The 121,896-nt window shown below is 39.6% G+C and overlaps 1 protein-coding gene and 1 long non-coding RNA gene across 2 annotated transcripts; one reads left to right on the top strand and one right to left on the bottom strand.

The window, feature by feature from the left end:
- Positions 1-18,566: 18,566 nt before the first annotated feature.
- Positions 18,567-121,696, top strand: arid5b (AT-rich interaction domain 5B). The gene is made up of 10 exons (XM_032552693.1): positions 18,567-18,663; positions 18,978-19,232; positions 33,112-33,346; positions 63,464-63,694; positions 93,831-93,994; positions 97,092-97,368; positions 105,097-105,149; positions 106,194-106,291; positions 118,724-118,934; positions 119,619-121,696. Exons 1-10 carry the CDS (start codon positions 18,643-18,645, stop codon positions 121,611-121,613), a joined length of 3,540 nt encoding a protein of 1,179 aa, XP_032408584.1. The 5' UTR covers positions 18,567-18,642; the 3' UTR covers positions 121,614-121,696.
- LOC116712854 (uncharacterized) lies at positions 93,940-95,731 on the bottom strand. Its single transcript, XR_004337699.1, has 2 exons — positions 95,319-95,731; positions 93,940-93,983 (listed from the first exon to the last, which is right to left on the bottom strand). It is a non-coding gene; the product is annotated as an uncharacterized LOC116712854 (long non-coding RNA).
- Positions 121,697-121,896: the final 200 nt, after the last annotated feature.

Below are 121,896 nucleotides of genomic sequence, written 5' to 3' on the forward strand. Positions count from 1 at the left end.
TGTGGGAGGTCACAGGGCAACAAGTCTATAGCCGTTGCTGACTGATGAGTGAGTTTTAGGATGAAATCCACTTCACTTTAGAAGGACAAGGCAATATAAAGACCAGTAATGCTGCCAGGTAGGTTTTTTTCATATTATAAAAGTTAATCTCCTCATAAATATTACTAGAGAGAAATTGTATTATCTTTGACTTATGCCAAAGTATACATGAAACCTATTGATCAAGTGAGTATGGGGGCACACCAAGATGGTTTATACAGGAGGGACCAGAATGTTGGCCAAAAGACTTGGAAATTATGTGCAGAGTTGGAAATAATTGTGGTGACTAAAACAGTTTTTGATATGCAAAAAGTTTTTTTTATGTCAGAAATGTAGCTGAAAAGTCTAGATATTAATGCTTCTATCACCCACAATGTATATATGAACAAAGAAGCTGTGAGGTAAAGCAAAAAGATGACTTGTTAATTTTTGCTTCATCCGAATTTTCCCAGAAAAGGCGGGCGGTGGACGAAAGTGTCACAGCTCGTTGTAGGAACTGAAGCGAACCACAACGAACCAGGAACCAGAGCCGGTTACTCCCTACGCTGCATTTCATTTACCTCTAAAGTCGGAACTTGTGTCTGAGAATGACACCAAGCTGACCTCATGTTATGAACTCAAAAAATGTTTAGTATTTTAGTGTCCATGCTAACTGCAATTAGCAATGCAAGCTAGCAACAGCATGTTTTTCACAGTTTTGTATTTGAAAGTTTTGTTCTTTCAAATACTGTAGCAACTTGTTCACTTTCCAATAGCAAAGTGTGGGTGAAAGGTTTAACAAGATACACAATGTTAAATAACAGTTTGTTTTTTTACCTCTCTAAATTTTATATGAGAAGAAACCAAATGTGGTCAAGATTTGTGACAAGCCCCAACTTTCCCTCTTCTAAATACGACTTTAGGAGCTTTCAAGAAAAAGTCAAACTTCCTGCTGTGCTGCTGTTTCCATTGTCTCCCAGTTTTCTTGAAAACATGATGTTTACGTAGATGAGGGCTTTTTGTAAAAATGTTGAGAAAGCGTGTAGTGATTTGTTACAGGCAGCCACTGAAACAGTGGGCAGTATTACCAGGTTGATAGAGTTTGATAGCAGCTGCATCGTTGGGTTGTATGAGGCCAAACGGTCTCATGTTGCCCTGATGTTGGAACTGTAGGGCGTATGGGCTCCTACATATTGTGATTATGTATCATATTAGCCTCCCGTGCTAAGCTACTACCATGAATACCTTTCTGCTGAAGCCCCACACAGCCTCATTAACTGCTGCAAATGCTGTCAGCCTAGGAGGGATTGTCTGGGGCTCAGTGCTTTACTGTTCCAGCTGTGCCAGCTCTGTAAACAGAAAGATTTACTTATTACTGGACTACATCTGAACCAAAAGTCATTCCTTCTGGCTCTATGAACTTCAAGCTAAATCTTTGCTTGTCAGCAACTTTAGGTCAGTCTTAGTACCTTTAATCTCTATGTGTACTTCAGATTCCTGTGATCCACTGCATCTTTATGTTCAGAACAAAAACAAAAGTCGGACCATAATCCTGCAGCCTCGGAGCCGATGTCAGTTGACTTTGACTGCGAACCAACGCGCACTTTGACTCATTGACGGACTTTTGTTGGACAAACACTGAATGAAAAACAACCGTTCAGTCAAAGTCACTTCCGTCTGAATATATGGTGGGAATACAGAAAAAAAGACTGACTGTAGACAAATTATGTGTTGTTTTTATTTGGAAAAGGAGGGAAAGGTGCAGGCAAAATGACGTCCACATGCTTCTCTGTTTATGTATTTATGCATTTCAATACTCTTCTAATTTTTTAGGTAATTTAAAATTCTGCCACTGAAACAAGCAGTAATTTTAGCTGAACGGGGCGCGCCGTGGTAGCGTAGGGGTCAGCGCGACCCACGTTTGGAGGTCTTGAGTCCTTGACTCGGCCGTCGCGGGTTCGACTCCCAGACCCGGCGACATTTGCCGCATGTCTTCCCCTCTTTCCTGTCAGCCTACTTTCAAAAAATAAGGGACACTAGAGCCCATAATAAAAAAAAACTTTAGCTGAATTTCAGCGATAAAGATAATGCTAAAAATTTTATACTTTCTGAAGCTACTTTGGGGTAAATTTTTCTTTTCAGTATTATAACGGAGCGTTCTATAAAATCAGGCAAAAATAAGACTGCAGCCTAAACCGAATGATGCTGACTTTATCTTTAAGTTCTTCTGGGGTTTTTTTTGTTTGTTTGTTTGTTTGTTTGTTTGTTTTTTGCTGTGTCAGCTTTTTCTGTCTCCCACCACAATGACTTTATGTTTTGATCAGAGTTTGTGTTTCCTCTGCCGTTCAGGAAGGTTTCTTTGTGAGGATTTGAGTTTTCTTTGTGTTTATTTTAGGTTTCTGTGTCTATTAAATCTCCAGTGTTGTCCTGTCTTCTCCTTGATTGTTCCCAGCTGTGTCTCGTGTCCCTGATTATCCTCTGTGTATTTAATCCCACCTGTGTTCCTTGTTCCTCGTCTTGTCTGCAGTCAAGTCTGTCATTGGTTTTGTCATACCAGTTGCTACCAGCTCTGAGCACTTTGGTGTCTGGTTGTTAGGTGAAATGTACATATATATTATCAAATATTTGTTGTTTCATTTATAACAATAGTGCTAGCTGAGAAGGGGGGGTGCTATCTTTGGAGAAAGGTGCTACACATTTCTGCTGAATAACACAGCAGCCGATGGGAGCCTGACGAAGGCCATTTCGGGTCTCCGTACCCTTAATGGCAAGATGAAAGAACTCTCTGGTGTGAATACTTCCATGTGGGATGCATGGATGGATGTTTTTGGAAAGTACCGAAGCTTTGTGTCCTCTGTCTTAGTATCGGTTGCAGTCTTTGCTGCAATTCTAACCTTGTGTGGATGTTGTTGTATTCCTTGCTTGCGTTCCTTGTTTAACCGTCTCATTACCACAGCGATTTCTCCCATGGAGGACCGGATGGCACATCTATATCCTTTGTTAGCAAAACATCCTGAGCCTGACAAAGAATACTCTGATGACGACTCTCTTAACCTGTATCCAGACCCTAACCTGTGACCTGAATATGATCCCTGAGTGTAAGCATATTTGCGTTCCTAAAAATGAACTCCCAGCTGAAAATCGTTTGAAGTGGCTGCCTTTGGAGGGATATGAGAATTGGAACAAATATGTGATAAACAGGGGGGAATGTCAGGTGAAATGTATATATTTATTATCAAATATTTGTTCTTTCATTTATAACAATAGTGTTACTTATATGATGTTCTGTCTTATATGCCTTTATTGTTTTCTTTCCCTTCAGCATAAAGAATGTTTCTGTGCTGTTTGATTTACTTTGTTTCCTTTTTACAAGAGGGCCTCCCTGAAGAAAAGCAGTGACAACCGTGCTCACAGGGTTTATTGCTCAGCAGGACTTCTTCTTCGTTTGAACTGTTAGATAGCAGTAAAACCGACCGTCGCCTTGAAGAAGTCCGACTTGTTCTGTTTTACTCTGTGTCTGGAGCCGAATAATCTAATGCAAGATAACATGTGTTTAGTTAGTGATTGTCATTAGCACTGCAACTAAGTGATGAAATGTTTTGCCCCCACCCCTTAGAGTTGCAGTGTTCTCTGTGATAGGGACTCTGAAAGTAATAAAAAGAGAGGAGCGGACAAATGTGTTTCAGAGCTGTTGGAGATTTGTACTGTAAACACGTCTCTGTCCGTTCTCCTCGCGAGATCAAAAGAATCTAACTCTCTTGTCTTTTCTGTGTTTGTTCAATTTGTCTTTAATAGGTGTCAAACCTGACACTGCTCTTCTGTGCTGCCTGGATTTTGGATTTCTTACTTCATTAAATCATCATTTAACTAATGTGGGTCCACAGCGTCTCCCTCACCACACTTAATGACAGAAGGAGCCGACCCCAAGTAACTACGGTGAGGCATGCTAAAGAAATAGAACATCATGGACCCTGCACGTTGAGACAAATTAAAATTAACAATAAAGGACTATGTAGAGATCGTGGTGGAACCATATTTCGCTTACAGAAGCCTCGGGGTGACCATTAGGCTTCTCTTGGAGCTGGAGTACTGGTCCGCCCATCTCCCGTCCCTGGTGTTGGTGGAGCTGCAGCAGGAGGCAGAGTGGGAACGCCAGACAGCTCTAGCTGTCATGGCTGGTGACCCTCTGCCTCCTAAGCCGGACATCCCATTCTTCCCAGAACAGGGATTAGAACTTGGAATCCAGAAAAACTACCTTAGCAACTACTTTTTAGACTCCTATTCTCCTGACCCAGAAGAGGAATTAGACCAGAGGATACTTACTTATCTAGCAACCCTGAATAGGAGTATCAGGTTTATTTACTTTGACTCAACATTATTAACTTTTTCTCCTTTTGCTCTTTCTTTTGGTTTGTTATTTTGTTTGTATTTCCTTTTAATTCCTTTGTATTGCCTTGTTGCTGAAAATGTGTTATATAAATAAAATTACCTTTACCTTTCCGCTCCAGCATCTCCTTCGCCTCTGGAACCAGTACCACCTCCAGCCGGAGCGCCTGTCACGTCTCCAGCCCCGGCCACAGCTCCCCTCGGCGCTGCTGCGGACCCTTCGCCACCACTGCAGCAGCAGCATACCCTCCACCCCTCGCCAGTTGTGGGTTTCTGCAGGATGTCGGTAAAGAATACACATGAGGCAGTTAAATGAAATGAAGCAAAGAATGTTACTTAGTGCGTTGCGCTTCAAAAGAAATTTTACGACTCATGCTAACTAACTCAACAAACTTTAATGTGTTTCACTGGGATTTTATTGTATAGAAACAAATTAAACGTAGGGAGAGAAGCTCGGTCATCGGGGAGGGACTCAGAGTGGCTGCTCCTTCATGTCGAGAGGATCCACTTGAGCTGGATCAGGTATCTGGTTAGGATGCATCCCTGGTGAGGGGTAGGTTAGGGCATGGAGGAGGCCCAGAGGAAGACCCAGGACACACTGGGACAATATTTCTCGGCTGGCCTGGGAACGCCTTGTGGGGCTTGATTTTCACATCACACTTCAATTTTCTTTATTTGTTGGGAGCTATTTACAATTTTCTTTACATGTGTATATACATGTGTAAGAAAACAAAATCCCAAGAAAATGCTTTTTTTTTTTTGTAGTGTGAAAAACAAATAGCCCATCTTTACTGATATAAAATGCACCACATAGCCTGCTAAGCATATTTTTATTTATTCATGCAGAAGGCAGCAAGACAAGCTTGACTGGGCTTCTAAAATTAAAACACACACACCCTTCCGCTTTCCCAAAAACACACACACCTATCATTTTGCTCTAGTTGGCCACATACTGACTTATTTCTTTTTTGTCTTCTGGAAATCAATCTGGCCATCCGGCGCAGCAGAGAGGAAAAACAGCAGGAAAATGCATGACCTTGGAAAGGAGGCAGACTTTTTCCTGTCTTTGTTCCAAACTGCCCGTCATTGCATAGAAGTGAAACTGAAGAAAGCATTTCAGATGGAAGACTCTAGGAAAGAAAAAAATACAGCCTGCCTTAAAGTCTTTTGCAAGAAACTACAACTTCCTGGAAACAAAATTTAAAAAAAAAAATTTTACCACTACTAAAAGAAGGGGGAATAAAACATCAAACAAATTTTACTGAAGAGAGTTCCTTGTTGAGCTCAGCAGCTCATTCTGTCACAGACTGAGAGGAGTGCCTGTGAACAGAGACAAACTCTTCTCTGTTTGGTTGAGGCAGAAAAGATTGTCCTGCGTCATACCCCGGGCCTGAGTGAGGTTGCTGTTCAACATTCAGCTCTTGGCTGAGAGAAGAAGAAAATGACAGAAATGGCCAAAGGGCCCTTAGCCCTGATCACACAGCAGAGGTTCCCTCCATGTGGTTCTCTCACTCAGCAAGGCTTCTGCTTAACGACCTTTTTTTCTCAGGATTTACAAGGATGGCATCATCGATAATGAGGCAAGAAATCAAATACTAAGAGCTTATTCTGTGGCGTATTGATATTAATTCACTGTGTCCAAGTGCAATAACATTGAAAATAGACACAGGAGGACACGATTGCTTTCCATTTTATTACTTTCGTCCACCAACAAAAACATCTGCAGAGCATTCCTTTCACTCTGCATACGTTTGACGAAGTTGAAATCAAAACACGGAATATATTTTGTGCCTGTGAAGACTCAGGGAAATCATAGCAACATCGTTTTTTTCAATTAAAAGTTTGTATTTTTTATTATGATGCCAAAACATATGCCAATAGCTCAATTTTGTTGTTTTTTGCAATGGCCCTGTTTTGTCTTTCCCACTTTAGGCCAGCAGGTGGCGCTCCACACCACGTCTTCCAGAGAAGTGAAGTGAAACAGGTTGTGAATGTTGGACACATGCAAAACCAATCTGTCAGAAACAGTCTACTTAACGACACCGGCCACTTTGCTTGTTTTATGCATGATTTTCCCCCACTGCATCTATGCTGTATATTTTATTAGGATTTAAATGGGAGCTCCTAACGGGGCCATAAAGAATGAAATAGTTTATCAGCTTACTTGGATTGCAGCTGAACAAGAAACACAAGTAAATTGTTTCCTTGAAGTCAGCTTTCTTCACATGTATACTAGACAGGTGGCTAAATACCCGAATGGATCCGGTCCCGGTTCTGTCTCTATGGCTAAAACAGAAAAATCCTGTTTGAACCAAGAATCCTGGAAAGTCACACATGTCAGGCATTCTGCATGGGAGAAATTGGACTTAAATGGGTAACACATGACTCCCTCTGTCTCGGCCCTGACAGCTGCAACAGTCCAGGCCGTTATTGGACAAATATGACTCGCCTCTGAAAACAGAGCAGCTCTTCAAAAAGCTTTCCCAGCGCGGAATCTCTGACGCAAGCCGAAAAATAAAGAGATATTGAGGGGGATTTAGAGCAAAACATATTGAGTTACTCTTAAACCAGATTCATTTTCCTCTCTCTTTCTGGGCCTTTTTATTTTTTCTTCTTTTTTAAAAAAAAAACTTTAACCTGACAACTGTTATAAATTCTGCATTAGCAATCAGAACAAAAGGCTATTATAGAGCAGAGCGCTGGCCCCTGGCTGTTGCTGGGCTCATATTCCCTGTACAGTAAACAGCCCACAGATGTTTTACATTGATATTAACAACTTTAATTTGTCCTGAGCAGAATAAAAACAGCAGAGCGCAGAGTGGGGATTAAGTTCTCAGCCATGTATCACACACACACACACACACCACAGAGAGCAATCTCATTTAACCTGAGTGGAGTTTGCAGTGAGTGGGTTTTGCATTGGTCATTAGTTGTCTCAAAATACCACTCTGTCACCATAGCAACATCAAGTAACTGCTAAATGGCCTCATAACATAAGATGAATTTTTAATGTTAAGTGGGTCTTTTTTTTTAAATTTGTGTTCTCAGGCTTTCTGTGCAAGCCTGCCTTGAAAATAATCAGCAGTCGCTGTGAGACATATTTCTAAATCTTAGCTTAAAGTTTTAAAGGTCCCCTAATTTATGTCTGTGTTCTGAAGTGGCAGGCTGCTAAAAAAAATAGACTTGATCAGCACGCACAAACGAACTGCTAAAACTGGACCTTTAATTTGGGATTATGATGTGATTTTAACCCTTTCATGCGTAGCAGTCACTGTATCTAAAAGCAATTTTTTGTTGTGTGTTTCTAGTGGATTTTTATGTTATAAATACACACAGACCACTGAAGTGGACATCCACTGGAAGTGCAAGAAAAGTTTTGTTAAATCCAATCAGGCAGACGGACACAGAGCCTGTCGATCAACTCAGGAATATCCAATCCCTCCTTCTACTGTAGGACTGTAAAAAAAAAAAATTAATCAAGTAACCTAAGTAGTAACTAATACTACTGGTGTGTTTTCCAAAAAAAACCAACTTTGTATTTGGAGAAAATTACAACTGACTTAGGAAAAAAATCCTAGGAATTTTTTCCCCCACCTTTTTCTTATGCATTAAGAAAATCACTTTTGAAAAAAATCTTGACATAAAGGACCATAATTCATGCATGAAATGGGTAACCCAACCGTGGGCCATAAACGAAGGCGAGCAGAGTACCCAAAAATTTACCCAAGTACATATTTTTACTCAAGTAAAAGTGAAAAGTAACTGTCCAAGAAATGTAAAAAAGTATTTGGTAAAAATGCTTACTCAAGTAACTGATCAAAACATCAATCCTCTTAATATTTAAAAATAAAAATTACATTATCACATGGACCAAAATATATAGTTATGTATAACTCTTGGTATTTTAAAATCAAAGGGGAAATGATGTGTGTAAAATAACAGAATTAGAAAATAACAGTCAGGCAAATGAAATATTTTTCCACATCAATTTCTTTCATCATAAAACTTAAGTCAGCTTTAACAAAAACTGCAGGTGTGTGTCTGGTGAAGTTTAGCTGAGGTATCCAGAAATCTGACTCAAGTAAGTCGGAATACGTCATGATAAAGTTACTCAAGTATAAAGTACAATGTAGTAAAAAGTAAATTTTCCCAAAAAGTTACTCAAGTAAATGTAAGTGAGTAAATGTTGCTAGTTACTACCCAACTCTGGTCCATAAAGCAGACCCAGTGTGAGTCTTGTTCCAGTCTCTTTTCCAACCCAACAAACCGGGTCACGGTTTGTTGGGTTGGACCCAGAATTTGTGTAAAACTGCTCAACTTCCATCCCAACACCCTAAACCTAGCGTTTAGCTTCAACGAATTACCCAGCAGGTTTTTATGTGTATGGAGGCTGACCCCGTGACCTCTTCGCTTAAAAAAATAAAATAAAATGGGACTTGGTTTTGTTTTCATTTTCAGCCTTAGTGATGTTCAACTCACTCCTTGAACTGAATAGATCCATAAGTCACAGGCAGCCACAACTCAATCTAACAAAAATGCCTTTTCAATCACTCTCATTCTTTATAGTTATGCCCAACAGGCATTTGCATAAATACATTATTCATGGCGCTAATCCCGGCCTCAGATGGGGATATATAAAAATGAGTCTGTGCGTCCTGATGTGTGTGCAGCTGGCGGGGGGGAACTGGAGCCGCCTATTTTGTTTGTATTTTGCACATTTGTGATTCAGCGGCGTGCTCGCTCAGTCAATGAAGTGAATTTACATTTGCCGAGGCAGTAATGACATAAAACCCATACTAATGCCAACATGCGCGTGCACTCAAATTCACGTCGTCCCGCCGCATGATTACATTTATGCGCCTCTTAATAAAACGACCCACTTGACATTATCAGACAATTCAGCCGTAACGGTTGCCGGTGAATGTGAAATTGTGTTTTTCAGGCAATTAGTTCATTGTCATGGCAGTCGTACAGCCCGAGCCAACCAAAGTTTGCCTTGTGAATCACAATAACCCGTGTAAGCGTGTAAATATACGGCATTAGGTGTGATCAGCGGAGCAGTGATGAAGCGATGCACTAACTGGTTGGTTGGGAACAAGAGGAGAGAAAAGAGACTGAGGAAAATGTGAACCGTGCGTGAATCATATCAGCTGTGTTGCTTTAAATAAAAAAAAATTGATCATAGATGAGAGAAAAATGAGAGCCAGGGTATCTTATCTTCAAGAGCTTATTCATTCAGTTGTGAATATAAATATCAGTTCTCTGCTGGCAGATTCTTCTTTGATAGTCTGGATGTTTGTTTGCATCACAGATATAGTTGAAAACACAGAATAGCGAAATGTATTTGTTTTTTTCTTTTTACTGTTAGACATTAAATCCAACCAATTTGTTTCCTTAAATAGAGATTTAGTTTACATGCATTTTTTTTGTGTATATGTTTTAAACTGCATGGCCTGCATCAAACATATTGGGTTTCATTCCACAGGCTTCTGTCTGTAGTTTGCTGTATGTTTGGCTTTTCCTGACAGAACTGGTGTAATTTGATCAGGTTAGACCGTCTCCTCTGACGCATCTTTTCAACTCTTCCTGCAAATTTTCTTTAAGACAAAAATCAAGGTTTGGTAATGGCCACTCCAAGGTGTTGACTCCATTGTAAAGCTGTTTTGTAAGTATCTCGGTGGTATGCTTAGGCTCACTGTACATTTGGACGACCCATTTGTGTCCAAACTTTAGATTCCAGAAGCTATCTGAAGTTCAATCTTCATCTACTCTGTGAAGTGCACCAGTCACTCTGGTAGCAAAAACACTGACACAACATGACGCTGCCTCCCCTGTGCTTCACAGTTACTATGGTTTTCTTAGAAGTGTCTCTACTTTCCCTCAAACGTATTACTGTTTATTAAGGCCAAGCCCTTTTTAGAACATGCTTCCAAAAGTGTACAATTTCTTACTTGTAAATCCAGCTTTCTATGTTGCATTGATGGCCTCTTCCTCTCTGCACGGCCTTTCAGCTCATGCCAGATAAAGTTGTTGTTTCACTGTGCATAAAATGACTGTCTTACCAACTTCGGCCAGAATTTTCACATTTTTATTCGCTTTGCTTTTGTTCTGTGGTTGATTTGCATACTTCGCAACAAAACACATTAGTCTCTGGGACGCCGAGCCCGCCTCCTTCCTGAACGGACTGATGATTCCGCATTCCCATCATGTCCATACTTGCATATAATTGTGTGAACCGATTAATCCGCTTCTGGAAATTGTTCCCATGGATGAAGCAGAGTTTGTCAAGGTGCACAGTTCCTTATATCCTGTTTGATTTGATTGATTGTTGAGGGCGTCAAAACGTGGAAGCAGGGGTGCGGCGGTGTACTGCCCTCGACATGGCCGTCACTTGTTTCAGTCCCGTTCACCGTTGCCACATGTCTTCCCTTCTCACAACCCACTTTCCTGTCAATCTACTGTGAAACAAAGACCACTAGAGCCCACAGTGGGAACAAAGAAACAGGTTTTCAGGTGCTGCCTTAAAATGAATTCAGACGTGTCTTTTCATTTAACTCAAATGTGGTTAAGTAACCTTTCAGGGGCTTGTAAAGCCTTAACATCATCATCTGGAATTATCCAAATTGTGTTAAAGGCATGGTATTGTATATAATTTTTAAAAATTCTGAATTATTATTATTAATGAACTAAATTTACAAGTCTGTAAATTGTCAACCAACAGCCTTATTCTTCCTGTTAATTCACACTTGCGTCAAGTTAAACAGCTGATGTGGATAAGCCAAATGAAATATGCGCCAGATTAAAAACGATCCAGGCAATAAACTAATTGAGCTCCTCGAATGTGTTCTTGGCTTGTGTCAGAGTGGAGGGAAATGTAACACCATGTCATAATGAGTCTGTGAGGTTAAAATTAGCTCTGCGACATCTCCCAGATCTCCTGTTACCTTTCCCAAAGTCGTGCTGCAGACGGGGGGGCCCATTGTTGTGCGATTACAGCGGCACAAAGACACACGTTTAAAGTTACTATTGACATGTGCTCTCCTGGACAAATTTACCTGATGGGTTTTTAATGTCCCAGGTCTTTCCACTGCAGATAGACGCACATCCTCTGGGTGATGCAATTGTGCATGTGGAGTAAGTCGGAGATAGGCTGCACTGGCCTAATTTCTGAGCAGCTTTCTTGTTTTAGTCATCTGTTTGATTTTCATAATCCCCCTGGCAGCGTAATTAGAAATGAGTCCTAATATCACGCTGAGAGGCTTTACTTTTGGAAACGGGATGTTTGTCCGCGTAGATATAAAGTAAAAAGCACACCCATGCATCTCGCTGAATAACTCTGGCTGGCTTTCAGGAAGCCTCCTACACTTTGTTAAATGACTAATTTGATGAAAGAAACAGTGTAGGTTGTATTTTACACTCTATTTATCCGTCATACTTTTATAAAGCAGATACCGTCTGTGTTATCTTGTTGTGAAGCACAAGACTGTGCAAAAATCACAGTAAACACTGAAAAATCGCAACACTATTAAATGAAATACATAAAATACTATTAATACAGTAATAAAGAAATTGTGTATTTTTTGTTTAACACCCATTTATTTGCCATAAAAATATTTCATTTAGATCCCTTCAACCAAAAAAAATGACATTAAAGTTTGGTATAAATGTTGTTTGGTCTTCAGCACAAATTAACGTGTGATTTAAACCAAAGACAATCAAGTATCCTGTTCAAGTTTCACTCACCATATGAACTGTAAAATTATAAATTATTTTTTATTACACAATTGAAGAAATCTAAACTAAACTAAGTCACTAGAAAAAGAGAACTAAACTGATTAACATTCACATGCAGTTCCAGCATTTGCATATTTTCCTTTCCTCATGTAATATATTACAAATTAAAAACGGAGCAGGTTTAAATCTGCTTCATTCTTCATCTGACGTCTGTCATAATGAGTATTTTCACGAATAAAGATTTGATCAGTGGCACCATAAAACTTTTCTTGTAAAGTTTTGCTCAGTTCCTGTATGCTTTAGTCATCATGTGGAGACAGTACACTGATGACCTCACTGGATATTGTGAAACTACGGAGAGAAAAAAATGAACTTTTCACCGCAGTACACACGTTTGTGTAACTTTTATTCACTCCCCTAATGTTGAAATAACTTTGCATACTTGCACACTTCTACAAGTCTCCTCACCATTTTAATTTAGCATTTCATGAGTTGAAGCAATACAAAGTCTTGGAAAGGCTGGTTCTATGGGGGACTTTTGCTGACATAATCCCCCCAGATGGTTCCAAGACGATTTTTGTGTCCCGTCCAACCTGCTGAATCTGGCAATGTGTTTTTATAACGCAGCGTGACACTAAGTAATGTTTTTACGGGGATATTTCCAAGACATTTGAGCAATGATTATGAAGCCACAATAGACAGTGTGAATATCGCAATACTCATGCCACAGACTGTTTGACATGTCCCAAAACAAATCCATGTTTAACTGGAGATGTGTCTGCTACAGTATAGGAAGTTGCATATTTTTACATGTTACAAGGAAGATATTCAAACATGTCAGCAAAGAGCTTATAGTGAAAAAGCCAACTTTTTTTTTTTTTTTAATTCACAATATGAGGAACTCAAAGCAAGCTGCTACAGCTTTCACAACCAAAATGGTCTCTTTCAGTGTTTTACTCTTATTAGCATTATTCAGTATGGAATCACTCACCACTTTTACATGTTGCTGTTATAAGAGGATTTTATGCATTTTACATGTGAACAGGTTACCATTTACAGATAAATATCCCAATTTGCATAAAAGCAGTGACCGCGTTTGTCAGATATACTTGGAGGAATAAAAATTAGCTTCTGGATTTATAGGCTTTAAATATCGAAATTGTAAACGCGAAATAGCTGTGTTATTAAAACAACAAGCATGATACCATTGTTTCCAAATCATTTAGACCTAACACTATTTTCAGTGACACACTGTGTCCACGTGTGGTTCAAGTGTTATGACTCGGGTGGTTAAAAGTGCAACAGCGGCTCTCCATTTCCCATCTGTGGCTCCTTGCTGGAGCTGCTGCACCAGGCTGGATGTTTAGCAGCTGTGTGCTGAGAGACAGTTTGCTTTTCACCACTTCACCAGGCATCTCTTATTTTACTTCTGCACACTCAACAAAAAGGTAAAAGGCTGGTAGCTGATGAAACATCTTCAGCCGTCTAGTCTCTCTCCGTTTCCCACACTGAGATTCCATGGGGGCCAGTATGTGGATTCACTCATGCAGCTACATCTGCTGCGGCTTATTGATCGAAGCTTCTCATTTGCGCTTGTACGTGTTTATGCAGACTGGCGTAAAAGAAAAAAACCGCGTGCTGTCGTGTCATGTTCGCTTTTTAAGTAGTTTACCCATCTAAAATGGGACCATTTCAGTTTGTTTAGTTTTACGAGGGCATTTTGGGAGTTTTACGTTTTCACCTACTCTAAATTTCTGAAAATCCCAGAACTTTGTTCTGAACATCTTCGGTTTTAGTATACCTGTTTTTTGGGGGGTTTTTTTTACTTTGCAAACCAATAATTCTTATTTCATCCTCCTTATGCCTCTATTTGTCAAATCAGGCTTCTTTTACCAGTGTTGTATAAAGTACTGAAATCTCAGAGTCAAGTAAAAGTACAAGTACCTCTCCAAAATACGACTTTGGTAAAAGTCGAAGTCACTGACTGAAATGTTACTTGAGTAAAAGTCTTAAAGTATCTGAAACTTCTTGTACTTAAGTATGGAAATTACTGTAAAAATGGATGTACTCAAGTAATGTAATGAAAAGTACAAGTAAAAAGTAAAACAAGGCAAGTTTGAATGACATTTCTTATATTTTGGTAAACTTGTCAAATAAACTTAAAATAATGTACCCAACCAAGTGCAGGCAAAATGAAACCTGCTAATAAATTGTTCCAGTTTTAAAGAGTAGCACATGTTAATTGTTTGTGGTTTTGAACTTGCATGCCTTTCCTATATTCGTTAAATTTAGTCTAAATTGCTATCGCTATGGCTTCTGTCCCCCATTGAACTAGGGTGACCAGACGTCCTCTTTTTCCCGGACATGTCCTACTTTTCAGACCTAAAAAGATGTCCGGGGGGAATTTAAAAATTGTCCGGGATTTTGGTCAACTGCCTCAAACACATTACATAGCTTACAGTGCATTATAGGGCACGGCGCTGCGTGTCACGTAATCCCTGAGCCGCGTCAGTGCGGGCAGCACTCTTCTCTGTTCGTCCCACCCGCTGGAAGGTGTTCTGATTTCCCCAACAATGGGAGAAGCGAAACAGGTGTATCCTATTCGAGGTGATGAACAAGCCCAGGCAAGCAGGCTACGGACTTTGTTCGGTAGCCTACTTGCTAATCAGTAGGTGGGGTCAAAACACTTTGTTTCTCTCTCTCGCTTTTTTGTAACGAGTAACTAAACCACACATTGAAAATGTATCGGAGTAAAAGTACGCAATTAAGTTCGGAAATATAGTGAAGTAAAAGTGAAAGTCATCAAAAATTTTCATACTCCAGGAAAGTATGAAGTACTCCAAAATATACTTAAGTAAAGTAGTGAAGTATTTTTACTTCGTTACTATACAACACTGTCTTTTACACTGTACTCTATTTATTTCAGACTTCCAGATCTTGAATCTGAGAGTTATGTAACACAAATTGACCATGTTGCAGTTTGGTGCAACAGTTTGTATTTGCTGTTTTTGAATTGTACTCAGTTGTAAGCATTTTCTAACCGCGACAAGGAATTTGATTTATCATGACAATGTCAATTTCCAGTTAAAGATGTCTGGGGGGGAAAAAAAGAAAAAGGATTGTTACATTTGCTATTTTTTCACTGGTGGTTGCATGGGAGTCCCAATAAATGTCAATGAATATAAAAATGCTGTTAACTTCTGTGAATGTGTGCAGCTAAGTGATAAACATCACACTTCTTTATGTAAAAGGTGTCCTAAAGAAGCCTGTTTAAAACGTCTAAATGTTTTCTAACAGCTGTATTTGACTGCAGTGACATGCCATCTAAAAGAAGCATTATAAATACATTTCTATTGTCATCCCAATAAATACAGCAAGATATTTTGATAACAGTGAAAGTCCATATTGTCTATTCCTATGACCATTGGCCTGAATAACTCCTCTGGCAGTCAATGTTATCATCATTTTATAGATTTAAGCATCAACATTTTCACCAGTGGAGATCATATGCACAGTGTGTGTCGCTGATTTAAGCTGTGAGAAGAGCAAACAAAGAGTTTGTGACTCACACACTCATTAAGTTTAATTGGAGAGTTTGAAACTGACTGAAAATAAAATTGCAAGAGGCTTATTACATGAGTTGCAAAGAAGATGGCTCAAAATGACTACATAAGGGTAGTTTGGTATTGCAATCTTCATTTCATTCAAATAGAAAATCATGTGAAAATGTCAAGATGGCGTGCAGTCGTATTTAATAAATTAGAATGTGTTCAGATTCAGTCCATTTCCCACCTTTTGAAAAATAATAACCATTTGGTTGTCCTAAGCCCGCATTTCTGTTTTAAAATGATTTTTTATTATTCTGATAAAATGTTCCAGTCTTAAATGTTTTGTTTTCATTAAGAAGAAAATAATTTGAATGAATAAATATAAAGGCTTTAACGCTCCAGTCTGCGTGTGATTATCAAGTGTTTCACTTTGTGAACTGAGTTTCTGAAATAAAGGAACTTTTAAATCATGCCCTGACTTACTGAATACCCCTGTATACCACGATGCCCTAAAAATACATCGACATTTAATTAGCATATTATTACCTTCCTCTCTTTCTCATCCACAGTTGTGTTTGGTTTTTTCAATTACCACATCTCTGCGTGAGACCTCGTTGTCATCAATATCTGCATCTCAATGTTGCGCCCGTGCTGCTTCTACCTGTTGACACGCCGACACTTTGCAACTGGCAGATAAGAGCTGGATTGGAGCCATTGATTAACCAGCGACTTCATTACGGTGGCTGGCAGCCATTAACAATGCAACCCCATTGATTCAGCCGCTGAAGTGACTGTGGGAGAAATCAGGGAACGATAACACTGGGAGCTGTGGTTTATATTGGATTCACTGCAGGAATCTCAACGCTGCTGCAGCCTCATGCCAGACAATGAGTCTCTGTGTGATCCACCTTTTGCCCTGTCCCAGTTCTCTCAGCTGCAGCTGAAAATATCACAGTGTCACACAGCATTACCTCAACTATTTTCTTTGTATTAATGTATAATGCCAGGGTTGAAAGGGGGGGGGGGGGGGGGGGGAAGAGATAAGCTATAATAAGAGGAAATTACTATATTTAGCTCTGACTCATCTGTCTCCATACGCCTCTAAGATGGATATCAGACAGACGTTTATCTAACAGGAGGAGGAAAATGTGTCGGTTTGCAGAACAAAAATACATGTTATGGACCGTGAAACAATACAGACTCCGCATGAGCACTTCCAGAGAGTTTCTATGAAGTTTAAGTCAGATGGAGGCCACTATTTCACGCCAAAACCAAAAGCCATAACAACATTCATGGAGTTTTGTTGTCTATGTTTCTGGCTGCACTTTAAAACAATAAGCTCTAGTTAAGTTAAAGTCAGATTGAGTCAGATTATGTCATAAATTGCTAACATATGCGCCTTTAGGAGATCGTCATGTTTTTAGTTTTGAAACGGCCCCTCTCTTAATTTTTGATCACGAAAAGTGACCCTTGTGTCATTTTTAGAGTTTAACACAGCTCTTAAGTTGACATTGCTTTGACAAGGCACTGTTTTAAAATTGTGATCACTTAGATACATATTTATTCAAGGACTTACACACACGAGAGATGTGCTATAACATCTACAGACATTTACAGCTCATTGAAATTTGTCCTCTCCTCTTTTTTAAGAATCTTACAATAAATTACAAATATAACACTCAATATATTTATAAAGGATGGCCACTGTCCACCGTTTGGTGGCGCCCCAGTTGCTCTGCCCTTTATTTCAGTGGGACAAAAAAAGGCGCATTGCGTAATAGTGTGCTTCAAATAGCTTGTGTCAGAAGTAGACCTGAGTCGCTGTTGTGTGCTCTGTGATCCGAGTGCTGGATAAACACAGGGGCAACAGCGACGCGCGGTGGACTTTGTCGGTACTGCTATAAACTTGAATAGTGCCAGTCAGCCTTTGATAAAAATGCAGCGGACACATTGAGCCAGCGGAGAACAATAGATGTAAATAAAAAAGCATGAAGTTTGAGTGACTCCACATAAAGAATATAGCCGGATTGGCTTAAATGCGCGTACGCTTCGGGGGCTCACACAGCTTTAAGTGTCGTGTGGTTAAAATAATAAATATACATTAGTATTTTATTAGCGGCTTTGATCATGCAAATGTATTTAAGCGTGTCAAATACAAACCGCGCTTTCCTCACAAGGTCAGTTTTAACGTGATTTATGTGCGCGCATCGTGATTTCTGTCCCGTGACACCTCTGCTTTCTCTTTCGGACATTTTTTTTTTTGTCTTTTCACACTCGCCACAAAATAAATAAACACAAATATTTGTCTTTTTTTGGGGGGGGATTTTAGCATTAAAAATCAACCTTCCAAGCCGAGGGAGCCTCAAATCGCGACCATGGCCAAAGCGAAGCGCCTCACAGGTTTCCTTTTGAAGAATCATTTGATAGCCCTATTAACTTTAATGTAACATTGTTTCTTGAAGGCATCCACAGCAAGCGCCTCAGTGTCATTACTGTGAGAAATGTGCTTTCATATTGAACGTCTTTTACGAAAGTCCTGGAAGAGACATAACACCATACAAGATGTAAACGCAGATTAAAAGCGCATTTTGGGCTCAAATTGGTAGAAATAACGTGCCAGAGCGTTTTCTGTGTGCTTAATTAGAAGAATATACAATTAATAATTAAAAAGTGTTCACCTATTATTAATTATGCTGAAATATTTTGCGGAAACATCTGTTCGTTTTTAAAATAAAGCCCCCAAAACCATTCATTCTGCTATATTTTTCCATCGAATTAAAGGAAAACACGAAACGCACATTTTTTGAAACTAAAACCCATTTTTTGCACCACTTCCACGCTCACAATATCGCCGTTTAAACTCCATATAGCTACGCCCCTTGCAGGTCCTCCGGCAATCCATTCAAGCCAGCAAGTTTGGAGAGCGTGTTGAGTTTAATCAATTCATAACGTCGAGATGGAGCCGAACTCACTGAAGGTAACGTTTGTTTTTCACGCGTAGATTTATTCCAGCTCCTTTCTGCCTGCTTTAGTTAATCCCCACCTTTCTGTAAGCACGCGCGCGAGCCGCTAAACTTCCACGCGCTGAAATTAAGGCATCTGTTTGAAATGTGGAACATGTAACATTGTTTAATTGTTGTAATTACGCGCAGGAAACAAGAAGGTGTGTGACATTTGCAAGTCGAGCGTAAAGAAGCGAGGGTTTCTGATTTTTTTTTTTTTTTTTAATTATTCATTCATTTCTTTACTTGACTTCAATCTGTTTTTTTTTTTGTTGTTTTTTTTCCACAGTGGGTGGGCTCGTCTTGCGGTTTACATGGACCATATATATTCTATAAAGCCTTTAAATGTACCCGGGATGGCAAAGCGAGAATCCTCGCTCTCGGAGACTTTTTCTTCGTCAGATGCAAACCCGAGGATCCTATATGCATAGCGGAGCTCCAGCTTCTCTGGGAGGAAAGGACAAGCAAGCAACTTTTATCCAGCTCCAAACTTTATTTCCTACCCGAGGATACTCCCCAGGGACGAGCCGTCGCTCACGGAGAGGTAGGAATGCCCGAATCGCTTTGTTTTATTTCGAGGAATTTTACATAATTCCGCCGCTTCTCTTTTGTTTACTGGCCGTGGATCTCTCAGAGGCATTCAGGAACCCATGCATTTATTATGACACTGGATGCATCGATCGGCAGAAGAGAACTGACCTACAGCGGAATTCGCTTTTTTATAGTTGTAGACTTCAGCCTTGTTTGTCTATTGTGGTGTCAACATGCTGAATGTGCACTTGTCCAGCTGCGCTCAATAAGACTGCAGCCACTGCGCTCCGTGGGGTTAATTGTGCCATAATAATAATAATAATAATAATAATAATAAAATAAAAAAAGAAAAGCGGGGAGTAGAGTAAGGGGGGGGGAAAGCAACAATCTTTCGCCTGCCTGCTCTGTCATTTTCATTTCTGGTTAAAAGCGTGTCAGATATGCTGACATACGGAACGGAAATTGCGAAACGCGATAGTAATGAATGCATGATGGGATCAGATACAGCTCCGTACAATAGTTATTTTATAATGCAGCTTGATGTTGAAAGAGGCAGTGCGAGTCATAAAAAGGATGCCAGAGGCGAGCCAAGCCAGTGCTGACACGTCCTAACTATATACTCTCCTCGCTTTGCATAATTTTCCCCAGTGAACATTTCTGTCCTCAAACAATGATTATTGTCAGCTCATATTTCTTGTAACCGCGTCTGCCTCGCTGTTGTTGGCACAGACATGCTTGGTTATGATTGACTATGGCCATATGTGGCGCTTGTGATCCTGTTACGCTGAACGGAATTACACTATAAAATGGAATTTTAAATTTTAGCCATTAAAGCTATTCAAAATTAAAGAGAGCACGTCAATTTGTTAGCGTTTAATCAATTTCAACAACTTAAGCTAGTCTATGTTGGTCACAAATCCTGCCTCGACACTTTTTTATTTTAATAAGCTGAAGTGTCCGGCTCTGTCATCTTCAGTGGTTATGGGAGCTGTGTTATGACAGATGATGTCTACTTGTTATGAACCGTCTTTAAACTTGTGGGTAAAAAGTTTTCACTGTTGGAGAAACATTGTGTTCGGGTTTAGCTGGTCTAGCTACACCAAACATGCAATTTTCTTAACCCCCAAGGCAGTTGTTGCCAAAGAACGGCGCTTCTTAGCTGTGTTTGCCAGGATAAATGGTCTGTAAGACAGCTTTTTAGAATAAATTGATGAATTTTGTTACTATTTTTGTAATGTTTTATTCCCTATCCAGTTTAGTGACTGCTAATGCTTATGTTAACAATGCTAGCTAGCTAAACTATCTGCAGTAAATCTAAGGCAGTCATGAACATCGCATCAGCTGTGTTTGCCAGAAAAATGTTTTACATGTCACAGTCTTAGAAAAAAAAAAAAGTAAAAGTTTGTTTATAGTCCACTAATGTTTATGCCTAACTGATTTAGGGATGGGGTTAGTGCAGAAGTCAAGCTTGCTAGGAAGCTGAGATTATTTACTGTCAGTAGTTATTAATGAAGCGGTTGCTGCAAACAGATTGACTTTCGAACTTGTTCGAATGGATTCAAAAAGTTTCTTACTATTTCAATAAAATGTTATGACTTCTATCCAGGCCAATATTAGCATTTATAATACCAATTAGCATTCAGAGCACTAAAGTGTTTAGTAAATTGATCTTACTAATGTCACTAATTTATTCACTGGTCTTTGAGCTGCCGAGCTTGCACGGTTCTACTCTGAAATCCTGATTGATGTTCACCCAAAGAAAATGTATGCATGTTGCTCCATTAGTTTTATTGGCGAAATTCTAACAGCTGGTTTTATCAGTGTCCCAAATTAAGAGGTGTGAAACAAACAATATGTGTGGTTTTTCTCTCTGATATAATGACAGCAACACTTTAATTGCTGCCTTCTTGCTTTTGATCACTTTGCGGCTGCGTGGAGATTACTCTCTGTTGCTGTTATATTGTTTATAGGGGACAAAGCCGTGTTTGTACTTGACTCTTCCGCTGATGGTTTACTTACATTCTTTCCTCTTGAGTAATAAGAGCAGCTATCACATTTCCCTTTCATGAGAAAGGTGGCTATTTATGGCCAGCAGCTTAGACAAGCTATCATCCCTGTGAATTCATCTTTTGAGCAGGGGTATCTCCTCTTGAAACCCCCCTGGTGTTAGCATTTAACAGACTGCAATTATTTAGTAATTACTCTGAGTGCATGCATTGCCCTTCCTAAAGACCAGACTTGCACAAGACATGCCAGCTCCACCCCCTTTATTCCCACAGACTTATTTGCATTGCAAAATGCTCACATTCCAGCTCATTGACTGTAGCTGGAAAATATTACTTATTTAATAACACAGGGTCTGCATTGCCAAATGCAGTCACACATATTTGCCACATGTTGTAAAGCACATGGACATACAGTTCCAAAAAGGAAGTAAAGCCATTTTTCTGCATAGATTATTGATTTTATACTGATAAAGCAAACAGTTAGATTAAGATACTGTAACTTTATTTGAGTAAATTGTAACTAATACATGTCAGGAGGATAAGATTAAGTTTTACTGCTGAAATCAGTTACTTAGTTTCAAACTGTTGTGTTTTACATTAAGTTAAAATTTAACCAGTAACATTTGTCCATGAAGTTTTATTAAGGATCTGGAATTATAATGAATTTGCACTTCATGAACAGCATAATGACATGTATTAAAAATGTCCTTATTCAGAACAAACATCTTTCTTTTTAAAACCTGATACTGATACTAAATGCACATAAATAGAATAAATATAGGGCTTTTAGATTTATGTGCAAATAAATCAGTATTATCACAAATAACAGTATGAAGTGCAGTATTGGTTGACTATTCGATAACCATTACAAGGAATGCACACCTAGCAGGCCAATAACGTTTCCAGCCTGTCAGATGGAGTCTCTCTCTAGTAGAAACCCACACCTGATCCAGATGACAGAGCCCAAGATATCAAATGTCACAGAATGTAGGAAGCCGTCCGACGACAGGTGACAAAGAGAGGAGTGAGGAAAGTGTGGATTTATTGCATCGTCATTGCAATACTTCACAATAATACTGTATTCCGATCATATAACGCTGTTATATTATGCAGCTCTTTTGCAAAGGACTATCACAACAGAGTGAAGTCCTGTGCTTCGTCCTCTGACATCTTAACTAACAATAATGCATTTCATGAAGTTATCAAGATCACTCTGTCGTGAGAAATAAATGTTAAGTTTGTGATCAAGCCATAATATGTTGCAGAAGTAATAAAGTTTTAAATGTATTTAAACAAGATAACATGGAAACATTTTTCCTGGCAATTACAGCCAAGCTGTGCCACTTGTTAGAAGTGACTGACAAAGGTTAATGGTTAGCTTGTTAGCACATTTGACAGTGGTACTAGCGCTTCTGCTAAGCTGGTTAAGAAATAAAACATTACAGACCTTTTAAATTGTAGTTTGAGAAAGTGAAATGTAAATTGTTTTTTGCATAACTAGCACAGCTGGAAGGTGTTAATTATTGGCAACAATCAGGAATTAGGACTTGGCAGAATGTTAAACATGAACATTAAAAGTGTTGCTGAACTACTGAAGGACATGGTAACAAACTTTTAAATATATTTTAATAAAGTGCCATGTCAACCACAGCTAAGATATGCCAAGATGTTCGTCGCTGTTACATTTGGGAGTTCTCCCATTCTCTGATTGAATTTCAACTGGGTCAATCAACAAATGGAAGAACGATGATGTTGCTTTTCTACCCTGTTTTAGAATCGTAGTCTGCCTGTAGTTTTAGTAATACCATCTTGTTCGGATCGGCACATCTATCTTTGCAGTGGGTTACGGTTGTTTACAACGCAGGCAATTTCCGGTAAGCTTCATAATGTCAGCGATTGGGTCAAATTAAAAACCTCAACAAAGTCCATGCCTCCATCCGGGAAACAATCATGTCTCCATAGCCACGAGTCTGGACCCACTGTACCAAGAAAAGCATAGAACAAGAGGCTGGTTTTTACCTACTAGTGGAAACATTATCCTTGGCAAATACGCTAAGATGTGCCTCTTATTAGCAATGACTGTCCCAGCATTATAGTTATCGCTAAACTAGTTATGTCTTCTAATATCCAAGCGGTTTCAATCTATCCAGAACAAGGTGGCTGGTAATATTTTTTTCCTACTATTAGAGCAGAGGTGTGTTAATTGCCTGAGGGTTGACAGTGTCTCGTTTCCACTGCATGGCTCGGCATGAGCTGTTGTGGTTTGATGTCAGTGTGTACAACTAATAAGAATAACAGGTGACACAATGCTGAACCAGCATTTTTAGTTAATTTGTCACAATTGACTTATTTGTTGGATTAAAAACATAATTTCAGTGACTGGTATTTGCCACCCTCTGAAAGTCTTTTTTGTTGTGTACATTTTGTCACAAGTTGTAAAGCAACTAAAAGAGACAAAATATCAGTTTGAATGGAAACAGCTTTCCTTCGTGGATTGTGAATTTTAGCGCACACCACTTAAACGCACAATTTTCCTTTTGAAGCTTCAGAGATCAGACTCCGGGTTTGTATAATTTGGATGATGAAATGTTATAAGTGCTATGTAGCCTGGCCTCAATTAAAGGGCTCACTTTTCTCTGAGCAAATCAAACTATTTACTGTATGTTACACAGCAGTGGAAATCGCCCTGACAACTTGGAGTCAGTTTATGACCTTCACTGAGCCCATTCAGATTTTCGCTGACTTTGCCCCACAACACACTAATCTGCACTGCATGAGTCAGCTATACCGGAGCGGCGCTTGCAGATGCAATCCATAATCCAAAGACACAAACAGGAGAAGGAAAAACAAAACAAAACAAAAAAAAAGCGATGCCCAAAAATGAACACATTTATTTATGCTGTATGTTTTAAAAAGCAGATGTTAAATTCTACACTTGGGTGGTGAAGGTAAACATTGCAGAGGGACTGATTTCATAAACCTCACATAAGCTGGTTTCTTTCAGATAAGATAGATTTGTGGCTCTGCGGCAACACTAAAAACTGTAAATATGTAATTGACTCAATATCAACAACTTAATTTGTGCTTGTGAGTCATACAGATATGAATGTGATAAGCTGCAGTTCTCAGGAAGTGTGTTGTTTTCACAAGGTTTGGGTGCTAAATGAGAACATATAGTCTCATGAGATAAAATGTCCAACCTGCTATAATTGTAGTTTGTACTGTATATTTGTAGATCATGCTAGATTTTACGTGACTATTTTCACACAGTTTAGAGCAGAGTCTGAATGTGAAATGTAAACAGCTGGTTGTACTTTGCTTTCATCTAAAGCTCGAGCCCAATATCCCTCAAATACCGAAAAACTTGTTTAAGCCTTTTATTAAACTTACTGGAAGTGGATTACTGATTCTTTTCTGCTTTGGAGCTCTAAGGTATGATGTAATTTCCTGATTATTTCTCAGGTATTTGTTTGCCTTTAGCCTCTCCTGCAGCTTGTTTGCAGTTTTTTTTTAGTTTTTTTTTTTTTTTAGCTTTTTCCCCCCTTTTTGCTGTGGTTTGCAGTGACGGGATGAACCAACCCGTGACCTACTGTGCTTGTTTTTCTTCTGTCAAAAGGGTTGGAAGGTCAATTCCTTTTAAACGCAGCCAGGCTGTCTTTCTTTCTTTTTCTTTTTTTTTTATAAGCGCTTTGGACTGGAAATAAAAATAATGATTCGGGCGAGTGCGTGCAAACTCCCGGCGCCTGTGTTTTGCTGATTAGATGATAAACACATCAGGAGCGAATTTATGAATCTATTTATACCGAGTTAATTATTAGCTCCATGTGCAGCGAAAGCTCGATTTTTAAAATGTATTTATTTTTATTTTTTTTTCACTGTATCCCAGCCTGACCTACAGGGTTTACCACCACCAGTTGAGGCCCGCTTGGTCTTTAAACGGGCTTTGTGTCGGGTTGCTCACCCATTATGACAAACCCTCTGTTGGGGCCCTTTTGCTCTATTTGCCTGCCTGCAAACTGCCACTGACTAAACAGTCACATGTGTTTTAAAGCTCACTGAGTGACACAATATTTCTTGTCACACCAAATGGCCCGCCTCCTCTCTCCCCTCCTCTGCTCGCCCGCCTGGCTGTAATACACTTTCTGTTTTTGGACAGAGCTGTTGTAGATAACAGCTCACCACACACAACACCCACTTATTGTACACTCCTCCTTCAGGCTCTCATAATTGCTTATTCTTATCTTTTCACTGCATATCCTGCTTTTACTGCATATGCAGCATAATAGGAGGGCCGCTCTCGTAATGGGAATTCTGCATCTGCGGAGAATATTCCTGGATCATGTTATATTAATGTGCTATTATCATCACCTCTGATTTCATCTGACCTCTCCTCTCCTCTGTTCTGTCCCTGTAGCTGACAAGGCTTTGGCACACACACACGCACACTGACAGGCAGGGGGACTGCAGCAGTAGGCCCGGTATTGATTGCTGTGGAAAACACTTTGGCATGCATCCAGAGCCATTTCTTCAGCACATGGCAGGAGTCCACACATGTGTTCTGGTGTTCGCAAAGCCAGCTTGTAGGGGAAATTAGATTGCATTCATTTGCTGCTTCTTTGATTTTAGTTTTCTCCTAAGGGGGGAAAAAAAAAAACAAGCAAATAATTTTGGGCATCTGGGACACTGTTGAGTTAAGTCTAAGTGGCTTTGATATGCAGCGTTTTGATGGATAAGGTCGTTGTGCAGAATGGCTGGAGTGTAAATGTGAGATGGGAGATTTTTACAGATTTTTTTTTTTTTACTATGTCCAGCCTGCGCATTAAAACAAATGTCCCCATTCAGATAACAATGGCAGGAATTTTTGTGGAGTAGAACTTTATTTTTTATATTTTTTTTTTACACTCTGTGTGTGGGTGTGTGTGTGTGCGCGCGTGCATGCCTCCTCCTGCTGCAGAACAAGTCATTAACTCTGCACACTGCCCTCCAGTGAATTCCTCGCCATTGCTGAAATAGCATGTAAATTATTACCAGCTATTTTGAATAGTGTAATTTAAAACCTTTTAAAATGTAATAGCAGAGACTTCAAAGGCAATGAAAGAGAAGTCCCACAAACATTAAGATTTTTTCTTTTTTGTTGTTTTCTTTCGCAACCTAAGTAGTAATATGTTTCCAGCGCTGCATGTTTGTCAACACACCCGAGACTTTTGGCGTTTCTTGGCTTGGTTTGTTCCACTTTGTCATTCGCTAACCAGTTGAGCAGGCAAACATTTGCCTTGATGCATGACTCCAATGCCTCTGGCTACAGTGGATCATTATTATATCTACCAATGCAACCACAGACGGGAAGCCCCTGCTCAGTAATCCAGTCGACATTTTTTAATTCTTCACTTGTGAACTCTTGGGCAATCATCGCCTCTTTTCTCCGTCTTCATCGCATCCCGCTAAAATGGAAGCATATAAGGCTGCAGTGATTCAAGCGAGGGCTGACACAGCTTTTTGCTGCGGTGTCACCTTACATGATGAATGCCTCACCCACTTTCAGGAGGGCTTTGAAAACTCCTCTTATCTCGCCGTTTCTTGCCGTTGCTAATGCTGCAGAAGAATGCTAAGTTCATATATCACCATGGCTTGTGTAACAGCAATCTCTTAATGGAATCGGTGAATAAAAGATGAGTTCGGCAGCGCCCCCGTTGATATGCAGCAACTTTTATGCATATATGAATACACTGCACAAATTAGGCAGTGCATCGCGGCGAAGAATCATTCTCACCCGCTTTAAATGGTGCACCTTGAACTCCTTGGAGTCTGAAAGCAGTCTCAACAAAATATATTCTGAGCCGATTGTCCCTGGCACACTTCCTGGAGCTTCTTTTTTAATTCCCAGATAAGTTTGTTTTGGGACACTGCAGTCAAGGTCAGCCATGGGGAGGGGAGACAGATAATGAACTCATATTGTGTTTCATAGCCTCGTTTTCTCTTCCCTCCTTCCTTTGCTCTGCTTATCCTGCTCTGTCTACATTGTCCATGTCACCATGTCCATTACTCAATTACTAATCTCCTATGGCCTTAGGAATTCCTGTGCTGACCTCTCAGAGGCAGCAGCCTGAAACCTTTGCAGCATGTCAGGAGTCCTCTCTCTCTCTCTCTCTCTCTCTCTCTCTCTCTCTCTCTCTTTGTGTGTGTGTGTACCCAGACTATAGAAAGACACCCACCCACTGAGCTTCAGCACCCCTCGACTCACTAAACTGAGTGTCTTGTCAGCTATGTTTGCTCAATATGAAATTTCAGATGTTTTTAATTGGATCAGCAGGTAGAAATGCTGATCCAATTCGCCAGGTCCGGTTGAAATGAAGTTCAGTATTGGTGAAAAATCAGTTCTATTGAGAGTGTTGGACTTATTGGACTGCATTTTAACTTACAGCCAATATCAGTGCATGACAAGGCGCTTCCTCTTTCAAAGATGTCCTGGTTTTGTTTGAACACATCAGATGAAGAAATTGTCACTTGAGATAAAGATAACATCTGTGGTGATTATCTGGCTGTATGTATATGAAAGATGGTCGAAACAAAAAAGTTAGAAGTGACAGAAAGTTTCAGTCTGCCCTTATGCATGATGGTCTTTCATATTGGTTGCATATATGGCTCTTCACCCAGGGTGACATGCTGTCAAAGGTTGGGGGTGGAAATAATTTGAGTTGCATTCCAAATTACTCTTGTATTTTTTTTTATGCACAATTTGAGCAATGGAGGGAAACATTTATCTGTGCAGAATGGCAGGCTAATGATGCTGGATTTGTTATTATCTTCCAGTACGGTGATAATTTATAGGTCAGTTTTTATAAGAGGCCTGGACTGCATTTGATATTCCGTAAATACCTTATCTGCTTAAACTTGAATTTCAATACTCTACACGAGACCTAGATTCTTCAAAAGAAAAAAAGCTGTTTTAAATCCATCAAATATTTATTCTGCCCAAAAGAATATGATAAAGATCAAAAAAGATAAGGCTCCTCGCAAACACACTAATTTGTGCACAGCTCTGCTAAAAGATGTAGATTTTTTTGTGAGTGGAATTTCAATTACGTTGCTTTAGAGCTGGAACCAGCACTCCAGTAAAAGTCAGTGAGTTTCTACTTTCAGTCCTTTATACTCCACCAACTTAACAAATCCACTCCGTGATGATTGTGCAGATCTCACATTGCTGCAGTCACGCCATGAAATATTGATAGAAGCACGCGTACAGGATGTTACATTTAGCTGCTTATGTTGCCTTGCGTTTTAACTCAACCATAAAGGCAGCAGTTAATCAGTGCATCTGTTTATTTCCGTACCTGGGGCAAAATGACTCTAACACAATAATAACGTATTCAGGATCTGGAGTGTACAAATCCCGTTGGTTTATTTGGATAGTTAGGGTTACTGAATTGGCACCCTTGTGTTTAGTGTGTTGCTGATGTGTTGTGTCACCCTTTGGCTGCGAGGTTGCAGTCCTCTGACCTATATTATCAAATGGCCCCGCTGGCTGTGTGTAACGGACGCCACTTTGCTGAACTATCAGCTGCCTAACTGGAAATGACAGCGCAGTGTGGACGGGCGGCATTTACATAGGGGCATGGCCCAGAGTTTGCAAGCCACATCTTTGAAGCTCAAAATCCAAGAAGCGAGTCGCGGACCCCCTGCAGTGCATGCTGAAATGCCGCTGGAATGATTCATCTTGGATAAATTACAGGATGTCTAGAGCTGAGACATTTAGTCATCTGATAAATTCAGGAGAATCAGAGTGATTTCCTTCAAGTTGTTGATTATTATTTTCAATATTTTTTAGTCTTTACTAGTTTATTTCTTCCTATTAACCAGATACCCAAGAGAAAAAACAAAAAAACAACAAAACACTGTTGCGATGTTTCTTTAAACTAGAGCTCGGATTATAATGTTGGGAAATTTTCACTCAAACGTTGAGTCAGAAACCGTGATGCAGTTTGTTGTGTCACAGAAGAGACTTAGAAGCAGCATAATTATTCTTCACAGAGTGCTGTTTTGAAGTAAACAGCTGAATGACTCACTGAGCATTTTAAGTACAACAGAATAATAAATATTTAGATGTGAAAATATGCTGTATTGATGTCAATGAGTTGCGATGATGATGCTATTTAACACCGGAGAACCAATTAGTTCACTTAAGCTAACATTAGCCGTCTGTCTGAGCTTGTTTGCACAGGCTGGTTCCAGCTCAGCTCTCTACATTTGAAGAGCTGCTCTGTATGGACGGGTAATGTTTCTTCTGTTTTATTCAGAGAGATAGAATTTTAATAAAGTCGATTTTTCTGTCTTTCCAAACAGTTTATAGGGCTGCTTAGCTAGGGCGTGCGGCTGCAGCTGCAAATTTATAGGCATAGCATCCCTTACCTCCCCCTCAAATGAGCAGCTGTTTCTGAGTTAGTAACCTAACTCCACTGTGCAGAGTTAAAGCAGTAACCCTAATATGTTGTGTTAAATCAGCCCAGGCATGATTGGTCCAAGTTTCACTAAGGACTCTGTTAACTAAATAACCCAAATTGTGCCACTTTTACCAAGCAGTTTCTTAGTGTGTGTTTTTTTTTAATGAACTACAAAAGCAAACCTTTTAAGCATCTGAAAATACTTCACTGAAAGTCTTTGAAAAATAAATATTTGCAGTTCTCAAATCCCAGCCTCATCGTTTCCATATTTAAACCATTTTGATAGTGACAAGTTATTTTGGTTCTCTTTCGGACTTCAAACCAATAAAAAGGTTGTGGCGATACAATAAAAATCATCTGGTCGGAGTGCCACTTCGGTGTTTTTGTATGCATGGCAGTAACCCTGGTTGGTGCAATAATGTTATTGTAATTCTTTCTCAATAACCGACTTGGCCGGCCTCGTTCTCAGAAACTGTGTGCAGAAAAGTTTCTTAATTCTCCACTATTTACATATTTCTCAACCAAATCTCATGTCCTATGCAAACCACAAATCATTCATCATCTTCCTGCTCTCTAGCTCTCAGTCTGTAACCACTTTGAGTTTGGCTTGTAGCGTAAAAAAAAAAAAAAGAAGAGAGAGAGAGTGAGTGAGAGAGAAAGTAGTCTCAGAAAATAAGGAATTGTTTTATGGTAGCTGATTTTTTATTTTTTATTTTTTCAGCGCTGCAGCTTACTTCATAGACTGATTATATTGGAGACTGTGCTGACAGCTGCTGAATTGTGCTCACCTGTTGTGTTTTTTGCTCTCAAGCCAAACAAGTCCCCAAACAGGATCTGTTGACGCTCTCGCACACCATCGCATCTTTCAGCTGATTAATATAAAAGCAATTGCCTATTTTTTTTATTTTTGTTTGTTTAGTTTAGTTTTCTCGTCAAGGTTTAATGTTGCATCTCACTCTATTATCTCTGCTTTAAATAGGCTCCGCTGAAACATTTGGTTTCTTTATGCGCAGTCAACAGATTGCATCAAAGTGCAGTGAATAAATTCTGTGGAGAAACGGAGCAATGTGGCTTATTTGGCTGCAGGCTGAATGCTATTTACCATTGTTCTGCTTTATTCACATGGCCTGCTTTTTTTACGCCAGTTTTTCAATGCACGGAAAGCCGGTTACAACCACCCGCCACCACTTGACAGCTGAAGACAGCTCATTATAAGACGACCAAAAACCCATGTTTGATGTTTTTACTTAGTGAGGGAGGCACAGCTATATCAAGCTATCCCTCGCAGGCTTTTGCTTTATAAGGAAATACTGTCTCCAACTGTTTGGGATTTGATATGCCTGTAGTAGGAGATGATGTGAGAACTGAATATGGGTAATTGTATAGACGGAGCACTCAGAGAGAATATGAAACGCTGAGAAGACATGTGTTTGTTTTTAGAATGTTGTTGGGGAGAGAGAGAGAGGGAAAAAAACAGGAACACCAAAATATTTCAATTAAAACAAAGAACAAAAGCAGAAAAATAACGCTGATCCTAACATTTTAAGACTAAAATGAAGGATTTACAGCGGGGTTGTTCTTTTTGATTACAGAAGACTGCTTGATTGCAGCTTTATTGAGTGCACACCCTCTACTTACACACATAAATATAACATAATGAATGTTATTTTAATGTCAGTCGTACACAAGCTCTTTGAGGGGAAATGCACAAAGCCAGACAGATGCCTGGTAAATTGGAGATAACCAAGGTAAACATCAGAGACCTGCTCTGTGTTTCAGCCTTTTCAGACATCTGTCCTCCAGATTTCCCCGTTTCTGTAATAGCCATCTTGCAGCAAAACCTCTCCATTCTGTTGGTAACAAGCACTTCAGCCATTAGCTCTTCAAATGGAAACACATTTAAGAGTCTTTGCTGCCTCCCCACTCCGCTGGTCTTTAAGTTGTTCGAGTTTGAGAGTTATTAAAGGAGCTGAATCAACCTCAGGAGAAAAAAAAGGAGGTTAAACCCACACAGTGAAGAGAGAGTAAATCTTATTTAGTAAGCTAACTGAACTGACTGAAGTACTGAGCTTAAAGTCATTTCTCCATGCCAGACTGACACATTTATGTCTATATTTGAAGTTCTACCTTGCATCACAGACGCCGTGTCCACACAATATCGCCGTCTATTCATTCCCTAATAAGTTTACTTTTCATCTGCTTCTCCAAACTCCGAAGGCGTACTGGAAAGCGCTTGCGTCTCCAACATCAGGAGCCCAACTTCCTAAATGCTAATCAGAAAGTCTCAAAACAGCGGCGTCCTCATTGACATTGATTTAACTCCCCGACATAAATCCAATTCAGCAATCATCCACATCATCCATATTCATGCCGCTGTAATTTACTTGCGTTAATGTGCGTCCCACAGCCGGCCGCGGTGCCACTCGGTGCTCATGCTAATTTAGTTGATTTAGTCCATTTGTCGTCTTTCATTTACCGATGAAGTTCTGATTTCATACCCGGTTTTACCAAACTTTTGACCCTAATTATTTCCGCCTTACAGTCTGCGACTGAATCACTGCAACTAAATGTTATATCAGGCTGTAATAAGTAATTTTAATCACATATTCAAACATGTGGTTAATCTTTAAAATGCATCCCTGTAAACAACAGTCTCAATAATTTCATAAACCGGGATGAGCGATAATAAATTGTATATTTTAAGTGGGAAATACTTCAGTATCATAATATTTGAACCATTATATTTTAATATTTTGTCTAAAAACGTTGCTATGTATCCATAAATTTTCTTGTGAGATTTTGTTGGAATTTCTTACCTTTTTTTTTTGTTAAGAATAGTGTTATCTACATTTATCAACGTGCACAGTTAAGTTAAATATATTGATGAAATATTAATATTTATTCCAGTAGCGCAAACGCACAGTGAAACATGTCCTGGATCCCAAAGTTCATCTGATCAAACCACATGGTAAAAGCTAATATCAAGGTTTAATGTGGAAAACGTAGCACATTAACGTTTGTGATAGTAGGACAGAAATGACTTCTCTCATTTCTCCTAAACAGCTGCTTGACATGTAGCTTCAAATGGTCATAATGGAGACTTTTGCGCCTCCTTCTTACAGGACAGTGACAGGTTTGTCATTTTCAGGTGTTTGTCACTGCTTCCAGTGTTTTTACATTTTACTTTTACACCATTTTACAACAGCATGTTCTCCTGTCTTCCCCATTTTGAAACAGAACCAAGAGGAATGATCTTTTTGATGTTGAATTAGGAAGTGATGGATTATTTTTTGGAGTGAGATGATGACACTGCAATTAGAGATGGATTTATTTTAAGTTTTTTTGCACATTTACCATTTGCTAGCTTTCATTATCGCCTCTGGGATAAACTGCATCATAATTTGAGCTGCCTGCCGGTCTAACAGCCCAACTCGTGATTCTTTTCCAGCACGAGGTCATCGCCGTGTCCGAGAAGGTGATCGTGCGACTCCAGGACCTGGTGAAGTGGACGGTACCGGACTTCTCGGGATGGGCCAACGGTCTGAAGGTGGAGCCGCTCAAACCCTCGGTGCTCCGCGAGCTGGGGACCAACGGGCGGCGCGAGGCCCTCCACCGCTACAGGGAGAGCACGCTGACCAGCGGCCTCAACTTCAAGGATGTCCAGAGGGAGCGGGCGCAGCTAGGTGAGCATTCGCATTTCCCTGGTCTCCGCTGGCCCAGACGACGTGTGCGAGGGTGTCCCCGTTACCCCTGTGTCGTCATGTCGTCATGTTTATGTATTTGCTTTCATTGCTCGCCATAAATCACATCATGTTTATTGTTCCTTGCTTGGTTTAACAAGTGTTGTCTTGACTGGAGTAATTCATCAGCTTGTAGCTGTTTCTGGTATAATGAGCTAAGAGTTGCGCTAATAGCCGCAGGCTGGAGGTAAATGTTGCCAGTTTGCCAACATATTATGATCACATGGAGCGCAACTACTTTGTTTTCTGACTGGGAAACATAGAAACTATACTTCCAAAGTAGTCACATCAAACTCCAGCTTATAGCACCTCTGATGCCATCAGTTCAGGTGTGATAATTATCTGTGCCGCGCAGCATCTTAGAGGATCATTGATGTGTGTGTGTGTGTGTGCGGGTGGGTGTGTGTGTGTGTGTGCGCGTCTGAATGGTTGTCTGGTGTATTCATCTCGTACGCCGTGCCATTAAGTGCCTGTTAACGCTTCATTCTTGACTCTTGGGCTCTCGCTGTAGTTTTTAGCCATGAATCAGTCGCACAATAAAGCAGAAGATGACTCATTCAATGCAAATAGGAAACTCTGGCATTTGAGTCTAATAATTCAGAAGGAACATTATGTTCTCTTTGAAGCTGTTTGCCACTCTCTCTCACATGGCTGTGGTGTAATGCCTTATGCTCAGTGAGATGGTGTAACATAACTTATCAAACGTGCTAAAAATACCTTCTTGATTATGCTGCCTTTTGTGAGGTCAGAGAGATTTTACCCCTAAAGATTCAAAGCAGGGTTATTTCTGCTTCCTGGCCCTGTGATAAATCATTGTTTAAGGTTTATAAATGTTTGACTCGTTCTGCACAAAATGTGGATTAATTGATGACTTGTGTAACTTTTTCTGCTCCACTCAGGGAAGCAGCTGTGTGTTTGTGTCTGATGCTGTATTGCCCTTGATTACTCAATGCTGCATGAAGCTCATACGCAAAAAGGACAAAATGATCAATAATGAATGCTTTGTTGTTATTCCAGTAATCAATGCGATGTGAATTTGCTTGGGTGTGTGTGTCTATAATTGCATGCTCACATAAATAGATTTGTCAGCTTGCTTTTTAAGCGGTATTATGTTCCATATCTTGGCGTTCTCTAAATGTGCGGCTAGATTTTATAGATTTAACCGTTGTCGGTGCAATAACCTGATGATAACACTATTGTTGCTGCGAATATGTGTGTGTGGGGGTGCGTGTGTGTGCCTATGTTGCTAATGAGCAGCGCTGCCGCTAATGACTCCATCAGGCTGTTTCTAAATGCACTTGTCACTCCGATGGGACACTCCGCCAGAAAATCTGCCCACTCAGCAGAACGGGCTTGGATTCTGGCAGGGGCACTAGAGACACACGCACGCGCACGCACGCCCTGACGCAAACACACTGTTTGATAGGAACAGATGCACACATGTGATGCGCAGACAATCAGTGATGTGCACTCGTTTGTTTGTTTGCTCGCTGCGTCTTTGGCGCGCGTCGCTTGTTGACAGTGTAACAATATGAGGGGAGTGTTGGAGAGTTTTTGGGAAGCGGATCACTTATTCATCGTGGCAAACGAGCGCTGCTCTGCGCGCTGTGTTTTGCATAGAAAATATGAAATATGCCACTGCAACGCTGCTGACTTCTGAGATGAAATATTCATGCTGCAGCAGGAGCAGATCAGATAGAAACGTAGCCTTAAAGCATCTTGTTTCTGAATGTCTAATTCTGTGTAATACGTTGGCTCATTCTCTAAACTGATTTTTATGTTAGATCTGTACTCTCCCCGTCTCCCTCTCTCTCTCTCTCTCTCTTTCTTTCTCTCTCTCTTTCTGTTTCTTCTTGTTTTAGCCTGAAGTGACTCTATTCCTTGAGTGATGCATTTGCTGATTGTTATTCTTGGGCTGATGTGTAGCTATGTAAGAAGAATTGGATTGTTCCCCATAACAGGATACTGCAGCAAAACCACAATCTGCACAGAAAACCATTGTGTGCTAAAGAGCAATAAAGTGTGCCATTGTTATTGAGGGGGAACAGTGTTTTGTTATTTCTTCTTCCAAGTCTGTCGTAAGTTTTCCTGGCTTTTTGCCATTGTTATTGAAATGCATTCTTGTGCATTTGTTTTAAACATTTTTAAATATAAAAACCAAATGTGCGTAAGAAGCGCCGGAGGACATTTCTTTTGTTCTTCAGAAAATGGAGGGATAGTAGAGAAGCAGAGTTCTGCTGTGTGTTGTCTCTGGAAATGAATGGCTGCTTAAAATATTTAATTAGAGTGACCTTCGCCTCGAGTTCTGCACCATTCACAGCTCCCCGATGCCTTTAAGGTGGAAATAGTCGGGGTCGTAACTCAAATTACAGCTCTGGATGCAAGAACAATTTCACTGATGTAGCTGAAATAATCTTCACTTCCTAAAAAGACAGACTCTGACAAATTTGTTTCCAACACCAGTAAAGGAGTTGGTGAAAGCTTTAAGATAAATTCCCCTTTATTTTTAATTTTTTTGCAGTAGCATCACTTCACACTGATTTTTATTTTTTAGAGAACAGTTGCTTTTAACGAAATATGCTTTCTCAAACTGCACAATCTATTTAAAATAAACATATTTTCTTAAGTGATATTTGATATGTCGATCAAAGTTTCTGTCAGCTGCTTAGATAGGAGAAACCGCAGACAACAGCATCTTTTCAAATTTTTACACCATCATAAACGTAAACCTATAAATTTTACCGAATTTTAATTGGAACTGTTTTGGTCTCCACCTCTGTTTGTCACATATTGGGACTCTTTAAGACTCTGCTAACTCTGTTAGTAAGTGGATTACATCCTAAACATTTTGACATATCAGGAGATTTTAAATGATGTCTCTTGTTTGGGTCTTTTAGCGGGACAATGATCCAAACAGGAACTTCTGTAATGAGCTTAAACGATAATAGAGGAGCAGTTTGACTCTGGACAGTCTACAGCAATGGATCCCAAGTTTCTTTGCTTCCAACCCACAAAATAAAATAAGAAATAAAATTTAAAAAAACAGTTGGAGCGATTCTGTGACCCTGACAATCAGTTGAGTAAACGACCATTTCGACAGAGTTGAATAACCTGAGCAGCAACAGCAACTAATATCTATTTTTTTACTGCTGTTTTTATCTCTTCTGACACTTGTAGCATAGAAATGCTTTGTCATTATTCATTAATCATTAATCATTCTGATTATTGATGAATCTATGCCAATGGTGCCAACCACCTTGTCTGCATTTTTAAACATTTGATTGTTTTGATCCTTTGAGCTGTACCTTAACTTTTACGTGTAGTCGGGCTGCCACTAGTACATTTGTTTCTCCAATTTATTTGTTGACAAGTTTCTTTAGTCGTTTTTAGCTGATTAATTATTTTTCGTCCAGAAGCAGCACCTTTATGTATTCATTCATTTTAAGATAAAATCTAATTTGTTGCATTGCCAAAAAAAAAAATCTAAATAACATTTTTACTTAGAAAAATTATTTATAAATATAGGTATAAACTGACATGGCAAAACTAAAAATGCTACAAAGTGATTTTTTTTATTTATGTATTTGAGATTGAAGTTTAAACAGATAAGAATAAATCTCCTTTTAGTCGAAATTTAACTCAAACAGAAGAAAGATGCATCCCCATTAAATCCTTTTAGTTGAAATGTAATAATCCCACTTTAGTCTGACTAGCATTCATTAACTGTACTCTAAAACATAACGGATACGTGTTAAGATAGAAAACTAGCATGTTTATCAATATTCAGGTTCTGGTAGTTGAGCAAATAAATTAAGGTACACTCGATTTTATTATATTCTAATTCTAATTGTAATTCATAAGCATCCGGCAAATTCCAGCCTGAGAACTCAAAGACGACTTTGTTCCACAAGAGCACTGAGTGTGCTGTATTGTATTTTGCACTCCTTGCGTAATCTGTAATGTGATTCACTTAATCAGGTAACGCAAACTGTCCGCTCAGTTTATCTTGTCCTGTTCTGAGCTTCAGAGCTTCTTTTTACAGCTCAACCCACCAGGGATGGTTTGCCAGGGAAGTTTACATTCTGCCCCTCTATCTCTCCCCAGAGGACTGGCCTGATTCTCTTCTTTTTTTTCATTTTTTTTTTTTTTCATTGCTGCCTGCTGAAATTGGTTTCTGGTTGTATACTGCGAGGCTGAGCGTTTGAGAGCTGGATCTTCTGATACACTTTGTTGATGTGTGCTGGGAGAAATACAGCTGATGAAATTAAATAAATAAGTAACACAAAAGATGGCTGGCCCTCTAAAAATGTCTCAGTGATTTATTCCCTCCCCCTCCGTCGAGGTGTTTCTTCAGTTCAAACCTTCCTTGTGCAAACCAGTGAACCCATTGTGAACTTGATATGATGTGGGGGATGATAAAAGGTCGTAGCTTTTGACTCCTCTGTTCAGCAACGTCGATGGTGTTGACTTCTGCCCTCACCTGAGGTGTCGTTTGTAGCTGGCTCATCGCTCAGCGCTGCAAGGATCAGGGGCTTCTGGGAAAATACTGACACAGTAAAATGCATCTGTGTAGCAAAAATAGCAAAAGAAAAAAAAAAAAGGATGTGTTTTATACTGGTGCTTGTAAAATATAAGCAATAAAACTGCAGTGATCTGACCGAGTGATATCTACTGGAAAGTAGGTGTTCAGACAACGTATCAGAGGATTTAATATTATTATTCACTTTTACAAAAATAAATAAATAAATAAACAGATGTCTCATGATTTACTTACTGAGTATTTTCAGAGACAAACATCAAGACATTTGCCGTAATCATAGCACAAGTAAGAGTTTCCAATTAATAAAATATGCATGTTTTTTGTTCTCTGGGAGAAAAATCAGAGTAACCAGAGAAAACGCCGCTATTCACGGAGAGAACTTGTAAACATTTATCATTCATCCCGCTGAACTGAATTGGTAAAATTCCCCATTTTGTCACTGGCTGAACAAGTTTATCTTTTTCTCCTTGAAGGTTAGCTACAGGCTATCAGGGCTCAGTGGGAGCCACATGTGGGATCTGCTCATATATATTTAATCCTTGAAGGGTGTTTGGCTTTTCCCGACTTTATTTTGTTATGTTTTAAATCTTTTTTCTTATGAAAACAATGCCATTACATGTTTCTGTTATAGGTTAAAGTACATTGTGTGGCTCTCTATAGAAACAACTTAAAGTTAGCAGTACTTTTTTAAAATTAAAATGACCCTTTTGACACTTCTGCTGGGTCTTTGTGGAATAGACAGTGCTTGATATAAATATGTGAAAGACATGCAATTTATTCTTATATGTATTCATCCAACATACCGTTATTATGCAGGTTTTACAGGCGTAATTAGACCTTGAAAAGTGAATTTATGTCAGTACTTTGATTCAGAAAGTTAAACTCATTCACTCATTACACACAGAAAGAAGAAAAAACTTCAAATCCAACCAGAAAATCCAAAAGAAGACCAAAAAAAGAACAAATAAACCTCTCCAAAAGTTTTGAATGAGCTTTCTCATTCTAAATCTACTTCTGGTTGTGATTATGCTCGTTTTTTTCCTTCCACACAATTTCCCATCAAAAGGCTTCAATGAGAGTGTTCTGTGAACTTCTTTAGCAAAGAATCTTTGTGGTTTTCCCTCATGGAGGTAAATGGTGAATGGCCTGCACTTTGATAGTGCTTTGTCAAGTCCAGAGAACTCCAAAGCCCTTCAGAGCACATTCACATGCTGAAATGTTGTGAAATATTTCAGTAGTTGTCTGTTTGACAGCAGTCAAGTCAGCAGTCTACCCCATGACTGTGTGTGTCATAACCTATCCTTTTCCAGTTGATTTGATCCAATATTCCAAGTTTCTGAGAAGCCATAACATTCAGAATGAACAAAAACAAACATTTAAAGCGCATCGCTGTTCAATGAGTCCATTCATTCTACATTAACTATTGAAAGTAACTTTTTGATGGTAATTTAATCTGTCGAGATGCGCCTGTTGGCACCTGTGCAGGGCTGGCAGGCGGGTTCGGTAGCCAGAGGCAGCACATATAAAAATAACACAGGACTTAATATATCCTGATGTTTCCAGTTATTGTAAGCCATCCACTATTGCTTTTGGGTACATTTTAGTGTGGTAGCGCACGTACTGGGGAAGATAACCGTGGAGCAAATCCACTTGTTAGCGTCTTTATGCTTTGCATCGAGAGTCAGTCACTTAAGCTTAAATTCAGACCCGTGTTTAGTACATTTGATCCTGCCTCAGCTCGTCGATGGCATTGAGCGAGCTTGAAGCCGCGACAGGCCACTGAGGCGAAGGGGCTGCTTCTCTCCAGATTCCTCCCAGCCTCGCTCACTTAGGAAGAAAACCACTGTATTTTCCTCTCTGATGCAACATCTGATCTGTATGCCAGACTGGCCCGCGTTGATATCCAGACAATATTTCACTCGGAACATTTCAATTTGATGTGGCAGGTAGATCCTGTCCCTCCTCTGAGGCTGTTCTGAGCGGCGTAGAGGTGTTTATGTGGGCAGAAAGTTGCGATAAGAAAAACAGAGAGCTGGCACCTCTTTTTTCTTCCTGGTTGTCTTGTCCTGGTGACGCTACAGAACGATATCCAGGACGCTTGAAGCCACCGTCACATGTGAGGCGGCTGTTTTGTTTGTTTCCTACTGCAACGTGAGGAGGAGCTGAGGGCTTTCTTGGAATAGACGTAAGATAACGCGCGCTTTGGTGCTGCGAGAGCAATGCCATGTTGTGACTCTGACAAAGAGAGAAAACCACATTTTTTGCAAATCCACTTCCCTTGTACTCCTCCATGCAGAGTATGGAGCAGATTGTATTGTTTGCTTTCCGCCCCTTCAGACATATTTGCTTCTCCTTCTGCTTTTTCTTTCCTTCCCTGCAGAACTAATTCAAGAAACTGTCCAAAATCCCCTTTGAAGTAATTTAATGGAGTGTTTGTATTGATTATATGCCTCTCCCGCCCCTCCCCTCTTCCCTGGCATGCTTTTTATTTATTTATTTATTTATATTTTTCTATCCCAGTTTTGGAGTTTATGGCTTCTTCATTATGCTCAGACCTGTAGGAGAGAGAATCACAGGCTGTTTTTCCTCACTGATGCGCTCATATCATTAATTCCCCTCTGACTGTGGCCTGGCCGGAAGCCAGCGAATTCTAAATCTGTAAGCAGTAAATTGTGTGCCGGGGTGGAAAAATCTATTAGATGTTTCAGCATGCCTCGAATTTGAATAGGAGAGAGAAAGACACAAAGTGAAAGAGAGAGAGAGAGAAAGACCACCCCATATCCTGTTACGCTGAATGCTGTAATCAAATTTGACTTTTTCGGATTGTATTCATCAATTATTTTGTGTTATCTTATTTCTGGAATGTAACATAATGGGTTTTTTTAGCGGCAGAGAGAGGTGGGATTAAGGCTGGTGGATGGTTAAACAATAAGAAATGCCTCAGAGGAAATAAAGAGCTCCGTCTCTCCATTAGGGAGGGCTGAAACAACAGTTGTGTCTCTCTTCTCTCCATTAGTCAGGTCTGAAGCAACAGAGATGCTATTGATGTGACCTCTGCCAGGCATTTTAAACAGCAGTGAGGTGCCTCGACATGACTGACTCATCTGCCTTTTTAAGCAAATTCATATATTTTGAATGGTTCTGCTTAAAAATAAGCTTAAAAAAAACCAACAAAAAAAAAACCACAGGGATTAGAATAGCAGAAGAGGAATGTGCTTTATTGTCTCAGCTGGGAAATTCATGTTAATACAGAAACATTCAGATTCACATAAAGCTAAACAAAAAAAATAAGAATAAGAGATGCACAGTATTTACAGAATGCAAACAATGAGCAGGGTAATTAAAAAATATAACAAGTATTCATAGATATTTACATAAAAACAACAACATCCTTCAAAGGAGAACTTGAGAAACTGTGCAAATAACTGGAACGATTATGAGGTTTTATCCGAGTTGATTTAGCAACATTCGCCTTCTTTCCCTTAAACAAATTGCCTGTCTGTTCCAGTTAGTCTGACTCATACTTAAATCTTAGCAAACCAGGAGGTTTTTTTTTTCCCTTTTTCGACTCATTTCTATTTCTGTCTTTTTGGGAAGCCGTTCTCAGTGCTGAGTGTTTTGTACATCTCCCTTGATATGTTTCTTCCTGCATTGCAGCTCCTCACAGATAGCTATGAATGATTCTGTCTTAGTCAGTAGGCACTCGAGACATCACAGATTGTACAGTTAATAACTCTGCATATTTTATGATATTGCCAGTCCATCTGCTTCGTGAATCCATTTTAACTGCGGCATTAAGCTGCTTTTTGTTTCTTTCCCTTTTCGAACAGGCTGTAGCGAGCCTCCGATCAGATAACTCAGGGGCTGCGGAGGGTACAAATGTAACGCAGGTGTTTACAAAGTCAATATTCGGCTAGTTTTTATTGATTTGATGCTGCTGGAGGATGTATTTTAAAAGGGTGCTGCAGTGCAACTATCTCGAGACTTAGAAGTAGATTCTGGGAACAATGTTACATCCGCCATAGCTGTGTTACTGCTGCAAGTCTGAAAGTCTGTGGATTTCCTGAGAAACTTGGCAAACTGCTGCTATTGATATAATTAGCTACTAAGAATGCAGAACATTTCATGCCTTCAAATGCTGCAGCGACGCTTTCATTCAGAGGTTTTACAGCACAGCGTTTTGCTGTTGATGTAGTGGGATACAAACAAACAGATGTTGTGGATGAAGTCCAAAGAATTTGTAATTCACTGCAGCTCTCACCACTTCTTATGCGCGGGGCGGCCATGTTGGATTTTTATACCCTGGAGCAGATTTTTCCAAGTCCAAATCTAAAGTGATGGAAATGAGATTTCTGTCACAAGATAATAAAAATAAACAATGCAGAAGAATCAATTTTGAAAAGTAAACATGTTTTTCTGTTTTACAGTAGTAGATTGATCGAAAACACACAGAGAAATCAGTTTTATTGTAGCTATGCTAACCTTGCTAAATGCTAGATTAGCATGCTAAAGGTGTTAAGTCAATTTTGTAATGATTTTCTCTTTGTTTTAAAATAATAGCAAATGTTTTTTGTCTTACACACAGGGTGTGACATCACCTCTGCTGCTGATACTTATTAATAATATTAATAATTAATGACCACACACAGCAGGAAGGTTACAAATATATATTTTAAAAGATCTTGGTTCGTTTCTACTTTGTCGCCTTGTAGAGAAATCTTTCTCCGCCTTTGGCAACAAATAGGATACAAAACATGTCAACTGATGCCTCATCTTAGCACAACTCAGGAAAAGCACATTTAAAATAAACAAAATGATAAAAAGTCTACAATAAAATAAGTGCGTGGACCACATATGTTTCTAGCTTTTATAACTTCTTTGAAATTCTGTTTACCTTGAAAGCCATTTTGTTGCTTTTATATAACTAAATTACTTACCTTGATACTGAACAATATTAGCACAGATGCGTCTATTTCTGGTTAAATTAGATGAGCATGATTTACATTATTGAGTTATGTCTTGGAGACGCCAGTGAACTTGTATCTAATTGAATCTTCATGACAGAAAGATTTTCCTACGAAGGCTTCTCTGTCGCGCTTTTCTTTGCATTATGTTTGGATATAATAATTGAAAGGCACGTTAATACGTTAAAAATTCACCTCACTGCTGAACTGATCCAGTCCTGTATTCCTACATTAGACTGCACTCAAGCTAAAAGCTAAACTGTGCATGTACACGGTAATAAACTATAAATTAAACATTTATTTTTCCTACATCGGTTCATATTTGTGCCATGATATGTAGATTATCTCTTCAACATTTACACCATTTAGCTCCTAAGAAGCAAATAATAACAGCGTACAGACACAGAGGCAGCCTGTCAGCTGTAGTAAACACTATAAATGGAGAACTTTTAGCCTGGGATTGTTTCCCAGCACAGAGGTACTGCATTTTTCCCACATTGAGAGGTAATTGTAATGGAGGCTTTGATAGATTCCAGACCTTTTGGTGTGTTCCTGTGCGAGTCTCGCCGTGTATTTATATCTGCACGCTCACACACACTTACGTGGATCCATAACTGCTCTTAATGTGTTTGATGAAGCCAAAGACGTACAAATGACGTAATTTGTATTTAGAAGACATCTTGGTGCAGTTGCTTTAATGCATTTAGGTTTTCTTTGATCTATCGACTGCCAGAGGAGTTGGACAGAGAGTCCTCGGTGCAAACAATAGATCATTGATGCTCCTCCGTACTCTCTCTCTCTCAACCTGTCAGTCTGTTTCCTTGTTATGTGGTGGCCTGAGGAGCACTTGGTAAAATGAGAAGCATTCAGTCAGTCTGATTTTTCTCTTTCTCTCACTGTCTCTCTGATTTTCCTGTAACTCAGTGAAAGCAGTTGTTTCTTTCAGTGTGTCAGACAGGATTATTTAAATTTAACAAAGGCTCAGCCACAGATTCATATCATTCAGGTATAAATAGGAATGTGTGTGTGTGTGTATATACAGTATGTATATATATATATTTTTTGCACTGAATAAATAGTCATTGTGAAAAAAGGGACTGCCATTAGCAAATAATTTCCAATATTTCTGTTAGATTTTTAAGCCGGAGCAACATGCTAACGTCTCAGTTGCCTCGCAAAAGTGTTCATATGACTTTAAAAATTTTTTTCAAATTTGATCACTTTTCTCAAACTTGAATTTATTTTATCTTGAGAAGGCAAATAGATGTACATTTTTAGAGGTATGCTTGCCACACTTTTCAGATTTAATTTAATTAAGATTTTTTTTAAAAATACCTTTTGTTTCCAAAATTGCATTTAACCGCAGTGTCATAGTATTCAATAATAATATAATGTTTTCATGTTTCTCTTATATCCTGCAGCACTAACGAGCCTCCCGATTGAAAAGTGCAATAAATTCTAACATTCAGAGTATCAGATGTGCTGCTGCCCAGTTGGTTTTGGTCTGTCAAACAAAATCCCGACCAGCGTCGTCGACGCTTGTGGTTTTAACGGGACTGAATATGAAACGGATCATGAATGTGTTTGCAAGGCGCTGGAACGCTGCTAAAAGCTGGTTCACAAACACAAGCGTTTTCCCAACCGTGACTCACTGAATCAGTTTTGTTGCTAGCAACACAATAAACTCGACCAATAAGAGGGGTTTTTGCATGAATGACTCGTGCATATAAACTTGTTATCTCAGCTGGCAGTTATTCTCCACTGAACTCCTTATCTTTCCCATGCAAAGAGAGACGAGCGGCAACAGTCCCTGCATGAGCCTGTGTGTTTGCTGTGTGTCTGTGGGTGTGTTTCTGCGTGTGTTTGTTGTGTTGCAGTGATTACAGCTCTGTTAGCACAGCGGCGGGTGGAGGTTCGCCACATCAGAGGTCATATTTTGTAATCAGGAATGAATGGGTTTTTTTTTTAAAGCCTATCTGGCTGCAGTTTGTCAGAAATTACCTGCTTGTTTAATGTGTCGCCTGAAATAGACAGCAGCGCTGTGGAAAAGTGCTTGTGCTGGACGCGACTTCAAATGAAGATCGCTACTGATGGTGGAGGGAGAATGGTTTCTTTCTCTCTTTGTGGTGCCGTTAGAATGTATAATCACAACTAATTGCAAGCGGGAAAAAAAAAATCGACAGATTGCATTTCAGGGGTTTACTTTTGTGTCTGCCACACATTAATAAGGAATCTGAACAGATGGTGGTGTTTTTAATGACATATTGCTGTCTGTAACATCCGCCTTGAAGCCTCAGACTGAAATGTCTCCCCTTGGGGAGCCGACTAGTTGTCTGCTGCTAATGTCACTCTTTTCTTTGCCACACTGCTACATCCTCCAGTCACATAAATGCTATGCTAATATGAGCATTGGGCCGGATGCAATTAATGAAGAAAGTGTAGGTTTATCACAAAGGCCAAATTATGGGTAGAAATAGAGAATGTTTTCATGTTAAAAATGCAATGTTCCGCCTTCTTGTATTTGATATTGATGTCTGGTTGCAGAATTTGGCAGAGAAATGCAGAAATGCCGGGCCTAAAAATGATCTACATCTCTGAAGTCATGTCTTTAAAAAAAGAGGAGGGAAAAAATCAGAAATACCTGACACAGGATCTGAGAGATTGCTCAGTTGATCTTCTGCATGCCAAGTTTACAGCTCATAGCTCTGTGGGAATTAGCTTTGTGGTGCTAAAATAGTGTTTTATGCGAGTCAAATGGTATCATTTCTGTTGTTTCTCATAGATTTGACAAAAGAAACCTGAAGAAGTTGCATCTTTATTGGAGATTCACTGATTGTTGTTTCTCTGGTTGATACCAATATCCAGTTTCATTTGCGCTCTGATGTCAAGATTCTGATTTTGACTCCTTTTCTGTCATAATGGCTATAAGACCAAACAGAGGACATGCTTCAGGTTCTTTTCCAGAGGAAATAAAGGAATTACAAGACAGTCTCATCATCATAACTATTCAATATCTGGGTGATTGATTGGTGTATCTGTGCTTTATGTAATAACAAGAATCAAAGTTGAGCTTAAACAAAACAAGTTACCAACTATCCTCTTAACTTTTCCAAAAACAAAGCCTGTTTTTTCTTCCTTATTATTATTTTACCGTGGGGAAACATGGCTGTCCCAAATAGCCTCCAGAAATGTTTGTTCGTATCCCCCCCTCCACCCACCACACTCTCTTTTTCCCTCTTTCCTTCATTCTTTTGAAAAAACATTAAATCATGTTTCCTATTACACCGAATACGCCCAGAGAAATACATCTGAGTTGATAATGAGGGACCCTTCTTTGAGGAAATACACACAGCAACTTTGATCTAGAATGGCATGTAATTCCTTGCCTGACCCAATTCCCAATCTCCTGATAAGATGTTTTTCCCCCCCCTCTCCTTCCTTTGCTCCAGCCTTCCTGCAAAACTCACTTCTTAAACGGGAACTTGTCCCATTAAATGGGACTAACATGCCATCCATTTCACTCTGCAGGAGAGGGGATGTGTTCGGTTTGAAAACGCTGTCTATTACAGCCTGAGCCAAAGAGACTCCTGGCGTATTCCTCCTTCTCCCTCTGTCACCGACAACATCAGAGAACCCTGATCCCAGCTGCTCAGTCGAGTCTGAGCTGGACAAATGAGAGAGGCCATCGATAGCAGATAGCGTATCCTCACCTGAGTCAAGCAGGTTTTCAGACCTGCTCAAGGAGAGACACAGAAGAGCTTATTGGTTGTTTGTTTAGTCTGAACGCAGCTGTATATCTGCAACCAAAAGACAGTTGATTAAATTTGCTCCCTGTGGTATTTGCACATTCTGTTCTGTTTTTCTTCTTCTTCTTTTTCTTCCAGCTCTCAGAATTGACTGAGCTATAAGTGGATTGACCCCCAAAACCCAGCAGAAGTCTTTCATTAGTCACGATGTAGCAGGAGACCAGACGGCAAACAGCGTTTAGGGCCAATCCATCAACGCACAAAAGCAGATTGACAAGACACAAACATGTCCTGGTCTAACACGGCTGTAGCTGCAGCTTTTACAGGGATAATGCAGGAGTTTTTATAGCGATGGTTTTGATGAAAAGTTATAGGCAGTTAATATCTTGCTTGAGCTCATGTAGAGTAATGAGGATCATTTTCAGCAACAGCATCGTAATTAAGTGTTTTCCAGAAATTGCGACTCTAAGCTACTGTAGGCATGGACCTATTTACTGGTATTTCAGCATTTTAAAAGGCTGTGGTGAAATTTACCACCACAGCATTCCTGTGGTTTAAATTACTGTTAACTTTGTTCAAAAAAAAAAAAAAAAAGTTGTTTAAATTCTTTCCAGATGAAAACTTAAAAGAAAAAAAAAACCTTTTTCATCGTAGTTAAAGGCTTACTGAGTAATTTTTTTCTTTGGTCTTTGTCATTGACAGATCAAATTGGATTTAATTTTAGGTGGGATGAGTTAGGAAAACAGCCGATGGGACATGATCGGTGTGAAACCAATGACAGTTTGAGATTACACATCAAAGACACAAAATCTTACCAAGTATTCTTGGTCTAGTTTCTACTGCAAATATGTTAGTACACTCGAAATCAGACAAAACTTATTCACAAGTATCTTTTCAGCACAAATTAGAAACTTTTTTAAGTCAACAATTCAGCAATATTGATTAAAATATTGTAGCTATAAGTGAAATAATCTGCCAGTGGAACAAAGCATTTTTCCCATGTTATAAATTAAAATGTTTTGTGTCGTTGGCAGATTATTTCACTTATAACTAGCACTTTTTCATCAATATTATAACTGTGTTGATATTGCAGCTGTACTAAATAAAGTTAGATTCAATTTGCAGGATTAGGACTATTTGTTTCTTTAAATGTGAATAATAATTTTTTAATAATTCAGATAATCTACATTTTTACTTAAATTGTTTGCGTAAATACCATGACATCTTGATATTTTCACTTATGACATAGTGAAAATCTCATTCCAGCTTATACAAAACTTGCCTAACCATTATCAAGAAGCTAGCTAACAAATAACTTTTTTTATTACATTACTTTCATATCATATAGCTAGTCTGTCCAGAAATGCTTGACATTTTTCACTCTCAGCAAATAATCATGGCTTGTATGTACAGAAAGTCTACTTTCCTCTTGGCTCCTCTTAAGCTAGCAGTTAGCGCCACGCTCCGCTTCCAGCCCGTCTGGATCTATGCTAAGTAAAGACGCCAAGAGAGTTATCAGGTATGACTTTACCTTTTAACAAACACTCACTTTACAAAAATCCTCAACTATTCCCTCAAGTTAACTTCTTCTTGACTGTGATCATTCTGGGAAGCAGCAAAGTAGTTTTGTTTCTGGCACAAAAGAGACTCTCTGGAGCTCATTTGTCACAAAGCTCCTGTTTTTTTTTCCTTTTCTTCCCCTTTTCTATACTCAAAAGGACCAATTTGGGTTTTTGACAAGGAAGCCCTCTGAATAATTCCTTCATGTATTACAGGGCCTATTAAATGCAAACTTTTCAATCTGGCAATCAATAAGGCAGGCAGCCTTTCCTGGCCCGCTGCCAGGCACATTAGAGCTGCAAGCAATGGTTGCTTGGGAGCTGAGCCTGCTCAGGGGAAAGAATGTTTAATGTAATAGAATCACATAAATCAACCAGAGGAAAGCACTTGTGTTGTTTTTGTCTCTTCTCTTCTCTTGTTTATCTGACTTTTATTGTAGGGCTGGGTGTGTTTTTGTCACCCCCCACCCCACCCCTCTTCAGCTAACATAGTCAACATTAAAAACATCTGGGTTGAAGCTGAAATGTGGGAATTTACATTTTTCTCCTGTATTTAATGAGCAGGAGTACAGCCCCGCGTTAAGGTCCTTAATCCTCGTGCTTCACAGTTGAATTAATCGAGGTGAAAATTATATAAACTGTTCCCTGTTTTTCCCCTCGCCCCACCCTGCTGAAATGAACGAGACACTTTTGCGTATGCTGTAATTAAGAACAGGAGCCAGCATGCATTGAGGAGTGTTTCTCTCCCGTTTTGCCCGCTGTTCTTTTACCGTTTCATTGCAGCGTTTTCCTCTGGGTGTTAGCGCTCCTTCTGAGGGAATGCGACTCTCGTGGAACAATTAGGCAGATGAGTGTGAAGAGCCTCTTTTTCTCTCAGTCTCACCGGTTATGTCATATCTCAAAGTGGATGAGAGATCAGTTTTGAATTCCCGGCGATGTCCCGAAGCGGACGGCGGCTCTCAGCTGACTGTGTGTAAGCGCTGAGTATTCAGCCACATTTAAAAAACAAAACATGTCACCGCGTCTCCCTCGGGTCCCACCTTCAGACAAACCCGCCTCCAGGTTGTTTGGCAGCGCGGCTCCTCGGCTCGTCGCTTAAATTTCGTTTTGTTTCTTTCCACTGGACGAAAACATGAGCGTTGTCGCCGGACACGCAGAGTCGGCGAACATTTCAAGCATGGTGGAGAAATTAGGGATGTTAGGAACATTGTGTGTTTATATAAAGAGAAGTGGAACATGCTGCCTGAGAAGTTCATGGGAAAACCTGTATAAGTGAAATGAGTCTCGGCTCGTAGTAGTGTGGAAAAAGATTTTTATATGACCGCTCCGCGTTCACTGAATAATTAGGGGCCCCGGTAACCATTACATTACGACCTCTAGAAGGTAGTGCGGTGACTAAGCTGCCACAAGCATGTTCTGTTATTAGTGCAGAGTCATTGACAGCCCAGCAGAGAGGTTTAAAAAGCTTAAATATTAATCATTAATATATTTTAGTAGGATTATCTCACACTGAAACATCGGGAAGAAACAATATTTATTCAGAGAGTTGAAATTATATTTTAAGGGATTTTTAACTTTTTTTTTTTTACAGAATCAGTGACACTCCATCCACGTCTTCACCCATTTTATCCTGGAAGGGTTGTGTGTGGACCTGGTGCTCTGCAGCAACCTCCACGATTATTAATACTCTGAGAAAAGTCGTGCAGAAAAATGAATTAATTTAACTTTCTTTTTTTTTTTCCCGTGGGAATTTTAGAAGATCCAACCTTTAATCGGAGATTTTTTAAAAATCAGGACAAAAAAAAGTCCCAAGTGCCACAAAATGTAACTGAAGTATTTTTTTTATTTATTTTAAATTTACACTTCACTTTTTAAAGCTAGAACTGAGTCATCCGTAACATTAATTAGATATTTTGTTTCTCTGGGAACCATTGATGTTACACACTATTGAAACTTGGAAAGACAAGAGAACATAGCTAGATAATGCAGATTATGACACCAAAACTACCTCTTTTCCTGAACCAGATATAGATATTGTGAAGCGTTCTTGTAAATTAGGACTGCAGAAGACAACTGATGAAGACGAAAAACCACTTGAGAGTCACATCTTTAAGGAGCACACAGGTGATGCATTCAAGTCCTGTTTACTCTTCTCCATATGCCAAGTTTCCAGAGTTCAAAGCACCTTGCGGATCACCCCGTTGGGGCTGAAGAAGTTTTTTTTAATGCAAGTCAGCTTTTCTGACCGATATCGATTTCCAGTTTTCTTTGAGGTCGGACCTGCCAATTCTGACTTTGACAGATTCAGATTTTCTGAAGAACCGAAAGAGGGAAAAATATTGGCTGCAGAATTCTTCGTAGAGATAAACCGATGCCTGATCACACTGATGGTTGATGCATTAGAAGTGAGTTCTTAGTTTGGGATGCTTTTAATGAATGTGAAAGTCATTATTTTGTATTTAAAGCCAATAAAGGGTAAATTAGCCAATTCTAAAATATGTCTGATTGACCAACATACCAGTGGTTTTTAAGAAAAATTGGTTTATTTTCTAAAATCATTTTTGTCTTGTTCAACTTACAACATTTTTTTTTACTCTGGTATCGTTTTTAAAAAAAAGTATTAAAAATTAAAAGAAAATGAATGAAAAAAACAGCTGAAATCCAAGAAAAAAAAACAAACATTAAACACCATAAGAAGCCGGAGAAACAGCTGATCAGATTACAACACAGTTTGACTCCTTGGAGTAAACATGTGATGAAGCAGCGGCTGACATCACTTTCGTACAGCAATAAAACAAAGTGATAAAGTTTTCCCACTTGTGGGACATTTTAGCTGTTTGAATTTGCGGCCGATAAATGTTTTATAGGACTACAAAAACGAAGTAAAAAGTTCTGTTTTGATGCCGATTTGAATTTGACGTGCAGCGTCTTGGATGGCCTCTGAAGGGCAGGGTGTGTGTTATTGGGAGCACAGCTTGCTGTTGATATAATGAGCAGGGGAGAGGCGATGCAGCGCGTGTGACTGATGCGATGTCGGTGACTGATGGCCCTCTGAGTCATTTGCAAACACAATATGCTATTTTATGCAGATCCATTAAACAAATCTGAAATATTATTCCAGTTTTGCTCGGTCTGAACAGAACAAACCCGCAGCTTTTGTGTTTGTGTAATCACGTCGCTTTGTTTCACTACAGAGTGCTACTGATTTATCGACGCTGCGCCCGCTCGCCGTGATTAATGCATTTTTGTTTACTGCGCTGGCTAGGTCGCAATTAGAGAAATGTTCCAGCACATTTTTATTTCATCCAAGACTGTGTAGTCATTCACAGATTGGATGAGCAGTGAATCATACAAGTATGCAAAATTGTTTCTGCTCCAGTTGTCCGCAGATCTTTTTCCTCTTTGGTGTCGCTGGCGAATGCCTTTGCCCTGCTTTTTTATTTATTTAGTTATTTATTTCTATTTGGTCGGGTTTCAATAACATGAAACCAGTTGTCAGACCGGAGCTGCTTGTATTTCCCTTCCCCTCGCCTCTGTCATTGAGAAGTGAGAAAGAGAAGAAAAGGTTGAATCGGAGATGTGTTATATATTATGAGAAGAGACTAAATGGAAACAGGGTAACCTCAGAGATCAATACGGAGCATGAAGAAGAGAGCCGGGAGGACAGAGGAAGAATACCAATCAAGATCTGCCCCCTACTTTTTCTTTTCTTTTCTTTTGCTTCAATTTCTCCCCACGAATGAAAAGCTGTCTTTAAAGCTTGTATTTTGTAGCTATTGCAAAGGACTGAGAAGTATTTGGCTCCTAACAAGTTTATTTTCTTCCACCTCTTAAATGGTTCAGATAATCAATTTTTAATACAAGACAAGATAACCTGAATAGATAATAAAGTGTGTTGTTGTTTTGTTCTTTTTTTAAATATTGATTTCATTTATCAGGGAGGAAAAAGCTTTCCAAAGAAACCTCACCCTGCGTGGAAAGGTAATGACTGCCACTAGTAATTACTCATAAACTTTTATGAGCCACATCCAGGCCTGATTACCGCTAGCTGAGTATACTCAGTAAGTCATTTTAATAGTACCTGTCTGACAACATGAAGTAGGCTAAAAAAAAAAAAGAAGAAAATCTCAAACACCAACACATTAACTCCAATAAACCCCAGTGATGTTGAATATCCACTAATAAAAAATGATGAAAACTTCCCAGTAGTGGCTGGTCTACTAAATATTACTCAGAGTGCATGATATTACTCCAGAAGGTAATAAAAGAACCCAAAACATCATCTGTAGCTCTGCATGTCACAGATAATGTCAGTGATCGTAACTCAGTGATAAGTTGGTTAACAGTTTTTAGTTTTTACTTTATCTACAACTACTGCTCAGTGGTAGTTGTTATTGTGTCTTGTCTCTATGCTGTAACTGCGAAGTAATTTCCCTGCTGGGATGAATAAAGTACTTCTATTCTATTCTATTTTATCAAAATTCCCCTACATTTGCATCTAAACATATTGATTTGATAAAGTATTCAGTGAACTGATAAGACAAAAGTTAAACTTAAAGACCAACACGAAACTAGCACATTAGCAGTCGAACACGGTGGTGGTAGTGTGATGCCCTGGTGCTTCAGGAACCATTGATTAACCTTAACCCCCAAATGACCCATCTAGTCCTCTTTTCATTGGCAGAAAGACGAAAAAGTTCAACTTTGAAATGGCCTAGTCAAAGCCTGTACTTAAATTCTATTAACATCCCACAGAGTGACCTTAAATGGGCCTTTTGTGGCTGGGAAGTAAAATAAAAAATTCAGCAGAGTGCGGGTCAAATTTCCTCCACGGTGATGTAAGAGAGTCGATGCCAGTTGCTGCTGCCAAGCAGTTATTAAGCGCAGGGTAGGGGCAATTACTATTCCACGTTGGTTTTGGTAGCTATTTTCCCTAAATAAAATCATTATACAACTGCTTATTAAAATACAGAAGGTTATTTTTGCCTGATATAAAAATTAGATTAACGGTCGGAAACATTTAAGTGTGACTAAAACAAGAAGAGAATCTGTACGGGGGTAAATACTTTTAACAGCCCCGTAAGAGTCCAATATGAAAGTGACATTATTGGCCGCGAGTTTTACATTACCCTGCTGTTTCTCTCCAGCAACACTAAAAGCAGCGGGGGGAATCCAGTAAATTCCTTGGCCAAGCAGATAATGTGGAAATGTTGACAACAGCAAAATTGAGCCGAATGAGTGATTTAAGGACTACAACGGGCGACAGAGAGCATGAGAGAAATGGTTTTTCAGCTCTTTCCCGCTCGTGCGCGCCGGGGTGATCTTGTCAGGGCTTGTGGACAGTGGGAATATTTTTAAATATGAAATGACACAGCTTACATGAATCACGTTGGATTTTTTTTCCTTTTCTTTTTTTTTTTTTTTAATTTACCACCACGGATTTGCTTTTAAATGTCAGCAGCTCTCTTTTTACCTGTAGTTTTTTTTTTGTTGTCAAATGTAGCAGAAGTTTTAAAGCAGGTGATGCGGAGGAGCAGATAAACTCTTTAGATATTCCGGCTCTGTAATGAAATGTAATGATATCAGTGATGTTTTATCTAATCATCCAATGTAGCGTTTCATTCAGCCAAACTGCTGTTTTAACCCCAACTAATGGGCTTCATGTCGCCCGTCGCATTTCTGAGGTTTTGATTATGATGATGTGATTCGCCATGCTTGTTATGAAAGAGAAATTCTTCCTTTGGTGTAATTAGCAAAAAAAAAAAATGTTATTGAATCCTCTCCGGTGTCGTATAGCGTCGGAGCATGCTCTCATTATTTCCACTCCTGTTGCACCATGACTGCAGTCACTTAATCAAAGGAGGAGCTGGCTGGCTCGAATGTTTCCCACATCAAGTTTTAGATCCATCTTGTGTGGCTAAATATTATTTTTTGCCATATTTATGATCCAGATTTGGGCACCCGTGTTGCAGCCAGCAGCTTTATACTACGCCGGAGTAGACTGAGATCCTTATTTTTAGAGTGTCTCTTGACAGCAGCCGTAGCTAATGACTTTACCAGGCTGAGGTGGACTGCTGCCCTGTCGCTTACAGACAGGGAGATATTTTCATCTGAATGTGTCTTTGCAGGAATGGGATTTATGTTAACATTTAAATGCACACTGCATTCAACATAAACAGCTAATATTTACAGATAGATAGATAGACACAACCCATTAACATCAATATTATAATCCAGCACATTTTTAACATCTATTATTTTGTTGTATTTATAACGCTCTGTGAGTAATTCAGCTGTTTAGCTTAAAGTGACTCTCTGTGAATAATGATTATGCTCCCTCGAAGTCTCTTTAATAACAAAACAAACTGCATTATAATGTGTGACCCAATGTTTGAGTGAAATTTCCCAACATCTGTCCCAAACGCATAAACCCAGCTCCAGCTAAAAGAAACGTCCCAACAGATTATTGTGTCTGTCTTTGCTATCAAGTGCATTTTCTACTATTTGAATGAATTTTAATTTTAAAAAACACAATATTTCCCTCAGCACCTTCTTTGACATCATCTATTTAAGATGTGAATGTGCCTCATAAAACCAGGTCAGCTTTAATTGGTCAACTGATTGATCATCAGTAGTTAGCTGCACAGACTTGTCATTATGTTCTTCCAATTTCAAATCAGCAGACATTATAGAAATGCCTTTGTGAGGAAGACAAAAGTCTGGATTACAGAGGAAACCTGTCAGGTTGAGAAGGAGTGTGTTGTGGGCGTCGGGGGGACGATCGGTTGTAGATTCTTGTAAGAAAATATGTCGACGTCGAGAGCAGAGGGTTCAGCTGTCGGGGAAAAAAAACAACTTTGAGGAGAAATCAAACCTTTTAAGACAAACAGAAGGGAGAGAGCGAAGTTGCAGAAAGAAAGTTGTACATTTCATCATGTTTCACATTAAAGCTTGCATTTGTTTTGCATTTAATCTCTGTGACGGATTTCCAAGCGTATTATTAGCAACTTTGAGGTCTCTCCGAGTTGATTTTTAGACTTTTGCAGAGATCAAAGACTGCAAGGGGGTCAGAAAATCTCTGCAATCAAATGAAGCAATATGTTGCTTTAACCCATTCAGACCCAGCACTAAAAGGAAAAAATGCTTGTGTCCTAACAATGAGTGATGCTCATGTTGCATTGGAGATTACAGGAATTGTCCATGTTCTCATTTTCTTTCCTCCTTTCCTTTACATTTTTTTGGTAAATGCAGCCCAATATTTTGAAAATTGTGCCTGGCTGGTGGTATTCCTCCCGGTTAATGTCGTTTGAGGAATGTTTCTCCTCCAAGCTGAAAGCTTTGTATGCTGATAATCATCTTCCTGTCATCAGAGGTTGAGCAGCTTAAATGTGAAGTTGGAGTCCAATCACTGGTGTAAAACAGTAGCTGTATCCATATCTTAGCTGTGAAAGTTTGCCCTCTCCTTTTAGTTTCAACAACAAGCATGTTTCAGTGACACTCAGCTAGTCTGAGGAGCGTTGGTAAAATCAGCCCCATCTCGTCATCTCAGGACGCAGCGGGACTCATCTGTGGCTTTCTCACATCCTGATAGCATTATTGTAATTCACTTTACTGGGGCAATCCACAAGTAAGAAATGTCTGCACCTAAACAAAGTTCTGCTTAGAGACAAACAAGATGATAAATACGCCACGCTGGAGACAGCTACTGTGTTGATCGCTCGCATCGCAAAGAGAATCTGTAGCATAAATATCACATTTTAAATTTGTACATTTTCTGGAGCTGTTTAACGTCTCTAGGGAGTTTCTGTTGCATTCTGTGACTTCCTGTTTTTCCTTGAGTGTAAATATGGCATATATTTACACTGACAATATCTGCCACGTGAAAAGAGTTGTTACTTTTCACTTAGCAACTGTATTTATCTTGCCACCACTCACAGTGAGCAGAATTTACTTATTGTTAGATATCTGCAGTAAAAAGGGGCGTTTTGAGGTCACGAACCATGAGACCCAGTTTGCATGCCAGCTGGTTGTTTGGCAGAGATCCCAGGCGTTTCGGGTTCCACCATCACAAACTTAAACATGCGAGGTTTTTCTAAATGCTGCTGGGAGTTTAGAAACTCTGTGCTTTACTCCGATGTGACAGATCTGCCTCCAACCTGAAATGGGTCATCAGTGGGTCTTTCACCAACACAGTGATGCCAAATCAACACAAATGGTTCACCGGACGCAAAATATCTGAACTCTGCAGAAAACCTGTGAAGATTGTGGGAAGATTGTGTCACCGGCGATCCTCTAAGAAACAATTATTGCTGAAAGCAGGAGTTTTTACTGTTTTTTTTTTTTTTAGGTTAGTTTCCAAGGTGAGAACTTCAATAATAGATTTTTATTCACCCCTACCGGGGGTTGGAATAAGCGTGGAGGTGCTTTAATTGGTTTAATGGGTCAGGTCAGTTTTTAGACACTAAACTGCAAAGCTCAGTGTTGTATTTAATGGTGAAAGTCTTTATTTAACACTTAGTAGAGAAGAAAAGATGACCATGGAAATTTGCGATTAGAAATCTAGATTTGCCATGAATAATAAATAATAATAATTTTTAAAAAATGTCGCCTTCTAGAGAAATATGCAAATGTGGAAAATCAGAATGGGCCATAAAGTTGTCATGCAAAGGGTCAAGCGTAGCGGTAATATTAATTAAAACAGTTTCGATTAATATTAGCAGTATTAGCAGTCAAGAAACTAAAGTTGGGTTTTATAGTGAAGCAGAGTAATGGAGGCATGGAAGTAAATTTATTGTTATAGACAGAGTGATTTATAGATTTTGTAGAATAATTAAAAAATCACACTTGTGCAATGTAGTAGTGGGAGTTTCATCAACTTGGGCAGGCAGTTCTAGTAATTAAAAAACGTTAGTAACAACCTGTAACTGAAGTACGACGAGGCCAAAAGGAGGCTCTTCAAAACAACACAGTATGTTTACTCTGAGTTTAAACAGTAATCAGTCAAATCCGTGAAATGCACGCCTCATTTTTCTGTTTCTTTATCTCCACTGCTCTTCACTTTGTAGTGTTGGCTTTCTGTTGTAACCGCCTCAAGCTGAGATAACCTTGATGACAAGCTTTCATCAGAGTTATGCTTTAGGCAGCTGCAGAATAACAAGTTATGTTGGAGTGAAAAATAAACCTGAGTGACTCTTATTACTGTAATGTGTTTGAAAATGAGTATAATTTATGGAAACCATATAGACTGTATAAAAAAAGACACATGTTTTACTCTCTCACTCTCTGACATTGAATCAGACTAAAAGTTTATTGTTTTGTGTCAGACAGGATTACCAAGAAAGGCTTTTTGCACTGGTGCCCCAGTCCAGCAAAAGAGTTGGATGCACCCAAAAGTTTTGGTATATTCAACACTGAAGGTTTACAGTTAAAAAAAAACAAAAAAACAAAACTGTCCATCTTTATATTGCAAGGCGATATAAGGGTAATATTGCCTTGCAAATCACGATAGTTAATTACGCCGATGGAATATTTGGGCCATAGTTGGAAAAAAAAAGACAAGAATAAAGTAATAATACTACAACGTCATTCTCATATTATTTTGTCTTTATTCTAGAAATGTTATTTTATTTATTTTTTAGTATTATGGTCCTTATACTGCGTCACAAATTACACCGCTTAGTTCCTTGTTCTGGAGAAATTTGTAAAAAAAAAAATATACCTCACTCATTTACTCAGGCATTTACCTCCTGGAAGTAATTTTGGCCATCCTGGAAACCGGGAATTTTTACAAATTTCATGTCAGGTAGTGAGAAGACAAAAACACCAATGTGTCTTTTTAAAATGGTTAATGTAAATATCTGCTTTCATCTGCACATTTCTATGTACTTGGCTAATGATTTTTCGCCCAGCTTGACGTGCGGTAGCGTTTATTTAGAGGTGCAGAGGCCGAGTGGGCCTCACGTCGGCTGTCCTATGGAGCATGTTATGACCCTGACATTGTTGTAGTTTATGAGGTCAGGAGCTTTACAGCATGTTCTGAAAATAGTCTGCCACACCACTGCTGTTTGATCAACATGCCACACTTACCTCTACAACATCGCAGGTAGACAGGTCTGAAAAGAAAAGGAAAGAGGTCCAGAGGGAGAAATCAGATTTCATAATGCTCTGCAGTAAAACTCCCTCACCCCAAACAATCAGAAAGCTTCTCACCGTTAACGTTGTGTTTTATTTTGAACCGTTGTGCCGCAGGAACAATAGGACTTTGTAAAGTGTACACACACACTTACACACACTCGGCGTACATTACACGCACAAATACCCACATGCTGACATGCATACTTTACCAACGCCTTTGTACAGTTATTAATGCCCTCTGGCACGCTCTCCAAATTGAATCTAATCAAGTGAAATGCTGTGAGGGTCCTCGGGAGAAAGAGCAGGTCTGTCGGTGACCGCTTACAATAAAATCCGTGACATTTGGAAACAAAGCCCGCTCTATACCTCTGAGCTGTAATTGCGTATGACAAATGCTGCAATCTCGAATAAACGTGTCGTCCGCGGTGTGAGTTGGACGTGTATCTGTGCAAGGAGGCGCGTGCTGATTCATCTGTGGCACCTCCGCGGCTCAAGGTGTCTGCACACGTGTGTGTCTCTGTGTGATGGTTGAATGGTTTTAATCGTTCTTTTTGAAGTGGTCTTCATACTGGGGCACAGTGGAACTAATTACACTTATTGTTGGGAATGCAGCTGCTGTAAATATGCTCTGAACGGCGTCCCTCCTGTCCTTTTTCCCGCTGCACATTTCAGTGATTTTTATGAGCCTCGGGGACCAAGAATGGGTGGGGGGGGGAAAAATACTGTTTTCATATCTGTTAACGTGCCGTGTCTTTAAGGGGGAAAAAAGCAAAGCAGAAACTTGCTGATTAGCCACCCCTGAAAAATTAAGTTACCATGAGAAACACTCCTGAATGTCATGTCTAGGAGCTTTGTAAAAGCAGACAGTGTTGTGAATAAATTATGTAAAATTGCACTTCAAACTGCCCGACTCTGCTTCATCAACTGTTGAACCATGCAGCCGACTTTGTACGGCAACGAAATATTACGACTTTCGGAGAGAAGAAGATTCAGAGTGTGAGTTTAGTCGAATGAAACCGCATGTTGGAGGGCTCATATGAACTCTCTGTGCTGTAGTGTCCTTTCTTGTGATGCCTTGCTTTACTGCCCTGTTATTACAACGGGACAAGTATTGAGTCATATTACTGAGTCCGGTTTTATGTGCACAAACAGACAGTCTGCTTTACATTTGTTTAGTAAGTAAGACTAAAGGAGTGTGTTTGAGTTGTTGACTCCAGTAAGTGTGAGAGCAGTGGCCCAGGAGGAAAGATGCAGTCTGGTGTTAGTTAACAGAGGCTTCACTGTCTCACCTTCTTCATTATATATCTGCATTGGTATGCGTTATAAAAGCCACTAAGACCCTAATATTTTAATTATTATTAATTTGTTTCCCAGCTATTAATCAATGTTTTTGTTTTCTTTATTTTTGATAGTCATAGTATTTATTTATTAGACTTATATTAATAGCGTATTCATTATATTCATAATAGTGACAACATACTGTATATCATAAGCTTAACATTATATTCATTTTTAAATGTCTTTGTACATAAAACACAGACGAACAAAACCTCAAGCTTTGGGTTTTGCTTGACGTTTTTAGGTTTTAGCAGCTGAAAAATAAATCTAAATATTAATGTAAACCTTCTGCCTAGCAGAGACGTCTCTGTATAGATGTGTGAATCAAGGGAATCTTTAAAAGGGAGTCAGCTGTGTGTTTGTGGCTTTCTAAAAAGGCCACAAAGACACGGCACGTTTTGTTTATTAGTTTGGACTAGAGCAAGAAATATACAACACACACCTACTAAATTTACTCATAGTTCTCGCGTAAACATACTTATTGTGCAGAATATTTCATCTGTTTGCTGGTCCGTCCTCCGTAGAGCAGCACTACGAGTATCCAAAGTTAGCATTAGCTATCTGATGAGCCAGGCTGCCTGCTCCAAGCATTCGTAGACTTCATTGATACCAGGCCCATGCCAAGCATTACACACTGCTGCCCTTTTCTGGTGTTATATAATGTACTACTGAGGTATCAGGTGGTCGAGTCAGTAAGGACCAAATCAAAAGCTTCAGATGGGAAAGGAAGAGCGGATGCTCGAGATTTATGTGGTTCACCTCAAGTTCGTTAGCGTCTGAATTAAGGAACGGCTCAGCTTAGAGGTAGATTTATTCACAGTCCTCAGCTGTTTGGACTGGAAACTTTTATCGTCCCGGTTTTTATTTCCACTCCGTTTCAACTTCACATTTTGCTTCAGTAAGAACTTTAAGCTCTCTATTAAAACAGCTAAGCCTTGCTAACAGATTCATAGCTTTTGTCAGGAAGAAATCACTTCTAGCAGCATCATCTCTACAGATGAAGAAAACTTTGCTCACTCTTTAACCGTCTCTGGCGTCTGATCAAAAGCCTTTTAAACTATAGGAAAGATCTGATGAAAAATTGTCATGGTTATAAAAACCGTAACTTTAAAAACCTTGATGTACCCTAACAGGCATCCGATGACTTATTTTATTCACTCTGATTATATATCTGCAAACTCAGAAGGTCAGGAATAACGTGCCACAACAAACATCTTAATATTTATTAACTGATGAAACTCAGAAGATTTGACCAGAATGCTCTATTTGGAGAAAAATACCGCCTCGTTTTCAATCAATAAGTAGAAATACACAAATGTATTTATGATGAAATTCTGTGTTTACTTGCTTCCAAAAAAGATGTCATTTGGCAGCACGAAACATACGCCAGAAAATAATGAAGTCATGTGCAATTTATAACATTTCTCTCATGCTAGCGATGTCTTATGCTAATAAATATATTTCAACAACTGAGTTGCTAAATACTAGAGCCTCAACACTCACATTCCCTTTGCTTTTACGCCAAGATGTTGAAGTTATAATTTTCTGAGTGAAAAGTTCATCAATGCACCATATGTAAAATAACTAAAACAGTTTTTCCTTCCTGTCTCTGCTGTTTCAAATCGCATGACTTTCCTGGAACAACATGAGACATCTCTCCATCTCGCTTTTATCTCATACGTTTCAACGCAGAATAATAAACTCCCACTTGCAAGTCTTTAACTTCATGGTATTTTTATTAGGCAGGGAATGGCAGCCCGTCAGGCGGACCACCACTTTGGCCCAGTCTGAAATATCTAAACAGCTATTTTGATGGACTGCTCGCAAATTTTATACACAATTATGCCTCCCAGGGGATGAGCTGTGAAAACTGTCATGATCCCTTCGTCTCTGCGCTCGGCTTTATGGCCAAATACCTGGAAAATTTAATAACGCTCCCCATCAGGCTCAGCTGCTCTTCGTATTTAGTCCTTTTTAGGAAATTTCAGCAACCTAACACCAGCAGACGGACTCATCTACGCTCCATTTTAGTCCTGTCATTGTGACTGTGCCTCTGTGCCCCTGGTGTAACATTAACAGTTTGTCCATCAGATTATTTTTCTTAGCATTTATGAAGGTTTATCTCATCAGACCAGGATGTTCTGCCCAGTCAAGTAAACAACAACATTTCTTTTGCCAGTAAGTGGCTACACCTGATCGGATATTAGTCACACAGACATGTCAGGGGAATATTAGCCTAATTACAAACCAGTAATGGAGTTGGAGGAAATAAAGAAGAAAAAAAAAAACAAATGGAGGTCAGGTGGTTCTAACAGAAGCACAACCGTCAGAGATAAACAGTGAGGGTTGATTATAGAGCTAGATGTGTGCAGTCAATGTTTGATTTTTTTCTTTTTTTACTGCAGTTGATCAGTAATCAACGAACACACACTCACACGCCGTGTTTGCACAGACCCACTCACACCTGCCCTGTCTAAACTGCTCCCAGGATTTCCCACCACAAATTATCTTGTTGCTAAACTGGTCGAGCAAAATAGCAACGCTCCTAGATCTGTTTTCACATTCCTCCCGCTGCAAAAAAAAAAAAAAAAAAAAAGCCCTGCATGTCGTCATGCGCTGCAAACACGCACCCAGACGACAAAATGCAGATTTTCTGTTTATTTGTGGCACACATGACGAGGCATGCTCTGGGCCTGCGAGGAAAGGATGTGAAACTTTCGAGAGAGTTATTTGAAGTCGCAATGAAACGGCGTTAAAAAAAAAAAGCGTCTCACTTCCTGAACGTGACTCGAAATAGTTGTGTGCGTAAAATAAGATAAGGTCGTCAGAAATCAAGCTAGGGCGCGTCGTCGATCTAAACAGAAAATAAAATAAACTTTCCAGGAATCACTGACAGTATTTTTGTTTTGTTTTGAACCATCAATCTGTCCGTGTCTTGAATAAAAGTCATTACTTTTTAAGGTTGTCAAACTGGCAGCATAACAGCAGTGGATATATCACCAGTAGCCAACTGGTGATCTATAAGGGCGACTGAAGCCATAAAAGCTAAAGGGAGATGGAGGAATAAATGTGTCCTGTAAAATTAAGTGCTGCTCTCTACAAAATCTGGCTGGAACACTTAAAGAAATGTGTTTCCTATTTCTCTGCTGCACATTCCCAGCACAGGCATTGAACTTTGAGGTGTTTTTATTGGTATTCTAAAAACATTGATGGTATTAGTTCACCTTAACTAACAGGTTTGCGTTTATCATCCGGCCCACCACACCCTGTTTAATAACTCTTGTTAAAAAACCACGAGGACTTTAACTCCCTTTAATTAAGAATGTATGTATTAACACTAAAGTGATTACTTTGAATTTCATCATGAATATGTTCTTGTATTTGTGCTTATTTTTTTATGGTATTAAGTAGCCAATATATTTATGATAATACAAATTCAGCAAATATTATTGCAGGTTATTGCAGGTGTTTGTAGTAATAAAGTACTTATTTATTAGTTCATTTTTTCTCATTGTATTTGTTATATACATATTATTTGTGTTCATTTGTGTAATACTTAATTTTTTGTTTTATTTTTGTTTTGTTTACCTAGTTTGATGACTTCCCGTGTGTTTTTGTTTATTTTCATCTTTTTTTAACGTCAGCAGGTCTCTTTGTGTTACATTGGTTTGAGAAGTTGTCTAAATATAAAGTTTGACAGACTGAGTGAGTTACATGTGGGATCTCTGCAAACTTTTTAATAATTTGCTCTTTTCCTGTGTGTGTGTGTGTGTTTTTAGGCCAAGAAGAGGACGGACGGAAAGTGTTAGTCCTCAGTTACTCCCAGTACTGTCGCTACCGCTCCGTTCTGGCTCGGCTCAGAGAGCACCCGTCCTCGCTGTTCATCGATCACACGGTGCTGGCGCTGGGCGGTATTCCTGCGCTGGGCGGCAGCACGAGAATCCTGTACTGCCGCGACACCTTCGAACACCCCACCCTGCTTCAGAATGAGAGCATCTGCGACGAGTTTGGTGAGTTTGGCAGAGGGACGAAAGGTCGACGCGTTACGTCACCTGCGACAACACCGCTTTGTGGAAGTCAAGCTTTCGATTGGCTGCCTGTTTTTTTGTTTTTGAAACGTCAGAATCATTTTTTTTCCCCCCTTCATCTGTAGCAACAATATTTTAGTCTCAAGAATTATTTTTGACACATTGTTGACCTCAAACTTTCAAGTATGGCTACCCACACCCATACTGAGGCTGCTTCAACTAGGAAATCGATGATTCAGGGAGACTATTGATTCAGTGTGTGGATGATTTAAGGGGGGGAAGAAAAAGTACCCGAGTGCAATAATAACAGTAAAAATCCCTGTCTTGCAAATAATAACTGTGTCTATATAAGGAAAACAAGACACCGCCCATCTTATTGCTTTCTGACAGGGTTTTTCCAAGTTTATAAAAGGAAGTGCTTTAAATTCTCCCAGTGTTTGAGTCACTTTCTGACTCTGGCTGAATGCTGCATGTTTACAAAACACATGCAGAGTGTTAAGTTGGAAAGAAGTGAACTCATTAGACCATTATGAATGTTTCTCATTCCTGGCTACAGTATCTGCCATCAGGAGTGGATTATTGCCTCAAACGCTGTGCTGCGAATTACAGCCGTTGTTTAAATTCCTAAGCAAACCTTCACTTCTAAGAATCGTCAGGAATGTTTTCAATGGAAGTGGCTGCTGATTTCCATGTATTTAAATTGGAACTAATTCCAGTGTAAATTTAAACAATTTTTGAAAAGTTTCACCAAAGTGGGCGTGGAAAAGAGTCGCTGAGGGGCGTGGCCAAGTGTGGGGTTGAGCAAAGGTGTTGAGTAGAAGCACTGGTGCCAGCTTAGTGACTTTGTCGCTATTTTCAACGACTTTTCAAACCCCTTGAGCAACTTTTTAAAAAACACGCCTATCGACAAATCTACAGATTTTTTTTTTTTTGTTATTGGAAACTTTTGCAACGACGCCTGAAAACGGCAGTCACTCTGTAGTTACTGTCCTGAGCAAGAAGCAAGGCCTTCTCGCTCCCTGCTCCGTAGTCAGGGGGGCGTGAGTCTGAGTGGGATGGTTTCATACCTGAATCCTGCACTGTGATCGACCAAGCTGTAACGTTGGCAACCAATAGGAAAATTCAACTGCAGCACTCACTGCTACACCCAAAGAGGGCAGCACAAAGACAGTTTTAGGTCACATATTGGAAAATTAAACGAGTTTACATGAAAATGTCGCAGTTTGCACAGAAGCAAAAATAGCAACCTTAAAAACCAGTTTATGCAATTTACCTACAGGAAAAAAAGTTGATATGAGATTTAGTTACTCTTTAATTAAAAAAAATTATAAATACAATAATTAGTGTTTGACAGATATTTTTAAATTAATCAGCTCCTCATCTGACTAGCTGCAAAACTAGTTGAATGTGATTCAGTGATAACTTTTGATTTACACAAATAGTTCTGTTTTTTAACTTACTAGTCAAACAACTAAATTTAAGCGTGCATTGTATTTATATTTCTTTAATCGAAGACAAAACACAATGTTTGTTTATGTTTGTTGGAAGATTTTATTGTGAGATCTGAACTGTGAGAGGTGCTTATATCTACTTGAAGCACAATTATCATTGCAATATGAGGGTTTGCAATGCTGTAACTGCAAAAGACGGCGTTGTTTCAGCATTTGGTGGACTGTTGTATTTCAAGTGACAGGCATCATGGGAAATGGGAAGAATTTGGCAATGAGTGAGCATTTCGTTCTCAAAGTTGATGGGAAAATTATGAAGTGTAAAGATTTTAATGGACTTGACAAAGTTAAATTATGATGGCACATGAATGAGTCTGAGCATGTCCAGAACGGTCGCTTTGGGGTGTTCCTGGTCCAGCCCCTCCCCCTGCCTCCGCCCCCAATCAATAAACAGGCTGGAAATTAAGAGAGCAGAAAAAACATGCATTGGTGTCCCACACAAAGCATGTAACCTAGTGTCCTTATTGTCAGCGCGTCTCCCCGGGGCGCCAACCCCCCCACCGACTGCACTGACTACATCCATAAAATAAACTTGCTCAGGCCACATAGAGAAGTTGCTTTTTGTATCTGCGGCCCCTTTCTGACGCCCCCCTGGGGACAAATGAAAAACTGCCCCTGGCAGAGGTCACTATCTATCAGGAGTGGTCAGACGAAGCAGCGGCGGTGAGCCGAGGCTCATTGATGCCCGTGGGAATTGAAGGCTGGTCCGTTTGGTCTAGCAGATGACCCACCGTAGCTCAAACTGCTTAGTTGATGACGGTTCAGAGAGAAACTAATGCTGGTCATATTGTTATGACTGATCAGAGTGTGTGGCCAGGTGGAGCTGGCTTGTCCTTGATCCAGGTGTGAAGAACAGGGAGCAAGCAGGCAGGCGGAGGGGAGGAGCCTAATGTGAAGGAAGCTGACTCACAAAGAGCAAAATATATGAACAACCGAGACACAAAACACAAGGGAATGAGCTGAAAGGGCAACATCTCAGCTCAAACAAATAAACAAGGAAATAAATCAAGATGTATAGAACAAAACTAAAACCCAAACACCCCAGAATTGTGACAGCATCTATGAAATACCGCAGCCCGGATAAAAATGTTGAGGTAAAGCAGGAGCTTTAACTGAGTAGAGTTGCACTGGGTGAACATGGATGCTGCTCATTTGCCCACTTCACTTTGTAAGAAGTCTATTTAAACCGTTGAGCTCACCTATTAGTGGGCATGAATAGTTTTATGGTTTACAGAAAGGCAAAGGGGAAATTAGATCCAGAGCTCTTAAATAGCTGTTGACACGTCAGTCCAGTATTATGTCTGCAGTTCAAATAAGGAAAAGAGAAAGGAGTGAGATATAACTATGTTTCTGCTTCATTTTAGCTGTTTAAAATTTAAAGATATTGGCCTCATGAATTATAAACACCACCAAATATAGAGCTCTTAATTTGTCACAACATGACCGTGAAACTAGTTGCTTGGTTTCCAAAAATAAAAATAAAAAATCCTCCATAGAATATTCTTGTTTAAAGCGGAGATGATGCATTCCTGTGATTTCTGTGTTGACCAACTCCGCTTCTGCTGTTTTCCAAATAAATGAAAGCAAAACATGCTTTTGATCTTTTAGCATTTCGATAATTACGACTAAGCGAAGGTTCGTCTTGGCTTCTTGGATTATTTATTTATTTATTTATTTATTTATTTTCCTTTAAAATTTTTCCAGAGGAGTTGTTCCTGTTTACGAAACCGGCGGCTGCTGCTGGAACACACTCCTCAGTCACACCTTTGAAAAGCATTTTGTGGCTCCGCCGAGGAGTTGTGAAAGCGCTGGAACGCGTTTGTCTGTCATTCATTCCCCACCGCTCCAGAATCCACGCGTTTTATTAAGCCCAAGCTAAAACAAAGGACTAATGTGACTCATCTCTCTCTCTCTAGCTGTATATTTCCTGTGCCTGGTAGCTCAGCAGGCATCAGTGTGACATTCACTGTAATGGCTCCTCTGGTCAAAAGTCATTGTTTTTCTTTTTCCTGTAAATTTGCCACGAGGTAATTGCATTTTAAGAGCGCAGCAGAGGTGAGACCAGAAGGGAAAACGGTTTTAGGCAAAGGAAAATAAGTTATGAATAGCAACGCTAACATCCTGTGGCTGCTGTTGCTCATTCGCTTGGCTCAATGATGCCATTCCTCTGTGAGTCACATTTAAGCTAAAGGTTTATTTTCATAGCCGAAGGGGATTCTGCTTTTTCTCCTTGCTGAGGCAGCCAGGATCTCTAATGTTCTTCACATGAAGGTTTACTCGGCTCTGAGCTGGCTTTTTTTATTTCTGCTGGAATTGCTGCTCGGAGACTTGATTGTGATTTGTTTTAAAACAGCAGAGCTAAGTAATTTACATCACTCTGGCAGGTGAATAAGGCCTCCGGGGCGTCTTACTTACAGGCACAAACACACATGAATGTTCAGTCATGGCTGCTGAGTAGTTACTCTGCTATTTAAGGCCTCTATTTAAAAAGAAGAAGAAGAAGAAATTGGTTAGATCCACCTTTATTAGAATAAACACCAGCACCAGTAGCAACAACAGGCAGCTGGGAAATATTTAAAGCAATATTGAGATTTCTTCTGGTTTTGCTCTTTACTGATTACTCTTTAAGTTTTTCAAAAGTCAAATTTTAACATCAAACAAAGATAATCTGAGTATATATAAAAAGCAGTTTTCAAATAATGATATTGCTGAAAAATAGTCTATGCAGTCCAACCAGGCCTTGTGATGAATCAGTTCTATTTGGTCCACTCCACTTTGCAGAATAGATTTTAGAGTTTGAAGGGCGCCTTTAACAGCATACTTCAGTTTCTCAGTCTGATTTAGATCCAGACTTTGACTAGGCCACTCCAAAGTATTCAGTACATTTTTTTTTTTCAGCCATTCAGAGGTGAAATCGCTGTGCCGTTTGAAGACGGAAGGAGTTGGTCCGGTCAGTTCTGTGGCAAATAAAATTTAAAGATATTGGCCTCATAGATCATAAATACAACCAAATATAGAAATCTTATTTTGTCACTAAACAGGGAAACGACCAAGAAACAAGTTGCTTGGTTTAAAAAAAAACAAAAAAAAAAACCAAGCAACAGTTTGGTCTTTGGGTACCTTCGTTAAATGATGTTCTTTGTTCCTTCTTCCCGACTCGTCGTTGCTCTCCTATGCTTCCTGGCTGTAGGTCACTGGCCTCTCGTTGGAAGGTTCACCCTCTTCCACGTTGGCTCCATTTCTGGATAATGGCTCTCGCTGTGGTTCTCCAGAGTCCCACAGCCCCAGCAATGGTTTTGGGGCAGTTTCCAGACTGATGGATGTCAATGACTTTGCTTTCCATCTGTTCATGAATGTCTTTGACGTGTCGCTTTATGCGACCTTCCTTCATCTTGTCAGTCAGGTTCCAGTGAGGTAATTTCTTGATTGTACGGGGTCAGCAGGCAGTAATCCAACCCGGGTGTGGCAGGTCAAACCGAACATAAATAACACATGGGTAATCAAAGTTAACTCACGGTTTAACAGGGGGCAATAAATGAAATAATTTGAGGACTGCATTTTTCCTTTGTTACTCAAGTTATCTTTGCTATTAAAATTGTATGATCTGAAACATTAAACGTGGCTTAAAATACAAAAGCAGATCAAACCTGTCGGGGGGTAGTACTTTTTTTTTTTTTTTTTACAGCAGTCTAAAATCTGATTTAATGCCGATCTTACAGTTATTCTGAGCTTTTGGATTCAGTCAGATCTGTGCTGGCAGCTGTAATGGCCATCCATCTTCGACAGACTTAGTTATAAAAGTGTGTCAGGTTACCTTAGGAGCTCCAGAAAAGGAGGATCAGACATAAAAAGCAGCATTTCTGCGTGTCAGCAGAGCCAGTGTTCTGTATTGTGGAAAACTTAGCCGACAGATTAAAAGCCTAGTTGTGAAATCCGGTTTTGATTCTTGACACAGCAGTCCAGCTCGGCTGAAATCTGTTGAGATCATCAGGGGCTCGCTTGCCGGCCTCTCTTTTCTTTATGACTTCTTGTGCTTGTTTTATTCTAAGCCTCTGGTGTCACCGGCGTCCTTTCCCTCGGACCAACTTTGAGCAAAACTGCTTTTGCATCAAGTCCTGTGATCCATATTCATGTACAGCATCGCCTGTCACCCCGCAGCAGTCGCTTGCCTCACGGGGAATGACACAGTTTTTGTTTATAATTATCACGCATTCTCTGCCAAACGTGGATTGATTATGCCCTTGCTACTTTGTGTCCTCGATTTCCTTTCTTTGCCAGCAGGAATGTAATATTACGGCGGTGCTAAACGTCTAACGAGAGATATATAAATTGTGTTTTTACAACAGCATGGTTACAAATATTTTTTTCACTTATTGCATTCTCGCTGACAAGCGGAATGAAAATCAATCTCTTATATAAACCTAAGAATAACAAAGGTGTGACATACTGCACTGTAATAATATTGGCGTTGCTGAGGCTCTCTGCAGTGATAAAAGCCAGAAATAGTTTTTGAGTGGGCCAGACCCTTGCGGTGCTGAATGACTGAATGATCACAACATTCATTTTTTTGTTAAAAGCTGCACGTTGAGAATTACTCACATTAATTTGGCAGGGAGTCGGTGCTGCAAATATGCTTGAAACATATGTAAACGCAGCCCGGCACTTTTAAACATAAAGCCGATGACTTTATATTTAGACAAGCTGTTAAGGGGGGATATTATTTTCTTTTTTTCTGATTTCCTCCACTCACCTCCACGCTGTCAGAAACCTAATACCGCTTGTTCATACAGTTTAAAATAACAGTGTTTTCAAAGTTACTGAGGTAATCATGTTGGAGGAAAAGTTACCCCTCCTCCTTCGCTCTCACGCTCTTCTGTGTTCTTAAAGGGTCAGTTCAAGACTGTCGATGTAAGGTTATTTTGAAAAATTTATAAGCTTTACCTGCTGTATACAGCTGCACTGACGTCTTCACTTGGCATAAACAATGACTAGTTGATCCTGGTGACTGAAGCTAACAGCTTGTTAGAGCAGGGCTAAGACCAGAAGTGCACTTTTAAAACTTTGTCACGACAGAAAAGAATGCTATTTTTAGAGCTAGTTCATTGATGTTCCATATCAGATTTGGCATGGAGGCAGGAGGAAGTTTTCCTTTTTGGAAGCATGAAGAAATGAATTATATTTCCTACAACATGTAGTCTTGTCACATCTTTAAAGAAAGTCACCCTGGATTAAGTCCCATTCTGAACTGTGTGTGGGTGTGTGTGTATATTGCTAAGGATGGTTGACTATTCAACTTCTGGATTGACATTAACAGTCTCACTTGTGAATGATATTTCACAAATGTGTGTAAGTTAATAATAAGCCAGATAAATCTGAAAGTGAGTATTACAGCTCCACTTTTAGCATCAAGCTTCCAGCATGCTGAGGTGAGGGACGCATCACCCCAGCAAAAATAATTTCATTTTTTAGCTTTTACTGCAGTATTTCAGTTCCACTTGTGTCGATTATGTAACAGTGGAGCATTGGTGCAGAATGCATGACATTTAGAGCTGTAATGTGGATTATGCTGAAACTATCATTGTGTTTAAAAACTCTAGCAGCCTGGATGAAGTGGTGTTCAACTTGTGTAAGCTAGTATCAAACGCTTAGCAAATATTCCTTTGATTTTGTATTTTCCTGCACAATTGAAATAAAAGGCACACATGGAGTAGTTGAACAGGGATAAAAAAGTCTAAAATACAAGGAAAATGGCTTAAAAGCTTAAAGGTTCACTGTTTTATTGATTTTTACAATTTCTCACTTTTCTATTAGGCAGTCAATAGCCTCTTTCAAAAAAAAAACAATAAACAGTTCCATCACAAACCCACAAAGAATAGTCCTTCTCTGAGCTGCTTCTGGTCATTCATGAACAACAATCAAGCTGTCGGTATTTAAACCCACATGTAAACCCAAGTCGGCATCGTGGAAAACACGGGTGAGCAGAGAGTCGCTCCTCACACTGCATGCAGTTCTGTACATAAAGAGTGTGTTATTTCACCTTCTCTAGAGGATTAATACATTAGTTGTATTCTAGAAAAAACATCAAAGATACTTTTTATTCCCTTTTAGGGAAAATTACTTTCTACATGTCATCACATGCCACAGATATCCAGAAATTTTTAAGTATTAAGCCCCACTACCACTGATAGAAGTAACCCATTGGCTGAAGCCTGGCTCCATGCACGCAAGCACAACCTGTCTAATGTGTGTTAATGGCGACTAATGATGTGCATGAAATATAGCTCCACCGCAATCCCAGTGTGTTTTAGTCTTAAATCCTCCAGCTCACTGGCAGCACAGGTAGCCTGCAGCCGCTACGTCCTCCCTAAAACTGCAAAATTGCTTTTCATCCGTTGGCCACCGTGGGCGCTGTGAATGACTCGGCTGGCAGCCCAGAGACACCTTGACTTTCTGACATTAATGTAACAAGAAACGCTCGGCATGTTGAGTTCTGAGTATGTGTGTTATGCAGGAAGATGTATAACACGTCTGCCTCCATTTCCAGAGTAAATAATTCTCAACCTCTGTTTAACCCCCTATGAAATTGCAACGGGTTGTTTAAAGGCGTTTATAAAGATTGGAGATGTTTAGGATGAAAGAAGTCTGCTTTGGTCTATGCACCTATGGGACAAGCTATTAGCTTCAGGCTCCACAGCCAACTGATCTCTGTTTGTGCTAAATGAAGACACAATGAGAGTTATACTGCGAGAAAAAATATTGAAACCTAAACAGAACCCTGAACTTTTCCCAGAAGATGTCATTTCTTTATATATCACGCTTTACGTAGTGTGCTTTGCTTTGAAATAGACATGTATTGCGCAGTCATACCTGCTAATTCTGTCAAGAAGAATGAGAAATAAAAAGGAGTTAATTGCTCTGTTACAGTAGCGCGCTCCAGATGCAAACAGAAATTTGCAGCCCATTTTAATGCCGCTCTGTTTACATGGATGCTTGTGCACATCTGTGGCTTAATTTAGACTGGCTGAATGTGTATTTGTGAGAGTGTTAAAAAAGATAAAGGTCTCTTGTATGTCATCTGACTGAAACTGATACCAAGATGTGATGCAGAAGAGGAGAAATGAGGAAAAGAAACGCGTAGAAGCAGCAGATGTGTTAAAATCTCAAGCCTGTGTTGGTGGAGATAACATCTTGCCAGCTTGATTGGGTTGGGTCACTGGATGATCATACAGCATGAGGTCATTGTTTCCACAACTTGAAGCACTCTTCCCCAGTGCTCTTTAAACAAGAAATCTGATTAGAGGAAATATGCATATGCCAGTGTCGTCTCGTGACAGGCCCGTCTGTTAATGCAATAGGCAAATTGCTTGCTAAGCTCATGTTTTCTCATCTCCTGTGCAGATTTGTGTTAACCAACAGCCCATGAATATTTCATTGTCCATATGCTGTGCAGTGCAGAGGCTACGGAGGGAGGATTTTAGAGGAGAAAAGAGCACACGCTGTGACTGTACGGTTACATTTTGTAATCAGGGCATAAATACAGGCCGATCATCTGCTGTAGGATCATTTCATGCACACATAGCATCACGGTGCCTTTAAAATAACTTTTGATGTGCTGCACTTTCAGTTCCTACACAAAAAAAAAAACCCTGACAAACTTGGCCCTGTTCATTTTCTCTGTCATTGCCCTGATGTGTGTGGAGGCAGAATCGATGCCACAGTGCTGTTTTAACCAAAGGCACTTGGCTTCAGGAACATTAGCATGGCTGCTGGGTTGAAAAAAAGCACAATCCTTCTGCTTATCCTCCCATTACATCATCACCAACTCCACAGCTCTGAATCTATTGCTTTATGATGGTTCCTTTATCTATTTTTACTGAACAGCATTGAGCCTCTCATTATAGCCAAGCATCGTTTCAGAGACCTGAACAAAGGTTTCTTGCTGATCAGTGGTAGTCGACCAAAAGACAATGAAAATATGTATAGATTTAGTCAAGATAATGTATCAGATTAGGTTGCTACTTGCATGCCAATACTAAGTTTCAGTTTTTCCACTCTAAAATTGCCTGTCGACATGATATAAATATAATCTTAGATGGAAATTGAATGTTTGAGACAGTCTCGATTACTAGGATCAAATTATGCCAGTAATTTAAAATGGAGGATAATTTCAGAGGATATATTTCATAAGCTATGTTGTTGCTGTGGATTCAAATCCACAGTTTGTTTGGCTTTTTATAACAAGATGTTGCAAAATCACGGCACGTTAGGACAAAAACAAAAATCCAACTTAAAAATAAATGTTTATTTGATTGTCATCCGTACGAATTGTCGCATGTTGCTGTGCAATGCCACTAAGCTTGGCTGTCAGAGCAGATAGCCTAACTAATTAACCAGCTTTTTATTCTAGTGTTACTGCGTTTCCTATTACAATGACTATAGTTCATTTCATTAGGTTTACTTTAATGCTATGGCTGAAGGTAGCATGTGCCTAAATCAAAACACCAACTTCAACACTGATAACATTATCATAGCCATGCTATATGTGATATAATTTTTGCAGCAGTGATAATATAAAATAACTAGATTATTATTTTATTAACAGCCAATGTCTAAAAGCAGCGATATGGAAGAGGTAAAACGGAAAAAAAATTAAAGCCTTCAGTAGATCTACCTTTATTTTCTGAGGGGTTAAATATCAACAGTACTATAAAACTGTTAACATGCTCTAATCCTTCATTCACTCTTTGTCGTTTCACTCGAGTGTATAAATCACTTTTCACCAGCGTAAAAACCAACTACATGCAGGTGATCCAACACAGTGAAACGTTCAGTCACCATTTTATTGTCATGCTGTCATCACATGTTATTGCAGCTGTGAGTAGTGACGGCTTCTCCCTGTGGCTGCTTTTATTGAAACGCCAACATTCAAAGATTTCAGAGTCGCCTGCCAAACAGGAAGTGCTTTAAATCATTTCCAGTATTTTATTGTTTTGTTTTGTTTTTTTCTCAGAATAGTTTGCGGTCGTTTGTGATATTCATACAAAGACGGTTTGAGTGTTTTTAAATGCATCGCCGAAGAATGATGTCAAACTGGCTCCTTCGTGCCACTTCACTGCCACGAGACGACAAACATTAATAACGCGGCCGATACTTGAGATGAGCTACTTTGACCCGTTTTTCAAGTTTATTATTAGACTTACAGGTAAACGCAAAAAACAGCATCAGAAAGTTGCACCTTTATCAAATCTGAAAAAAAAAAATAAAATTATAAACTGTCCGCTGCAGATGTTACTGCAGACTTTCTTCTCAAAAGGCCAGCTTGACCTCATACATAATGTTTCAATGGTGATTTCATTAATAAACCTGTCAAACATTCAAGAACAAATGTTCACGAGGGTTTTTTTAAAAATCAAACAAGCCTTACATGTCAAATAATAAAAAGTTTTTTTCTTTAAAAAAAAAATCTGATGTGAATTGTAATGCAAGTCCTGGAACGTCCATAATAAACTTTACAGAATGGCGTGTTGCAACCTGGAGCGAGCCGGTCTGAGTCATCTGTGTAACAGTAAACGCTGTTTACAAAGTGCGCCTCTGGCAGTCAGACCGGCGTAGAGACACCTCATGAATGCAGCTCAGCCTTTCTGCAGGTAGGGGCCTGCTGCATGTCGTTCCTGAAAAGAGCTTGTGTAACTTTAAGTGACGTCAAAAGTCCTTGTTGTGCTGCTCCAGCACAATGGAAGCAGCGCTGGGAGAATTACGCCGTGTGTACAGGCTGTGATTGATGCTCCCAGTTTCCTATTGTTTCTTTCCAAAGGAATGTTGTGACAGCCTTGGCGAGCTGCGTCGGCTTACAGAGCTGCTTAGTTTTGTCCTTAAATATTTTGGCTATTTCTTTGTGTGGTGGCACAAATTAAAAAAGAAGAAGAAGAAAAAAAAAAAAAAAGAAAGCAGCTTTTATTTGTGAAAATGGAAATGAACTTCTTAAATTCACCAAATTGGGTTGTAAACATGAAAACACTGAACAGAAAGATAAAAGTAACCACTGGCCTATTTTATGAGGAGAAAAGCGATTATTTATAATCACCATGGCTTAGTGCTGTGTACCTTTTCAACATGATAAAGTCTCTATGATTGGGCTCATTGGCTGACTCAATCCCATCAAGTGTAACTAGAGCGTGATCTATTAGAATACATATGTTTTATTGATGTATGGGCTCCGTGTTTATCCTGGCATTCATTTATTTATAGGTCGATGCTGTGATTTTTTTTTTCCCTCCAGTAATGAATAGGCTAAGCCTTGAAGCTTATCCACTGCTCTCTTTCATCTCACCCTCCCTTTTTCCTCCCTTACTCCCTCCCTCCCTCTCTCTCCTTCACTCTCTCTCTCTCTCTCTCTTCCTCCAAAAAGCCAAATTGAAATACTGTATTTTTTTTTAGCGCTACAGTCCCACAGAGTTGTTGCAGCAGTCTGTCAGTACAAATGATGTGGAAGCGTTTGAAGGTTATCCCGTTTTTAGCAAATCCTCCACATTATGTAACTGTGACTCTGTTTTACATGTGGCATATGCTTGTGTATGTGGGACAGTCCCACATAGCGAGTGTGTGTGTGTGTGGGGGTGTGCGTGTGTGTGTGCTCTTAGCATTTCTTTGCAAAATAGGATTTGTTTTTTAATTTCCTCTCCCGGAACAAAGGCCATTACAAGCTCCTCGCCAGCGTTTTCACCTCATTGTGTGGCTGCTTTATTTTTATCCCAGCTGTTAAATAGCATTGTAAATTATTACGGTTTAAAAACAGAAACATGGAGCCTTTCTGGACTCCTGCCAGCTCTAAAGTGTTGTTGTTGGGGGGGGTTTTTTTCTTTCTTTTTCTTCCATTCCTCGTATAATTACGAGGAATTATCCACTCTGCGAGAGAGATAAATGCCGGGTGATATTATTCAGTTTGTCAGGGTCAGAGGTGATTGCATTCCTCAGCGAAACTGGGTTAAGATTAAACATGTCTCAAATGTGATGCGTGTTAATAAGTGCTTAACAGGCGGCGGCGCTACCATCATGAGGCGATCACATGAGGTGGGCAGAACAAAGAGGAGAGAGAGGTTTTTAGAAAGAAAGCAGACGTCTGAAGGAGCGACTTTTGCCTCATTTCGGCTGTAAATTAAACTCGTAAAGCGCGCGACGTAATTTCCTATTTACTCTGCAAACTCAGACGGCCTTCGTGAGTTTGCGCCGTGTGCTAAAAGTACACACTTTTTGGCCCCTCCTCCCGAAGAAACGCACACTCCGGGTGAATCCGATGAGAACGATTTCATAATCCATCGCAATAATAAACTTCTTTGAACTGTTTAATTGGCTCTTCCTGGAACGACACGGCTCCGCTTCATTTGATCTGATGAAAGAGTAATGCTGCTGCTCCCCCGGGGGGGGCGTGTGCACAACGGCGCACAAATAACAAATGAAGAACACTGTTCTTTTTTTTCCCCCTCTTTTGTTTCCAGATGGTTGCCTTAATAAGGCAGGAAAATTCATATTGCACATATGCATCATCCCACTTTCCACAAAACCGTTTTCGTGTTTAAAAGCCGGCTGTGTGCATCCAATTTTTTTTTTTTTTTTTTCAGCGAATTGTTTTTAAGTGAAAATAATTCTGGGAAGGGTAATGGATTAAGGTCACATGGAAATTGATTGTTATCTCAAAGCGCCGTTGTCAGCGGAAACATCTCTGGAAACGTTCCAGAAACATTCCTAGTGTCCAATTCTGTGAAAAGAACCGCTGCAGCGAATTGGACTTTAAGGGAAGTGGAGATCATTGATTCAAATACATGCAAAAGTAAAGGAACATGGCAGGTTATGCAAAAAAAAAAAAAACACTGTGGAAAAAAAGGAGAAAGAAATATGTAAAGCTGGACCTGACAAAGTCATGACGGCTGGGGAGAACGTCCTCTTTACTCGGCAGAGGAATATTAACGGCGACAGGCTGAATGGAGGGTCTGTGTATGTAAGGCCACAGAAATGAGCTCATTACTGGCGAATGCATTATGTATGTGCACACACAGACACATTTATCTTTTTATATGACTTTATTCCATCATACATATCCGTCTGCTAATTATTATTCTCCGTTTTTCCCTTCTTCTTCTTTTTTTTTGTTGTTGGCAAGAGACACCTAACACACAGGAGCGGCTTATTTTGTCAGGCGCTAAATAAAAATATGAGTGAGTATTTTAACGTCCTGGTAAACACACACATTTGCTGCTATGTGGCGGTTGTCTCCATGGCAGCGGCAGCCGGAGCGTGCCAGGCCGAGCGCCTCGCTGACAGTTTCTCCTGATGATGATTGATAATTACTACCTGACTTGTTGTCCCCGTCTCTGCAAACATATGGCGGGAGCTGCCCTCAGTCATATATCTGCCAAAATGTTCCCTTTTCTGATAATAGCTTTTTAATATTGCGTTTTGTTGTGCATGAACTCCAATTGTGCACACACTCACACACACACACACACACAACATGCTAAACCCCACCCCTTTGTAATTACATTTGCCGCCGCTCACATAGTTATTACGGAAAGGAAAGAGAAATTGAGAGGAGAAACAGGAGAGAGCCAAAAAACATGCCGAGGGAGGGAGAGCAGGGAGAGAGAATTGATTTCTCTTTGAATTGAGGTGAGTAGATTTAGTGCTGCTGGGTTGAAATTTGACAAATTATCATGATTAACTCAAAGCAAGTATATTTTTCAAGCAGCGTTCAGAATCTCAAAGCAGACCTGCATAAAACACCTTGTTTAAGGTTTCATGATCCTATATCTAATATAACTTTCCATCAGTATGTAGTACACACCAGCCACTTCATTAGGCTCACCTCCACCTTTTTGCCTTCAGAAGTGCCTGAAATCGTCACAGCAGAGGTTCAGCAAGGTGCCAAAAACGTTCCTGAGGTTTTGGTCAGTGTTTCTTTGATAGTGTCACACATGGCTGCAGATTCGTCAGCTGTATCTCAACGCTGGGACTCTTTCAATCCCAAATGTGCTCCGTTGGTGAACTCATTCTCATGTTCAAGAAACTAGTTTGAGATAAGATGAGCTTTTTGACAGATGGCTTCTTCATACCATGCTGGTAACACCATCATGGTTACACCTATGATGGTGTTACCATCATAGGATGGTTACACTGTGGCCATTGGTCAGCAATAACGCACAGATAGGTTGTTTTTTTGTTAATGTAATGTAAGCACAGATCCCTTGTACCATCACCTGTTGATGTGAGGCGAGACGAAGCAATGCTTTTAAATTCTGACCCAACCAAATTCTGAAATCAAGAGTTATTATGTCACATTCAAAGTCTCTTATATCTCCTTTCTTCTCCTTTCCATTTCGCCATCTTCCCCATTTTGATGGCGGGCTTTTTTTCTCCGCACATAGATGCATTCTGTCGCTGCCGTGTGATTGGCTGATTCGCTGTTTCCGTTAACAACGGAAACAGCGTTTATTAGGTACAGTTGTACCTAATAAAGTGGCCTGTGATTTTAGACACCAGTGACTCACAACAGGCACATCGCTTCATAGACTGCATGTTACATAATACGCTGTCAGGCACCACAAACATACAAGCTTACAAATTCAGAACTACACAATGCGGCGCAATATTTACACTTTAAATAGATGTCTGAGTATGAATAATATTTAAATATTTCACACCAGCGACTGGTGTTTCTTGTTCCTCTGTTACAAAAGGTTCAAAGCTACATCCGCCATATAATTCACTCCATGATCATCTGATAATAGTGAGATTGGTGGGCTAGGCCATAAAGCGGCAACTAGAGCAATACATCCCAAATCCATGCAGGCGTCTCTCCACGCAGCCATTTTGCAAGCATAAAAGCTTACATTTAGCTGCTCTTGAAGGCATTCTTGTTATATTCACAGAGACCATAAAGGAAGACATCAATCCATAAGCATGATTTATCTACTGCGCGCCATCAGCCAAGGCATTATTATTATTATACAGACCCTCGGTGGTGGATCCTATTACATGCACACTGCAACCTCAGACTAAAGCAGTAGACCTGATCAGCATTTTAAAGCTCAGATTAACTCCAGCGAATCAATATTCCTGTTTGCTACACACTGAAGTTAGATGTGCATATAGGACATAATTAAGACGCCCAAAGTGAGAGAAAAAAAGATCTGATTCTAAAACTTCTAAAGGCTATTGCTGTTTTGTGTGGGAAGCCGTAAGAGTTGCTGTCATCCTTTTATTTACTTATTTTTCTCTTTGTCTGTCCAAGTGCTTTTTTAGCCTGCCTGACCTCTGCTTTCAGGCAGGAGAATATCCTCCCACTTGTTGTGTGCCTCGGCATCTGCGAGCTAATCAAACGAATTCATAAGAGCGTCTTAACTTTACACGTCTGTAGTTCGCGTCGTTCACCTGCAAGCAGCCGGAAGCCGAAGTCACTTCTAATGACGAGCGATCGAGGCCTGCCACAGGCTACACGGCAACAGACAGGCCCTGTGAAGGAGATAATGATGCAAACACACTCCGCTGTCAGTCAGCCGGGCTGAAGGGAATCGTCTTTGAGGGGGGAATAAAAACAGACCGGAGCCGATACAATGCGAGCATTTGTACAGGAAATGATGGGTTCGGGAAATAGAGTGGAACAGGATGTCATAGTTGTTGCAAATGAGGAGACGAGGAACTGGTGAGAGTCTAAAAGAGCCCACAAAAATCTCATGCATTATCATTTTTGCAGAGTCAGGGTATGTTTATTTTATACAGTGAACACAGCTTGGAGAGAGCATATCAAATAGAATATGCTTACTTGTTCCTGCAGAAAACAGAAAATCTATCTATCTATCTATCTATCTATCTATCTATCTATCTATCTATCTATCTATCTATCTATCTATCTATCTTTTTAGTTTTAATGGTGACAATTATTCTGGGTTGCAAAACGCCGAAAGTTGCTTTTCTATTCAATTTCAGCACTAGACAGACAAAACAACTTCCAGCATTTAATGCATCTGACGTTTTCCTGGAAGAATCACTATTGGACTTGGTGTACAGTAAGTGTGACCCAGATTGAATGCTGATATAGCCTCATCTGTGCGAACACAGGAAGCTGTTTTTATCCTTCCACGACATGTGGCACGTTCAGGCTCTTTCTGCTGCTTCTCTAAAAACAGCTACCGCAATTTCACCGTGTAATTTTGCTATTCGCACATCAACAAGGAAAACTTCAATTCAGCTGCAGTGGGTCACAGAAATATGAAAAAATGAGCTATGTACAAAAATTACTAATAATTGGTTTATCGTTTGTGGGCGTGTGTGTGTGTGTGTGTGTGTGTGTGCGTGATTTGGGCGAAGTTGCTCTTTCTAAAGGCAGAAGATGAGTCAGTCGGGGTGCTGTGCAGATAAAAAGAAAGGCCTGTTTGCAAGAAGCTATTGAGGACCTGTGGATGAGTTGGCTGCACCTCAGGGGATTGTTGTTAGACCTCTTTTAGCAACAAGCCCCACTAATCCCTGCCTTTTTACTCAGGCACGTGTTCGAACAGGCTTTTATTACAGCAAATTTTCTTCGCCTGTGATCAGAAAACACAATAAGGGAGCTGCTCAGTTGTTTTTTAAATCAAACTCTATTTTAGAGACAAGTTTTTAAATTCTAAGTCATGTTGAGGTTGCTTAACTGCCTGCTATTGGTTAATAACAGTGCATATCAATTATAAGCCGGAGGGAGCAGTCCATATGGCGATGGATATATTCGCCATCGTTAGATTGAGAGTAGCTCTAAGGCACGGCTGCATAAAAATCTGTTCCTGTGTTGCAATCGGGCGAAAATAAATATGTCAGTACCATTGATGTGAAATCCCATCTGAGGTTGTGACTCGGTCCTTGCTGCGAATTGTTTTCCAATTTAATCAGTGGTAATCTTGGTCTCTGTGTTTATGTGAAATTAATTAACACTTGTATCATCTATCAAGCTACGAAGGATTTGATGATTAATAATGAAAGAAGAAAATGTGCCCACGCTCACTGTGGGCACATTGTGTAATTTTTGGTTGATTGTGCGGATAGAGCAGCTTGAAGCATGACTGTATTGTTGTGTTTTCTGCTGTCAGTGTGTCTTAAATTACTATTTGCTGGAATTTGCGTCCCATGCATGGACAAAGAAACAGTATGCACGCCCACATTGACTTGTTGTAACGTGTGAAAGGTGACAATGGCCATCTTTATGAACAAAAATGATAAAGGAACTGACTCATTTTTGACCCAAAAGAAAGTGAAATGTATAGCGTAGGTGTTGCTTAGAGATTGGGGTGACTTACAATATCTGCTCTGTTGAAATGGTTTTATCTACATAGAAACCACTTGAGGCATGGAAAAAAAATTGATTCATTCGTCATAAAGCAAAACTTGACTAAAACTAACAGTGTTTCGTGGTATTTAAATGTGTCGTACCATGAAACAGTGTTATCACTCAGGATGAAGGATTGCTTTAAAGTTTATGAGTCAAAGCACTTAACTGGGCTCCGTAGCTTTTTACCAGTTGGGATTATAAAATGAATTTGAAGGCATTTTACAAGAACATGGACAAATTTGGGGTTTATGTAATTAAATTAGAAGCCATGCATATGATTGGATTGGCTTAGTTATATTCGTCCTGTCTACGAATCTGGTCCATTTGACTTGTAATGTTCATCATATACAACAAGTTATATGAAATAAACTTGTTTTATATGCCGTTGGTTGCTTCACCCTTTTGTGCTTTAGCAGTTTTGGACATGTCATACTCGACCTTTTTGGGATACGAATAGCTCTGTCTACTTGATACCCATCAGAACAATGTTTCATACTCGTTTTGACAGCTGATGATGTAAAGTAAATCTCTATATTTGACTTAAATTTTACAGCGATGAAATGTGGCCACATGACTCCAGTAGTAATATGCACCATCATTAAGATTTATCAGGTTTTGATCAGGGGAACAAACGTTTCATTTGACTAAAAGTTAACTGGTCCAAATGGAAACATAAAGTTTTCAGACAATACTATAAGGTAAATGTATGAATGAAATTCTACCTTTTTAATGGACATTTATCTCTATTCCTCCTGAAAATACCTAACAACAATGAACATTTAACCTATTTTCATGGTTTTAGCACGCTGGTATCAGAATGGTATTGAAATGGGTGGAACTGAAATTTGTGCAGTTGAGCCCAAAATTATTTACACCTCTGGCACGTGTAAGTGTAAAGAAATTATTTAATCAGACCAACAAATAAAATTACTATTATGTAGTGATTCTGGTGGAGAATCTGTTGAGGGAGCTAGAGATTAGGGTGATGGCAAGGAGGCCTACCAACCTCTTAGACTTGGAGCTAATCAGCAAAGATAAATTGTCAAAATACCAGCGGAAACATGCAAAAAGTTCATCAGCAATTCCAGAAAGGGTTTTATGCATTAATGGCAATAAATACTTTTCCTTAAATTATAAAGAAAGGCTTAAAAATTAAAGAATTGACCCGGTGCTGTTGTGAATCGCTGCTCTGTAAACAAAGCGACTGTAATCATTCAGGGATTGTCTTCCTGCTGCGACAGTCATATATTGTTATAACTGTTATATTAATGTTACTGTAACATTAGCTTGTTGTTATTCTGATTTTTAAACATTAGCATAGAAAACCAGAATGAATACAAGGTGAATTTAGCAACAGTTTATTGCACAGGATATTATATATTTTTTCGGTTTTACTCTTTATAGAGTAACAACAAATTTATTTTAGCTAGTCAATTAGTCAGGCTATCCGCTCTGGTAGCTAGCCTGCAGTCGTCTGCTTAAAAGTTTGTAGCTTAGCGATTATAGTTTTTAAATAATTCTGCCTCACAAGTGCAGCAGGAGCATGATGGAAATGTTTTAAACCAGACATCTAAACCTGGATTGTTAACATGGAAGGCCAGTGCCTTCATTTTGTTATGTTTTGCAGATGCGTGTAGAAAAAAAACAGCTTTTTTCATTTGCCCTCACTGCGCTTCATGAATTTAAACTTCTCAGTCTTGCAAACAGATAAATAAACATCATTATTACTTAGTTTTTGGCCCGACTCTTATCTTGGCTGCACAATCAATAAAAATGAATCAAATCTCCCTTTTAATGTTGCTTAGATTGTGTGTTAATAATTAAAGATAGCTGTGATTGACTGATGAATGAACATTTTCGTGTTATCTCCTGACTTTCATCTAATTTTTGAAAAGATGGAGCGTTGAAGGACACATTTGAAAGAGGCTGAAGCGCCGCAGATTTGAATACTAAGTGGAATTTTATTCTTTGTGTAAAATCATCTCTGATGTGTCCCGATCCATTACCAGGGTTAACGAAATGATTTTCACATTTCATTTTCATTTGATGTGAAAGTGTTTAAGATCAGAAAATTAAAAAAAAAAAATAACATCTTCTGAACTGAACGGAGAGCATTGTGTGTTTCTTCTCAAAAGAATGGCTTGCTGAAACTGCGGCCAGATCCGCGCAATCCCTGAGCTGAAACACTTGAAGTCCCTTCAACCTCTTGGCTTTTCTTTTTTCTTTTTTTTTTAATGTGAAGTGAACACACACTGCTGCCTGTCATGGCTGGCTGAGAAATAAGTCATTGCTTTCTCTCTTTCTTTTTTTAAATTCTTTAATATTTTCTCTCTGGTATTGTTGCCTTTCCGCTGTGAAGCTCTTCTTGTCACTTCATTGTGCCTCCAGTTGAGTTAAAATGTTCCACCAAAGTGTAATATCACTCCACTGATCACACATTTAATGCTCCGCTGCTCTGCAGATTAAAGCCTGTGCCTCAGGAGCTGCTTCATGCGGTGTTTGGTATCACAATTGGTGACGTATTATTTATTATTTATCAGTTCTTTTGTTTGTGCCTGGCAGGTGCGATTATTTTACGCAATCACGTTTAGTTTATCATCTTGAGTATTATTTCATCGTGACGGGGTCAGCCATTGTCTGCAGACGTGCTTTATGTTTTATGACCCGCTGTAAATTTCCAGAGTTGTAACCTTGTACGGCTTGTGAGAGCTGAACGACTTTTCCTTGTGCCACAGTCGCCGTATTCACAGATACAGTTTCATTTACAAATGTTTCCTCCAGGTAGGGGCGGGGCGGGGCGACTCGGACTAGGATTCCTGCTCGCTTGCACAGATGCGCACGCTGACGCATCTCTCCTGAGGGGACGGTGGCTGCAGGATGTTTTACAGATGACTTTACTTAAACATCCTTTATGTTCTCGCCGTTCTTCCCCCTCTGACTCATTAGGGAGTTTCCTGTTGGCAGAATTCGCTTTAATTAAAGCAGAATGTCCGTTTTTAATATCCCTGTCCTGTTTGACTCACTCGCAGGGTGACGCGACGGTGGTTTCACTGGTCGTATTTGTGTAATCAGCAGAAATGCACCTGTCAGCTTTATGGCCCATTTATGATCATTTAGCCGCTTTGACCCAATACTCATTTCCCTTTGGAAACTGAATGGAGGAGATACAGGCGGCTGTAAATCTGGGTTTTAATGTTGTTTAAAAACAAAGACAAACGGATTACATGTTTGAAATTTGAACAGGCTTTATCATATTTTAAATTTCAACACAGTATTTGGTATTATAACTGGTTGTATGTGAGCCTTTTGGCTTGAGCATCTTGCGTCAGTGATTCAAATTCAATTAAAGCCAAATTCAAAAGACTTTATTGATTCCAAAGGGAAATTAAATGCTGCAGTAAGTCATTTAAATAAAGAGTTATTGTAGATTACGATCTACATTAGCTCAACTGGCATTACTCAAACACTAAACAGGCTTCCAGCATTGAAATATATTGCCGTTAGCATTTGTTGCTAATAGTAGTTAGCGCTCTGTGTCGCCCTGTTTTTGGTTTTTACTCTGCTGACCTTGCCTGCTCGCATTTCACATAAAATACTTATAATCTGATGTTATTTCATTTACACACAGGGCATGACGTTAACTTCCAAACTGCTACATATTTGAGATTATTGTCTCCCCTCCTGAGGGACACAGTGTGCCGTTCAAACAAGGCTAAGTGTTGCAACACGACTGATACCTTTGGCTGCGAGCATCGCTTCTAATTGCTGAGTGGGATTGAGGCCTTTGGTGGATTTGCAGCCAAGTGAGACAACAAAATACGTCAAAGCATGTTTTTCACGAACCGCTGCTTTTCTAGAGTCATGCCTCGCTCATTCCTCTTTCACCTTCATGTTTGAACTTGGACCTCGTTACGCGGAGGGAAAGCTGACGTTGGAGACGCAGGATTAAAAGCTCGGGTGGGAATTTTGCCTAATGAAATCAGAGATGTGACAGTTGCTCCCGGGGCTTTCAGTCAATCAGCCTGTCAGACAGTCACACTTTGGCTGGATGTTGCCTCACATCTGACAAGTCAGATCTGTTGTTTCATTATTTAAAACAACTGAGCTGCAGAAGTGTGACATTTATTGAGCTCAGCACTTTTGGGACTTCAGGGCTGATCGGTTTCTGTCAGTATTTCTGAACGCATGATTTATTTCAGCTTCACCTCCAATGCCCCCGCACCATGTTGCATAAACATTCGTGTCATCGTCGTATTTCTGCGCATTTTACGGGACTTGAAGTCTATTTTCAGTCTTATGAATCTTTACTAATCTTTTACCGTTTTTGTAGAATAACAAAAGATTTTTTTTTTAAAACTTAAAATGGAAACTTAGTGGGCTAAGCAGTTCAGCAGGGCACCGTCACCATGACAATTTCATTTCTGCGGCTTTAAATACTGATGCACTGATAGTGCAGCGCTCTCCTGTGTTTTATCATCAAAAGTTCAGCGTCAACACATAAGACAGGTGCAGAGATGCCATCTCACTTCCTGTTTGGTAGGTGCAAATTTCTCTTCAAGCTTTAAGAAAATCCCCTGAGTCTGAAAGCTGAATGCTTTCATTTTGTTGCTAAATACATTAGAAATTTATTTTTAAAAAAGGGGGGAAAAAAGAAGCAAGGTCTTTAGTTTGTGGATACTAATAGTAAAACTAAACAAAACTTGTTTCTCTCATATGAAGAAAAAACGCTGACTGGGTTCAACGACCTGAAGGTGTGAAAGAAGAAGTTATGACAAGAGCTGGTTATTTTTTTGTAAACGCAGAAAATATGCTACATTCCAATAATAACTTGCAGCTGCACGATTTAAAGCAACATTCACCCTTTTTTTTATTCACATTAGATGGAAATGAGAACATGAATATGGATATGGGATTGTTTGTTAAAATATTTCTGTCAAAGCAATTTGTTGACAGTATTTTTCATGGATTCTGGGTCAAATATAAGAATGAAGAAGCTAAAGTGTGTAGATATTGTGTGCAGTAGTTGATTATTGGCGTAAGTGCTTTAATGTTTACTTTCTTCAGATCTTGTCTCGATCACATCTCATTTTTAGATCACAGAGATTTGTTTAGAACAAAAAAGAAACGATAAAATCTCTGAATGTGCAAAACGTACAAAGTTAGATGCTAAAGATGAACATTTTTCAGAGTTTTGACCTCCTTTTATTTTGTCTCGCTTCGCTTGCTGTTTTTTCAGGTTATGTTTTGTGTTACAGATTTGGTGAACACATTATTCTTCATATTGCATTTTGAAGAAAGTATTACTTACGAGATAACTGGTGCTGCACTTTTATAGCACCTCAGACGATTCCAACTGAATTAACGGGAATAGATTTTTTATTCACACTTTTTCTTTAGTAAAGTAAATTACTAACATAAGTAAGCAAGTTACAGAGTATGTTTCTCTGGCCACTCTTCAAAATAGGTAAGAAAGGAGAACATCCCAGTGAATGAAGTCAAATATGTGTTAATTTTAAAATGTCAGCTTTACCTTCAGATCAATAATTAGCATGTTATTACAGTTACCAAGCCTCCATAGCAACCTTTAGATGTTATCTACATCCCAATCAGTTGTCTGGGTTTAATATCAGGACTCAAGCCTTTTTTAAAAAAAAAAAAAGTAAAGGTTTTAAATTTCCTAAATCCAGTTGGTACTTTGAGAGGAATTCTTTGCTTTTGTCAGATGAGACTAACTAGAAGCATCAAATTCTCCAGATGTAGTTGGCAAGAAAAGATGAATGAAAAAAGTAGAAGAAAGCACCTTATATATATACATATATTTTTTTTCTTTATTAATGTAGGAAAACCTCTTGAGACTCGTGATATCATTTACACGAGAGGCTTGTATGTTGGAGGATCTGTGATGCTCGGGGCCGGTTTTCTCTTTCAAACGACCCGGAAACCTTGCTGTAGTTTATTTGTTAGCTTTATTTTAGAAATCCGTCAGCTTTGCCAGATTGAAAACATGAATTTGCTCCAAAGCCAATGGACAGATATTTACCCAGTGCTTAAAACTCTGGAGCGTGCTGCGTGTGATGAATCATTCATTGTGGAAAAGACGGGAAACCTTCCAACAGTGACTTAGTTTTAAGCTTTAAAGTCGGTCAAAGGTGAAATCTACAAACTGACTTCCAACTGCGCCCCCAGGTTGATGTCAAACTTACTTACTAAAAGAAATCAGAGAACAAATGTTAATAACAATAGTAATGTTCTATTATTATCGTTGTTATTTAATCGACAAAAGGTTTTTATGCTTTTTGGGTCATGGGTCAAAAAGCCATGACCCTGCGATCGTGACCCGATAATCGCAGTAAAAAGATTAAAAAATGTTCAACAATGCATTTATTGTACCTGTAGACATATTTAACGTGACATCATTTCTGAAATTCCTATCTGTTTCTCTTGTGGCTGTTATTGTTTTCTTCTTCTTCTGTTCCAAACCAGTGACGCTGTCGTCTGACCGGTTCAGTTTCCCTTTGATCCGTGTTGCTGAGAAATCAAGAACCTGCAGCAGAGACATCCTTCGTCGTGACTTATTATTTTAGTCATGAGTGTTATTATGCCAAAAGTGCCAAAATGAAGAGATGAGCCGAATGCTAATCTGCTTAAGTACATCAAAGTATTTCAGATCCCTGAGGTTTTTCCTTTTTTTCTTTTTTTTTAAATATTATTTCAGTTTCCCAGGCAAATGCAAAAGCATGCCCGCTATCGGCACGATCATGTGCTCACTTGAAGTGGGGGATTTCTGAAGCCGATTTTACTTTTCATTAAGTTAAACATGTACAGAGATATTGAGCTTTATCGTCTCAGACATCCATCAGTGGGATTCTCTTATGCGATGCTGTATTCCCAGCTGCGTCCCAGTCAGGCCCATTTTGTTGTTTCCCCGTGGCTCTACTCTGTTGTAGCAGACGGCTATCAGAACCGTCCCTGAGCTGTCTCTAATGAGTTTTTCCATTATCACTGACATCATCGGAATGGCACTACTTCTGTATTTAATTGATTCTAGGGGGGGAGAAATTATTAGAACAGAGGCTCGTTTCAAAGCCACTAGGAGCCGAGTGTGTTTGACGTCACCGAGTCGTCTTTCTGCACATCTTCCCTGCTGGCAATGTTTAATCACGCTCACTTTTCATCAATAAACAACGCCTTGCTAGGCTACTCATGCTGCTTCAACTTCTTTCTTTTTTTTTTAATCAAACTATAACCACAAACTTTTGTGTGTTTAATTGGGATTTACTGTACTAGGCCAGCACATAGTGCATAATAAAGATGGATGGAAACGGTTTCAACCACCTTTCACTTACAAGCAGAGCTGCAGGTGTTTTGAGGCTTGCCCAGTTGATCATTTTATTTTCAACATACCTAAAGCTCGGTCGGTTTGGACTTTGCTACGGATCCTAACAAAGTCTGGACTCTGACCGAAACTGTTCAAACACGTGAATGAGGCTCAGTCTAAATGATTGGTAACACTTGCTCTAAAAGTCGCATTAAAAGTCTGGTAAAGTGTCAACTTTGCGTTAAAGTGTCATTATTTACCAAAGGAAACTTCATAACAGCAGTCATAAACATTCATAAAGACTCCTTCATGTTCATAACAGATGTTATGTCAGTGTTATGCACATCCCTTCAAATTAAGTGTTACCACATTATTTGTGTTCAGTAGGATTTATTCCCAGATCGTCCATCCATCTTCTCATCAACTCTGCTGTGTCTTATCGCCGCAATTGTACGACCAATATTCATCCTGTTGACCGATTCTTCCACCGTGGGTCTTTGGGCTGCTTCTCTGATCAATGCTCTCCTTACCCAGCCTTGTAGTTTAGGCGGATGCTCATGTGTTATGAGCATTGCTCCATGAGATGCTCAAAGCTTATGTTCCTACTCTTCTTTAAACTTCCCCACAATGTTCTCCATGACTTGTGCTTTGTTTTTTGGTCTTGATGATGCTGTTTGTCCACTAATGTTCTCCAAGAGATTGAATTACACAGTTTAGCACCCCGTTGTTTTCACTGGATTTTATTTTGGTGCAGACAAAATCCTAATAAAGTACAACAAAACTTGGTGGTTGTGTCGTGACAAAATGTTCCAAGTGGTATGAAAAACCTTCGCAAGACGCTGCAACACCAGTCGGTACACGGGTTATTTTTATTTGTATTTGTGCATGTTTCTGTGTGTGAGTGGCGAGCCTTTGGGGCTTTGTGATGCCCTCTGGCCACTTCAAGACGTGTCTCCGAGCCATGCTAGTGTCCCAGATAAGCAGAAAGCCACAGACTGAGCAATAAGCAGCTCGGTGAGAAGCAAATCAAAAAAAAAAAGAATGTGGAAGTTTGGTCAGCATCCATTTTTGGTAAGTCGCTGCAGGGGAACATTTTTAGCTCTACGAGGGAAGTATCAACTGACCTTTTTTTTTCTTTTCTAGTACATCGAGAAAATAAAATGATAATAAAAAAAACACTTAATGCCCACAGAGTAGTAAAAATACCACATCTCCCTGGATGCTGTAAAATCATTGTCTTGAGATGTTAGTATTGTTCTCCTACAGACTATGAAAGTCTGTGTTTCCATTTAAGAAAATCAATGTACAGAGCTGGTGTGATGGCCTTATGCAACTCTGCCATTTGGAGAACACATCAGCGTGTTTTCCGAAGCGCAACCAGTCTGACTCCCCTTGACCTCCTATAAAATAAAACCCAACGTGAACACACCTGTTTGACCCCAGTTTACTCTAATAATCGACCCGTTTTGTGTGAATGCCGCCAAGTCGACGACGTTCAGCTCATCTGTTTCCTCGGCACGCTTTGTGCTTTTCATATGTTATGCAGCAGATTTTGTTTTTTTCTTATTTGCTGTAATTGCTGCATTTTCTTACGCAGCAGTATTTGACCTGATGAAAAATGTAAACAGACAGGTTACGTAAGCGAGTGCAGGGTGTCGCAGGGCTGTTATTGGACTAAAAACAGACCCGCACTTAGACCGTGACCTCACTCGGATGAACATCTCTATTCAAAACCTGCCAGCGAATTCGATCATGTAATGTTTGTTTTTGCAAGGACTGCATGTGTTTTCCGTTTATGAGCTGTGCTTCAGCTATGTGATCTTTTAGGACTTTATCTCTTGTCTGTGTTAGAGACAGAGATTTGCTGGATAATTAGACTACAACATGTTGTGCTGTGTCTTGTCTCTTAAACGCAAATCTTAGTAAATGATTAACCAGTCTGATTTATGCGATTTGTGAGCCTTAATGAATAATTGACCGAATAAAGGTGGCAGCGGGCTGAGAAAACAGCAGAGTGAGGAACACGCCCAGTGCTTTCTAAGTGAAGATTACAGTGCTGAAAACTTGTTTTTACAGTGCCAGAGAGATGACAAATGCACAACAAATGTCCTTGGAATTTTCCCCACGCTGTTTTTCCACAGCCTTAGCGGTTGTGATAATAACAACACGTCGGGCTGCCGAGTCCAGAGCCTTTTAGCCTTTTAATGACTCTAACATTTTATTTGGCTCCGCTGCTATTTGAAGCGGTTTTTGTTCTTGAAGAGAATTCGCTCCGACTAAAATAATCAGAGCCGTTTTGGCAGAGAACAACCTTGGACGGGGTAAAGCTGTCATTGAGCATGCACAAAAAAAAAAAAAAAAAGGCAAAGGAGGGAGGTGGGTAATGTTGACACAGAGAAATACGTGACTGAACTTAGATCATTTGAAGTTTGCCTCTTTTTCTTTCTGTTTCTCTCCTCGGAGCTTATCTCCGCTGGCGTTGTTGCATCCGAGCGACTCACTCTGCCAAGACGTTACATTACAATTGCCGGTTGACATAAACGTGGGTGTTCAAAGGACTTGGAGAGTTTAAATACTTTATTGTGTGTGTAATGTGAACTGAGCAATTATGTCTGCCAGCTTTTCAAACAAAGAGCTCCTATCAGGCAGGTTCATGTGTTTTTAATTAACTGTGTTGGGGAGACTAATCAGAGAAAACCAAACATAGAGCCGCAATCATCAGAGCTTCCAAAGTGCTGCAGTTCAGGCTGATGTTTTATGATGCGATGATAAGAAAGAAACAAAGCAGAATGTTTGTCGTGTTATGTATGTTGTGGTAGGAATTTGGCTTCTCCATGAAATAGTCCTGTTTATAGTATCTGTTGGATGCTTCTTCTCGTTTGTGGGTTGTTGGTTAACCAGCGGCTGTCATTTGCATTATTCTGCTTGGCTGTTTTCACGCCCTCATTCGGTATTATATATGCTTTAAAACTTTCAGCAAGAGTTCATTTTCTCTTCTTGACTCAAATTAAACTCGAGGGTCACGTTTACAAGCACATTAGAGAGATCTGGCAGCCTGTTACCCCTTTCAGCACTAATCCAGTTTAGAAATAATTAGCTACAGGCTAGCAGGTCAGTGAAGTTCCTTTTTCTGGTTGTAAATGTTTCTGCCATTGCCTTGTGTTTTTTTTTGTTCGTTTGTTTTTTTTCAGCTTAAAGTCAACTTTTGCTTTTAGGAAATGTATTTCTAGTGACAAATGTTCTGTTTGTTTTATTGTTTCTGTGAAACAGTGCTGCAAAAAACGTGTTGAGCTTTATTTTGTGCTTGCGTTTTGGTCACGCTTAATTGTTTCAGATCATCTAGTACCTTTTTTTTCTTGCCAAAAAATAAAAAATTAAGACAGTTTTTATTTTTAAGGTGCTCCTGAAACCATCCTTCAACTGTCCAAAAAATAAACTTTCCCCTCGATTAAATTATTTGTTAAATGTGATTAATCCAAATTTTTTTAGGTCAATTTCACAAGCTCCACCAGACCTTCAGATCCGCACCGAACGTAGCTAGAACTTGTATGACAAAGTGAAATAGGCTAATAAATCTCAACAAATTATGTCCCAATCTAAAGAAATTCAGAAAAAAAACAAAGACATCCAAACGCGACATTTTGCAGTGTCAAAATGGTTATGAAGTCAATTATAAGGATTTTGAACTCAACACTGCAAAAACACACAATCTTACCAAGTATTTTTGTCTAGTTTCTAGTGGAAATATCTTAGTAAACTTGAAATAAGACAAACTAACTTAAAAGTAACTCTTTAGTAAGATGTAGAAGCTTGTTTTAAGTAAATAATTTCTTTATTTTGATGAAAAAGTGCTAGCTTCAATGGCAGATAAATGAACTTCTAACATGGAAAAAATGTCTTGTAAGTTAAATAATCTGCCATTAGAGCAAGAACTTTATCATCAATATTAAGAAATTATTTACTTAGAACAAGCTTTTACATCCTACCAAAAAGTTACTTGTTAGTTAGTTTTTGTCTTATTTCAAGTTTCCTAAGATATTTGCACTAGAAACTAGACCAAAAATACTTTTTGCAGTGAAGCGAATCACACAGAGGACTCTCAATGTGATTCCACAAAAAGAAAGATGGCTTCTATAGGAAAGAACCGGCGCTAAAAGCCACTGCTGACCCAGAACGACATAAAGTCTCGTCTCACATTTGCAAAACAACCTTCAGACATTTGGGAGGAAATGTTCTGCGTTCTGACAAGACAAAAGTGGAACTTTCTGGGAGGTTTCTGTCCTGTTACATCTGCCTGTAAAAACTAACACAACATTTAAGAAACGGAGCATCGTACAAATGGGTGTTAATGTTTGGTTTTGGGGCTGTTTCGCTGCTTCTGGACTTGGTCAGCGTGCCATGATTGATGGAACCACGAGTACCCCAAGTTCATTAGTTCATGACCTACATTTCAAGTGCACCAGCAGTTCCACATCTGAATGGCTCTGAAAAGTGATTTAGAATGGCCTAGTCAAAGTTCAGACTTAAATCTAATTGAGAGGTGGTGTGGTGGCCTCCAGAGGCTCTATTTGGCTGAATTGACACATTTTCTTTACAAACAAGACACCCAGCCAAACTTCCTAAAAACATATTGTAAAAGACTCATTGCTGCTGCGCTTGAGAGTGAAATAAGTTTTTATGAGGTTTAAAGAGCAATTGCAAACAGCCTTTTGTATTTCCTCGAGTTATCTCTGTCTCACATTAACAGTTTTTGATGAGCTTAAACATTTAACTCTGACAAATAAAAAACGCAAACGCTGTTCTTTTTTTTTTACAGCAGCTTATACACAACAATGGGGGTGTTGCTACACCATGGTAAAAAAAAAGATATCACACTAGGTGGTGTGATTTATTTCTGGCCTAAATAGATAAATCTCATCTTGTCTTTCTGTTCTCCCTCAGCTCCGAACCTGAAGGGGCGACCTCGAAAGAAGAAGCTTTCCATCTCTCAGAGGAGGGACACCCAGGGTCAAGCTCCAGGTCAGGGCTCGTCGGGGTCGACCCAGGGTTCTGCAGCTGTGGCGGCTCCGGACCCCTTGAGCCCAGAGAGCAAAACTGCAACCAAGGTGAGATAAGATAAGCTGTGCATTGAGTAACCTGCGATATAACCTCACTGATTGCCAAACGGACTGACGTGTTGTTAGATGCAGGGTGGCAGACAAAAGCCGAGCAAAAGAAAGATGTGTGATGGGATTTTAAACAACCATTAATTTCTCTCTTGGTTACATCAATGCAGCACAGAGAGCTTTAAAGTTCTTCTATAAGAGTATATAGATATATAGTATAATATATTATTTAATTCACCTTTAGACTAAAATTAATCAAAATTTTGACGCAAGATTTGAGAGATGCATTATTTTGTTCATACTGTGATCCACTTCTCTTTGTGTTGGACTGCTAACGACAAAATATTACTGAGAACGCTGGCCAACAGCCAAAAAACTGTCTGGGGTTTTTCAACTGTTAAAATCACATTGGTTTTGCTCCATCAGGTCAACTTTCTGAGCTATGAATGCAACATGAGCATCAAAATGCTCTCACATCTGGATCAGTTTTCTGATAATCTGAGATCAATGAGTGATGATTCCATCAGGACAGAAAAGAGACGGAGAATTTTGCACAACGAAGACGTAATGTTCAAATTACATGTACTTACCCTTATCAGTGTTTATTAGTCAATCTACAGAAAGTTTGTAACATTTAATTAATACACTCTGGTGGGAAACTTTTTTTTTCTCCTAAAACTTTGTTTGAATGAGAAATATTAACGGAAACGAATTGATAATGTCACAAAAATGTCATCGATTTAGTCAGAGGATTGGATTTCTCTAAATCAAATTAGAATAAAAAACTGACCTGATTGAGAAAAATGGACGTCATTTTTTGATTCAGCTGTGCAAAATAGTCCTGATTCAGTCGTAAAAACATAGACAACTTCCAAAAATATATTTTTTGTAACCCAGTGTAATAAACTTAAATTCCTTGTCATATTATGACACAACACTAATTTATCCCCCGAGTTTAAGAGGTTTTTTTATACCTGAATGACTGACATGCCTCCGTCACATTGGTCATTCACCGGACCGAAAATTAGCAACAGCGCAATTGCAATTGAAAAAAACCCCCAACAACATCTTTGTCCTTAAGAAAGCTGCTAATTAATATTACACAAAGTCTGGATTCTTGGAAGCAAAATATAATAAAACGAGGAATGACTCATCACATTTGCAAGGGATTATATAAAGGTTCATTGTGCATATATTTGCCCTAGATGGGAAGAACTCATAAATGTTTATCAACATGATTACGTACACCATTACAGCTATTATTATTATTAGCAGTAGTATAATGCAGTAATGTTTGTCCTCTGGCTCTGGCTTAAAGGCTTACCTCGTTGTTTCCAGCATACTGTTTTCCAGGTGGTCGTTTTTTTGTGTTTTTTTTGTTGTTTTTTTTATCTCGGGCTGCAGAACGAGGCCACCACGTTTCAGTTTTCCCAAACAACCCAGTGACCCACGCAGCAGCGGTGCAGTGCACTGTAACAACCACCAGCGCACGCAGGGAAAACATGTGACTCCGAAGGCCACTTGTTACACAAAAGGAATGACATAATCTGTCATAAGAGCGCAAGTGATGATTTGTAGCCTGGGAATGTTTAGTATTTTCATGTTTGAAAAGATAGATTGCTGATTTAGTTTGTTTGTTTGTTTTTTTAACTATTTGCTATTTTCTTTTTTGTTATCTCCTCTGCAAAACAGCCTTTAGAACAACTTTTTTTTTTCATTGTTTTATTAGATTTGATAGCATCTGTTTCAGAACAGCACTCCTTTCTCTCCTGTCCTTTCTCCTTCCCTGAAACACATAATAGTCTTTAAAACAAGCACAACATGATCCTGCAGAGGAACAAGATGTGTATCTTATTTTATGAGTTTCCATTAGAAGGAAGCAGTATTGTAAATACAGCAACAATTGTTTAAAACAAGTGAGATCATTGCACAAGTATAATGAAGAAAAAAAAAAATATTATATGTTTTTCAGTTTCAGCTGAACATCTTATTCTTCCAGACTTGCTGGAAGAGGTGCACCGATCAGAGTTTTGTGGTCCGTTTATGATTTTATTAAAGTTCTGACCAGTAAATAATCATTTTAGCCAATTCCGATTTTTTATAAAGTATGTCAGCGTATTAGAGACACAATAAGAAAGTAAAAAAATACAATTTCTAGAATAAAGTCATAAAATTGTTGGAATAAAGTTATAATATTATGAGAATAAAGTCAAAATATTACGACTAATTTCCTAATATTAATATTACAACTATACTCGTAATGTTATGACTTTATTATCAATCAATCAATAAATCAAATTTTATTTGTATAGCACATTTCAGCAGCAAGGCATTTCAAAGTGCTTTACATCATTACAAATTATCATATTATTTCACCTTTATTCTCAAATGATTTCATTCTTGTAAAATTACGACTTTATTATTCTTGATTTTATGACTTTATTCTTGTAATTTGTTTTTCTATTTGATCTTAATGTGGCCCTAACACATGGTCGTACAAGTCCACGGGTGACCTGATTATCCCAAGCAAATTTATGATTAACAAAACATAAGAAGTTGTGTAATTAAAGAGAAATTGAATTTAAAAAGTGAAAGGTGCAAAAATGTCAACATAAAATATGATATCTAAATATGGGTGAAAGGCAGATCTCAGTGTTTAGGCTGAGTTTGTATACTGCTTGGTGGCTTAAAAGGCCACATTTTTATCTATTTTCATAGGTTACAAAATGACGATGACTGGATAACTTCAAAAAGCTACATGTCCTTGGAGGTCCAGTGATTGGAGGAGTGTATGGTGCATTCACTGCATTGAGAAAAGTTAGGAAGTTTGAATCTAGCCAAGCTAAAAATCAACCCCAGCCGACTTGTCCGTGCATCCCTGCAACCTTTCAGAGTTAAAAATCAATATTAGTTAAACTCATCGTTGGCTTTTCAGTGATGAGAACATGAACTATGTGGCCACGAAGAATATTTGTTTATGCTTTGATCCCAACACATCTCACATACAGCTGTCTGACCTCATTTAAATAACCCTCTCATTCTGGTTTCAGTTTCCCTCTAATCGCATCCGCGCCCTCCTTGTGCTCTGTCCGTGCAGGTCAAGCCCGGCTGTAAAACGGTACCCAATGGGAAACTAACTACGCCGGGCAAACAAAGGCCCGCCGGGCTCAGTAAGAAGTCCTCACCTGAGGAGAAGGAGAGAGGAAAGGAGAAGGACAAGGAGGAGAGGAGTGAGAAAAAGGAAGAGAGGAAAGATGAGGATACTTCAGAGGAGAGCCGCGCGGAGGAGCAGGCTTTCTTGGTAGAGCTCTACAAGTACATGAAAGAACGAGACACGCCCATAGAGAGGATCCCCTTCCTCGGCTTCAAACAGAGTGAGCAGCGCAACTTACTCTCTTATTCCCTCTCTGGCAGCGTTTAAACAAAGGAGCACTCTTTACTGTAGAAGAAGAGGTAAAGTAATGTGTGGGTAGGTTTATACGGGGTATTTTGAAAATTTAGGTCGTAACATTGCCGGTGGGGAAGGTTAGCGAGCTGAGAGGCGGTTAGAAACAGTCAGAAAAACAACTGTACGTCAGACACGAGAATAAAAGTAGCAGAAAACACCTTAAAGAGTTAGAAAATATCTCACAATTTAGAGTAAGAATATCAAATCATTTGCTTTTCATTCCAGTTTGAGTATGAGAGTGAAACATGGCTGGCATAAACCCTGTGTGGATTTTATTCAACTTCTCCAACCACATATTACTTAAACTGTCCACCACACACACACACACACACACACAAATCATCATTTAGTTTTTATTCTACACAGAGGTTTAGAGCTTTATTAGAGTAAATAAAGACAAATCCAATGACTGCAGACATTATGGCAAAAGTAAGAAGAATCTATGACTGTTGGGGATAAAGAAAATAATCCCTCTGCCTCAATTATAAACTGAGGGAATAAAAGTCTTAGAGGAGAAACAGTGCATACAGCAACTTGTAAAGAAAAGAGAAAAAAAAACTCAGGAGGCTTTCTGTCAGGACACATTTTACCCAGCTTTCATGTAAGACAGAACATCTCCTCACTCTTGTCAAAAGGTTTTCCTGTGAAGACCAAAAACGCCCTTAAAGAGGCGGTAGAAGAACATCACATGTATGGGAAACACGTCTGGCCGAGATGAAAGATCTCTAATATAGGTCGGATGCTTAGCTTGCACTTGAAGTGCAGAGGGGTCGAGAGGAGAAAACCTGCACGTAAACATCATAAAGAGCGTGCTCTTTCTGGTCTCTTGAAACTGGAGGAAAGAAAAAAACGTGTTTGTTTAAGGTGTTTGATCTTGAGGAAAGGCACTTGAGAATGCCAGCTCTCATCGCAGATTGTTTTTTTTTTTTAAGTCTTTTATTCAAGGAAGGAATGCACATTAGCAGTGATGCTAAGGGAACCGCGCAGGATTTAACTATTCAAGATGGAACGGCTCCTGTAAATTAATGAGAGGTGGAAAAGGGAGAGTGATGTATATTGACTAGGCGGGAATTATTTACCGGTATCAAGGTAAGCAAGGTTTTTAAAGTAACATCAAAACTCATCAAATTTTCTATCGTACCAGTTCTACAGTCTATTACTTTCTCTTAAAAGTTATTAAAAAAAGACACAGATTGACTAGAGCTTTTTCTGGCTGCAAGAAAACGGCAAAACTTTTACTGAACTTGTTAGAAAGACAAGTTTGGCTATTTGGAAATATTTCACCTCTTTTATCATTAATGTAATGCAGTTAACTTCTGACTAAATATTCAACTAAAATCAGATTGTTATAGGATAACTGGGTTACTAGACTAGAGAGAGCAGAACGCCATGCAATAATCACTTGTGAACTACAAATACATTTAGTAGCTGTTTATTGCACTGCTAAATGTGTTAAATTTTAGTCATAAGAATGTTTTCAATTTCAGTTGAACATATTCGTTTGAAAGCTTAATAATGGCTAAATGCTAACATTTACGGATTTATTTTGATTACAGATTTGACATTTTGGTTAGAAGCCATTGGTTCAATACACTGCTGTTCTCATTCATCTGTGTAATTAAGTCTTTATGCCTATATGGTTTGTAGGTTCCTAAATAATGAAGCTATAAGCTTGACGCTCTCCGTCTTTCCCATCCCATCCACTTGATGACAAAACGACAAAAAACCCAGACTGGATTCTCTTGATAAAGTTAAACGGTTTACTTCAGAAATAAAAACGGTACAAATGTTACTTTTCCACAAAATAATAAAGAGTAAACAAGAGAGTCTGAAGAGAGAGAGGTCAAAAAACTGTGTGGCTCCACTCCAGCTGCCCAACTAACTCTCCACACCCTAAAGTCCTTAACTGCAATTAGATATGCAAATTTAAAAGAAGGCTTTAGTATAGTCCAATATAACAAATTTGTATGCATTGGAGATTTAACTAGTAATCATTTTATCCAAATAAACAAATTAATATAAGAAATACAAACATTATTTATCCTAAAAGTCTGAATGAACAAAACTGAATTTAAGCTTCTACATGGTTTGTTATATGATTGAATAAATCATCTTACTAAAAGCTGTAAAATTGTTATTAGACTTGCAGTTGAGGACGTTTCTGTGTTGGAGAAAGATTTAAATTTTTATTTAGTTCAGTGTCAGTGCTGATGCTAAAGTCAAACTTGCTAGCAAGCTCAGCTCGTTAACTTTGAGGTTCTTGCTGCCAATGAATAGCACATCCTATCTGTGGCTGTCATGTAAACCTTTCAAGACACCATGTTAGAATAGATATTAAAAGTTTTTAAATTGCTTTTTTAGTAACATTTTGTGTCTAAATTCCTTGCCAGTAATGCTAATGCTAAAGTTAAACTTGCTAACAAGCTGAGGTGTAACCGTGTAGTATTTGTTTCCAATAAATGGAAAATGTTTGCTGTGGTTGTCAATAAGGGATGCACACTGCTGTGTTAGATTAGATTTTAAAAATCCATTACTTAGTAACATTTTATGCCTTCACTAAGTTGGCATCAGCAATAACGTCAACTACTAGCTTAGCAACACCGCTGTTGCTAAAGTCCAACATGTTGAATCCGAGCTTCCTTGGATCTTTCTGACTCTGTGGGAGTTGTCAATAACAAGAGGATTGTAGGAGTGGTTGTTATGGCAACAATTTGCATGCCATCTTGTTTGAGTATATTTTTAAATGTCAATTACTGTTTTTGAATGTTGACTTAATGTTTTCTCAGACATATATATTAAATTACATGCAAATTGTTATAGATTCAACTGTATATCAAATTGTTTTATCACTGCAGCGTTGCATCATTCATTACTCTAAACTATTACATGTTGGTCTTAGCTAACACCACCACAGTATTTTGACAGTCCTGTCATCGTAGCTGCCAACATGTTGTAGCTTAAATAGGTCGTGGCTGTTTCAGAGGAGATGGAGAGATGAAGACGTCGGAGAATTACACACTCTTTACTTTCAGCTGGCATTTCTCTGTTTGAGCTCGGAATAAAGTCGAGGGCCGCTCGCCAACTGTTTTACATACAGCACATGCTTTGAATCTCAAAAGTAGACACATCATAAGCAAGAGCCCTCATTAAATGGTAAAATCATGCTGTTTAAACTTCGTCCTTGGCAGCGAGCACACATCGGCACATGTAAGGGGTTGGGGGTGGGGTGGGGGGCCACGTCACAATTAATGCAAACTCTCAGATATAATCAGCTGCCAGTTTCATATTTTTTCTTTCAACAAATCCAGTAAGGGATCAAAGGGGTCTCTTTGATGTAATGGAAACTGAAATTCTCCTATTTTAGTCGCTTTGGAGCAATAGTATTTTTTCTGAAGTTTTCTTGGAGTTTAACAAAGCAACAGATGGTTAAATGATTCTACCAGAATTACTCTTGTATCCATTTAAATCTGAAGCCGGAGTAAAAGCTACAGTCTTATTCCTGCAGTTCCCAGCATAATTCACTTCAATCTACGTTCACCACAAATGGCTTGTAACTTATTGTAAAACCTTGTAATACGAATACTGTTGTCTCGACACCACGCCTGCCTGTTTTCCCTCGCCTCACTCTCATACTAAATTTATATTTCACTTCTGGGTTTGTATGCATTACACATCCTCGAGTAGAGTTGCTTAGAAGCAACAGAAGAGGATACAGGCTAGAGTTTGTTTTTTCATTTACATTTTTCTCTTGAAAGTGGCAGTAAACAACAGCTCTATTATCAGCTCTTTCAGCTGCAGCTAATTATTTCTCTCTCCTGGAGATTAAAATGCTGTTTTCTTGCCAGTTGGCAGAAAAAAAAGATGGGGAGAAAAAGTAAAAATGTTTTGCACTGCAGCTTTTTAGATTCAACATGCAAGTGCTGAACAGGAAAGCTCCATGATGAAACAACGATAGCCACGGCTTCCCAATGTAACCTTGAATAACAATTACTACAGCTTCACAACATCATGGCACTACTAAAATAGCTTCAAACAAAAGCGAGAAAGCAACAATTATTGCAGCTAAAATATTACAACAAACTGATTATTGCAGATTTAATTTTATCTCCCACATTTATTTATTGTTATGTTAGTAATAAAACAAGTTGGATATATGTAGAAAGGACATTGACTTATTGGACAGAACATTATGCCTTTATGTTCTGACTCTCTTTACAGAGAAACAAAAGTAACAACGACGTAATGGTTATAAATTTTCTATTTATTTATAACCTACTCAATATTCTATAAACATTTTTATTGACATAAACAGCAGCCGCCTTATAAGTGCTGACCAACCTTTTGCATGTTTTCACAATTTTTTTTCCTATTTTTCCCCTTTTGTCACAAGATACAAATTTTCAATCCGATTAAATTCAGGATTCTGGCTGGACAAAAATATCAGTTTTTATTTCAAGTCAGAAGAAACATGTTGGTAAATTTGAAATATTACTTAAGATTTATTTAAATCTGAATGTGCCAGGGATGTGAATCATTTTGGGATGTCTGACTTGTATTTGGGGTTTTGCGTGAAAGATTTAGCAGATTATTGAATCGAGTAATCTTTACTGACTCAAGACAAACATACCATCTTTACCCTTTTTTTAAATAGTCTGAATTATTTTCCTGGCAACATGGAGGATGTTATGCCTATTTTGCCGTTGTGCTCTTTATCGTTAGGAGAGTATAACAAGCTGATATTAGCTGGTTAAGAGGAGACATAATGGTTGGAGCTTGCCAACTGTTTTCTGTTTTCGCAATTAGAAATATTTCCAGAAAAGACAGAAATCTCTGAAGCAGTCGACGGTGTGCAGCAACAGGTTGGGAAGGGGGAACTCAACATTACTCCATGCTCCACCGAACTGAAAAATCTGCTGTCACTTCAGCACCTCCTCTGGCATCTCTTTAACAAGATCTTAAAACCACAAGATAGAAAATTTAAGCTTAATCCTTGCCGCTCCTTGATATCAGTAAGCGACTCATGCCTAACTGGGAAATCGCCTGTCCGTTTCTGCTTTAAAATTAATTTCCAAAGCAATAGTTGATTCTGCGAAACCCCAGTGCAGTCGTTTCCAACAACCTGATATAAATGTGACAACAGTGGCTGCAGTTCAATTTCTAAGTCATTCTGCCTTTGTTATTGTCGCTCATTGTGTTTTGCTGAGCAGCTGCTGCCTTAAGGCCACATGTGTGCAGATGAAGTGGTGAAAGGTAACAAGACACTGTGAACTGGAGCGCTTACACAAAAAGCAGTTGTGTGTATTTTACGACATTAACCAGTTAGTGTGTATGTCTGCATGTGTGTTTCCTGGTCTTAGACATCTGCATGTGATTGTGAACATCAGTTCCAATTTGTCTCCCTCTTTCAGCCTTGCTGTCTAATTGCCGTGCCATCGGTGTGTCACCGAGGCTGCATTGTGTTCCTGTTTTGTCATCCTTATCTCAGTGATAATTGCCCCTGCCAAACAGAGGGGAATTAAGAAAAGAAATTACTAATGACAAGACATCTAAGAAAAGGCATGTTCCCTCATTGCCTTTGTGCTCCCGTCCCCTCCCAGTCCTGTGTGCGGCTGCGGTAATTACAGTCGATGCGTAACAAGCGAGTTAAATAGACCATCTTTCTGTTTCCACAGTCGGAGAGTACAATGCGCCAGCGTGCTCAGTTCAAACAGAAAAACCTACCCGGCTCCCTTTGTTATTCCACCCGAGCATTGACAACGGTCGCAGAGAGGAGGGAAAGAGAGAAAAAAATCAATGCTGTCAAATGCGGAGATAGGAAAATGTCATTTTGACAAATGCAAGGCTTTGTGTACGCACAGATTGAATTTTGATGGATTTTTCCCTGGGCGAAGCCTCCCTTTTCTTATTTATAGGCCTTCATATAAAAATGTTAAACAATGATGTTACAGAAAGCAAATACAAATGTCATTGCCACAAAACGTCCCTCAATGAACTTGTGCTTCTTTGTTCGTGGGAAGTATTTCCTTTAAAAAGAGAGGGAGAGGGAGAAAGCCATTTGAAGACTCTGTGAGCTATTTTTAGGCAGAAATATTACACAAGACATGTATTTATAATGTGGCTTGTCAGGGTTTGTTTGGTGGGAAAAATCGATGCAAATTAATTTGCATTAGTTCAAACAGAAGTTTGAGCATTTTGCAAAGCCTTTGATGCTTTTAATGGCTTTTCGTTCCCACCTGCAGGCTGCAGCTAAAAAATGTCTTTGTCAGGATGAGACATGTTCTTTATTTTAGCAAAATAAAGAACATTCTTTTATACTCCTTCAGCAGAAATAAGGTAACTTATAGACACAACAACCAATAGACTGGTGATCAGACCACGCCCTCCCACTCCATACATTAAAACAAAGAACTCCCACAAATATCAGTCAATCAAAGTCTCAGCAGAGATGTTTGATTTGTTGATTGCTTCTACTATCTCCTACTTTTATTGCCTTACCATCACTCTAGACTTGCTGCTTCTCAAAATGGCTTCATGCATGTTTGGGGGAAATAAAATCAAAACGCTCTTGTTGCCTCATCCACTTTTAGCTCCGTCACCATGGCAGCGTGTATAGATACCGGAGACACAACGTTAAATGTCACTGTCTACACTGAAATTGACAAAGTTGTATTTAGTTTGGTTCCATTATTAAGAAAGTTAAATATAAGGTGTTGAGTAAGTCATTATGAAAAATTCAGTTCTAAAAGTCTGCATGCCTGTTTTTGTTGCTATTTTGCAAAAATATAGGCTACTGAGCATGCTGCTACGCACTGCAGTGTTTCCCAAATAACTCTGCCATTACCGTGCTCTTTTTTTCTGCACCACATCCGGCCTACCATAACATTTTATGTGCTCCTCTAGTCTCCATAGTAGGGCTACAAAAATACAACCTTCAACATCAAAGCTGTGCTCTTAAATATTTTATCAATCAAATCAAAGCAGTTTTTATCTGTCCACTGCCAAATACCATTACTGACAAAAGTTCCTTAATATCATTTAACTTTAAGAAGTACTCATCAAATCCAGAGACATGTTTATTTACGTTTTAACCGTTTCATCAATACATTCTGCCACAACCGGCCCTTTAAGGACGTTTGTGACTTGACATGAATGAGTTTAGCACACCCGTTCTACAAAAAAAAAAAACAATATGAATTTTTATCACAAATTATTACAAAGCTTTGTTTTCCATACAGATTTGTCAGCCAGCTTTCCAGAAGTTCACAGAAAACTTTCAGCGCTCTTATTGGCTTTTTAAAAAAGAACTTTGAATGACAATAATGAGATGATGGAAAGCTTTAGCAGTTTTTGACCACCATTGCTTAAAACCTCTGTGTGTCTTGATGGCCAGGCCAGGCCTGCGTTCTCCTGTTATCTCTGTCTGTCCCTCTGTTAAAAAACAAAACGTCCTGGCCGAGGATATAATCGCTGACAATTATTAAAGGCTCAAATTTGTAATGATGTGATTTTACATTGTGTTTTTATAGCTTTTTTCTTGACTACGGGGATCATAAAAGTCGTTTCCTTCCCTCTGGTGTAATGACTGTATATGATGTCATTTGTTTCAGCTTTCCCAGAGTTTCTAACTGCCTTGTTTGTCTTCTGTCTCCCACAGTCAACCTTTGGACTATGTTTCAAGCTGCTCAGAAACTTGGAGGATATGAGTTGGTAAGTATTCACATATGTGGCGACATATTACCCTCTCCTCCCAGTTTTCCTCCTCTCATTCTGTTTCCCTGCCTGAGATATTTGCCCTCTTTTGTTCTGTTTCTGACACATCTCTCCCTCTGATGCCGTCCCTTACCTGTCCCTCCCCCCCTCCACCTTCCCTCCGTCTTCTCCTCCACTTTTCTCTCTCTCTCTCTCTCTCTCTGCCCTTCTTTTCCCCCCAAGTGAGGTCAGTTGCTATTTTTCCCCGAGAAGAAAGTATTGCTCAGAGCCACTTTTAGCCGAAATGGTGCTGTTGTTTCAAAACCCCCTCGGTGTGGAAAACACATGTTCGTCTGTTCTGCACAGAGCAGAAGGAAATTGGATAAATCGCTCATTTTTTCCCACGTTGGAGATCAAGTGGAGAGAAGCGCGCACGCAGCTCGCCAGTGTGCACGTGTTGCAGGGAGAAACCAAGCGGGCCCGAAATAAGGTTGAATGAGGCAGTTAACTTGGCAGGATTGCCCGCTGTTTGTTCAGCCACTGCTCATGTGCGACCTGTTTGATGTTCGCTCGTCAAATGTGTTGCTCACGCTCGTTTCTTCATTAGTTGGCTGTACGCTGCTGTCCAAACAGATAGCCAGAGCAGGCCCTAAAGAGGATACAGCTCATATAATCTGCGCTCATATCCTTTTAATACCATCATATCTGCCTCTGATTATTTCTTGTTTCATGTTGAGGCTTTGTTAGCTCAGTGGCAGCTTGGGTTTTGGTGTTTTATGACGGAGCCCGCCCGTTATTCCCATCTGTTGCGGGATAGGGGATTATAGCAAGAACAACTGACAGCAGGTTGTTAACTGGGCTTATTGTGAGTGTTGAGTATTTAATAACTGGAACAATGTGGCTCGGTAGCTCCCCAAGATCTTGAAATGATGCCAACCATTCGTGTTTTTTTTTTTTTTGGGGGGGGGGGGAGGTTTCCCTAAATATTTTTGTTTAAGACTTGTGAAATTCTTCGCCTGCTGATGTCTCTTTTTTTTTTCTTCCTCTCGTCTCTTCCTCCAGATCACGGTGCGCAGGCAGTGGAAGCACGTATACGACGAGTTAGGCGGAAACCCCAGCAGCACAAGCGCCGCCACGTGTACGCGGCGACACTACGAAAGGTAGTCATGGAGTTACAACACTTTCCACACTTGTTGGCACCTCCGGTAAACATGTCATTGCAAAATCATCGTCTAACAACCCCTTTCAAATAAGTGCAGTTCAAGTATTTTAATAATTTATTCGCCACTTTTTTTTATCTGTTAATCTGTGTTTAGGGACATTAAATTCGTAATCTGTGCTTTCCCTGGTGTATAAATATATTGCAAAACAGAGGCCATCTCTTTCTTTTAGCTACTGGTCACAAGGCTGGATGAGTTCCTGTATTTATCTTGCCACCATGCACAGTGATTAGGATGGTAAGAGAAGCAAAAATATCTCCAAAGCTCTCCTTTAGAGAACTGCAGAACAGAGTGGCATCTTGGACTCTCCATAACAACCATTAGAGGCTACATATCATCTGGTTATTTGAGCATGCCAGAATAATAATAAAAAAAACATTTTCGGGATGAATATGTGAAGGAAACAAAACCCTGTAATCTCCACTGTTATGTACAGCAGGGGATCTGTGATGCTTTGGGCCTGACTCCAGAAGTTCTTGGCAGTCTGGTAAACTGCATGGCACTAATGGATTCTGAAATATTTTAAATATTTGGTGCCAACACTGAGAATGAATCTCAGTTGGGTCTTTTGCTTGGACACTGTTCTAATTTATAAGTCAATGTAAAGATTGTCGAACATTGCGATTTACTTATACATTTTCAATGTGTACAAGGAAAGATTTGACAGAATCTGAACTGATGCCTGACTAGTAACCATTTTGTTTGGATTGTTGTGTTAGTTTTTGGTTTGACAGCACCCTATTCCGAATATGTTGTTTATACTACAAGACACGCAGATTAACATTTCTTGGCAGAGTAGGCTTGAGCCTTCACCCTTTATCAAACTATTTAATTTAATTGTCTGGATTGTAACATCTAGTTTATTTGTACGGCTTAGATGGTTCACCAGACACAAAGTCAGCCTTTCTCCACAATCATCTCAGTTCTCAGACCTGGATCCTGTTGGAAACTTGGGGTTAAGATGAAGGGAAGGAAACATAAGGAAGGAGTGAGGACTCTGGAGAGAAATTGTGCGATGAGGACTAATCAAAGATTCCCCTCTCTGTACGCTTTAACTGAGATAATGTTTGGATTTTTCGGCACTGAAATTTAGTCGCTGCTGTAAAAGATTATTTGTTTTAAGGCTTTCCCACATCGTAATCTCAGATACCAGCAGACAAAAGAATAATATTATTTCACTTCATTTAACCGGTTTGCTATGTTAAACCAAATAAACCACAACAGAGAAATATCCCGAAGCCAAAACCCATTTATGATCGTCCCACACCCATCTGAAAAATCCACTTTGGAAACCTGCAACACAAAAAGATCAAACTCACTCCATAAATTTACAATCTTAAAAGTCGTTCCTCTTCACATTTTAAGCTGAAGAACTGAAACCGATCTGTATTTTGTTCACCGTGCATATCTCAAGTACAAATAACCCCCGTGTGATGGCATGTTCTCCACTTAATTTGAGAAGAAAAACAAGATGTTGTTGTTGCCACACGTGCCCACACTGCACAGTTTGCGTTTCCTTAAGGGCAGTGAACTCTCTTTCAGTTTGCTTCCAGGATGATTTCACAGAGCTTTATTCAACACCACAAGACAACTATTGATTTTGTTCAAGGGAAGTCAATGCTCCCAAAACCATGAAGAGCAGCGCTTCAAATGTGTCAGAGAGCTGATAATGCATGCAGTTCTAAATGCGTTATTATTTATGGGTTCAGGAGGTCGACTGGCTGTCCTTCAGGTTGTTTGTAGAAAAATTAACCTTGGGTTAAGTACTAAACCCTACGCTGTGCCTAAATTTGAAAAGACGAAAGCTACATTCATTTAGCAAGGAATGTGTTTCTTCATTAAGCTCTAATATTAAAACCGAGGAGGAGATTCAGCTGTTGTCTTGAAATTAATTGATCCGTTTTGTTCCCCTATAGAAAAGAATACGCAGTAATTTTGTGTGATTTTGATCCACAAGCCGACCAAAGAGGATTAAGCGTCTCTAAATAACAGCAGTGTTTTGAATTATTAAGTGACCTACATGGATAAACATACAGTAGCTTTGCTTTCAGTGAAACGCGCACTCCAAGCACGGAAAAGCTGCGAGCTGAAAACAGAGCTGTAATGTATTCGTTTAATCATCCAGTCAGATACTGCAGCATTTTGAACCTCCACATTTTAATCACTCAGATGGTATTACCAAACCAAAGTAAGCATATGGATGCGCTCCTGAGGGAGCTGCACGGGTATTATGCTGCACACGCACACGCCCACCCACGCAGAAAGTTAACAACACAACATCGCCACTTTCCCAAGGTTAAACAAATGCCAAACACCATCTTCTACTGCAAGAGATAACCGGTTGCTCGAGGAGAGGAGCGGGACGTTCCTCCCAGCGGCCGGCCCCCCCATCAATGCCGCTGTTGCAGGTTCAAGCACCCGAACAGCCAGCCCTCACACACACTTATTCACACACACACACCTGTCAGTAATACAGTGAAGATGCCAGCAGTGCCATGTGAGAGCGAGAGGCAGTTCCAGATTATGTCAAGATTGCGTGCTGTAAGCGATTTTGCAAGCTCAGGCAACAGTAGCTGGAGTGGCTTTTCTCAGAAATTTGCACTATACTGCACGTTGTTCAGTTTGCTGTATGTTTTATTTAGCAATGTGAGCCTAAATGTTCTTTTGTCCAAAAGATTTCGACAAAAGCCAGGGTTCATGCTGTTTATGTACAGTCTATAAATCACTCCTAGCGCATGGGTTGGAAAAGCCGCGTTTGATCATCAGGCTGAAAGATGTAAAGAGGAGTTGTTGGAAATGCAGAAAAAAGAAACAAATTCACATGGGAGGTGCTGAGGTGTGACTGCTGCTGCGCTGGCCTTTCCCTCTCCAGCCACCGTGAAGCAGCTGAGAGGAAAAATAATGCTGAATCAATACAAAGCTATAATATCCACGCACTGCAGTGAATATCGGGCTGACACAGAGAGGAAGGTGTACCAGGAAGGAGGGGCGGGCGAGATCAGCTGAAGCCCAGCAAGTTTCCATTTGGGGGAATAGTTTTAGCTGAGGCTTTGTGTTTGGGTTGCTCGGTGGGCAATTAGCTTCAATGTATTAGCTCAGCAAACACGACCATTCTCTCTGCATGATGAATGAGGCTGTTTAGAGGCTCGCTCAAGTATGTTTGCTCCCCAGAGGTGTCTTTGTTTCCACCTTTAATCATTATTCAATGTGCTACAGAAATATCATTCACAAGCAAGAGTTTACAATACACAAACTGGAGCGACTCTTAGGTTTTAAGCACAGTGTCGAATAAACTGTGACGACTGTAGGAGGACTCAAGCAGAGCCACACACCACCGGTGTGTACTATATGTCTGATGATGTCTGATAATCTTCCAGAAGTCTTCGTATTTGAACTTCATCCGTGTCATCTATATTTATTATGATGAATCATATCAAGTGAAGCAACTTTTAAGGTATCGACCACATGATAATTTACTTCATCTACAAACCGTTGTGGAGAGGAAGATGTTCCTAGTGAGCAACAGCCATGAATTTAACATTAAGGCTACATGAGTTATTGATACTTTGATTTCTAAGTGTGATTTAGATCTGAACATTTCTCATAGAGTTAGAGCAAACAAAACTAAAACTGCTGAGTCTGAAAGTGGACAAAACTTCAGAAGGTCTACAAGAAAACTCTGAAAGCAATGCAGAAAATGCACCTGAAACTCTTTAGTCTGAATAAATGTCATCCTTGTTTCAGTTTATTTAATAGCTACTATTATGAACACATTAATTTTGAATAATTAAGATTTTAAAGCATAAAGAATGTTGTTGGGGTTTTTTTTGTTTTTTTTTATTCCTGAGACCGGAACCTTTAGATTATGTTTCTGGTACAGCCATAAATCTGACACACAAGCACCGTCTGCAAACAGCAACTGGCATTTCTGAAAAACTTGAATTGGTTAGCACTTTGCACAAATCTGACAGTTGAATGACCTAAATAACAGATTAAAAATGGTCAAATATTTCTTGTTGAGCTCATATGTCTATTTATTTAATAAGTTAGCACCAAAAACGGTTTTTAAATAGAAAACAAGACCATCAACTTTTCTTGCTTATTTCCAAAAAATTAATTACAGACTTCCAATGAACTTGATTTAAAAATTTCAGTCGAATCCCACCACTACAAATTAGATTATATTTGTAACAACAAAAACCCAGCCTTTTAATCTAAAGTATTGTTAAAGATTTGAGCTGAACAGACTGTGCACCGTGTTCAGGATGCCAGTTGCATGAATCATAATTTCCCAGCAGAACGTCTCTCATACCACAACCGCTTCTCCATGAGTAAGTTTGTCAGTAACACCGATAATATCTCTAAAGAATGTGAGAAACAAATAATAAGAAACTGTAAAAAAAAATAATAATAATAATAACATGATCGATTCACCCATAACAACAATAAAACCAAAGCCCACACACAAAACTACTATTATATGATGGGTGTACTTCTGTTATTTTCCTTGAAAGAGTGCTTGAATGATAATTGAGAGTTTCAGAGTTTGTGTGTTTTGCTTAAAGGATGTAAATCTCTGTTTGTGTAATGGACACAAAATGGCTTGATGTCAACTGTCCTCTCATTTCCAGTCATTTAAACAAAACATTTCCAGTGTTCCCTTTCTTTTGGAAACTTTTAGGTAGCTGGGCTCTTAATGACTAACTTGTATTTATATAAAAGGAGCAGATGAGTGTTATTAGCATGAGTAAATTACAGCAAAACCCAGCAGATTCACACTGTTTATACTTAGCAAATCCACAGGAAATAACAGTTACAAACAGTATAATCTATTGGTTGTTATGGCTCCTAGAGGCAAAAAAAAAAAAAAACAGCAATAAGTTATCTTTAGTAAATATACTTTTTTGTTCTTCTTTAGACATTTTGAAACAAAATTTTCAAACAAAAAGCAAAGGCCATTAGCATTCATCTGAAAATGCTCTCCTGGGTCCACCAAAAAGAGTTCACAAGTCTCTTGAACCAAAAACATGAACCAAAACATTGATGTCAGCCTACTAGTTGAGTCAATGCTCCTAATAGAGCTGTACATTAAACCAGCTTAATAAGTAACTGAATCTGAGGCTACAAATTGTGTGCTAACTTTAGCTCGTAAGGACAAAAGAACATGCTAACTGAAGGTTGCTATAAAGCCTACCATGCACAAGCAGACGCTTTGCACAACGTTCTTAAGAAATTAAATAGAGAACCTAAAGGTGAACAACTTTAAACATTTGTCTACTTATCTTGCCTTATAGAAGGGATACTCTGAAAGTTCCCCCCGCCCCCACACACGCACACCATGATATCAGCACCAGCCTAAATCACTGATACATGGCAGGAAGGATCCATGTTTTTATGTTGTTTATGTCATGTTCTCATGAGCCTGTGTGAATTGTTAGTGCCACTTTAGAGCACCATCTTTGACTTGTTAGCAGTTCAGCACAGGGTTGAGCAGGAAATAAAATTCTCTAGCTACTAGGAGAGGAAAGAGAAACAATATTTTAGGATGTAATTGCCTTCAATTAAGTGGATATTCTTGGCTGACTTGGTATTATTTGGGTTAAAGACTGCGAATATCCACAAGCATTCAGCTCCCATTTAAAATTACACACATTATCCCTTTACAACCCTAATGGTAAAATCACATGAAATGGTTTCCTAGGAGATGTTATTGTGAAAGATGGAGCCAAGGGCATAATCACTATATTTATGCCGTCCAGGAGCAGCCAGTAATCACCAGTAGAAATTGAGTTGCATCGCTGGAATTGAGCAGGCGATAACCTCAGTTAATTGTCATTTTCAAAGTTACCGTTGTTTAGTCGCAGTGTGCCGTTCATTAGTACACAGGAGGGAGGGAGAAAAAAAGAAGAAAGAAAAAAAAAATCAATGTAGAAATGTCCAAGCCAAGGTCTGCTACTGCAGCTACGGGGAAGCTTTAATGATATTTATTTAAACTGTTTCCCGAGATTAGCTGTCAGGGCCCGGCGCTCTGAATTAAAAATGAGGTCATGAAAAAGATGGCATCAATAACCTTGAAATAGACTGCCTTTTGCTTCTGTGCTGTGCCATTTTCTCAGTGCCTCTCCCCCCTCGCTCTCTCCCTCTCTCTCTCTATCTCTCTCCCCACTCGCTGCCTTGCACTTCATGCTGTTTCTTTCATTATACAGGTCAGCGCCTTTTAAAAGCTCCTACATATTTAATCTTCCTGGTTTCCTACGTGATCTCTTGTTACAGAAACATCACATTCCAATATCTCTGTTCCTTTCTGCCAGTTGCGGATTTTTAATACCTCACCATGCCTTGGCACTCTAATGTAATTGCACAACGGGGTTGGCATCAGGGTGGGGATGGAGGCGGCGGCGGTGGTGAGGGGGGTATCCATGGCAACTGAGAAGCAATTTAGAATAATTTGCTATTTAAAAACTCAGAGGTTTTGAGCAACAGCAGAGTGAGCAGATGAGAGGGGTTTTTAGGATTAACTCATTTTGTCTTAAAAGCATGAGACACTCGCCAGATGTACTGTACGTACGGGACCGCAGCTTGTGAAATATTCCCCGCCTCAGATCATGCAGATATGTGTTTCTTTTCGAGACAGATGCACGCTTGTTCCAATTTTAGTCGACTAGATGTTTTATTGATTCAGCCTTTATTCATTCCTCTTGCTATCGATGTTCCTCCGCATTCACTAAAGCTGCTCTCCACATATAAAAATACATTGTTAGGGAACCTTGAGTCAGTCCTAGAACATTTGTAACAGAAAGACACTGTAGTTTGTTTCTGTTCTCCTTAGCGTCCCTCTGCATTGCCCTCACTGTATTGCAGATACATCAAATATGCTCCATTACACTTTGGCTCGCCTTTTCTTTTTTTTTTTCTTTTTTTATGCAGCAGCTCCAACGCAGATTTCAATTATTCTGGTAAAAGCAGAGGGCGATAGTTGGATTGCAGTGTTGTGAGAGTGTCGCTTTCATGTCCTCTGCATTACAAGCAGGAGAAGGCAAGCGGCAACAGCGATGGATTTTTATTAAACAAGCAAAAGCGTGTCAATAACAAAGAGTAAAAGTCGTGCAAAAACGGAAGGTGAGGGAAAGGTTGAGAACAGAAGAAGGTTATTGTGTGGCTGTCGGCATTCCTTAACACCGAAAAACAATGTCTCAACATGTCTGGATCAAACGCCTGGCCAAGTTCTTTGTATCTCTGTGACTTTTCACTGGATGCGAACCCGGACTTCAGCTTTGGGCGGGAATGCAACAAAAGGGCTACTTATTGTTTAGTATGGGAACTGTGGAATTTGATAGAAGTATTTTCCAGATGTTTAGAAGTGTTTCTATTTCCAGATTTCATCCATCCGTCCACCCAGTCTACGGTTTTTCAGGTTCCATATCTGAAGCTCGATCACTGTAGAAATATCCACCATAATCCTCGGCAAACTTAAGTATTTGTGCAGGCAACTCACGTAAGAAATGTGTGGAGCTGCTCAAAGTAACAGAAAACTTATTTTAGCCCCCGAGACGTGGATGTTTTTTCATGAAAAATGCTTCAATGAGCTTTCAGTGGAATTAAATCTAATAGTCTGTTTTGATTTTTTGGTCCCTGGTGGCAATGAGAAATGACAAATTATACCACTGGCAATCTGCATGGGAAGTCCGCTGAGATTAAAAAAACTAGTTCAGTTGCGGCAAGTTAAATTTACAGCATTCCAGATAACGCTCAAGTCCACTTTAAAGAGCAAAAGGAGACAGGTTCTGTACATTATTGGGCTTTAATAGTTGAATTACGGAAAGTGCTCCTTTATGCAGAACAGTGGACATTTATTTTACACAGTTGGTGCTCGGGGCTCACACCTGCCAGGGCGAACATTTACTGCATACTGCCGCAGCCGCAGCTAATGAGAGCAAACCCCAGGGGAACAGTAGAGGTCATTTTAAATCTGGTATTTTCAGACTTGACAAAGGACTTAAGTTTTCATACATTCCTGGGCTGCCCTCCTGTTTTAACTGCATGAATGAGGGTCACCTCGAGTGGTTTGGCTCTGAGACAAAAGAGGAGCTCCTAGGCATGAATCCAGAGCAGAGGGAGCAGAAACAATGTCTGTTTATCCCTCTGCTCTTTCTCTGAAACAGTTTGTTTTCTTTCTTTTTTTTAACTTTCATGTTTAACCAGAATGTGACTTTTTCTAAAAACCCTTGCGTCCTCGCAGACTCGTAAAAACGTAAGTTATTTTCTCTCCTCCGAGTCTTTCTTACAGCCCCGGGATCTCGTCCAGCATCTCTTTAAATAGTTTCTTTACCCCCTTTTCTATTCTTTTTTTTTTTTTAATGCATGAAGTAACTCCTGTGATCTTAACACAACACCGACTAAAATTAATTTCAGCTTGGATGGGAGGGGAAACTGTTGAAATGGAACAGCCCGCAGGCGTTTTCCATTTATTTGGTGACTTGGGTTTTTCTTGGGTTTTAGCGCACAGCTTGTTCCTGTAACACAAAACTCAGATGAGAGCAGCACATTGCTGGTAAAGTCACCTTGTTTTTGCCAAGTTGTCTTTTTATACAGAGGGGAGGTGCCATGTGGGTGTGTTTGTAATTCATTATTGTCAATGACGCTGATCTCCTTTGCTGAGGGTTGTGCTTTAAAGAATTACACAGTTAGTTATTGTCTGGACGTTAGTGCTTGTCTGGATGCATTACATATTAAAAAGAAACAACAACTTCTTTTTAGCTTCATTGCATAAGCTGAGCTTAAAATAAATCTTACTTTATTTTAAGCTTGTTGCTGCATATTTTATTTGCTTGTGATTAACATGGGGAGAGAAAGAAAAGAAGCTGCTTAAAAAACAACCAGGTAATAAATTGGCAGGAGGCAAAGTTAAGCATTTATTGACCTCATAAAAATAGTTGCCCCTCCCGCTCTGATGAATTCTTTCCTGGAATCCATCAGGGTGCAGAACGCCCCCAAGTGGCTCGAATCATTAACTGCACCTGGCTCTCTCTGCTTGTTCACTGGCTGCCAAGCTCTGCCTTGGAGGAAATTGCTACTCACAGTGGTCTTGTATCACAAGCACTTATTATATCATGTTGCACAATCATGACTTGGTTATATGTGGAAGGCTTGAAAGTACTCCAATCTGTCACACTGAGGGCTGAATTAAGGCTTAATGGTTCGTGTTACTTTGTTTTTTGTTGCTTCCTTTTGTCAAATAAAAGCAGAAAGATGGAGCAGGGGGCAATTGATTAAATAAATAGATTATTAAATATGTACTGAATTAATAAATCCATTCACAAACACACATTTTCTCACACACACACACACACATATATATGAGTTTAGGTTACTAATGATTAAGTGTCGCACTTCCTTGATTGTTTTTCTATTTTATTTTATTCTTTATTAATGAAATTTAATAACATTTCACAACCTGGTGGACTATTATATTGTGCAAGTTATGTTCAAAATACATAACAGTATATTATCAGCATATTTGAGAAAAAATCTTTATTAAAAGAGAGAGCATTTATAATTTGAGAGGATCAGAAATAACAAAAAAAAAAATTTTAATTAAATAATTGAAACGTTGTATTTCTGTTTATGGGCCAAATCTTTGGAACAATCTGTCTACAGAAACCACAGAAAGTTGTTCAGTTTTACTTTTAAGAAAATAATACAAAATAATATTATGCTATAATATAATGAAGTATATTGATGCAGTAGAGTATCATTACAAAGATTACATGTTTTTCTTTGTTGTTATACACATTGCCTGTTCTGTGTTGAAACTTGTGTCTATATGGATGGTTGTTTAATGCTTAGTTGCTTATGGTATAGTGAAATGACTTTTGAGACTTTTGTTGGGAAAGACAAGACTAAGAGCAATTTTATGAACCGACTGGTTCATGCCTAAGTTTAACATAGATTTTCCATTAGAAATTATTAAAAGGTCATGGTAATTTCCCCAGGATTAGTTCTTACATTATCTGGGGCAGCAAAATACCACTTCTCCACCCACCCACCACTCACAAAGCGTCCTTACTGACATTCCTTAACGTTGACCCGGGCCAAGGCAGCCATCTCTTTCCCACAGATAATGCAGATTGCTAACAATGGACCCAGTTATACATTCAGTTCCTTTATTTCTCTGACTGCATCCAAGTTAGATTGGTAGTTTTGCCTTGTCATCAATATGAACTTTTCCAAAAATAAAAAACAACAACTTTATCGTAGTTTATTTTCTGTGCTTTAGTATCTTAATTCCAGAAAGCGTGAGAATAATTTCTCTGCTTGTAAGTTTTAAAAAAAAACTAGATGTTTTTTTTCTCTCTGTTTTCCAGGATTTCGTCACAGTAATCTTTGTTGCTCATTAACATGCCTTCATCCACCCGCTATCCTCCCTTTACTCCCCGTTTCCCTTTTCTCTGTTTTCCTCCTCTCTTCTCTTCCACAACCTTTTTGCTCTCTGTCTCTCCAATAAGTCACATTTAATAGTACATTTCCTTTCTTGGCCTGGGGCCTGGTGCCAGACCAGCTGTACGAAATGTAGTTTCGCCGCTTTCCCTGCCAGCACTTTTGTTCAGAGGAAGAAAAAAAAAAGAAAAACAAAACCAAAAAAAATCCCACAGAGCCTCTTGAAGTCTCTGAGGCTCTTTTTTTTCCCTTCTTCCTCATTTGAAGAGGAGGCGAAGCAGTTCTTGATTCATTGTTTGTTTTACTGCCATGTCCCTTAAAAGGAATAGTGCAACTGTCTGTTGTTGTTACACGACAAGGGCTTATGTCTTTTCTCGAGACTGAAAAAGTTCTGTTCCTGTCTGACTTTCATGGATTATTCTGTAAAACGTGAGAGAGGATTTTGAAAGATTTTCATAGCAACTTACTGATGTTTTATGGCGTTGTAGCTCTTCAAGTCTCAGTTTGTTCTTCCGCAGTGTTTCTTATTTCTGGTTCGGTGCCAGCTTCCATTTTGTTCCCGGAGCAATAAAAGTCTAAAAGTTTCCCTTGCTGCTTTTTCATGTCAGTGTTTTACACATGGGTGTTATGTTATCCAGATCCTAATGTCCCCATTTGTTACAACATGACATATTTAAATTTGACTTAGGGTGTATCTAAAAGAGGAATAACAACATTTAGATTATGTTAAATGTTTACTTTGCATAATGCTCTTTGTCATTTAGCATGAATTTGATTAAACGTGAGCATATGAAGCCTTTGTGTTTCTTAAGTACCCCGGCATATTGCTTCCATCTGAAAATATTTTCATCGCTGTAGCTAATTTAAGGGCTTCTGTCTCTAATCATTTTCGCATGCTGAAGGAGATATTAAGTGCTGCGAGCTTTCTTTAAACATTTGATTTCAATTCTGGCAGATATTTTCTTCTTTTCTCATTTCCAGCCGCAGTAACTTTACACACCCACACTCACATTCTGTTCCTTCGAGGTTAAAGTAATACCAAATGTGATCTTTCTCAGCAGGGGATAACTCATTATTCACATTCTCTCTCCTTCTCTTTCTGTCTTTCTCTCTCTCTCTCACATCCACACAGAAACACACGCATACGCACGCACACATATACTGGCTCCAGTCTGGATTTCCCCGTAGCCCAGCTTAATTACAATAGAACTGTTAATGCTTTCCAGGTATTAAAACAAGGAGGGTTTAAAACAAGCTATATAATGCACCACAAGCTTGCAGCTGTTTTGGTGCGGTGGGGTGTGCATGCGCGTGTGTGCGTGCGTGTTTGGGGAGGGCGGGGATTGTGCGCTTTGAAAATCTATATTTTAGCAGCAGCAGATAGGAACAGTGCTTTGCAAAGCTGTTTACATAACCGACATGTAGTTCAGAGTTGCTAGGTGTAAAGAAGAATATGCATTGTTTTTCTTTTCTTTTTTTTTGGACAAATGAAAATCTGAAAAGGGCATCTGTTTGCATCGTGTGCCTCAAATCCACACTTTGTAAAAACACATTATCCTACAATTAGGCTTCAGGTTTTTGAGGGTATGTCTCTACCAATGGCACATTAAGTGACCCAAATGGATTATGTTTAGGTGTATCAGAGTGAATGGAGAGAAAAAAATATGTTGCATTTTCCTTCCGCTTCACTTGTGCACTGTTTTGTGTTCGTGTATCACATAAAGTCATAATAAAATACATTAAAGTCTATGGTCGTACGACCATAGAAATGTGGAAGGGTGCAAAGTGCATGCTTTGCACTGCACTGCGTTTGCTTAGCTGTTGCATTTAAACCAGCGTTATCAAACACTTGGTCATGTGAGCACATAATAATGCGCTAACTATAAATGTGGGACGACACATTTCTATCATATCTCCTGCTTTTTTCTTTTTCAGGCTCCTCCTTCCTTACGAGAGGCACCTCAAAGGCGAACAGGACAAGCCCCTCCCGTTGGCCAAACCCAGGAAGCAGGAGGGCAGCCAAGAGAAGGCGTCTGGAGCCGGCGTCAAAGTGAAAGTAGTAGGGGCCAAGAAACTGAAAGGCCCCAACCATCCGAAGCTGGGCAGTAAGAAGGATAGGGGAGAGGTGAAACAAGAACTAACACAGGTTAGTGTCAGGGTTCCTTAACACTCTTCATTACAAAATTCCTTTTCCCCCCCCACATTTTTTCCAATATATTTTGAACCTTTTAGTGTCAAATATTGCTGCTGATGTTCTTAAATAGAATTTGGGTAAAAGGTTTTCTCTGAACACCTGCTTTTTGGAGTCTAGTATAGAACCCACTTTGCTGATTTTGTAGCTTCTTCACTAACATGGATTGCCTATTTTTCTAAATGTAAAAATCTTGGACTTGGTCATTAAATTGTGGATCGTCCTACACTAAATACAGATTCTTCAAAGCACAGTTTGTGAACGGGGGTACCTTTATCTTAAGATTTCCAAAAATAGTCAAATAAAAATAGTTTATTTGGTATTTTACAGCCAGTTTAAGAATGATAGGTACAGTTCAACCTAAATGTAAAGCTCATTTGGCTCAAAACAGGTAAAAATGTAGCCATTTTTTAATAAAGTCAAAGATAAAACATCCTAGATCAATAGATTAAAGTGTAAACTATTGTATAGGCATTATTGGACTTTCAATCATGCCTATATTCAGAAATTGGAAAGAAGTGATTGTTTTATATTGAGTTTTCTGTCCTCCTTCCTTCCCGTGAATGTTTTTGCTTTAGTTGATAGATCATTAAGGGCGATAATATATCGCAGTGTTAATCTGTCCTTTCTCACATGCAGGAGTCAAAGGTGAAAGAAGACGACCATGAGATTTCCACAGCCATAAAAATCGACGCCGCTCTTCAAGACGAACCGATTGTAATAGAGGAGGAAGAGTTGCATGTCACCCTGAAGAAGGAGGAGTCGTTGGCCGTGGAGCAGCCGTCCTCGCTCTGCCTCAAAGAATCTGACTGCAGACCGCCCCACGGTGGTTTCTCCCTCCACACGGGGCCTTCCGCCCAACCAGAATGGAGGCAGATCAGCGAGGCGCTCCAAGCGAAGCTCGCAGGCGAACAGCAAACTGAAGGGCATTTCATTCCAAAAACCTCTTACCTGCTTCCCCGCTGGGATCAGACTAAAGCTGCTGGACATGTGGCTCTGCCTGAGCACTTCTCCAAGGTCAAAGACTGCATTGAGAATCATGGCGGGAGAGTGGGGAAAGTGTTGCCTATGTGCAAGCAGGTGGATGGACAGTGTATAGATTTGAGCACAGATTCTTACTCGGAAAAGGACGACTACGGGGCGATTAAGAAGGAGTCGACCCAGACAGCCATCTACTGCAAAGCCAACCAGGGGGTCATGTCTCCGTTGGCTAAAAAGAAGCTCCTGTCCCAGGTGTGCGAGTCCAACCCCTACTCCTTTTCCTCTCTTCAGTCTCCACCTCCCGCAGCTGTGTCCTCTCTCCATCGAGGTGATCGAGAGAAGGAGAAAAGAAAGAGTGAAGAAGAGTTGCTGGGACAAAGGTACCAGGGTGCGTCCGACAGCATCCCTGAGGTCTCGCCCATATTCAGGCCGTCGGTGATCCAGCACGCACAAAGCAGCAAGGCTCACCAACACACTGGCGGAGGGCAATCGGAGAGGATCGCTGCGGCGGAGCTGTCGGACTCTTACAGCCGGACGGGCCATCATATTCAGCCACAGGCGAGCGTGCCCTGGCAACCGTACCTTACCAGAACCCAAACCCAGGACTGTGCGGAGACCGCCGGGGAGAAAATCCTCCAAGGTCCAGTCACCCAGTGCAGGAGCTATACGGGGGACTGCTACTCATCCCCTCACCTTCACAGCTTGTACAGACAGACTGAGAGCTGCCTGAGCCAAGAGAGAATGGCTGGCTTTCCTGGCGGAGAGCGGAGAGAGCACTACAGCAGGGAGCGCGAGGGCGGCCAAAGCTTTGTCTGTGCCGGTCTGGAGCAGGAAGGGTTGGTGTACAGATCTCACTATGGTGACAGGACTCAGACGCAAGGAGAGAACGGAGAGGCTGAAGACGAGCCCAGAGACTTTTCTATTTCTAAACCTCTATCTCAAAGGGTTTCCTCCTTTTCCAAGCCCTCTTTCTGTAGTCTCTCCTATCCCATCATGCATCACGGTTTGGATTCCCATCCTAAGGCGTGCAGAGTCTCGCCTATGACAATCTCTACCCCCAAACAAAGCTCACCAGATACTTCTCAGTCGTTTCCCAGCCCCAAAACCTCAGCCGAACTGTCCCTCAACAGTCCCATTCGGCCCAGTAAGCGGAGCCTGGCCGAGGCGGACAGCGAAGACGCCCCGGAGAGGAAGGTGCGAGTGGTGACCCCTATTCACCCGGCCAGCACAGTCCGACGGAGCGACCCTGAGGAGCTGAAACCCGCTGAGCCAGCCCACGCCATTCACCTCAACAATCATCTCCCCGAGGGCCATTCTATGACCGCCTACCCCCCGCCCCACACCGCGCCCCTCTATGCTGGCATTTATCCACACGGCACGCTGGTGTCACCAGGCGCCCAGGATGGGCTCCAGCAGCACCCGGGCCTGCAGTACCTGAAAAGCCAGTCGGCCGTGTCCCCGCTAATGCCCCCCTTCACCATCCACTCCATGATGCTCCACAGGCAGCTGCTAGCCTCCACCCCCAGCCCCCACCACCTCTACAGGTACCCGGGCGGGGCGGCACTGTACGGAGAGCTGTTGCACCACCTCTACCCTCTCTCGACCCTCCCCCCACCTCAGCTGTCGTCGGTACACCCCAGCACCAGACTTTGAGGGAGAGAAAACACGCTTTCTTTTCTTCACATTGTTGAAACTGTGTCGGCTTATTTTCATTCACATCGTGGCTTGAGTCGAGGCAAAACTAAGATCAGACGTTTTGCCGATGACAAACTGCTAAATCCATCACTCGGACTGCAAATTACTTTTTTTTTTCTAACTGTGTATGCCTTCGTTTATATATCTTGCACTGCTCTTTATTTTTTGTCACCTCTTACTTGCTTTTGTAACCCTATTTGCACAATGCTCGTGTGTATTATGCTCACAAATCAGCTTGTTG

Source organism: Xiphophorus hellerii, chromosome 22 (assembly GCF_003331165.1).
Source record: "Xiphophorus hellerii strain 12219 chromosome 22, Xiphophorus_hellerii-4.1, whole genome shotgun sequence".
Taxonomy (NCBI): Eukaryota; Metazoa; Chordata; class Actinopteri; order Cyprinodontiformes; family Poeciliidae; genus Xiphophorus; species Xiphophorus hellerii.

Excerpts from the sequence above, each read along its gene's own strand:
- arid5b (XM_032552693.1), top strand. The coding sequence starts at position 18,643 with ATGGAGCCGAACTCACTGAAG. Across the intron at positions 18,664-18,977 it reads TGGAGCCGAACTCACTGAAG|TGGGTGGGCTCGTCTTGCGG; the intron begins GTAACGTTTGTT and ends TTTTTTCCACAG. Across the intron at positions 118,935-119,618 it reads TGAAACAAGAACTAACACAG|GAGTCAAAGGTGAAAGAAGA; the intron begins GTTAGTGTCAGG and ends TCTCACATGCAG.